Here is a 112,440-nt window from a genome sequence, read left to right on the forward strand (position 1 = left end):
TCCTTCCTGTTTTAGCCTTTCCCAACCACGTTTCGGTCGACTACCAGTGTTTTACAAGGAGCGACTGCTTATCTGACCTCCTCAACCCAGTTACCTGGGCAACACGACACCCCTTTAGTCAGAGTGGTTGTCAGACTTGCTAGCTTTTGACTAACCTGTAACGATTGACAAAGATGCACTAATAACAACCAAGACTCACAATTTAACGTGCCTTCCGAAGCACTGAGGAACTCGTTATGACAGATAGTCACCAATCCTCAGGCCGACTGTATCAAGCGTAGCTTAACGTGTGATCGATCAACTTGTGCAATTTTAGCCACGAGCTAATATGTACAAATATTTAGATATTTTCGTTAATTGATATATTTAGATAAAGCCATTTGTTTTCTTATCAATATAGATTAGAAACTTATTTTTCTAAGTTCGTAATAATTTAATAACCATCTCATGTTTTGCGAATAATAATGTTTATGATAAGACATTTGTATCAACAAATACCTCTAATATGCGTAAATCGTAGTTTCACGAATTTGTTTAAGCAATGTTTTTGTTGCTCTAAATCATAGATAATGATTATTATGACGGTATATTGTTGTAAAGATGACGTTTCGAGGAATGTCTGCGAAAACACGACGCAAATTTTGCTAAAATAAAATATTATTTTTATTTAAATAACAATAAATTGTGAATCATTCATTTTTTTTTTCAAAATTTGAAGTTTTAAAATACTGCCTAACAGTTCTTTAATGGGTTTATCAACCAACTGCAAAAAAGGAGGTTCTCAATTCATCCAACGTTTTTATTCATATTTGTTATCTCAACTGATTTTGTCGTTCCTTTTTTCGTTTTACGTGAAATAGCTGTGACAAATATTTTTATTAAGAAAGTATACATATACTAATGTTACAAATTCTTACAATTAACCGTCAAAACACAGGACCGTAGAAATTGGCACGAGAAAGGGGAGGCCTATGCCCAGCAGTGGGAGGACAAAGGCTGTGGATGATGATGATGATGATGAACCGTTAAAATGGGATCCAACCCAAAAAGAACTTAAGAAGTGACGACAAAATGTAATCTGAATTTTTGTTTTACCTACATTTCTGCCGACACTATTGAAGCAAATAAGTGTAACGATAAATGAAATACTTCAATAATAACATAATCATGTTATTTACTGTATTTAAGTGATCTTTAACTAAAGACCTCTGCATCTGAGGTCGATCGGATGATGAAAGTAAATCCTTTGAACTATTAATATCTGTTCAGTAATTTATAAATATACTAGCTGTTGCCCGCGATTTCATTCGCGTGGTTAAAAGATATTTGTTAAAAGTTTTTGTTGTTTTACACATATTTTCAATTTTCCCTCGGGAACTACTTAAGACATCGGGATAAAAGGTAGCCTATTTTCTTGTCTAGATCGAAGGTTATATACATGCCAAATTTCATCTCAATCCGTTCAGCCGTTTTTACGTGATTGAGTAACAAACATCCACACTTTCACATTTATAATATTAGTCAGGATTAGACTAGCTGTTGCCCACGGATCCCAGGGAACATAAAATCGAGTTAAAAATTCTATGTGTTAATCCTGGTTATAAACTATCTGTTTACCAAGTTTCGTCTAAATCCGTTCAGTGGTTTTTACGTGAAAGAGGAACAATTATCCATACATCCATACTTTTCAACAAATATGCTTAAATCTAGACTAGCTTTCACCCGTGGTATCATTCGTAAGAATGTCGGATTTAGTAAGGTAAAGTACCTAAATAATCTTTTAATCTTTATGTCTTAAAGACAGCTATCTTGATGCCTCAGTTTATCAATATTGATTCAGGCATGACAGTTTATCTATGTTCATCCCTGTGTAGGTAATTTTCGCTGTCTATGAATGCTTCATCTAATGTGTATTTGACTTCTGCGACACAAGGATTAATTAATTGCGGGAGTAGTGTTAATAAAGAAAATAGGTGAAGTATGATCTTGTCCCGATAAAGCAGGTTTCGTCCAAATAGGCTAAAGATTAACAGATTTGTTGGGTGAATAACTGTAGTACCCAAATCTATTTGTTACCCACCAATAAATTTACAACTGTAACAACTGTTGCCTTTTTTTTTGTTTTGGCGGGGTAATCCTTATTGGCATTCGCAACCACGGAGAAGCAACAGAAATATATCAACTGAGAACATTTTAACTGTCTAGCTATCTCGGTTCATGAGATACAGCCTGCTGTCGGACGGTTCACATCTTTCTACCCATCCAAGACCAGCCGCATCGTGCTACGCTTAACCTCTCTTATTAGCTAAACCCTAAATCTTGGCTACAGAAATCCATCATAAATCATCGTCATCATCCTAGCCTTTTCCCAAATATGTTGAGGTCGGCTTTCAGTCTAACCGGATTCAGATAAGTACCAGTGTTTAACAAGGAGCGACTGCCTATCTGACCTCCTCAACCCAGTTACCTGGGCAACACGATACGCCTTGGTTAGACTGGTTGTTGGACTTTCTAGCTTCTGACTACCCGTAACGACTGTCAAAAATGTATGAATAACTCACAATTTAACGTGCCTTCCGAAACACGGAGGAACTCGTTACGACAAAGATAGTCCTTAGATAGATATTCATTATAAAACAATACATAAAATTTCCGCGCAAAAGTACACAGATAATCAAATTAAAATCAATTTTACATGCAAATCCTTTCAGCAAAGATAGCCCCACGCGAAGGTTATGCTGATAAAAAACTAGATTAGACCGTTATCAACAAGATTTATTATATATTAGTCATAGTAGTAGCTATGGCGAGGTTGGAAACCAAATTTTCCTATCACCGGTTCATTTACGAGATGTGAATATTGTTCAGTGTATTATACATTGAGTATCCAAGCGGCTCTGGTTTTAAAAGTGATGTATTTTTGACAGCAATGTATTGCTATTAATACGATATTTTCGAATTGATTTCCATATTTACTGATGAGATAGAGGACAGTCGTTTTTCTCACCTTTTTATACACTCACTTTCTTGTTTGTTTGTCGTTCCGGTTAGATTTTTCTAACTCAATTTTGAGGCACTTACCGATAAGCTAGCAGGCTGATATTTTCAGAGTAGCTTCAAACCCAATGAAAATAAAATTTACAACTATAAGAACTGCTGGACCGATCTTGATAAAATTTGAATGGAGTGACATTTAAAAACGTGGGTATTTTAGGTCCTTTAATCTACTATTTTTTATTTTTTGGGCATAAGAAATTAACTAAACTTTGTCAATTTTAAAAGACTTTACGGATAGCCTAGTGTTTGGAGTCACCACGCCGAACCCACTGAATGCGATGTGCCGCGGTTTCGATCCCGCGTTGGAGAACCGCTTGTGTGATCCACGAATGCTTGTTCTAAGTCTGGAAGTCTTTGTAAATGTGTCTTATATGTTTCTGTTATGTCTGCTACACAAGGACTAAATTCCTTAGAGATTGATGATTAGAGCTACATTTTAGACAGTTGTGTAAAAGAGAGTCTACGCCTTGCAGGGCAAGCTCGCTTCCACAATCACGCCATATATTTGACGACCTCCGTGGTCGACTGGCGTACGCACCGGTTTCAAGGTGTCGATAGCTCCGTCCATCCCCGGTCGGGCCAATGTAAAAATTCACATTTCTACATTGTCTCGGGTCTGGGTGTTTGTGGTACCTTCTTTATCTGAATTCCATAACACAAGTGCTTTAGCAACTTAGGTACTTTGGGTTCAGAACAATGTATGTGATGTTATCTGCATTTATTCATATTCATATTGGATTAGATAATTCTTTTCTTAGCTTTTAAATATTGTTTTACGATCCGTTTCTTTTTGGGTAAATGGGCTTTACAAAATTTTTGTCATAAGTCTGTCATTATGCGTACGAAGCTGCGACCATCTTCCAGTAATTAATAAAGTTTATTTAAGAAGTCATCATTTTGCTTGTATTACCAAGAAACAGTTGCTTTGATTAGGAAGCGTAGAACCAGTCCTAACTGATGTAATAGGCAAACAGGTTAGACCTATCGCAATAGTCATGTCCTTGTTATTTTCTCGTAAACTCAGAAATACATACTTAGATAGATACAATCTTGTTTACTTCGTCTACTACAAGAATTTATAAATAATAAATACGTAATCTACATAAAACCTGACAAATATGAGTCGAGTAAATAGTCTTACAAAGAAGGGACAACAATTTGCTCATCCTTCTTATTTTTGACCGTGTCAACCATGCCTTAACCTCGATGTTTGTAATAGCTTTTTTTCTTATACAGATATCAGGAATACGTTATCTTATGATTAATCACAGCTCTCATTTTACTGTATTAAAAAGTGCTGTCATGTACAGAATAATATAAAAATATGTCTTCATCAATCTGGTTTTAATTCCTCATTGCTAGCATGGCTGCTAGACGCAAATCGTCTAAACTAATAATTGAAAAGCATCCTCTGGAGCGATTAGGATAAAAGATAAATGATTTGGTAATGATAAATAGACTGTGGACCTTTGCATAGGAATATTTTCAGAGATATAGATTTCAACTTCAACATATAAAATAAAAAAGGGGCGCAGAAGATGGTCTTCTAGAAATTATGGACAAAAAAGACTTTCGTCAAACAAAAACTGCATACTTTTTTCGTATGGTCGATATAAAACCTGGTGTCAGAGCTTTAAATTCACTTAGGATCCTGACGTGGCTTCAAACACCTTTAAAGATCTGAAGTGTCCTGGTTTCCTATCGGGACAGCAGGATTGTCTGAAGGATAACACTTGGCCCTGGTACACGAAGATTTTGGACTGCTAAGATTACACAGACTAATAGCAGAAAAATATAAAAATGGAGGAAAACTGGATACCAAATATTGGACACTGAATTTTTATAATAACTACCGTAAGACTGATTCATTATTAAATGATGTAACGATTTACTCACGAGTATTCATCTGGAGTGCCCGACTAGTTTCGGACCCAACCGGAATCCTTAATCATGAGCTGAAGCGGCGGGATCGCGAGTCTCGACCCGTTACATCATTTAATAATTGGACACTGAAATCGCCCGCAGTTCAGCGTGGTGATCAATGCTCAAACCTTCCCTATATGGGTAGAGGCCTGTGCCCAGAAGTGGGACATTTATATTCTGGTATTATATCAACTTTCTTAGATCATACACACATTTCTCCGCCTTATCTTCTGCAAACAAGTCCGTATCAATATATAATTTGTTTATACTGTAATTCTGGGACGATCCAGTTTTACTAGGTCATGTACAAATAAAGCTATCCACTGCTAAGAAGTAGATTTAACTAGAATGTTCAGGCAGTCACGTTCCTTCTCTTATCAATTAAAGAACACATTAGCTTAAGAAGCGTCTATTTAAAACAATACTCTAGAATTTTCTGGAAGCATGGTCAAGTACCTAGGAAACAATTTGCGACACTAAGGTTATTTAAGAGACTTACTCTGACCAAAAAAAAATAGCAAATATAAATGTTTACTTACTAGGTATATGCAATCTGACTAGTTGCTTAAAAACTGTTTTGTTTTACTTAATATAAATACAGGTAAAAAAATTAACTGTCTAGTGTTCGTGGGAGTGTTGGATGAGATAGGTGACGTGAGAAGTTAATGAGATACCTACAGCCTGTTATTATATAACCAAATTCGTAAAAAGGTATATATTTTTTTGTTATGACCCTAGTTTTTCATCTCATTGCTTTCAAGTACAATTTATGTTTAGGTTTAAAACATCCTATTAAAGTCCAGCAAATTAAAAAGTTCCTGAGCGTTCAAGATGCAAAAAACAAGGATCTTCACTATGGGAAAGTTCACATACCAATAGAATAACCAAAAATAAAATACATTTCCAAAAATAAAAATTGGGAACTCGTAAACGAAAGCCTGAACCACCACTTTCGAAATCAAACTCCTTTAAAAGAAAAAAAATTATTTTTCGCACAACTTAACTTGAACTTACGCCATTTTGTGTCCGAGTCAAATCCGCGCGGAAAGTAGTATACCATTTATTTAACCGGAACGACACAATTAAAAAACAAAAACGTCTCATCCTTTCGCTTAAAATGTATTAACTTATTACCTTTTAGATCTAAACGAGAATCTTTTAAAAGTAGTATACTATATTCCGTTTTAAGTATCTAAAATGTCGTAAGTACGCGCAAAATGGCGGGATATGTGACATTTCGGTTTTACAAGATGGCGTCCGAAAAATAATTATTCAAAAGACGTGCGTTCAAAATAGGTGAACAAGTGATTTTGTATGTATACAGAATTGTAATTTCGATTGAAAGTCATTATGTATTGAAGATGTATAGTGAATTAGCATTTATTGTGAATGTTTTATATTGATTATCTATTTAAATTTATTTAAAATGAACACGATGATTAAGTAAATTAATAACATTTCAAATGACTTCAAAATAGTGATTGTAGAAATTGTTGACTACAATATCATAGTTGTCACAGAGTAAAAAATACCTGATAACGACTTAGCTGCTGTCTGAGGTGGAATATTATACGCGGGTTTCGCTAGGCAAGAAACAGCCCTCCCTTGTCGGGGTTCGCGGTAGTTTGCGACAGCCCTCTTGGCCCCTATTAAAGGGAACGGGGAAGCATTCCAGTGGTTTTAGCTGGTAGGAGTCCGGCACACCCCTTCGCCTTCCCCGGGGCGAAGGAAGACCTTGAGGATTTCCACTGGATAAAGAAAAGGTAAAAGACGGCCACCCCTGAGTTAGTTTCGTAATTTCTTTCCAGGGTAGTAATTTCCCGCGTTTTCTGGCCACGTCTTCTCCACATCATCTTGCCACCTTCGCCGCACTGATGTCGGCCACAATATCCTTCTTCTATAGTCCCGAAAGTAATGAACTTTTCCCATCGTTCACGAGACATGACTATCCTACTCCCATTTTCAGTTTCCTGGATTTTCTCGGACAGAAGCGCAGCGAACTAAAACAACGAAATATCATCATCATCATTCAAGCACCCTTATCCCAATTATTATTGGGGGTCGGCGCAACATGTCTTCTTCGTCCATACCTTTCCATCTGACGTCATCTCACAAGAAACACTATTTGCAGCCATATCGTCTTTCACACAATCCATCCATCGTTTCCTTGGTCGTCCTCTTCCCCTATATCCATCCACATCCATAGTCAACACCTTTCTCACCACATGCGTCATAAAACAAAGAAATATATTTTACAGTATTTTAGAATAAATTATCGTTTTGTTAATTAGTTATCCGTAAATTAATATGACATTATTATAACAATCTTAAAATTATTATCAGACAGATAAGACATTGGAAAACTTTTGTGAATCGCAACAACTTTTTAGAATCATTTTATAGGAACGTCCGTTGGGGAAATTCCTATTTAATATAAATCGTGAAATTTTCATGTTTCAAAACTGCGGAGACAATGTCTATTTAATACGTTTTTAATATTAGAAAAGAATTATGAAACGATTTCTTTTAATTATTATTGGACATAATTAATTATAATTATCAATAATTGCGTTGCTTAAGCTTGCTCTTATTTTAAGTATTTTTTGTTATAGCAACAGAAGTATCACCTGGTTTTTTTTTACTGTCTTGCTATCGCGGTTCATGAGATACAATTTGTTTACGGAATGAAGGACAGAAGGACGGACAAACAGCAATGCCCTCAGTTGTTTTTTATCGAGGCCAATGCTGGGCAAAGGCCTTACCCAAACAAGTCCACGATTATCCCTGGTTCACATGGAACCAGCCCACGCGGCAACCGTAGTAGTTATAAAGTTACATTTTCGAAACAGAAATTCAAATTCAACCAAACCCGAAGAAAAATACTTCACGCTGGTAAATAAGTAATTATTTATATAATATTGTATAAGTAATATATTCTGATGTGGAGGTTGTTGCTCTGTTTCTTCTTCACAGCCAGAGCACTTAGGTAGCGGTGAAGGGTCTGGGTTACTGTTGATATCCAAAAAGTGCTAATTTGTACTTACTAAAAGCTAGTTTGTAGTTTCTATTTGTAACTAAAAGTTCTCAAAATCAACATTTGGGTTCGATCCCCGCGTAGGACAAGCATTGCAAGCTGGGTGTCTTTGTGCATGTGAGTTGTGTCATTGTGTGTTTGCGAAACCCCACGTGACACAATGATTAAATTCCTTACTGCGGGAGTCGTTTATTAAAAACAAAATTACTTAAGTCAAATTGAAATCATTTTATATATTTTGAGACAATATCTAATATTACTTTAAGAGGCGACGGCGAATCCCGTTAAATTATTGTAAACATAGTATATTAAATAGGTAATAATAAACAGATCGGATGCATCTCTCGGCATGACAAACAGGGCATCAAACGCCTTGTCGTTCAAAGAAAGATAGAGAGCAGAAAACCGCTTGTTAGGTCCCCCATGCGATTGACAGACCTTAGATAAGAGGAATGAAAAAAACAAAACTTTTATCAATTCACATTCAAGTCAACGATCCATTCGACTTTCGAGAACAATTATCTAGAAAAATACAAAACAATTGGAAATACTGTTTAACAAAATCAGAACATTATCAAGATGGCAATCTAAGATAACTAGATATAAAAATATGTACAGTTAGATCCAAAATTGTCTCTTGAAAGAATGCTTAGTTGCGAAAGTATGTTGTACGTGGCATGGAACGGCATTTCTCTCTCTTACATCATCATCATTCGACTGCCCTTATCCCAATTTTTTATTAAAGTTGGCGCATCATGTCTTCCTCTTCGATACCTTTCTATCTGACGTCGTCTCACAAGAAACACTCTTTACAGCCATATCGTCTTTCACACAATCCATCCATCGTTTCTTGGTCGTCCTCTCCCCCTATATCCATCCACATCCATACTCAACACCTTCCTCACCACTGCTTCGTACCGTATGGTTGATGTACAACCTGGTGTCAGAGTTTAAACCGCCCGTAGACCTCTGACGTGGCTTAAGACACCTTTGAAACATTCTCAGGTGTTTTAGTCTCAAGACGATTCCTTTCATCGTTTCTAGCAAGTGATAATTACTTTACGCACATGAATTCGAAAAGACTTTGGTGCGTTAATTCGAACTTATGACCTTTGGCTTAGAAGTCCAACGGTTATACTGCGTGGCTATCATTACTGAATACCGTGGGTGATAAAATTCACGTTTCTGTTGCAAATCCCAGACGATGATAATATTTAACGGAAATACCTATTAAGTTTATTGTCACTAGTACCTAGATTCTCGATAGGAATAATTTAGTAATTATTTTATTATCAATTTTATACAGATTTGATTTGTATTGCATAAGCCAGATATTATTAAATTTCAATAAAAAATCTTCACTATTATTTTGTAAATTTATTCTGGAATCAAATCTTACAAGTTAAAGACCTAAAACTTTTCTACCTTAAATTAAAAAGAATCAACAAAATAGGTTCACCTAAATAGGTTGAAAATGAAAAAAAAACTCTTCGACACAGTTTTGTTAGTTTATTGTGGACGACTATCCAAGGCTTAAAAATGTAAATATTTTTCGCTGTCGCTCACGTATGCCTGATCAAAAAAATCAGATTTTTATCTGTACTCAATTACGTGACAGGCGGTATGATCAATTGTCTTTGTCACAATCGACGCCATCTTGTTAAAAAAGTATAGATACGGGTATGGTATAACCAAATGTCTAAAATAAAAACTGTCATTTGATGATTTTTTGCTACTAAAAATTGATTTTTGGAGGTTAAATTATGATACAGAGTATATTTTTACTGTATATCTATTTCTAAATAGAAATAATCATATAAAAACTAACGCTATAAATGCGAAAAACTAGATATTTTACGGAGGTATTAGTAGATCTAATTCATAACCACTTAAATTAAAAAAAACATTGAAAAACAATTAATCTTAACAGTATTTATTACTAATCGAAATACATTTAAACATGAAAACTAAATTAAAGCGATAGTTGCTTGCGACAAATTTTAATCTACGAAAGTATCAACATACGCCGGCCCCACAGCGGGCGCCATTTTGCACGTTTATCGCAAAACGTACGTCATCAATCTTTATAAATAACAAACAACAAGTGTTATATTGTTTATCAAAAGTTCCGATAAATCTTGAATAATAACTCCGATTCTAGATGACGTAAAAGGCAAAAATATTGCTGTCACCACGCCAACACTTAAATTGGTGACGCGAAGTGGGCTCGACCTTATTAGTTAAATTTATGTCATGTTGGTACAAATATTTGTCGTAATTGTGTGTGGCAAATGTTTGTACCAATAATGGCGCTAAGTTTGGATATTTTTTGCGGATATTTATATGTTCCTGATGTTGTTTTTAAGAGTGTAAATAATTTAATTCAGGAGAAAAAATCATTTTACAACGAAAAGATTAAAAATAGCAATGATAGTCTAGCAGTTTGACCCCTGCATGCACGAATAGGTTTTCACATTCATGCGTTTTAAATAGTAACTATCACGTCGTTGTGAGGAAACTGGCGTACTTGCGAATTATAAAAAGGTTTTCAGACCAAATTACAGTTTTACATACAAAAACAATATGATATCAACGAAGACGAAAACGGAACGTTACTGCATAAATCTGTTATAAATGTTCACAACATTATTTTCAGAGATTTCAATTATAAATATAATAGTTAAAATTAATATCTTATTGCATAAATTCGACTGGTTATTAGATACGTAACTCGATCAACCATATTTGACTGACACATTTCTTTTAGGGTTTCTTATCTATACTAATTTATAAAGCTGAAGAGTGTGTTTGTTTGTTTTTTTTTTGAACGCTCTGATCTCAGGAACTACTGGTTCAAATTGAAAAAATCTTTGTTTCTTGACCATCGAGAAAGGTTTTAGGCTATATACCATCACGCTGCGACTAATAGGAGCGATGATACAATGATTTTTTTTTATCATTAGTTTCTTTTTCTAGATTATCTTCCTTGATAAATGTTGGTTTCATTTTGCTTGAGATATTATCAAGCACCATTATTATGGGCCATGTAACACATCTATTTCTGCAACCTTATTTATTTATCTATCATCCGAGTGTAAATTTTTTATAATTGCGTAGATAAAAGAAAATTTTGTAATTAGAACTTTGAGATAATTATTTTCTAGATTAAATCGTCTTTATTAAGAGGTATTGTGTTCTGTTGGCCTATTACAAGCTTTAAAACTAAGGAGTATGCGGAAAAAAGCCGCTAGACTACAATCCTTAGTAGACAATAATATTATGCCACAGCTCTCACACAGCGCCATCTAGTCCTGAACTAAAGAAAGCTTATATCGGTTCAGACCAATACATACATGCATTTATAAATTAATTAATCTAGTACTCATTTGTGTATGTAAATAAAAAAAAATGTGCAGTAAAGGGTAGGTGAAAACGACAATATTACTTTAAAATATGCCAAAAGTAATTGCGTTTCACATATTTCCGAACGAAATCACCAAAAACTTCGACACCAAATGTTTGATTGACGTTAAGAAAATGTCAAAACAAGACCGTAAACAGTTAAATTATTTTCTTTATTTTTCTTTTTAATTGTTCATACAGTAAAAACTACCTCGTCTTACATAAGAAAATAACTAAAAAGCAATATTCATAAGTACAACTTAGCTTCTAATTAGTATAAGTAGTGAAATTTAAGTTAAAATAACAAAATGTCGGACGCGGAGGTTGAAGTACCAACGACATTTAAAAAACGCAATATTAAGCTTAAAGGTGGAAGAAAACGGCGTAAAACATCTAGTTCAGAAGGTAATATACACTTTAAAAACATTTTAAAATAGAATCTGATTCTAAATAAGTTTTTAATTGGGTAGAATTTTTCGAGGTTAAGTATGGAAGTCGTAAATACAAACTTTAATCATTGATACATGAGTTTTTAAACATTAAACTTTTATAATGCTACATTTAGCTTCTTAACTAAAAAGCATGCGTCTTAACTACCTCAAAAGTTGTGATAAACACGTAAATATTTACATTGCATTTGTAAAATTTTTAAGAGAATCTGTGTCATTACATTTATCTAGCGTTTGGCAGGACTTTCCCTTAAACCATTAATCCTTATATTATGACACCACAAACTACCTCAACAATAGCACAAGCAATTATTTTATTATTGAAATATTACAACATTATGAATCTTTAATATTGCAATATTGAATCAGCCCTTTTATATTGCACAATAGTTGCCATGGCTATTACTCAATGTTTCTTAGTACTGAAGCATGTAATGGATACAATAACAATATTTTTTCTAGCAATACAGTTAGAAACTAACCTAAAAAGTTTTATTATAGATATAGATACTTGGACACTTCTGAAAATTACCAGTTTGTTTTACTTACAGTTCTATGGCTGAATCCGGTTAGATTATAAGCCGACCCCGTGATGGGCAAAAGGCTAGGATGATGAATTAATAAACTTGTCACACAATAATCTTTATCTTCAATACTTTCAGAGAAAAACAGTTCAGAATCTGATGAGCAGACAGTAGTGCTACCAACGAAGAGACCTCAGAAAGCAAACCCCAATGTACAACGAACAGCTGGCCCCAAAAGTAGCAAAACACAGATTGATGTTAATAGTGATAGCAGTGATGAGGAAAAGGTGCCTTGTGATTTATTTGTAAAGTTTTGTTGCATAGTCAAAAGGGTAAAACCGAAACTCTATTATTAAGGCTTTGCTGTCTACCCATGCATCTGTCTGTGTCAATTTGCCCATTCATCTGCTGTCTACCATGACAATTAGAGAGTTAAAAATATCACTTAATTAAATCGAAACCCAATTATTAAGGCTTTGCCGTCTGCCCATGCATCTGTCTGTGTCTATTCGCCCATCTGTCTGCCTATCCACCATGACTATGACTGATATGTAATTTAATTTCCGCCATATCAAAAATATTAAAAGTCTAAGTTGATGTGAAGCTGTCTTGGTACTATCATAAATTTGATGGATGTCCATAGTTTACTTGCAATTTTGTGTTTCTTTAGTCTTTAATGAATTTAAGTCTACTAGGACCTGACGCTTCTTGCTACCTTCTTCGTTTCCCTGTTTAAAGATAAACTGAAGTAAACCTTGATATCTAAGCAAGATATCATAAAAAAAGGGAATACAAATAAAGAATTAAAAGAGATAAATTACTTAATTTTTTTTTTTTTAATGATCCTGTGGATTGCTAAACTAATACTATCTCACGCTCAAAACCTATATTTACAAAATATAAACCTCTTTTTCACAACCTTTCCAGGACAAACAGCGTACAACTCTATCGGTACAACAGCAGAGAGAGAACGCTACAGCCACTTACGAGATGGACACAGAACACGACAGAGATGCGCAAGCGCTGTTCGAGAAGGCGCAGAAAATTAACGAGGAGTTGGAGGGGCAGGCTGACGATAAGGTAACAATTTATGAATGAAAAAGGGTAATTTTCGGACGACCAGCCAATGCGGTCGTCATAAGCAACATATATTAATGCGGTCTTTAGAACGCATTTAATATTTGTTGCTTCTGAATGTTAAAATCATGGCTAATATTATAAACCATGGTTTGATCCCCGCGTAGGGAAGGCTTTTTGAGTTGTCTAAGAGAGGTCTGTCTCAAAATCAAACGTCATTTAGCCAAATTAGGCTACTAGTAGCTTCAAACCCGACGTCGATGCAATTACAACCAGAAAGGGCTGGACCGATTTTGATAAAAATTTTATGGAGTGACATTTAAAACGTGGGTTGTTAGATTTTTTCAATCGGTTTTTTTTTATTTATAGGCGAATATAGCTTAAATTTCATTAAGATGACTAAAACCAGTCCAGTCACCATAGCCGGTATTTATATATTTATTTTGATGTGTTTTCCCAGTTATATCGTGGTATGAACAACTATGCCCAGTATTACAAGAAGAGGGATACGGCAGCTGGCAACGCCAGTTCGGGTCTGGTCAGAAAGGGTCCTATTAGGGCCCCTGCTAACTTAAGGGCTACCGTCAGGTAAAACATAATTACATTGGTCTTGTTTATCTAGTCATCTCTGTCCTATATTCAAGTAGAATGTTGGTCTAGTGGTTAATGGCCCTGACTGCTATACTAAAGGTCGTGGGTTCGATTCCCAACCAGGAAAATGTTTTTTGTAATCAGCACAATCAATAGTTTTGTTTCTGGGTGTCTTTTTTCTTTAATATGTATGTTAAGAAATGTATAAGTATGTTTGTCAGTTTTTTCTGTACTCATAATACAAGCTTTGTTAAGTTTGAGACTTAGATGGCGCTGTGTGAAAGTTGTGGAACATATTAAATAACTAGCTTTTCGCCCGCGTCGATGTCGGTTATATCGCGTTTCCTACAGAACCCTTTAAAAGTCCGGGATAAAAACTGACCTATGTTCTTTCTCAAGGTTAACTCTATCTCTGTACCAAATTTCATTTAAATTAGTGGTTTAGACGTGAAAGCATAACAGACAGACAGACAGAGTTACTTTCGCATTTATAATACATATAAGTAGGGATATATAATTTTTTATTTATAGATTTATATTTTTTTCTTCGCTCTGTGACCCACCTGCTTTGCTTGTGATTGAGGGTGATCTAAATAAATAAAAAAGCATTATATTTTCAGATGGGACTACCAGCCGGATATCTGTAAAGATTATAAGGAGACTGGATTCTGTGGTTTCGGAGGTGAGATCGCTTATAATTCATTAATTTTTTATTTAGTTTTTACGGTGTGGGCAGTTTTACCGGAGCTGAAAAATTTCATTGTTGAAAAAGATCTAAAACAATCTTTGAAATAACATTCCTATATTGAATATAGAATTTGACTGGCAAACTTGGCCTATAAGTTGTGATTAGTGACGTCGTGGGTTCGAACCCCACGATTTTTTATGTGATGAGCACGATAATTTGTTCTTTATAACAGTTTATTCAAATAAAAATGTTTTGAGCCCCTGAAAATCTGTTTACATTCTTTATCTCGTGTATATGTGTATGATATTCCCCGCAGACTCGTGCAAGTTCCTGCACGACCGCTCGGACTACAAGCACGGCTGGCAGCTGGAGCGGGAGGAGGCCGCGCCCGCCGCCGGGGACTCCGACTACGAGGTCTCCAGCGACGACGAACTGCCCTTCAGGTGCTTCATATGCAGGAGTAGCTTCACTGACCCCGTTGTTACTAAGTGAGTACTATAGTGTCATACGCACCGGTTTCAAGGTATCGCTAGCTCTGAGGTTCCGGGTTCTCGATTCCCGGTCGTGTCAATGTAAAAATTCACATTTCTACATAATCTCGGGTCTGGGTGTATGTGGTACCTTCGTTGTATCTGAATTCCATAACACTAGTGCTTTAGCAACTTACTTTGGGTTCAAAACAATGTATGTGATGATGTCCGCATTTATTTAAAAAAAAAACTAAACACTCTCGTTTCTTAATGTCAAATTTTGACAGTTTTTATAGTTGTAAATTGCATTGTCATCGGGTTTGAAGCTACCCTGAAAATTTGAGCCTGCTAGCTTATCGGGAAGTGCCTCAAAAATGAGTTGCAAAAATCCAATCGGAACGACATATAAACTTAAAGACAAACAAACAAGAAAGTGAGTTTATAAAAAAGTGGGAAAAAACGTGAAAAAAGTGTTGTGTAATATGTTTAATTAATGTTATTCCTATTACAATTTCCAGATGCAAACACTATTTCTGCGAACGCTGTGCGTTGGACAACTATAAGAAGTCGACTCGCTGTTTCATATGTAACGCGCAGACCAGCGGCGTGTTCAACCCTGCCACGCAACTGCAAGGCCGGCTGAAGACACGCCCTGGTGAACACAGCGGTGATGATGATGACGATGATGATGATGATTAATAAATATTGTTATCTGGAAGTGTTGGTTTTATTTGGAGATAACCCGATTCGGAAATGTATATGAATTAAAAGATTTAAAAAATCTAAATAACCACGTCTTTGAAAGTTTTACCTAAATCGGTCCAGGCGTTTTTATAGTTGTAAATTGAATTGTCATCGGGTTTGAAGCTACCCTGAAAATTTCACTACCCTGCTAGCTTATCGGGAAGAGTCACAAAAATCCAACCGGAACGACAAACATCTGAGTGTATAAAAACGTAGGAATAAAAATGAATGTTGGTCAGTGTATAACTCAAGAATGGATAGACCGATTCTGATGGGGTAATTTATTTATTAGTGTGTTTCTTAATGTCAACGGACGGCTTTTGTAATCCTTATCCTTACATATTATAAAACAAAGTCCCCCGCCGCGTCTGTCTGTCTGTCTGTCTGTTCGCGATAAACTAGAAAAGTACTGAACGGATTTTTATGCGGTTTTCGACAATAGATAGAGCAATTCTTGAGGAAGGTTTTAGTGTATAATAAGTTTAGGTTTTGTGTAAACTGACGTTATTACAACGATATTAGTTAAACATGTCGGAAAAAATTAAGCCATTCGAGAGTTTTCATCGAGAACGCTGCCAAAACCTTTTGAGTTACAACAAAACAATGTATGGCGGGTTTGTACCTCTTTAATAGATCTACAAAAAAGTCCGCGGTGGTATATGTCTATCTTCCAAGGATAACCCACAATAACCATTTTTATGTGTTTTCTTAATACAGTAAAATTATGGGTTATTTACGAACCTCTTTTTAACAATACAGTATTAATCCTTATCCAAATAAATAGATAGTTAGATATATTATACATGTAATATAGAACAAAATTGCCTTTTACACTACGCCAAAAAAGTTAATAGGTAATGAGTTATCGTAATATTAAAATCTCCGCGCGAGAAATTAAAAATCGATGAAACGTAGCGAACATATCGTTGGCATCTATATACTAATTGTACTATATATATACTAATTACTATTTATATACTATGTATGTACTATGTATATACTAATTGTTTGTTTGATTGTTTGTTTGTTTGTTTGAGCGCGCTAATCTCAGAAACTACTGGTTCAAATTGAAAAAATATTTTTGTGTTGAATATACCATTAATCGAGGGAGGTTTTAGGCTATATATCATCACGCTGCGACCAATAGGAGCGAAGAAAAAGTCATAACTTATATCGTCTAACCACGCAGACGAAGTCGCGGGCAACAGCTAGTAAAAAATATATATTTTAATTGAAAATACTTGAGGGGATGGGTCAAGGCTTCATTTAACATCCTCTTATATTCTCAAGGAAACGGGAAAAGCTAGTATTTTAATTAAGATTCCAATATATTCTTACACTAGCTGTTGCCCGCGACTTCGTCCCCGTGGTTAGAAGATATAAGTAATGATTTATATCTGCCCTGCTTTTTCCACATTTTCCATTGTATCTTCGCTCCTATTAGTCGCAGCGTGATGGTTTATAGCCTAAAGCCTTCCTCGATGAATGGTCTATTCAACACAAAAATATTTTTTTAATTTGATCCAGTAGTTCCTGAGATTAGCGCGTTCAAACAAACAATTAAATAAACTCTTCAGCTTTATATATTAGCATCTAATAGATAGTTACAAGTAAAGTGTGTTAATACAAGCTTCTACTTCTAAGATACAACTATGTTGATCGATCATAGGTTAAGCGACACTTGACACGGTCGGTACGTGGATGGATGATATAGAATGTACGCTTTACAAAACTGTACCGAAGTCTAAAAGAACTTGTTTGAGTCAAACGAAAACTACTTTTATTAGCTATATTTTTATCTATAATTAGTGTCGCAATGTATTACTACGGTGTAAATAAGATTAATAAAAAGTTATTAGGGTCCCGTTAACAAAGGGTTAAAACGGACACCCCATTACTGATGCAACATCGCTTTGAATGTCCGTCCGTAGTCTGTATTTCATGAACTGTGGTAGCCAGTTGAAAGTTTCATCAATGATGTATTTCAGGAACCCAATTCTGCTATTTACAATGGCCAATGAATGAAAATATGATTAAAATGACACTATTTAAGCATTTATCAAACACAATAATTGAAAATTTAGTATGGGGCGAAACACTCACTTCTCTGTAACGAAAAGTAATGATCGAGGGTAAGCAGCGGTTGTTGTGTGTAAATTAGTTGAGTGACAAATATGACCATACATTACATTATACACCTAACCGATTTATTTTCCCTTAGCCTATTTGTACGGAACCCGAGCCACGATCCGGCTCGCACTTGACTGGTGACCGGATTTACATATTTTCATCTACAAATGAATCATAGTTAAGGATAATTATATTTATAGGCATAACCAATCAAAATGATGTTTAATTATACCCGCCATTGTTAAATGCACGAGTAAAAGATTATGTCTTAAAATATAATTTTATCTAAACTAAAGAGGAAAGATTTGTTTGTTTCACACAAAAAGGCTTCGAAACTAATGGACCGATTTGAAAAAATATTTCACTGTTGAGAAGCTACATTGTCCCAGCTGAACATAGGCTATAATTTATTTAGAAAAATATTAGGGTTCCGTAAAAAAATTGCGATAATGTAACCAAAGGTGTAAAATCGGAAATCTATTTCTGCATACGCTGCTAATACTATTGACAATAGAACAAAATGATGTACTACGGGTTTGCTTACCACGCGTACGAAGTCGCGGGCAACTGCTAGTAATAAATACAAATAAAATTGTAATGTCTGTCGGTAGCACAACAATAATAATAACTTATGGTTGCACATGACTGAGATAATTTGGCCATTTTTACTTTAACTCAACTATTGGACCTACTGCGACCCCCTTTTTAGAGTTATGCAGTTTCTTGCCGGTTCTTAAAGAGTCATTTGCCGGTTCTCCTTACTGTGTTGAGGAGGTCAGATAGGCAGACGCTCCTTGTAAACCACTGGTATTTCGCTGAATCTGGGTAGACTGGAATTCAACCCAACATAGTTGGGAAAGGTCTAGGGTGACGATGTCTTTACTTTCTTTCAGCAAAGACACAGATTTGATCTATAAAAAGCATGAATTGCTAAGTGACGCGGCAAACTTAGAAACGTGACGCCATGTTGCCGAAACGGACTTCCGTTGTATTGACGTCCAGTTATCTCCTAGTAGCTCCTAAAGAAGTTTTACTTCAAAAGTTTATAATCTATACTAATATATAAAGCTGAAGAGTTTGTTTGTTTGTTTGAACGTGCTAATCTCAGGAACTACTGGTTCAAATTGAAAAATTCTTAAAAGACCTAAAACCTTCACTGAGGAAGGTTTTAGGCTATATACTATCACACTGCGACTAATAGAAGCGAAGATACAATCGAAAATGTGGAAAAAACAGGGAAAATTATTCATCTTCGAGGGCTTCCGTTCAAAAATTCCTAATTTATATCTTTTAACCACGCGGACGAAATCGTGGGCAACAGCTAGTAATAAATAAAATAAACGCGGACAATATCTTATATGCAGACTGACAGACTGACAGACAGATAGTCACGCTAGACTATCTTGAGGCTCATCCTAGTTCGCTCTTGACACCTACCTTGAGAGTATACGTCCAACAGGAGTTGATCAGTCAGGAGCCGCGCAGAAAACTCTCGTGGTCTACCTCAATCGTTCTGGTTGATAAAATTGAAGTGGTGATTTGTTTGCGGTGAAACTCCGATATGAACCTAACGCCGTGCCCTCAGCGTGGGTTAAAGGCCGTTTCACCTTGTGAATGATTGTGATGAGTGTGTGATTTTTTGTCAATAATACTTCGATTTGAATATAAAAAAGATGTATTTTTCTCGGGTTTTGAACTTACTACCTTTGAATCGGCAGTCCATAGCCATACCGCTAAGCTATCACTACACCAGGCTATATAGTCGCTAAATATCTTAGTCGCTTATATTAATAATTATATTTTTCCGTCTTTTAAACGACTCCCGCTTTGGAACTTAATCCTTGTATCGAGGGGTTTTTTATAAAAAATTAAGTCACATGCACAAAAACAACCGGGCACACAACAAGCATTCGTGAATCAAATACAACAAATTATTGTCCTACACGGGGATCGAACCCGCGACACGTTACGCATTGTGGGTTTGGCGTTTAAACCTCAACCAATCGGCCATCCGTGCAGTAATTTAAATTAGATATAATTATTAATCTTGTTACCCGATATTATAAATACAAAGGCAAAATAAATAAACACAACCGCGATCAATTTTTCATATTAAAATACTATATACATTTATAATAAAATGGTTAATCAATTCGTTCAGTTATTATAGTTTAATTCAAAGAATTCGTTTTCATATTTCTTAGTCAGTAGAAAGGTCGGGACGAATATGGGTGAGCTCATTATATACAATTTTAAATAATATTTTTGTACAAAATTCTTTGGTACATTAATATAGGTATTTGACAAAAATATCCGTCAAACAGATTTACATAAAATATTGGATACGTATTTTTTATTGAATCTCGTAAATTAAAAATGAAGGGGATACAGTGATTTGAAATCTCGCGTGACGTCACCTACCACGGCCCCGATTCTGCTATTTACAATGGCCGATGAATGAATGAAAATTGGCTTCTAATGACACTTTTCGAATTCTCTTAAGCATTTTTCGTACACAATAATTGGAAATTAAGTACGGGACAGTACACTCAAAGTCAAAACAATTAACTTCCATTTACTGTATTGGCAAAATTCTTAAGAGAATAGGCATAATTTCAGATTTTAATTGCCATTCATTCATCAGCCATTGTAAATAACAGAATTGGGGCCCTGTAAGATTTTTACTAGCAAGTTATGTTTTAGCCCCCACTAACATACTTCAGTGCTGTGATAAAATAAAAAATCGTAATTAATAGCTACATTTTGAAAATCTGTCTGACGGACTAAACATATTTTTATATTACTAGATTTAGGGCCGATTTTTCAATCGACGGATAACTTTTATTCGACGAATATGTTTGACGTCTTGACAGCTTTGGTATAGAAGATATGTCAAACGGCCATATTTATTCCACAGATAAAAGTTATCTGGTGATTGAAAAATCTGCCCTTAGTCAAATACCTACCCTATTATACCTACAGAGCATTTATTTTTGTTTGATATAAATTCGCTATATCAGTGTTATCAGCTTGGAATAACCCACTGCTGGGCATTGGCCTCCCTTTGTTTATTCGATTCTGCTTTGACTCCTGTTTTCCGTTGTGAAACACTAATTACTTCAACCCACGTCGCGTGAGGTTCATATGTCAGACTTCCACCGATTAAAAATTCCCTCTTCTACTACTTAAGCTAGGGGCAAAGAGATCAGTTGTGGAATCTAAAAAAAATCTTGCTATATTTATACCTATCTCATCCCTCGGCCAAGTTGAAAACGTACATACAAATACAATACAATACGACTTTGAACCTAAGTATAATTCTTGTGTCGCTTGGATTTCCTGCATTCGTGGATCACACAAATGCTTGTCATTTACGCGTGAATCAAACCTGCGACAAGTTGCGCACCGAGGGCCTAGCATGGCACTTCAACCTATCCGTGCGAATTAGTTGCTTAAATTCCCTTATTACTCTTAAAGCGAAGGAATTATGAACACCCACCTCCCTTGGTTAGGAAGCAGGTAGTGTCAGACTCTTACTGACTAAACCTGAACCGCCGTGCAACGACTCCCGCGTTTTGTCGGTGTAAGGCAATTCATCACTCGCCGACCGCTGAGCTGGGCTTTGGGAATAGATTTCACCGGCTTCTACAGCCCTAGCCAAGTGTCATTTTAAAACTCGATGGCATGAATAGAATATTGTTTTAACATAAAATATATTCAATCGAATTCAAGTTTAGTTTAATTGAAAAAATCGAATTGTTTCACAGGCACTGTTGAGTTGTTGACAATATTATAAACAATTGTGTGTGATTTATAGTGTGAGTAAGCGTGAAAATGATATAAAACATAACATAATTCATTTGGAACTATAACAAATGTGAAATATTTGATTAAGACGTACACGAGACCAAATAAGTCCACACGTCCAAATGAAAACAAGGAACAGTTAATTATTTCAGTTAAAGCCCAAAAACCTAAAATCGGAATAATACTCTCCTATGTATTAATAAGGTTACAAACTATCTCTATACCAAATTTCGTTCAAATCCGTTCAGTGGTTTTTGCTTCAATCAAGTTTAGTCACGTACACTACGAAACTGCTCAAAGTCTATTCCGAAACTAGTCAAACTTCACAGTGTTTCCTATAATTTAACTAGTCAATTTTCCTCCATAGATTCCCCTCTAATTATTACTGTACTGTAAATAAGTTTAACTAGTCAATTCCTATAATTTAACTAGTCAATTTTCCTCCACAGATTCCCGGCTTATAATTTTATTGCTGTACTGTAAATTAGTTTATAGTAATCCGTGTTTGAAACAACAAGACGTGGCGGAGCGACATGAGACGGATTGCCACAAGTACGTCTATTGTAATAACAGCATACCGACGGTGGGAGAATGTCCTGAGTCACAAGTATTCGATCCAAAATCAAATGTAAGTACTTTAGGAATATATAAGGTATATAGATAGATAGAAATATATATTTTGATAGTAACTATCGTGAGAATGAGTCATTATTAACTGATGTAACGGCATACTCACGCGTATTTATCGGGGTCCCCCGACTAGTTTCGGACCCAACCGGAGTCCTTAATCATGAGATGACGCGGCAGGGTCGTGAGTCGAACTGCTGCGTCTCTGCGAACTCTGCGATTTATAAAGAGAAATATATTCTACCGGTCAAACCCGATTTCAGGATGAACTATGTTTGCCTAGGCTAAACTAGTTCTTCCTACACGTGATAGGATTAACTAGTTTAGCCTAGTACAAACTAATTTGTCCTAAACCCGATAGGATTGACGAGTTTAGGCTAAGCCAAACTAGTTGATCCTGAAATAAGTACACACACTCTAGGATAAACTGGTATGGTCTTATCTAGAAAGTCAAAATAAATAGATAAAGTGGAATAAAAAACTCCGTAGTTGGAAAAATAATCATTTTTATTAAACTACTAGCTGTCCCGATTAACTACGTACCGCCTAACTGTTGATGATCACAGTGGAGACAAAATATTAAGGGTGGACAACCCTTATCACTTAGGGTTATGAAAAATAGATAGTAGCCGATTCTCAGACCAGACAGAAAATTTGGTCAAAATCGATAAAGCCGTTTCGGAGGAGTACGGTAACTAACATCGTGACACGGCAATTTTATATATTAGAAGATATTGATTCGTTGTTAATAAATAAATATCTATTATGTCGACAATTAGTCACGACATTATTGTTAAAAACTCTGTTTTTAGTCATGCTATGAACCGGCCGACGGAAAATGTAAAACGTATCCCGTAGCCTCATTGAAAACCAGGCGTTCAGCAACTTTAATATGCAAAAATGATGACAATTGGCTTCAATCGGATCCTGAAGACTGTGCCGCTTACTACATGTGCGTGCACGGATATCAAATCCGCTCCAGATGTATTTGCGGATTCCACTTCAGCCCACTCGATTCTGTAAGTTGTTTAGTACTCAATGAGTAGGAGAAATTTGAACGAGGGTGTACGTCGAGCTTGCAGTTCCTAGCTGAGTACGAATAAAAGACTGGGATCGCTGACCGCTTGTTCAAATTCCTCCACAACATTTTGTGTTCATTAACTTATACTGGTGATTGTTTTGCAAGTGTCAATCTTAATAACAAATTCTCAAATGTTTTGAATTGATTTTTATTTCGACATCTCTTCTGTCAGTGCAATACAAGAGTTTTTATATGGCGGTCTAAAATAATTTATTTCTTAGTTGTATTTTGTCAATTGTAAATGTTCTTTTTGTCGCTATTCTGAACCCTTAATTAAGTTTCATTCCTTCAAGCGCTAACGCTGATGAAATCTGTTAAATGAATTGAACTGTCAATTCAAGGTCACGTAATTTTGTTGCAAATGTTTATAAGAAAGACGCTTATTCGATGTTGCATTATCTAAGCTCTGATATAAAGATTAAATGCCTTAATGCGGGAGTCGCTAAGAAAAGAAATCGGTTTATTAGAACAACTAAGAGAATATCTTACTTTTCAGAGCTGCATGCCCGCAAATCGTGTAGCATGCCAGATTATCCCTACAGTTACATTTACACCTGAAACTCAGTCTGAAGACTGCAGTCCTCGAGAACACTGGATTAAACCAGACGACGAGGATTGTTCTCAATTCTACGCTTGCGCCTATGGACATGTTTTGCACAAACAATGCCCAGAAGGATTCGAATTCAGTCCTATTGCAAAGGTGAGTCTAAGTGTAAGCTTATATAAGACAACATAGTTATACAAATTTTGATTTCTAGCTAAAAATATCCCACGGGAACATAAAATCGGTATTAAATCTATCCTTAGTGTTAATCTTTTATACACTAACTACGTGACAAGTTTCGTCTAAATCTGTTCAGTGGTTTTTGCGTGAAAGAGGCGCGTTAATAATTTTAGTAGGATGCCATATTTTTTGAGAGTTTCAATCATATCTATACAAAGAATATTATATGTACATTTTTTTACAAGTTCCTTCGGCTTGCATTTTGTTAGACCTTCTTTCAATCCTATTTTAGGCTGGCAGCCTTTTTCCGATGTCTTTGATCCCAGTTTTTGATGGCATCGTGGTGTTCGGAATTCGGTCTTGTAACTTAACATCAAGAATGCTGCATAGCTCTTTGGCAAATTCTAAGACCTTAAGATTCGTTACGCCTCCAAATTTATATCTACTAAACCTTTCCAGATATGTCTGCCTCGGGCCTTAGCTGGTTGTACGACCAAAGCAACTGCACCACCTGTCGTACATGAACCATTACCAAGTTGCAGACGTTACGATGTTTGGATTCGTCCTGATGTTGACAGTTGCAGTTATTTCTATATCTGTACTTATGGTGACATAAATCGGCGACCATGCAATGATGGCTATGAATTTAGTACTACTTTCTTGGTAAGTAACAATTAAACTTACTTGTGCAGTCCTGAAAGAAGTCAAAAAACACACAGACCCGGATCAAGCGATTGTGGGTCACACAAATGCTTGCGGGGATCGAAACGGTGATACGTCGCGGTCAATGGGTTTCATGTTGTCGACCTATACCAATCGGTTGTCCGTGAACTTATGTTAGCATAACCTAACGTACATCTTAACATGCAACAATAAAATCAAAATATAAAAGTATGATTTTATTCACCAAAGAACGAAAAAAAACAGTAATTGACAGTAGTTGAGAATAAAATCAAAATTCATTTCTACATTATTATGTTTCTAATCTGCTTTTTCTATACTCAATACTTGATTGCTTCCATAATGTTAGTTACAGGTAGTAATTTTAGGTACAATGAATAATTATGGGCCCCGTAGTGCACGGCATTATGGTAGGGAAGAGCTCTGTTTTATACTTTATTAATTAATTATTTCGTTTTTGTATACGACACTTTGTATTGTTTAATTTCAAAATTCTACAGGAATGCAAGCCTAAAGAAATAGCTGGTTGCTCTCGACACACAACCTTGTCACCTACAACGCAAACAACAACCATAACAACTCGACTCACAGCAAAACTAGCTGTCTTTACAACCGCTGTTGAACAACCGTACAATAATTGTGGTCCCGAAGACAATTGGATTGGTGCCGACCCCGATGATTGTACGAAGTTCTATGTCTGTTTAAACGGGAAACTAGACTCAGATTTTTGTCCGCCTGGTCAAGAGTTGAGCGTCAGTGATTTGGTAAGCAAAACTTGGTTCTTAAATAATTTAAAACATATGCTTTTAGATTTTTTTTAAAGAAACTCGACCCACTTGGATTGGCATTCTTTCTTGGATATTAGTTTTTTTTAGATTCTAGTCAAGACTTTTCTTTCGATACCCAATTATAGGGTATTGTGCAGTTGGAGAGATTTTCAGAAAATTTAGCTGATTACTCTTCCAACTAATAAAATATTCGATAAAAACGAAGTCATAATCGGTTCATCCGATTTTGAGCTACAATGGCGCCGACACACACTTATGCACGCAAACACACACAAACAGAGATAGTGAAAGTTATTGTTTTTGCGTCGGCTTTGATGAACTGAATGTATTCAAAGAAATTCTTTTATGAGGATATTTTTTTGAAGAGTGTTAAATCAAAGGTGTCAGCTACATTCATACGAAATATTATTGAAATCGGTCCACCCGTTTGGACGTAAACGGGAAGCAAACATTCACCCTAACAAGTATGATGCAACGGTTTATCTATCGGGATTGCCTAGTTTCGGACTTAACCGGAATCCTTAATCACCAATATACAAATACACTCACATTCTTTCTCATTTCCAACATTTATCTTGTAACTAACACTTTTTTGCTTTTTTTCAGACCTGCAAACCGGTTGAGGAAGCCGGTTGTTCTGACAGGGCAGGGTGGGGAAACCCTTGTGGTTTGAACGAACAATGGGTAGGACCCAACAAAAAGGAAGCTTCTAAGTACTTCACGTGTCAATATGGACAATATTATCGAAATTCTTGTCCTCAAGGCTATGAATTTAGTCCAACTGATTTAGTAAGTAGTTTTTTTATTGATTACGTAAGCGTCTGTCTTGATTTGTAAGTAACAGGTGAAGGTTTGATCCCAATGCTGACAAAGACCATTGTCATTAAAAAATACAACTTATTTGTGAGGTATCAAACTTTGAAGATATCATTTTTTGTGATCAGTTAACTCTATAAAAAAACGAATCTAATGAAAATTGAGGTTCAGCAACGATTGGCACCAGGTACAGATGTACCATTTTCTTTTAAACGGAACCTTTTTTTAAATATTTTTTCCTATAGTCTAGGACTCCCTCGTTCGGGAGACTTCCAGATACGAAAATCCATTACCATGTTTTTAATTCCTAATATTTTTCTCTTTGATATTTAGAGATGCGTCCAAATACAACTACCAATGTGTGGGCCTTATGACAACTGGATACGACCCAGCCCAGATGACTGTAGAATGTTCTACACATGTAGAAATGGATATTACATGCTAGACTCCTGTCAAGACTACGGCTTTGAGTTTAGTCCTACTGATTTGGTGAGTATTTGTAATTAACATGACATGTTACTACTAGTTTTGGCAGATATTTTCATAGCCGGCCGACTGACTGATGCCAGTCCTTCTTGGGAATGCTGTTATTGGGGTTTACTCCCACCAGGAGTTTGACCTAAGCTGCAAGATAGTTTTCAGTGGGTCTTGGAATCCCTTAGTCGCCTCTTAAACCCATTGGAGCATATGGGTCGGCCCTATTCGAAACCGGTAACCTCACGGCCCTAATTGAGATAAGGGCAGGAGAATGATGATTATAATTAACATGACACCCCTTTAGTTATGAACTAATCAAATCCGTATAATTAGATAGTTGTTTCATTCCTTCAATAGACTTCGCACAAGCTGACATAAGTCGTGCAACAAATGTAATGGAGGATTTTAAACTATCGGTCAGTGACCTCATAAAAACTTACAACAATTTGCAAAGACGTGCGGTGGCCGTGCCGCTTTGTCCTAATTATGATACATGATAAACTAACAACATTTTTCTCTCGTGATAGATGTGTGAGCCTGCAGAAATAGCCGGTTGTTCTAGAAGACCACCTGTACCACCTGTGCCACCAACACCCAGTCCATATGACCCACTACCAACGTGTGGGCCATATGACAACTGGATACGACCCAGCCCAGATGACTGTAGAATGTTCTACACCTGTAGAAATGGATATTACATGCTAGACTCCTGTCAAGACTATGGCTTTGAGTTTAGTCCTACCGATTTGGTGAGTATTTTTAATTAACATGACACCTCGTTAGTCATCAACTAATCGAACCCGTATAATTAATTGTTCAATAAGACAAGGAAAAAATGTAATGGAATATTTTAAACTAACGTTCAATGACCTTACAAATAGCTTAAACCAATTTGCGAAAGGTTTTTCTTGCTCTTCTAATGGTAGATGATAACTAACATCATTTTTACTTTCGTGATAGATGTGTGAGCCTGCGGTAATAGCCGGCTGTTCTATAAAACCACCAGTACCACCACCAAAACCCAGTCCATATGAGCCACTTCCAGTCTGCGGACCTTATGATAATTGGATAAAACCCAGCCCAGATGACTGTAGAATGTACTACGTCTGTACTTATGGATATACCGAGCTCAATACATGTTCATATGGCTATGAATTTAGTCCTATTGATTTGGTAAGTAATAAACAACGTAATAATACATAAAGCTTGCTGAGACAGCTAGTACAGGTATACTGTTTTGTCACAAATGAGTATTAGGGAATAAAAAAATCTCTATAATGAAACACATGCTGACGTTAAGGAGTACAAATGCAATGGAAGAATTTGAACTATCGGTCATTGCCCTCGGCAGCTTAGTTGCTAAAGTGAGTGGAGGGTTGAGCTAATAGTAGCTGGTTTCTTTTAAATGTAAATGTTATCAGCATCGCATGGTTATCATGTCTCAGTAAGCAACGCCAAACCAAAAACTGGTGATAGGCCAAAACTGATGATTATCAAAAAAATATGAAAAAAAACTATACTCAGCTTATTTAACAGACCAATATTTTCATCTTTATTTGTTTCGATAGACATGCGAGCCCGCGGAAATAGCTGGCTGCACCATAAAAATAACGACGCCAAAAACAAAAACCACCACTTATGAACCATTCCCAATGTGCGGACCTTACGACAACTGGATACGACCCAGCCCAGATGACTGTAGAATGTTCTACACCTGTAGAAATGGATATTACATGCTAGACTCCTGTCAAGACTATGGCTTTGAGTTTAGTCCTACTGATTTGGTAAGAAACAAAATTTTATTTTATTTTAAGACAATTAAAAAAAAACAAAATTACTTCTTACTTATCAATACGATGTACGATTGCTTTAGCAGATGTGTAACACTAACCATCGTAAGATACGCAACACGTTTAATGGAACAATTTGAACGATCGGTCATTGACTTCGTTAGATCGATTAGTAAAGCAATTTGTATAGTGCAGTAGAAATCACAGTTTTTTTTAATGTAGTGTACTTATTATAAATAAATATTTTTAGAATAATAATAGGCCAAAACATTTTCCTTTATTTTGATAGATGTGTGAGCCTGCGGAAATAGCCGGTTGTTCTATAAAGCCAACCGTACCACCAAAACCAAAACCAACGCCTGATGAACCACTTCCCATGTGCGGACAAGGTGACTACTGGATACTTCCCAGCCCTGATGATTGTAAAATGTACTACGTCTGCAAATATGGACATACCAAACTCAATTCATGTCCATATGGCTATGAATTCAGTCCAAGATATTTGGTAAGCATCATATTTTTGTTAGACTTGAGTGAGAGGCGAATACTTTTAATGTCATGTAATGGAAGAATTTGGATCATAGGCCAGTGACCTCGCAGCTCACTTGCCAAAGTGACTGGAATTGTATTGGTTGTTATCAGAAAAAAAAAGTTTTTCAGCATTTACAACAGATTAAAGTATTAATTTGTTTTGACAGATATGTCAACCAGCGGAACAAGCTGGTTGTATAATAAAAAAAACCACAACAAAAATACCAACGACGACATTTAAACCGCTACCAATGTGTGGGCCTTATGATAATTGGATACGACCCAGCCCAGATGACTGTACAATATACTACGTCTGTTCATATGGATACGCCGAGCTCAATTATTGTTCATATGGATATGAATTTAGTCCTATTGATTTGGTGAGTAATGTACATGTTTTATTATACGGTAAAACGGGGTGAATAGAGGAAATTGTAATTAAAATAATCTTTGTAAACTAATCAAAGCGATGTACTTCATTGCAACAATGGTTGAATGAAAAGAATTTAACTACCGATCAGTGACCTCTATAGCTCCAGTAAAGCAATTTATGCAACGCGTAAACCTAAGGAATGACTTTTTCCTTTTTTTATAGAGGTGTGAGCCCGCGGAAATAGCGGGTTGTTCTAAACATCCAGACGGGTTGCGGACACCACCCACAACAATTACACCACCACTGTGTGGGCAAGGTGAATACTTTGTACAACCTTACTCTGGTGACTGCAAGAAGTACTACTTGTGCTTGGATGGGTACACCGAACTGAAGACTTGTTCATATGGCTATGAATTTAGTCCTAATGATATGGTAAGTAAAGTATGTTTTGATTAACTACACGGATAGTCAAGTTGAGGTCACGGCGAAACGCTGTGCGTGACGTGTCGCGGGTTCGATACCCGTGTATGACAAGCGTTTGTATGATTCATGAATGCTTGTTCGTATTTTGGATGTCTTTGTCCATGTGACTTGACTTTTTGTTGAATATTCGTGATACAAGGATTTTTTTTAATATGAAGTTATTTTTAAATCTCTCTGATTTGTATAGAATTCCATTACATATTGCTTATATATTTTGTTCTTTTGTAACTTAAACACAAGATGAACACAATGTTTTAAGTTGATATCTCGTGTAACATTAGTAAATATAACACTTTTTACTGGCATATGTCATTATATGGCATCTTTAACACGTGGCACTATCTGACGCGTTTTAGTTTTTAATCAATTCATTAAACCAATAATACCTAATCAACATGATTTCTGAATGTTCTCAACTTATTAAACTAGTAAATAATAAAAGCTGATTGCAATAGCGGTACATGACGTGAAACAAATGTAATGGAAAAATTTGAACCATCGGTCAGTGACCCTTGTAACTGACTTGGTAAAGTTAATAATGCGCTGAAACAATACTAACATGTCAGTAATTTTTTTCTTCGTCCAATAGACATGTGAACCTGCGGAAGTAGCTGGTTGCACAATAAACCCAACCACGCCTTCAACACCAACCACCCCATATGACCCACTACCAATGTGTGGTCCATATGACAACTGGAAACGACCTAGCCCGGATGACTGTAGAATGTTCTACAGCTGTAGAAATGGAAATTATATGCTAGACTCTTGTCAACAATATGGCTATGAATTTAGTCCTACTGATTTGGTAAGTAATTTACTATGTTTAATTTTACAGGACTTAAAAACTTATTCGAGGTACTTACTTATAACGAAAATACACATTGTAAACTACTCAAGACGATGTAGCTAATTTTGTGTATCACATAAAATTTGTCGAATGGACAAATATGAACTATCGGTCAGTGACCTTGGAAATTAGTCCAGCAATTTGTGTGCCTAAAAAAAGTAAAAAAAAAATCAATTAGAAAAGGATGTTATGGCTGTAATTTTCTTGCTGAACTTGACTGCGAAGCTATTATGCCCACTGTTAAAATTAAACTTAAACTTAAGCAAAACTTTTTCCTTTTGAAACGAAACTTCTTTTACTATTTTATCGCGGTTTAATTTTAGATTTTTTATCCGTAAAATTAGTTTTATTTCAATGTCTAATATTTGCGTAAACCTAAGAAACCGCTTTTCCTTTTTTGTAGAGGTGTGAGCCTGCAGAAATAGCTGGTTGTTCTAAACATCCAGACGGGCTGCGGACACCACCCACAACAATTACACCACCAGTGTGTGGGCAAGGTGAATACTTTGTACAACCTTACCCCACTGACTGCAAGAAGTTCTACTTGTGCCTGGATGGGTACACCGAACTTAAGTCTTGTTCATATGGCTATGAATTTAGTCCTTATGATATGGTGAGTAAAGCATATATGTAAAAACTAATTGAAAAAAATAAAAAAAAGTCGAGTAAAACTGTTAATTTTATTATTTAACAGAAATGTCTCCCCAAAGAAGAGGCTGGCTGTTCACAAACAACAACTACAAAAAAGACCACACCAACAACTACAACTTCCACAACAGAGAAAACAACTCCAACTACTACAACTTCCACAACAACACCAACACCAACAACTACAACTTCCACAACAACACCAACGACTACAACTTCCACAACAACACCAACGACTACAACTTCCACAACAACACTAACGACCACAACTTCCACAACAACACCAACGACAACAACTTCCACAACAACGGAGAAAACAACACCAACGACTACAACTTCCACAACAACACCAACGACCACAACTTCCACAACAACACCAACGACCTCAACTTCCACAACAACACCAACGACAACAACTTCCACAACAACGGAGAAAACAACACCAACCACCACAACTTCAACAACAACGGAGAAAACAACACCAACGACTACAACTTCCACAACAACACCAACGACCACAACTTCCACAACAACACCAACGACTACAACTTCCACAACAACACCAACGACTACAACTTCCACAACAACACCAACGACCACAACTTCCACAACAACACCAACGACCTCAACTTCCACAACAACACCAACGACAACAACTTCCACAACAACGGAGAAAACAACACCAACCACCACAACTTCAACAACAACGGAGAAAACAACACCAACGACTACAACTTCCACAACAACACCAACGACCACAACTTCCACAACAACACCAACGACAACAACTTCCACAACAACGGAGAAAACAACACCATCCCCAACAAGTGATAACACAACACCAACCACCACAACTTCAACAACAACGGAGAAAACAACACCAACGACTACAACTTCCACAACAACACCAACGACCACAACTTCCACAACAACACCAACGACCACAACTTCCACAACAACACCAACGACAACAACTTCCACAACAACGGAGAAAACAACACCAACGACTACAACTTCCACAACAACACCAACGACCACAACTTCCACAACAACGGAGAAAACAACACCAACGACTACAACTTCCACAACAACACCAACGACCACAACTTCCACAACAACACCAACGACAACAACTTCCACAACAACGGAGAAAACAACACCATCCCCAACAAGTGATAACACAACACCAACCACCACAACTTCAACAACAACGGAGAAAACAACACCAACGACTACAACTTCCACAACAACACCAACGACCACAACTTCCACAACAACACCAACGACAACAACTTCAACAAGCTCAGATAAAACAACACCAACCACAACATCAGATAAAACAACACCAACCACAACAACTGATAAAACAACACCAACCAATTCAACTTCCTCAACCACTGATAAAACGACACCAACCAGCACACCATCTACAACATCAGACAAAACAACACCAACCACAACAACAGATAAAACAACACCAACCACAACAACTGATAAAACAACACCAACCAGCACACCATCCACAACAACTGTTAAAACAACACCAACCAATTCAACTTCCACAACAACTGACAAAACAACACCAACCAGCACACCATCCACAACATCAGGGAAAACAACACCAACCACAACATCAGATAAAACAACACCAACCAGCACACCATCCACAATAACTGATAAAACAACACCAACCAATTCAACTTCCACAACAACTGACAAAACAACACCAACCACAACAACTGATAAAACAACACCAACCAGCACACCATCTACAACATCAGACAAAACGACACCCACCAGCACACCAACCACAACAACGGACAAAACAACACCAACCAGCACACCAACCACAACATCAGACAAAACAACACCAACCAGCACACCAACCACAACATCAGACAAAACGACACCAACCAGCACACCAACCACAACAACGGACAAAACAACACCAACCAGCACACCAACCACAACATCAGACAAAACAACACCAACCAGCACACCAACCACAACATCAGACAAAACGACACCAACCAGCACACCAACCACAACAACGGACAAAACGACACCAACCAGCACACCATCTACAACATCAGACAAAACGACACCAACCAGCACACCATCTACAACATCAGGGAAAACAACACCAACCAGCACACCATCCACAACATCAGGGAAAACAACACCAACCACAACATCAGATAAAACAACACCAACCACAACAACTGATAAAACAACACCAACCACAACAACTGATAAAACAACACCAACCAATTCAACTTCCACAACATCAGACAAAACAACACCAACCAGCACACCATCCACAATAACTGATAAAACAACACCAACCAATTCAACTTCCACAACAACTGACAGAACAACACCAACCACAACGACTGATAAAACAACACCAACCAATTCAACTTCCACAACAACTGACAAAACAACACCAACCAGCACACCATCCACAACATCAGGGAAAACAACACCAACCACAACAACTGATAAAACAACACCAACCAGCACACCATCTACAACAACTGATAAAACAACACCAACCACAACATCAGACAAAACAACACCAACCACAACAACTGATAAAACAACACCATCCAGCACACCATCTACAACATCAGACAAAACGACACCAACCAGCACACCATCTACAACATCAGACAAAACAACACCAACCAGCACACCAACCACAACATCAGACAAAACAACACCAACCACAACATCGGACAAAACAACACCAACCACAACAACTGATAAAACGACACCAACCAGCACACCATCTACAACATCAGACAAAACAACATCAACCACAACAACTGATAAAACAACACCATCCAGCACACCATCTACAACATCAGACAAAACGACACCAACCAGCACACCATCTACAACATCAGACAAAACAACACCAACCAGCACACCAACTACAACATCAGACAAAACAACACCAACCACAACAACTGATAAAACAACACCATCCAGCAAACCATCTACAACATCAGACAAAACAACACCAACCAGCACACCAACCACAACATCAGACAAAACGACACCCACCAGCACACCAACCCCAACATCAGACAAAACAACACTAACCAGCACACCAACCACAACAACGGACAAAACAACACCAACCACAACAACTGATAAAACAACACCAACCAGCACACCATCTACAACATCAGACAAAACGACACCCACCAGCACACCAACCACAACACCAACCACAACATCAGACAAAACAACGCCAACCACAACAACTGATAAAACAACACCAACCACAACATCAGACAAAACAACACCATCCAGCACACCATCTACAACATCAGACAAAACAACACCAACCAGCACACCATCTACAACATCAGACAAAACAACACCAACCGCAACATCAGACAAAACAACACCAACCAGCACACCATCTACAACATCAGACAAAACAACACCAACCACAACATCAGACAAAACAACACCAACCAGCACACCATCTACAACATCAGACAAAACAACACCAACCAGCACACCATCTACAACATCAGACAAAACAACACCAACCACAACATCAGACAAAACAACACCAACCAGCACACCATCTACAACATCAGACAAAACTACACCAACCGCAACAACTGATAAAACAACACCAACCACAACATCAGACAAAACAACACCAACCAGCACACCAATTACAACATCAGACAAAACGACACCAACCAGCACACCAACCACAACAACGGACAAAACATCACCATCTACAACATCAGACAAAACTACACCAACCGCAACAACTGATAAAACAACACCAACCACAACATCAGACAAAACAACACCAACCAGCACACCAATTACAACATCAGACAAAACGACACCAACCAGCACACCAACCACAACAACGGACAAAACATCACCAACCACAACATCGGACAAAACAACACCAACCACAACAACTGATAAAACAACACCAACCACAACAACTGATAAAACAACACCAACCAGCACACCATCTACAACATCAGACAAAACAACACCAACCAGCACACCATCTACAACATCAGACAAAACAACGCCAACCACAACAACTGATAAAACAACACCATCTACAACATCAGACAAAACAACACCAACCAGCACACCATCTACAACATCAGACAAAACGACACCCACCAGCACACCAACCACAACACCAACCACAACATCAGACAAAACAACGCCAACCACAACAACTGATAAAACAACACCAACCAGCACACCATCTACAACATCAGACAAAACGACACCCACCAGCACACCAACCACAACACCAACCACAACATCAGACAAAACAACACCAACCAGCACACCAACCACAACATCAGACAAAACAACACCAACCAGCACACCAACTACAACATCAGACAAAACAACACCAACCACAACATCAGACAAAACAACACCAACCAGCACACCATCTACAACATCAGACAAAACGACACCGACCAGCACACCATCTACAACATCAGACAAAACAACACCAACCAGCACACCATCTACAACATCAGACAAAACGACACCAACCAGCACACCAACCACAACAACTGATAAAACAACACCAACCAATTCAACTTCCTCAACCACTGATAAAACGACACCAACCAGCACACCATCTACAACATCAGACAAAACGACATCAACCAGCACACCAACCACAACATCAGACAAAACGACACCAACCAGCACACCAACCACAACATCAGACAAAACAACGCGAACCACAACAACTGATAAAACAACACCAACCAGCACACCATCTACAACATCAGACAAAACGACACCAACCAGCACACCATCTACAACATCAGACAAAACAACACCAACCAGCACACCATCTACAACATCAGACAAAACAACGCCAACCACAACAACTGATAAAACAACACCATCTACAACATCAGACAAAACAACACCAACCAGCACACCATCTACAACATCAGACAAAACGACACCCACCAGCACACCAACCACAACACCAACCACAACATCAGACAAAACAACGCCAACCACAACAACTGATAAAACAACACCAACCAGCACACCATCTACAACATCAGACAAAACGACACCCACCAGCACACCAACCACAACACCAACCACAACATCAGACAAAACAACACCAACCAGCACACCAACCACAACATCAGACAAAACAACACCAACCAGCACACCAACTACAACATCAGACAAAACAACACCAACCACAACATCAGACAAAACAACACCAACCAGCACACCATCTACAACATCAGACAAAACGACACCAACCAGCACACCAACCACAACAACTGATAAAACAACACCAACCAATTCAACTTCCTCAACCACTGATAAAACGACACCAACCAGCACACCATCTACAACATCAGACAAAACGACACCAACCAGCACACCAACCACAACATCCGACAAAACGACACCAACCAGCACACCAACCACAACAACGGACAAAACAACACCAACCACAACATCGGACAAAACAATACCAACCACAACAACTGATAAAACAACACCAACCAGCACACCATCTACAACATCAGACAAAACAACACCAACCAGCACACCATCTACAACATCAGACAAAACGACACCAACCAGCACACCATCTACAACATCAGACAAAACGACACCAACCAGCACACCAACCTCAACATCAGACAAAACAACACCAACCACAACATCAGACAAAACAACACCAACCAGCACACCATCTACAACATCAGACAAAACGACACCAACCAGCACACCATCTACAACATCAGACAAAACAACACCAACCAGCACACCATCTACAACATCAGACAAAACGACACCAACCAGCACACCAACCACAACAACTGATAAAACAACACCAACCAATTCAACTTCCTCAACCAATGATAAAACGACACCAACCAGCACACCATCTACAACATCAGACAAAACAACACCAACCACAACATCAGACAAAACAACACCAACCAGCACACCATCTACAACATCAGACAAAACGACACCAACCAGCACACCAACCACAACAACGGACAAAACAACACCATCCAGCACACCATCTACAACATCATACAAAACAACACCAACCAGCACACCATCTACAACATCAGACAAAACAACACCAACCAGCACACCATCTACAACATCAGACAAAACGACACCAACCAGCACACCAACCACAACAACTGATAAAACAACACCAACCAATTCAACTTCCTCAACCACTGATAAAACGACACCAACCAGCACACCATCTACAACATCAGACAAAACAACACCAACCAGCACACCATCTACAACATCAGACAAAACGACACCAACCAGCACACCAACCACAACATCAGACAAAACGACACCAACCAGCACACCAACCACAACAACGGACAAAACAACACCAACCACAACATCGGACAAAACAACACCAACCACAACAACTGATAAAACAACACCAACCAGCACACCATCTACAACATCAGACAAAACAACACCAACCAGCACACCAACCACAACAACGGACAAAACAACGCCAACCGCAACAACGGACAAAACAACACCATCCAGCACACCATCTACAACAACTGACAGTACACCGTTTACAAAAACTACATCGTCTTTAACAACAGAAAGTTCTCAACCCACAACTAGTTCAACCGAAACAACAACATCGACAACTTTATCTACAACTAGTAGTACGCCACCTTCTACAACTGTTGATCCCGCACCGATTTGCGGTCGATACGATGTTTGGGTAGACGTTGACAAAGCCAATTGCAGTGAATATTATTTATGTATCTACGGCCATCTTGATCATCAGCTTTGTCCAGACAATTTAGCTTACAGCCTTAAACGTCGCGTAAGTACCAAAATCTCACTTTTAGTTCCACGTTCAGTAAAAAACGTTTGACGCAAGTAAGCAGGTTTTGGTTAAGCGAAAGTTGTTTGAGCATTAACGGAATCAGTTGCTAAGGGTTGAATAATCATTCAATTGGAAGCCTGCTAGACTAAATTTTCATTTGACTTTCTTATTTAAGTTTGGTTTTGAAGGCAGGTTCCGAACACTTCCACAGACCTGTGAACTTTCAGACACACGCATTAGACTTGCTTGACGTTTGAATTAATTAAATTAATAACTAAAGATTAAAAGACCCCTTTTCCTTGTTTTCGCGGGGGAATCCACATAGACACCCGCTTTGTCAGCATGTTAAGAGCGTCGGCCTTCTCGCCTTACATTGGGGTGACAACATTCGTGGGTCTGTCAAACGACTGTTCAAAAAACCACAGCTTTTTATTTCAAATTTGATTTTCTTATTTTTCAGCGATGCATGCCTGGAAACCCAACAAATTGTCCAGATTCACCAAATTATGATCCAAACTTACAAAATAGACGAAAATATGCATTAACAAAAAAAGATGCAAAGGAAGAATCGAACATGCAAGAAGATATACCAGAATATTCGGAGACAGATAAAGAATCAATGGATGAGGATCAGACGGAAGAAACACTAGGCAACACCTCAGATAAAAGCAATTACGACTATGGTTATCCTCAAAATCGTCATCGAAATAATCCTGTCAAGGTTCATCAAACTCAATATAATTACCAGAATCCCTCAGATTTGAATAATCAAAAATCAAGTTTGAATGGCTTGTCGGGTAAGAATCTACCAAGATTGGAATTGAAACCACTGCTCCCTAAGATTTTAAAGAAATGTGACAATACGCCTGGTTCGCTACATCTTTTTGAGGACTTGACAGATTGCCGTAAGTTTTATATTTGTGCTTCGGGAGTAGAGACACGTGATACTTGTCCTGATGGCATGTTGTTCAGCCCTGAACATAGTGTAAGTTTTGTTTTTATCTTAAAACTGTATTTTTTTAGGAAATAATTTGTCGAAACAGTCTAATTAATAGCTAATATGGTTTCAACAACAAAAACATACTATCGAGTTCATAAAAAGCTAATGAGTCAGACTATTTCTCGTTCATTCCCAAGTTCTGACGCTAAAAAAAATACAGAGGAATTGAACTGACATTCTTCAATTTTGAAGTCGGTTAAAAAGCAGACGGTTCACAAGATTATGTTTATGATGTTAATTAGGAAGAGCGAGGCCTCCTAGCACAGGTAAACACTTACTTAAAAGGAGGTCTCCTTGTAAGATTTTATGATTATGTTAACTTGTGTCAAATAAACAATTTTTTTTTTTTAACATGAAATTGTTATCAATTTGATTTTTTTTCGGGATGAAACGCTAATGACTTCAAGCATAGCCGAGACCTCGGCCGAATGGGGTATGTCGGACGTTCTTCTATCTAAGACTACTCCGGGCCCCTACAACAGCCTGATCAGAGCCATAGGCCGCAGGCTGCCGTATGAGAGGCCTGAAGCTCGAGCGCCAGAGTAGTACTTTTGTAGTGGCGCGCCACCGTGGGGCAGCTCACAAGCGCGTTGATCTAGTATTAAACCTACTTATATTTTTCAGGTTTGTTTGCCAGCGTCTCAAGTTAAATGCAAGAATATCTGTTCTTCAAATAAATTCGAAATAATTCCTGATGCGTACGATGACACCAAATACTATGTTTGTCAAAATGGGAGAGCAATCCTTAAGCAATGTCCCAGATACTTGAGATTTGACCCCGTGACCGTAAGATGTATTTCTAAATAATTTAGAATAAGTTATTTATTTATGTCGTTGCTCTTGTAATAATAATATATCATAGGTTTCACACAACGCCATCTAGTCTCAAACTTCGGAAAACTTGTGATTTCACCAACATCCAAATCATTAAAAACAGCCAGACTCAGGACAAGCGTTCGTAGACCACAAAAATGCTTGCGGGTTCGATCCCCGCGTAGAACAAGCATTTGTGTGATCCACGAATGCTTGTCCTGAGTCTGAGTGTCTTTGTGTATGTGACTTGAATGTTTGTGAAATCTCTCGCTACACAAGGATTAAATTCCTGAATGCGTCGTTCTTATTAAACAAAAAAAAAATAAAGAGAAATTTTAATATTAAGTACGTTTTATTGTTCAATTTTTTTTTTCAGATTTGTAAGCCACGGGAGCCATTGAAGTAGGAATCAAAAACGAGATATTAATTATTATATTAATCTTGAGTTTTAATATAAATAAGTAAGAAAAAAATTTTTTTTTGAAAAAAACTTTTGTTGGTGCGAATTTCCTTCTGCACATTTCTTTGCAGAGATGTCATCACACTACTTATTGTTCGTTTGTGTACATCCTTATCTACTAAAAACCTTACACCTATTGAATATCTTTCGCTTGGATTATCTTTTGACTAATAAACGATACCGCACCATTTTGTATTTATTTTTCCTCACTAATATTCAATATCAGAAAACTCAAAAAACACAAAATTACACAAATATTATAAAGTCAAGAGTTGTAAGTATGTTTGTTACTCTTTCACTCTAAAAAGGCTGGAATAGTTCAGAAATTTTACTGATCTGATAAATAGACTTATGAGTCGAGTAAAATTAACTTGTCAAGTGCGAGTCGGATTCGCGACACTATGGGTTCCGTATTCATGGGCTATAGAAAACATATCGGTAGGAAGACTAATAAGTTTCCAATGAAATTAATTCACTTAACATTGATACTTATTTGTTGTTATAATGGCAACAGAAATACAAAATCTATGAAAATTCTAACTGTCTATGTATCTCGGTTTAAGAGATACCGCTTTGGCATCAGATTACCTATGCCTTAGTAATAATCATGATCCTAGCCTTTTCCCAACTATGTTGGGGTCGGCTACCAGTCCTACCGGTTTCGGCTAAGTACCAGTTTTTTGAGCGACTGCCTATCTCACCTCCTCAACCCAGTTACCTGGGCAACACGATACCCCTTGCTTAGACTGGTTGTCAGACTTCTCAAGCTTCTGACTACCTGGGACGACTCTTCAAAGATGTAGGAATAACATCCGGGACCCACAGTTGAACGTGCCTTCCGAAACAATGAAAATAGAGTTCCTTTATTATCTTTGGTAACAAAATGGAAAAGAAAATGAAAAAATAGACTACTTTTTTATCTATAAGCCTATGGAATGCCCCATGGTGGGGTGCCATTAACAAAACCTACAGTGCCAAGGCTGTTGATAAAAACAAACTATTACTGTTTACCACAAACCGATACAGTGAACCAGCTATCTTATTCCCTTTTAAAGTCTGCTTTTTTTTTATCTAGCCCACTGTGTCCCACGGCTGGACAAACTTACACGATCTCTATTCTAGGCCGCATGGAACCAGCCTGCGCGGTAAGCGTTAAGGTCGTCTCGTCACCGCTTCCTAGGTTGCCCACGACGACGCCGTCCATAGTGTGGCGACTTTGGCCTAACGATCGCTGTCCATGTGGCTGACGTGACCTGCCCAAGCCTATTTTAGCCTGGCAGATATATTACTAAACCAAAAAAAAATTACCTGCACCTAAGTGCACGTGCGGTAGCCAAAATACCTGCCTACTAGATTCAAAACACATTTTTTCCTCGTTCAATGCGGATGAAATTCTATCAAGAAAAAACAATTAAAAATCTCGTAGATGTCAATCAATTTAATATCTTCATCAAATTAACAAAACAAATATAATAATTGGATTATAAACTGATTTGGATCTAAAGTGCTTTATCAATTAAAAATCAATCGATTTTTTCTTTATTATGATTATAAAGATATCTGTGATCTATCATCTAAGATTGATAAGATTGAATCCGCATTTTTTTTTGTCAAGTCATGAAACTAATTTGTTTGTAACCTTGTGTTTTATTTATAAAAACAACCATTAGCAATTAGCAATTGTGATGATCAATGCTCAATCTCTGTATGAGAGGCCTGCAGTGTGACAGTTACAGGCTGGTGTTATTATCAGCTTCGGTAATGGCGCCCCACCGTGGGGTAGCTCACAAGCGTGGTGATCAATGCTCGTTCTCTGTATGAAAGGCCTGAAGTGGGACAGTTACAGGCTGGTTGTATGCTCTGGTTGCTCATCCCTTCTCTATATGAGAGGACGCCTATACCTAGAAGGCCATTTACAGTGGTTACTTAAAATTAATTCTAAAATGTATATCTATAGCTATAGCTTGAAAATTCAATACAGTACTGAGAAATAGTGGTAGACACTCTGGGCCCCGATTTTGCTATTTTGCAATGGTCAATGAATGAATGAAAATAAGATTAAAGGGACTCTTCGTATTCTGATTAACATTTTTCCAACACAACAATTGGAAAATCCATTTGAAAATTGGAAGATTTCCAATTATTGTGTTGACAAAATGCTTAAGAGTATAGATACTTTCAAATTTCATCCAATTGCCATTAATTTTATTCATCGGCCATTGTAAAATAGCAGAATTCCCCGATCTTCGTATGACATACAAGTCCTACTAAGTAGTTAGAAGATATGAATGTTTATTTCTGCGGTTCGACTGTTTGTTCGCCGTATGTTGAAATTTAAAGAAAGGATGTATTTCTGTTTCTACTATCGAAATAAATACTAAAAATAAAGATCGACGTTCAGCAATGCTTGTTGCGGCCATATATTTGTTGCGTTTACATTTCAGAATACGTAACGAACATAACAAAACATACATATGTCAAAAGAATCAAAAATATATGACCACCTGTTTGGAAACGTTTGAAAAAATTAGATGGAATTTCTTATTTTTATATATAAAAAGAAAAGAATTGCTTTTCGTTAGTCTCGCTAAAACTCGAGGACCGCTGAACCAATTTGGCTTATTTTAGTCTTGAAATATTCGTAGCAGTCCAGGGAAGGTCTAAACGGTGAGACTGCACGGATAGCCGAGTGGTTGAGGTCATCACGCCAAACCCACTGTGCGTGACGTGTCGCGGGTTCGATCCTCGCGTGATCCACGAATGCTTGTTCTGAGTCTGGGTGTCTTTGTACATGTGAATTGTATGTTTGTGAAACCCCCCGCGACACAAGGATTAAATTCCTTAGTGCGGGAGTGGTTTATAAAAAAAAGAAATACTCGGGAATCGCTGAACCAGTTTGGCTAATTTTAGTTTTGAAATATTCAATTTTTTCCGCGTTTTCTTTTACGAAAAATTTCAAGCGGTGAGAAAACATATACAAATTGCGGCAAAGAAATCAAACACTATAAAATAACCACGAGATCGGGTAATGAGCGGGTGAAACCGCAGGAAACAGCTAGTTCAAAATAATTATATAATAGTGGTTAACAGTCATGTTTAGAAAACTGATTATACTAATTGTCACACTAAATGAATTCGTTTTACAATAATTGGATGAACTTTTTAGTGAAGCATATTAAAAATATTACTATTTTAATTATAACCGCGGGTGGTAAACTATGATTGGGAAAACTAAAATCTGTAAGTAAATTGTATATTTAAAGTATTTTTTTTGTTTTGAATGGAATAAAATAGAATATATTCTTTATAGTAGACCATAAAACGACATTAGTGTAATAGTACCTACATGGCAATCATAATATATCGCTAATAGCTATGTCTTTTCAACCTTTGGATGGACAGGAAAGATGTAAGGATAGAAAAATAGAGGTAAGCATAACGGCAAAGGTCCAAATAGATCTAAATCTAAATTGTTTTATACAAAAAACAATAATTAAATCAATGCATCAAACAAATAAAAACGCGCTATTCTCAGGAACTACTCTTTCAAATTGAATTTTTTTAGTTAATAGACCATTCATCGAGAAAGGTTTTAGGCTATAAACCACCATGCTCCAATAGGAGCGAAGATGCAATGGCAAATATGGAAAAAACAGGGCAGATATAAATCATGACTTATATCTTCTAACCACGCGGACGAAGTCGCGGGCAATAGCTAGTATTAGCAAAGATAGATAATTTGTTGAATGTTAAAATTTCTTTGCTCATCAGTTATACTTTTGCTATTGTTTCAGTGACTTTCCTAATGCTCCTTTACGTACCTTCGTCTATACAACAGTTAGTTCACCAAGATGTAGTACAAGTAGCCGCTGATACCTATGAGGTTAGTATAAATTTAATTTTGATGCTTTTGAGAACATATCCATTAAAATAAAAATGGTAAGTTGCGAGTCAGACTGGTGTCATTGAGGACTCCGTACTAGGCTGGGCTAGGGTACCTTGAGATCACGACTCGGCCCCCGGCCGCAGAAAGCGCACCGGGCCGCTATTTATTTTTAATTATTTTCTATCTGTTGTTGCAACAGAAACGATCTAGCCCTCAAAATTCATGAATAACAGTTTGTTGATGGACAGACAGACAGACTGACGTACTTTGGGTACGGAACCCTAATAATTACCTAATGACCTTATAAATAGCGTAGCATTCTATTAGTAAAATATTTTCGTAGACCCTGAGATAAACTGCCCCCCCCCCCCCTTTACAAATCAAGAACCTAATATTGATTCTATTCAATATTCCAATACAGGTCATCCCAAAATACGACGAAATGAAAAATCACGCACCGCCAAAAAATACGATACAAGTTATAGACGTGAAAGATGAAAACGAAACGATTGTAAGTCATGTTCATAACGAGGAGGTATCTCAAGAAGTTAATAAGTTACATAAAGATACAATACTTCATAATACATCTTTGGCTCATGATCATGTAAATGGTACTGAAGAAGTTCCTAAAATTGTTAAAAAGAGTCTGTTTGAAAATAATACTACTAACTTGAAAGATGATGTGACGGTACGTATTCATTTGCATTTTTAGCAAGTTCCCTAAGGATTCTTGTGTCGCGGAAGGTTTCACAAATATTCAAGTCACATGCACAAAGACACCCAGACTCAGGACAAGCGTTCGTGGATCGCACAAACAGAGATCGACCCAGCGACACGTCGCGCTCTGTGGGTTTGTGGTCACCTCAACCACTCAGCAATCCGTTCTCATCTTTCTAGATCCGATCTTTATAAATAGTGTAAGCCTTCTTTAACCATTACTAGTCCTCGTTTTTTAGTTTTGAACCGTATAAGAAACTCTAACTTGACGTAATTTAAAAACAACTCTAGCTGTTGTCTTTGTCAGTCTAATTATTAGTAAGTAGTACATTTCATCATATTAACTTCTATCATTCCTTTTATAGGTATTCAGCCAGAATACCACTCACCAAAACGTAACAAAAACCAAGAAAGATCTTTCAAAATCAGATGTCCTTACTACAACTAACAGTACAAAAAACAATACTTCAAAAGCACTGATCACTCGTCGTATTGGAGATAAATCTGATATACATAACCTAACTTTTATCGACAATATTGCAAAAATCATTAATGGCAGCGAAAACATTAATATAACTGAACCAGATTCAGTCAACACTACAGATATACTAAGAAGATCTAACGTTCCTCCTAAACTTCTACATAAAAGTGATACTAAAAATGGAACTGATGTACATGTAAATGATAAAACTATGCAAGTACACGAAAGTACTGAACACGATACAGCAAAATTATTCGATGATCCGATTGAAGTAGTATCTGTAAATAGTACTGCACAATATTTCGAATTAATCAAAGATAATGCTGAAAACCCGAATGTAACTGCAGAGGACAATGATATCTCGTTTCGATCAGATTTTCTGAAGAAAAAACACAGTGCAGTCAACCTTTTAAATCGAAATCATGATGTCATGAATGATGGTATTTCTACTGAAAATGAAATGCATGTTAAAGAAACAAATGATAATCTAGAGAACGTTTTTCTTATTATGAATACAGGTGAAATTGACGGATTTAAAACCAATATTCCAGACTTAAAATTATTTTTAAATGATCAAAAAGATACTCCAGTATTAAATGAAGCCATAGATACGTCCATAAACAAACTAGCAACAAACATGATAGACCGAAATCTGAAACAAGCAAAATTCAAAAATGTGTTTTTAATTTTGAATACAGGTATCATATCTAATTTTCGTTATAACTCCCTAGATCCAGATGAAATTAATCCAATAAACAAATTTGAAATTCGACGGTTAAATAAAAATGGAAGTGAAGGAAAGTTTTCAATAGATAAAGATAAACGAATTATAGACAGTAAATTCAGAAGAACGGGGAACTTAGATGTAAATAAAACATTTCTTAATGGTGAAGGCAAAGATTATAACAACGGTGAGTTTTTTGAAATAACTACTTTCAGCGAATCAGGTTTGAGAAATGAAGATCAAATCGGTGCAAGAAACAATGTGAATGAAAATGTTCATTTAAGACAAACACTTATAGAAGTAGATCCTGATAATCCAGAATATGGTTTTGCAAATTTCGATGTTCTTAATGGTGCCATAGGAATCTTACACCGTATAAAACGAAGCACCAAGAAACACGAAAGAAAACTTCGTGAAGTTGACAAATCTAAGCACGATGAAGTCTGTCAGCAATGCAAGGATTTGTATAAACATTTAGAAAATGACCTTGAGGATATTCCAGAATTCAGAATGTTGAAACCAGAAAATCTGATCAACATATTAAAATATACGAAGTTCGTTGAGAAAAACGATTGTCCACTTTCAATATTTTTCAAGCTTGCTTTGAAAAAAGTTTATGATAGGTTATCACGCATCGAAAATGTACTTTTAAAATCCCTTTTGCGGTACTTGAATAATTTAATTGAAGGGAAAGTTGAAGTTATAAATTTGGTGACTAAAAAGCTTACCAACATTCCGTTCCCGATGAAACTTAGACTGCAGTTACTACAAGATCCAGCTCAAAGCATCAAAGAAATAATGTCGTACACAACTTCAATTATTTGCCAATAATAAACAACAGGGTATTTTTCAAAAACACTGTTTGGTTCGTGAGACAGATTTCTAAAAAATATTGAATACATATTTTTTCTCTTATCTCGTAAACAAAAAATTAAGGGGAGACAGTGATTTATCGCGAATGATCGCGTGTGACGTCACTTACCAGTACGCTTTTTACTGGTGATGTTTTTAGCACGTTCTACCATATTTAAGTGCCATTGTCGTTTCTTTTTAACGAAATGATAAAATATAAAATATGTATTCAATATTTTTTGAAATCTGTCTGACGGACTAAGCAGATTTATATTATTACCTTTAGTTAGAAACCTTATTAAAACATGCCTATGTGTGCATCTCTATGTGTGTAGCCCCTGTAAATACACAATGACGTTCTGTACTAACACAGCTTGCATTTGTGTGTAACTGTCACACAAATGAAAAGCTACAATATAATACACATACAGCCAAGTGCGCACACATTATTTAAATTGTGTCAGAGTTAACCTTAAGCAAATTCTCTCTAAATGTTGCCTGAATAAGGGTGTTTCAAAATGAAATGTCAAAATTAAAACATGAAACTTTTTATTTACATTCTTTCGCACTTTTTTATATTTTTACTTAATTTTTTATAAATAACATGTATACTATACAAATTTTCATAATTTATCATAAATAATATTTGTGCGACTTTTCAAATTTTTATTACATCGTCATTTCTTTTGAGTAAATAAAATTATTTGAATATATTTTTCTTGTTTGACAATTTTAATTTTAAATTGATTGTTAAATGAACAATCGTCGAGATTTCGAAGGACTTAAGGCCACCTCACGCTGAAATCACTCTTATCTTTAAAAGAATAAAGTTTATAATCCAGTGACATGGACAGCCCTACTAAAAGAAAATAATGCAGCATTTTTTTTAAGATTGATAAGCTCCTTTTTCATTCTTCCTTTAGCAGACTTCTCACTTCTTCTCCACTCAACAATCAACTCTCAAACAACATCATTTATATTTTTTAAATGCAAATCTCAAAGTTTCATTACTAAGGAATAATTATATACAGGGTGTTCGTTAAATAATCTTAAAAATGATTTTTGAAAGTTGGTACTTTTAGTGCCACTCCAAAAAATAATTGCGTTCGGCTCTAAAATGTGTTTTCGATAAGATTATTTATTGAACACCAGCCGATGTCGTTTTGTTCAGTCGTTAAGAAGGTCGGCGCTCAAGTTATTTTTCACTCTGTTTAGCTGTGCAGCCCTTGTCAGATTTCGGAGCGCATGACTGGAAAAAGAAAATAAAGTATTTTTTTAAAAGTGGACCCTATACCTGTAGTACGTACTTTGAAAAAAATCGTAAGATAATCTGGATTCGTAAACTATCTAGTATGGATTGAGGGTATGGTGATTGAAGCTCCACTATTTGACATGGTACCAAGAACATTTTTCTTTCTGCATACTATGTCCCACTGCTGGGCTAAGATATCTCCCAAAGCCATCTACAATTCTCTATCCTGGGCCCATAAAAATCATCCCACCACCGCTTTCGGCCGACCACAGCCTTACCGACACCAGAAGATTTATACAAATCTGTCTTACCCTCGATCCAATGTCAAATTCCATTCCATCTCCACAAGCCATTTTAGTCGCTGATCCAGTAGCACAGAAGTAGTAAGACTCGCAGTCATCTGGATCTGGCACATTGCCGTACAACTCTGGAGGACAAATGTCTTCTGAACTGTGTGGTATCAAATGCTCAAATGCCACATCCATGCCCATTCCATTATTCATACGATCCTCGTTGGTGATCTCTGGATTAGTTTCGTTTAGTACACTGTTGAGTGTGTTGCCGTTTTGTTGTTTGTTGAATGTGCATCCACCCTCGGCGATTGGTACACAACCCTGGAAAATAAGGTTATTTTGTAATTATTTTCTGTGGTACAAAAATTTCGTTTGGATGAATAAAAAGCAACTGCCGCATTATTGAGTTAAATCCTTGTGTAGCGAGGATTTTCATAAAAAATACAATTAGGTTAGAACTTCATAACTGAACCGCTAGATGGCGTTGTAACAATTTTTTGGCATACTTTTCTCAATAAGAAGTATGCTATGTTACTTCTAATACCTCCAAGAATATGTATAAAAAGTTTCATGATGATCGGTTTGTAGTTTTTGCGTGAAAGCGTTAACACACGAACTTCCCTTCACATAGGTATATAAGTAAATAAAGGATTTTTACCCTCTCGTCCTCGCTGTATTCAAAGCCGTTATCGCAGACCATTCTAAAGGATTCCCCAGTTATGATGCATAAGTGGAAAACATCGCAATCGTGCTCATCAGCTATGTATCCAGTCAAACCAGGCGGACATATTGGTTTTGTAGTTGTAGCCTCTGCTTGTAAAGTTGTAGGTGCCTCAGTTGCAGGTGTAGTTTCTGGAGTTGTGACAACTTCAGGAGTTGCGGATGGGACTCCACCTAATGTACAACCACCTTCAGATATTTTGACGCATTCCTGTGGAAAATTAATGTTGAGATGGAAATTTTTATACAGGATAGAAAGAAAGGATATAAACTTTATGATGTTAACTGTTATGACCAAATTGCCTACCCAGATTCCCGTTTAGAATAGAATCGAAGAGAAAAAAAAAAAACATTTATAGCTTGCGCCTACAATAAGCGTTTGAAAAATTTTTATTTTTATCAATAATGTTAAAAAAAATACTTGATGTAAACAACAAATAATTATAAAACGGTTACGAATAATACTGTTATTTCCTTGGTCAATAGTATATCAAAATTTCGGATCTGAAGGATGCGATTAAACGTCAAATGTTACAATTTAATATCATGATCATACTCAATTAGATTATTCCCAAAAATCGTAATGACAATACTTTATCCTAAATAATTATAATAATTATTCACCTGTGTCTTGGGATCAAATTCTTCACCATCCCTACAGTACCATTTTACTGCGGCCCCATCAGTGCATCTATAGTATACAGCACATTCTTCAGGGTCAGCAATGGTTTCCTCGCCATCAGAGCAAGTGACGGTGGTTGTAGTGAGGAGGTCTGCAGTTGTGGGTTTGGCTGTAGTAGTCGAAGTTTGTGGGGATGCTGTTGTGACAGACATAGTGGGGTCTGTATTGGCTGTGGTTTTGATACCACTATGCGTGCAACCGCCTTCAGTTATTTCTACGCAAATCTGTGAAGAGGAATATGATGATTAATTAATACATATTTGATATAATTCCCAATTACTGTGGAAAAATACGAATAGTATCATTTTAGTCCAATCATCAGCCGTTGCAAATTATAGACAGTCGCTCTTGTTTAACACTTGTACTTAACTGCACTCAGTTAGACTGGAGGTCGATGACGACTCTAACACACTCTTAAACCTCTCAAAAAGCAAACCCATTGAACCTTCAACTTACTTTCTTATCCTCATCAAATTCATAACCATCAGCGCAGAACATCTTCGAAGGGAAACCCTCGGAGCAATGATAGTATGCATCACAGCTCTCTGGATCTGCTACATAGCCTATCTCATCGGGAGGGCAAACTGCTGGGATGATATCCCCCTCTTCTGTCGTAGGTCCTACAGGCGCAGGATTATCACCCAGAGTGCACCCACCAGGTGCTATGTCGACACATTCCTGAAAAATGGTGTGAAATTGTTATAAATGTATTAGCATTACGGATGTTGCTGTTAAAGGTAGCTAGCATGGGCGGACAAATCTGAATGCTGTTCTGTCGTTGAATTTCGAATGTGTTACTGTAGTATAGTCTAGTTGTCCATGTGATGAATTTCATACTTTAAATTTATTCTATAGGGTTTTCGACTACTAAAATGAGACAGTTGGTGACATGAAAAGTATTATTTTTTCTCAAGAGATTGAAGACTTTTAGGGTTTGAAAAGGTGACTCCAGCAATAAGAAATTGAATACTTATTGCCGATATCACGATCGAAAAAGTTGAACCCTTTGTATATTTTAAATAATTTAAATCTATCCTTGACTTAATAAAGATGTTACTAGCTAAATAAAGCAAAAAATAAATTGAGAAGAGAAAAATAATCTCACCTTTTCAATCGGATCAAATTCCTCGTTTTCCTTACAGAAGAATTGTAAAGCGAAATCACCGTAACAGTGGTAGTACCCATTACAATGTTCTGGGTCTGGAACTAAACCAGTCTGACCAGGGAGGCAAATAGGTAATGAACCCGGTTTATCCGGATATTCATCACTTTCCGAGTCTTCTATCGAAGATGCCAAAGTTGTTGATTCTGTCGAAAAGCCTTCCGTCGCGTCGTTAGTTGTAGATTCACCTGGTGTTGTTGAAACTGACTCGGTTGCAGAATCGTCTGTTGTGATCACAGATTCATCAGTTGTAGTTGCATCTGTTGCTATTTCAAATGTTGTAGATTCTTCAGTGATTGTTTCATCCGTGGTTGCTGATTCAGATGTTGAAGACTCATCGGTTGTAGAAGCTTCGGTAGCAGTTACATCTGTGGTTGCTGATTCAGATGTTGAAGACTCATCGGTTGTAGAAGCTTCGGTAGCAGTTACATCTGTGGTTGCTGATTCAGATGTTGAAGACTCACCGGTTGTAGAATCTTCGGTAGCAGTTGCATCTGTGGTTGCTGCTTCAGATGTTGAAGACTCATCAGTTGTAGAAGCTTCGGTAGCAATTGCATCTGTGGTTGCTGCTTCAGGTGTTGAAGACTCATCAGTTGTAGAAGCTTCGGTAGCAGTTGCATCTGTAGTTGCTGCTTCAGATGTTGAAGACTCATCAGTTGTAGAAGCTTCGGTAGCAGTTGCATCTGTGGTTGCTGCTTCAGGTGTTGAAGACTCATCAGTTGTAGAAGCTTCGGTAGCAGTTGCATCTGTGGTTGCTGCTTCAGGTGTTGAAGATTCATCGGTTGTTGAAGATTCAGTAGCACTTGCTTCCGTTGTTTCCACTTCAAATGCGTCTGTCGTTGTACTTGATCCGAGCGTGCAACCACCCTCGGCTATTGCGACGCAACCCTTAAATATAAATGCTTTAATTAGTATTTTTATCTGTTTTAATGCAAATATTGAGTTTTATTTAGAAATGAAAATACGCAAGAAGAAGAACTAGAAGTATTCCAAATAACAATTAACTTTAGAGCAGTTGTTCAAGCGTATTTAAGGGCATCGCCTGACTAGTGACTGGCCGGTTTACCTCATGATTAAGGATTCCGCTAGAGATCGAAAGTTGTCAACCGACATCATATTATTCATCACATTATCATTTAAGTATGTAGGAGTCTGACGAAAGTTGCTAAAAAATTAATACTTACACCAGAAGGATGATAATATTCAAACCCAGCGGGGCAAGTCAACGTTTGTTGTACACCCATGGCACACATATAGAACTCATTGCACTTATCCGGGTTTGGGAAAGTGCCAATAGCTCCTGGAGGACAAGCAAATGGTGCTGAAGTTGTTGGTTCGGGTTCGGTTGTGGTTGGTTCAGTTTCTGTTGGTTCCAAAGTTGTTGACGGTTCCAAGGTTGAGGTCGCATCTGTTGTAGCAGGTTCAATTGTTGATGTTTCCGTCGGGGTAGGTTCCAAAGTAGTTGGCGATGGTGTAGTTATTTCTCCTGCATCTTCTGTGGTTGCAGAATAATCTGGTACAGTTGAAATTTCTGGCGACGATTCGGTTGAACCCGAAGTGGTTTGTGAAGATGAATCGGTTGAACTTGAAGTGTCCTCTGAAGAAGAACTTGAAGTCGTACTTTCAGTTGAAGAGGAAGTTGTGTCCGAAGACGTTGAAGTCGATTCTGATGAAGTTGATTCAGAAGTCGTTGGTTCAGAAGATGAAGACTCAGTTGAAACTTCCATTGGTGTTGTAATTATGACTGGTATTCCTGTGGTTGTTGGGTACGTCGGACGCGTGCAACCACCTTCTTCTATTGGTACACAAGCCTGTCGAAGAAATTAAAATTTAAATTAATAAAATCACAAGACTGAAATGCATAGCCAAGAAACGTCAGAACATAAGGGTTCAGTTGTTGCGCATTCAGAATTTGTATATACGAGTATTTTTAGAGTTCGATTTAAGTTAAATAGCCTGCAAAACTCGACGATAGAAAGGATTTTTTTTTATTATTTAATATAGATCAAAAGATAGTTTTTCTTGTTTATCACCTAACAAGTATCAAATTTGGAACAAAGTTGTCTTTTACATCACGCAATTTATTTGGATATCTCATCTGGCAGCAAAAGAATAATATCCACATAAATAAATTCCCAGGAAACAGCTAGAATACTATAAAATGTGTGTACAATTACCAACCTTCACTTCAGGATCAAACTCCAACCCATTTCCACAAGTAAGGAGGAAAGCGTCACCGCCCGCACACATGTAGAACGCGTCGCACCTGTCAGGGTGTGCGACATGTCCGAACTCGTTCGGAGGACAAATTGGTGGCGGTGAGGTGGCATCCTCTGGTTCTAAAGTAGTAGCATCTGATCCGGACCCTTCAGTTGTAGACTCCAATCCGGACCAATCGGTTGTAGACTCTCCTGATCCAGACCCCTCGGTGGTTGATACTAATCCAGACCCTTCAGTAGTAGATTCACCTGATCCGGATCCCTCGGTTGTAGATTCCAATCCAGATCCTTCGGTTGTAGACTCTAATCCGGACCCTTCGGTTGTGGACTCTCCCAATCCAGATCCTTCAGTTGTAGACTCTAATCCAGACCCTTCGGTTGTAGACAATCCCAATCCAGACCCTTCGGTGGTTGATTCTAATCCGGACCCTTCGGTCGTAGACTCTCCCAATCCAGACCCTTCTGTAGTAGACTCTAATCCCGACCCGTCGGTTGTAGACTCTCCCAATCCAGAACCTTCAGTAGTAGACTCTAATCCCGACCCGTCGGTTGTAGACTCTCCTAATCCAGACCCTTCAGTAGTAGACTCCCATCCAGACCCTTCGGTCGTAGACTCTCCTGATCCGGACCCTTCAGTTGTAGATTCTAATCCGGACCCTTCAGTTGTGGATTCATCCAATCCGGACCCTTCGGTGGTTGACTCTACTCCAGACCCTTCGGTTGTAGACTCTCCTAATCCGGACCCTTCGGTTGTAGACTCTAATCCAGACCCTTCGGTTGTAGACTCTCCTGATCCAGACCCTTCGGTTGTAAATTCTCCCAATCCAGACCCTTCAGTTGTAGACTCTAATCCAGACCCCTCGGTTGTAGACAATCCCAATCCAGACCCTTCGGTTGTAAACTCTCCTGATCCGGACCCTTCGGTGGTTGATTCTAATCCGGAACCTTCAGTTGTAGATTCACCTGATCCGGATCCCTCGGTTGTAGATTCCAATCCAGACCCTTCAGTGGTAGACTCCAATCCGAAGCCTTCAGTAGTAGACTCTAATCCCGACCCGTCGGTTGTAGACTCTCCCAATCCAGACCCTTCAGTAGTAGACTCCAATCCGGACCCTTCTGTTGTAGACTCTCCTGATCCGGACCCTTCAGTAGTAGACTCTAATCCCGACCCGTCGGTTGTAGACTCTCCCAATCCAGACCCTTCAGTAGTAGACTCTAATCCCGACCCGTCGGTTGTAGACTCTCCCAATCCAGACCCTTCAGTAGTAGACTCCAACCCGGACCCTTCGGTCGTAGACTCTCCTGATCCGGACCCTTCGGTGGTTGACTCTAATCCAGACCCTTCGGTTGTAGACTCTCCGAATCCAGACCCTTCGGTTGTAAATTCTCCCAATCCAGACCCTTTGGTGGTTGATTCTAATCCGGAACCTTCGGTTGTGGACTCTCCCAATCCAGACCCTTCAGTAGTAGACACTAATCCGGACCCTTCGGTTGTAGACTCTCCCAATCCAGATCCTTCAGTGGTAGATTCCAATCCGGACCCTTCAGTAGTAGATTCTAATCCGGACCCTTCAGTAGTAGATTCTAATCCGGACCCTTCGGTTGTAGACTCTAATCCAGACCCTTCAGTAGTAGATTCTAATCCGGACCCTTCGGTTGTAGACTCTAATCCAGACCCTTCAGTAGTAGATTCTAATCCGGACCCTTCGGTTGTAGACTCTCCCAATCCAGACCCTTCGGTTGTAAATTCTCCCAATCCAGACCCTTCGGTGGTTGAATCTAATCCGGACCCTTCTGTTGTGGACTCTCCCAATCCAGACCCTGCAGTTGTAGATTCAAGTCCAGACCCTTCAGTAGTAGATTCTAATCCGGACCCTTCGGTTGTAGACTCTAATCCAGACCCTTCGGTTGTAGACTCTCCTGATCCGGACCCTTCGGTTGTAAATTCTCCCAATCCAGACCCTTCAGTGGTTGAATCTAATCCAGACCCTTCTGTTGTAGACTCTCCCAATCCAGACCCTTCAGTAGCAGACTCCAATCCGGACCCTTCGGTTGTAGACTCTCCTGATCCGGACCCTTCGGTGGTTGAATCTAATCCGGACCCTTCAGTTGTGGATTCACCCAATCCGGACCCTTCGGTGGTTGACTCTACTCCAGACCCTTCTGTTGTAGACTCTCCTAATCCAGACCCTTCGGTTGTAGACTCTAATCCAGACCAATCGGTTGTAGACTCTCCTGATCCAGACCCTTCGGTTGTAGACTCTCCCAATCCAGATCCTTCAGTAGTAGATTCCAATCCGGACCCTTCGGTGGTTGACTCTACTCCAGACCCTTCGGTTGTAGACTCTAATCCAGACCCTTCAGTTGTAGATTCTAATCCAGACCCTTCGGTTGTTGACTCTCCTAATCCGGACCCTTCGGTTGTAGACTCTCCCAATCCAGATCCTTCAGTAGTAGATTCCAATCCGGACCCTTCAGTTGTAGATTCTAATCCGGACCCTTCAGTAGTAGATTCTAATCCGGACCCTTCGGTTGTAGACTCTAATCCAGACCCTTCAGTAGTAGATTCTAATCCGGACCCTTCGGTTGTAGACTCTAATCCAGACCCTTCAGTAGTAGATTCTAATCCGGACCCTTCGGTTGTAGACTCTCCCAATCCAGACCCTTCGGTTGTAGACTCTCCCAATCCAGACCCTTCGGTTGTAAATTCTCCCAATCCAGACCCTTCGGTGGTTGAATCTAATCCGGACCCTTCTGTTGTAGACTCTCCCAATCCAGACCCTGCAGTTGTAGATTCCAGTGCAGACCCTTCAGTTGTGGATTCACCCAATCCGGACCCTTCGGTTGTAGACTCTCCTAATACGGACCCTTCGGTGGTTGATTCTAATCCGGACCCTTCGGTCGTAGACTCTCCCAATCCAGACCCTGCAGTTGTAGATTCAAGTCCAGACCCTTCAGTTGTGGATTCACCCAATCCGGACCCTTCGGTTGTAGACTCTCCTGATCCGGACCCTTCGGTTGTAGACTCTCCCAATCCAGACCCTTCAGTAGTGGACTCTCCTAATCCAGACCCTTCGGTGGTTGATTCTAATCCAGATTCTTCAGTAGTAGAGTCTATTGAAACTGACTCTTGAGTAGATTCTTCGGTAGCTTGTTCAATTGTTGTTGATTCTTCTGTCGGATAAGATGTTGAATCAGAAGAACTGTCTGTAGAACTTGGGGGCGACTCAGAAGATGACTCGGACGAGGACGTTTCCCATGAGCTTTCAGTTGAACTTGACGTTTCAGATGATGTTTCTGAAGAAGTACTTTCTGATGATTCAGAGGTTAGCTCGGACGAACTCTCTGTTGAAGTCAAGTACTCAGACGATGTTTCAGTAGATACCTCCGTAGTTGGGATGGAGGTAGTTGAAAGTTTATTGTATGTGCATCCACCTTCAGCAATTTCTTCACAACGCTAAAAATAAACGACACAAGTTATAAAATTAGTGTTTTATCTTAAGCTTAACTTCATTTTGCGTTTTTACGATAAATTGGTAGTATACTAAAGCACATTATTGAAGTTTTTATTAAAATCACATTCAAAGTAACAAAAAAGTTTAATGAAAAACTACTTACCTTCGTATTAACGTCAAATTCAAATCCGTCTGGGCATGTCAATGGTAGCGGGCTACCTCCAGCGCATAAGAAGAACTCGTTGCATAACTCTGGGTGAGGGACATGACCAAAGACACCAGGAGGACAAATGGGTGCAGGAGTTGTTGGTACTGTAGTTGCAAATTCGGTTGTAGTCTCAGTTGCAACGGGTCCTAATGTTGTTCCAAGAGTGCATCCACCGACCGCAATTTCAACACAGACCTGAAATTAATTTGTTATTAGTTAAACATTCCTGAGCAGTAAGTTGAATGAATAAACTCTCAAACTAAAAGGCTCCATACTGAATTTCATCGTAATCGTTCCAGCAGTTTGAGCGATAAAAATAACTTATATCAGACACTTATTAGACACACCGAAATGACGACGTTCAGTTCTGATTTTTCCATATCGATGAATTATTCAAAAGAAATGTATTTAATCTATATAGCTAGCTATTATATCTATAGCTGTTTAAAAACTACATCAATATATTATTACTATATCTTTTCTCACAAGGAAGTTTATTTAATATAATAAGGAATCAACTTACGCTGGTCTCTGGATCGAATTCATATCCTTCGCTACAAGTCGCCAGCATTGGACTGCCAGCAGAACAAACGTAGTACGAATCACACTTGCTTGGGTGAGCGACATTTCCAAACACGCCTTCTGGGCACTCAAAGTCATCAACTTCTGTCGAAGATTCAGTTGAACCATTATCTGGTTCAGTTACCGAAGTTGCATCAGTACTTGATGGGATGGTAATTGGTTCTCCTGTTGTGGGTGGTATGTAGTCTTCAACTGGTGGGTCTATGTCTTCCACAGTAGTTGCAGCTGTGGTTGGATTTTGAGTGTACGTGCAACCTCCCTCTGCTATTTCGATACAACGCTGTAAATGATCAAAATCGAATTTACGTGCTGTGTTTTTAAATGTCTTTAGGGTATAAGTTTAATAAGAACATTCAACAAATGAGTTGATAATGTGAAAAACTAGAAAAATAGCGACAAGAAAAAGTTTAACAATGTCCATGTTAGTTACATTTGATTTTAAGCCTTACCTTCGTTTCTGGATCAAATTCGAACCCAGAACTACAAGATAGCAAGTATTCGGTGCCAGCAACGCACAAGTAGAACAAATTGCATTCAGTAGGGTGAGGTATGTTGCCGTATATGTGACTGGGACATATCGGGGCAGGTGTTGTTGGTGTTTCAGTAGTAGTTGTAGAGTAGGTGCAACCTCCTTCAGCAATAAGCACGCAGTCCTACATGAGAAAATGGATTTGTATTCGCTTTCGTGTGACGTGAGTAGGTGAAAGTCATTGTAGAGGTAAGCCGTTGAATTCTCTATTAAGGTTCGAAATGTGTGTATTTAAAGTAAATAAACTTTTGTTAAAAATATCAAACAGAATCTGAGGATTGGTTTGAATTTCATTTATACGTTTTTACCCCGATATTTAGATAAGTATGAAAATTACATAAATTTTTGATTTAACTTTATAATAAATAATTTTGAGCGTTTTGTTTAGCTTAGCGCCGTTAGTACAAATAACACTTCTTTGTTTAGTTATTACAGGAGAAGTCAAATTAAAGTTGTTTCAAATTACCTGCGCTGCGGAATCATATTCAAATCCATGACTACAAGTCAAATGCATTTCATCGTTATTGGTGCAAACGATGAAGGAATTACAAATTTCTGGATGCGGTATAGTTCCAATAAACCCTGGAGGACAGAACTTAGGTTCCTCAGTTGTTGATGGAGTTGATAAAGTTGTGGACGGAGTTGTTTCGTAATCAACTGTTGTTGTGATGTCAGTTGGTGTGTTTGAAGGTGTAGTTGGACCCAGCGTACAACCGCCCTCGACTATTGGTACGCAAGTCTGAAAAGGTGATGGTGTTAGGGGCGAGTGTTTTTAAGTTTAAGTGCTTGTTTTGATACAAAGTTTTACTGTATTTTATTGTTCCTGCCATGAAAGTATTGTATTCAGTATTATATAAATACTTAAAAAAGTTTTCAAAGAAACACAGAATTTAAAGTGTATGTATAAATTATTCACAAACTACGAAGCAGTCAGGGTTAGTATGCAAGTATCATAAAGTTTAATTCACACTATAAAACTTAACTACTAAGTTACAACCTTTTTCAAGAAGTGTCACCGCAATAATAAACTCAAAACCAACCTTCAACTCAGGATCAAATTCAAAGCCGCTGCCGCAGAAAAGTTGTAGAGGCACGCCGTTTATGCAGGTGTAGTATGAGTTGCATATTTCAGGGTGCGGTACGTTGCCAAAGAGACCTACAGGACAAATCAATGATCCATCCGTCGTCGATGTTATTGATTCAGTTGTAGACTCAGTTGTTGCAGCTTCAGTTGTTGTAGTTGTTGGTTGCGTGACAGTTGTATCCGGTGTAGTTACTTCAGGTGTTGTTGTTGTTGCACCGAGTGTACAACCACCTTCAGCTATTTCAACGCACGTCTGAAAGAAAAGGTGATGTAATTACGTGTTTTTACTTGGCACATTATTTTTGCTTTAATATAGTATGACTTTCTTTAAAACCTTAGGAATAAATGGCGGTTTATTAAGAGACATCGTTAGTCGCTGTAAGCTGTATTAAAGAAATGGTTTTATAAAACCCTTCTTCTCCTTTCTTTATGATATATAATAATATATCTTGTATTCTTCGGATTTTATTGTGGATTCTTCGATTCGTCTTTACGAGTAGGTATTATTTTAACTGAAATACTCTTCGTCTTAAACTACTCACATTGGTTTCAGGATCAAACTCCATTTCTTCGCCACAGTATAACAATTGAGCGTTTCCACCCGCACACATGTAGAATGCATTGCACTCAGTCGGGTGAGGTCTTATACCCCAAACGTAAGACGGACAAGGATCAATATCAATCTCTGGGGTTGTAGCAGTGGTTGATATTGTTGTTGCACTCTCCGTAGTCGTCTGCAGATCTGTTGACGATTGGAGATCTTCTTGTGTTGTTGATGTACTACCACCTAATGTGCAACCTCCCTCAGCTATTAGGATGCACTCCTAAAATTAAATAATATTTTAGTATTTACTTCAAAGCAGCAAGGCTTAGTGTGTAAAAGTTGAATGTCGTTGCCTATAAACTTATCAAATTTAAAATTGTACCATTTGACAATTATATTATTCTATGTCCAGCAGTGGGAGGATAAAGGCTGTGGATGATGATGATGAAGGTCTAGTGGTTAATGACCTTGACTGCTATACTGGAGGTTCAATTTCCACCCAGGACAAATGTTTGTGTGATGAGCACAATCATTTGTTCTGTATCTGGGTGTAGTTTATCTATATGATTTATGTAAATAGAAATATATTTATCAGTATTCTAGTATTCATACAAGCTATGCTTAGTTTAAGAGTGAAAGTTGTGGAAAATTAAATATACCCTAGTCTCAGGATCAAACTCGAATCCTTCACTACATTGCAAGGGAAGCGCTTCATCTCCTGCGCACATGTAGAATGAGTTGCAAGAGTTGGGGTCCGGTACGATACCCCACGTCCCCGGGGGACAGATGTCACTGTCTGGGGTCGGTGTGCTCGTGGAGTTGTACGTACAACCACCTTCCGCTATACGAACACAGTCCTGAAAAGATTTGGATGGTTGTAGAAAAGGTTTAATTTTTTTATGGATTGTTTAAGTCAATTAACTGATTAAATAAAAACGACTGATTTTATAACATACGTTATTTTTTAGGAAACTTTATAAAGTTTTTGTCTAGAGGTAAGTTCTACTTTGATTTCTTCTTTAGACTGTTTTATTTTCAAAAACGGTTCTTTTGCTAGTAACAGCTAATATAACCGCGGCATCAATATTTTACATACCTTAACTTCCGGATCGAATTCAAATCCTTCACTACAGAATAGTTGCAACGCATTTCCAGCTGCACACATGTAGAATGAGTTACACAAGGTCGGGTGAGGGATGTTACCCCAAATGCCAACTGGACAGACGTCAGGTAAGGTCACAGGTTCCGTAGTCGATGGTACAGGTTCAAGAGTCACATCTGTGTAATCCTGGGATCCTGTCGTCAATTCAAAAGACTCAGTCGTAGAGCCTGCAACTGTGGTTGTTCCCAACGTACAACCACCCTCAGCAATGACTACGCATCTCTGTAAAAGAAATGTAAGTATAAGATTCCTTAAGTAGGTTGTATTGAGTAATGAATTAGTTTTGTATAAATGCTTGCTAAGTTATTAGTCCTGTTCTGAATCGGAACAGTTTATCACCTGATGTAATGAGACAAAATTGAGTAAATTAAGCAAATAGTAGGAGGAGAAGAAAGAGATAGATATAGTTTTAAAGATAGAAATAAAACTTATACACTAAGTTCTGTAATACGCCTTAAATAGTATTACATGAGAGAAGAAGTGTACTTAATGACTTGAAGTAGAATATGAAAAGAGAAGTAATGTTTCAAAAGAAAACCTGGAAAGACAAACCATTAAAAAACTCACAAATCTTGATATGCAAGTCAAACCCAAGTCAGTACCTGACTCTTTTGACTAAACGGTGACGCAGTATTTTCACCTAAAAGATTGTCAGTTATCCATTAACTCAATCTGGTTTCGACAGAAATAAACCCATGTCAACAATGGGACCGTTTACAAAACTATGGTTTAGTCAAACTCACCGCAACATCGATATCAAATTCGTGTCCCTCTGGGCAGAAAAGTTGCAAAGGTTGACCGTTGAAGCAAGCGTAAAACGAATGGCACAAAGTCGGATGGGGCACGTTACCGACGACTCCCGGCGGACAAGGATCGTACGCTTCTGTTGTTGGTACAATTGTAGTATCAACCTCAGTTGTATCTGCTACAGTGGTATCTTCAGTTGGATAGTCCGTAGTAGATGGTTCTGTAGCAGGTGCGATGGTTGGTGAAAGGGTAGAACTATAATCTCCAGTTGTAAAATCAACGTTTGTCGACCCCGTTTCAGTTGTACTTGGTCCATCTGTTGTTGATCCAGAGGGTGATGTTTCTTCAACAGTTGCAGGTGTGGTAGTAGGAGCTTGAGTACCCGTAGGTTTCTCGGGGATAGGAGGTTGAATAGGTATTGTAGATAAATGAGGTGGTGAAGACGGTTCAGTACTCGTAGTTGTTGTTGTGGTTGGCGATGTCTGAGTAGATGTTGGTGTCGTGAAAAAGTCAGTTGTGGTAGGTCCAAAGGTTGTAGATTGTTCCCCTGCTGTAGTAGTTAAATCCTCTGGAGTTGTCGGAACATCAGTTGTAGATGAATCAGAAGTCACAGTTGTGGAAACTTCTACTGTAGAACCATCATCAGTAACAGTTGTCAAGTCTTCAGGGGATGTGGAAACTCCAGTTGTAGTATCCTCAGCTAATATGGTTGTGAAATCCCCTGGGGTTGTAGGAATACCAGTTGTAGAACCATCAAGTGTTACGGTTGTCTGGTCGGCTGTCGTTGTGAAAACATCAGTTGTTGATCCGTCAGGGGTTACGGTTGTGAGGTCACCTGGGGTTGTGGATACACTAGTTGTAGAATCCTCAGGTAAGAAGGTTGTGAGATCTTCTGGGGTTGTTTGAGCACCCGTTGTAGATCCGTCAGGTGTGACGGTTGTGAGGTCTCCTGGGGTTGTGGGAATACCAGTTGTAGATCCGTCAGGTGTGACGGTTGTGAGATCTCCTGGGGTTGTAGGAATACCAGTTGTAGAACCATCAAGTGTTACGGTTGTCTGGTCCCCTGGGGTTGTGGAAACATCAGTTGTTGATCCGTCAGGGGTTACGGTTGTGAGATCCTCTGGGGTTGTGGGAGCACCAGTTGTGGAACCCTCAGGTGAGCTTGTTGTGACATCATCTGGGGTTGCAGGAACACCAGTTGTAGAATCTTCAGGTAAGAAGGTTGTGAGATCCTCTGGGGTTGTAGGAATACCAGTTGTAGATCCGTCAGGTATTACGGTTGTGAGATCTTCTGGGGTTGTGGATATGACAGTTGTAGAATCCTCAGGTAAGATGGTTGTGAGACCTTCTGGGGTTGTGGGAATATCAGTTGTAGAACCATCAAATGTTACGGTTATGAGATCTCCTGGGGTTGTGGATACACCAGTTGTAGAATCCTCAGGTAAGATGGTTGTGAGATCTTCTGGGGTTGTTTGAGCACCCGTTGTAGATCCATCAGGTGTGACGGTTGTGAGGTCTCCTGGGGTTGTGGGAACACTGGTCGTCGATCCGTCAGGAGTTACAGTTGTGAGATCCTCTGGGGTTGTGGGAAGACCCGTTGTAGATCCGTCAGTTGTAATGGTTGTGAGATCGTCTGGGATCGTAAGAATGTCAGTTGTAGATCCGTCAGGTGTTACGGTTGTGAGATCGCCTGGGGTTGTGGATACACCAGTTGTAGAATCCTCAGGTAGGATGGTTGTGAGATCCTCTGTGGTTGTGGGAGCACCAGTTGTGGAATCTTCAGGTGAGCTGATTGTGACATCATCTGGGGTTGCAGGTACATCAGTTGTAGAATCCTCAGGTAAGCTGGTTGTGAGATCCTCTGGAGTTGTGGGAGTGCCCGTTGTAGATCCATCAGGTGAGACGGTTGTGAGATCTCCTGGGGTTGTAGGAATACCAGTTGTAGATCCGTCAGGTGTTACGGTTGTGAGGTCGGCTGGGGTTGTGGATACACCAGTTGTAGAATCTTCAGGAAAGCTGGTTGTGAGATCTTCTGGGGTTGTGGGAGCACCCGTTGTAGATCCGTCAGATGTGACGGTTGTGAGATCTCCTGGGGTTGTGGAAAAACCAGTTGTAGAATCCTCAGGTAAGTTGGTTGTGAGATCCTCTGGGGTTGTAGGAGCACCCGTTGTAGATCCGTCAGGTGTGACGGTTGTGAGATCTCCTGGGGTTGTGGAAAAACCAGTTGTAGAATCCTCAGGTAAGTTGGTTGTGAGATCCTCTGGGGTTGTAGGAATAACAGTTGTAGATCCGTCAGGTGTTACGGTTGTGAGGTCGCCTGGGGTTGTGGATACACCAGTTGTAGAATCTTCAGGTAAGCTGGTTGTGAGATCCTCTGTGGTTGTGGGAGCACCAGTTGTGGAATCCTCAGGTGAGCTGGTTGTGACATCATCTGGGGTTGCAGGAACACCAGTTGTAGAATCTTCAGGTAAGCTAGTTGTGAGATCTTCTGGGGTTGTGGGAGTACCCGTTGTGGATCCGTCAGGTGTTACGGTTGATTGATCCCCTGGGGTTGTGAATACATCAGTTGTTGATTCATCAGTTGTAATGGTTGTCTGGTCCCCTGGGGTTGTGGGAGCACCCGTTGTAGATCCGTCAGGTGTGACGGTTGTGAGATCTCCTGGGGTTGTGGAAAAAACAGTTGTAGAATCCTCAGGTAAGTTGGTTGTGAGATCCTCTGGGGTTGTGGGAGCACCCGTTGTAGATCCGTCAGGTGTGACGGTTGTGAGATCTCCTGGGGTTGTGGAAAAACCAGTTGTAGAATCTTCAGGTAAGCTGGTTGTGAGATCCTCTGTGGTTGTGGGAGCACCAGTTGTGGAATCCTCAGGTGAGCTGGTTGTGACATCATCTGGGGTTGCAGGAACACCAGTTGTAGAATCGTCAGGTAAGCTGGTTGTGAGATCTTCTGGGGTTGTGGGAGCACCCGTTGTAGATCCGTCAGGTGTTACGGTTGTGAGGTCGTCTGGGGTTGTGGATACACCAGTTGTAGAATCCTCAGGTAAGATGGTTGTGTGATCCTCTGGGGTTGTGGGAGCACCAGTTGTGGAACCCTCAGGTGAGCTTGTTGTGACATCATCTGGGGCTGCAGGAACACCAGTTGTAGAATCCTCAGGTAAGTTGGTTGTGAGATCCTCTGGGGTTGTAGGAACACCAGTTGTAGATCCGTCAGGTGTGACGGTTGTGAGATCTCCTGGGGTTGTGGGAACACTGGTCGTCGATCCGTCAGTTGTAATGGTTGTGAGATCATCTGGGGTTGTAGGAATACCAGTTGTAAAACCATCAAGTGTTACGGTTGTCTGGTCCCCTGGGGTTGTGGAAACATCAGTTGTTGATCCGTCAGGGGTTACGGTTGTGAGGTCGCCTGAGGTTGTGGATACACTAGTTGTAGAATCCTCAGGTAAGATGGTTGTGAGATCCTCTGGGGTTGTGGGAGCACCCGTTGTAGATCCGTCAGGTGTGACGGTTGTGAGATCTCCTGGGGTTGTGGAAAAACCAGTTGTAGAATCCTCAGGTAAGTTGGTTGTGAGATCCTCTGGGGCTGTAGGAATAACAGTTGTAGATCCGTCAGGTGTTACGGTTGTGAGGTCGCCTGGGGTTGTGGATACACCAGTTGTAGAATCCTCAGGTAAGATGGTTGTGAGATCCTCTGGAGTTGTGGGAGCATCAGTTGTGGAACCCTCAGGTGAGCTTGTTGTGACATTATCTGGGGTTGCAGGAACACCAGTTGTAGAATCCTCAGGTAAGTTGGTTGTGAGATCCTCTGGGGTTGTAGGAACACCAGTTGTAGATCCGTCAGGTGTTACGGTTGTGAGGTCGCCTGGGGTTGTGGATACACCAGTTGTAGAATCCTCAGGTAAGTTGGTTGTGAGATCCTCTGGGGTTGTGGGAGCACCATTTGTGGAACCCTCAGGTGAGCTTGTTGTGACATCATCTGGGGTTGCAGGAACACCAGTTGTAGAATCTTGAGGTAAGCTGGTTGGGAGATCCTCTGCGGTTGTGGGAGCACCAGTTGTGGAATCCTCAGGTAAGCTGGTTGTGAGATCCTCTGGGGTTGTGGGAGTACCCGTTGTAGATCCGTCAGGTGTGACGGTTGTGAGATCTCCTGGGGTTGTAGGAATACCAGTTGTAGAACCATCAGGTGTTACGGTTGATTGATCCCCTGGGGTTGTGAATAAATCAGTTGTTGATTCATCAGTTGTATTGGTTGTCTGGTCCCCTGGGGTTGTGGGAGCACCCGTTGTAGATCCGTCAGGTGTGACGGTTGTGAGATCTCCTGGGGTTGTGGATACACCAGTTGTAGAATCTTCAGGTGAGATGGTTGTGAGATCATCAGGGGTTGTGTAAGTCTGAGTTGTAGCCGGCGTTGAGTCGTCTAGGGTAGTGGGTTTGTCTGTAGTTATTGTAGCCCAAGAGGTAGTAGAACTCTCTGGGGTAGTGTAGGCCACTTGTGTAGATGTTGTTACAAATTCAGTGGTTGTAGGCTCATGTGTTGCGTATGTCTCGGTAGTTAGGTCCGTTTGGTCCTCTGGGGTTGTGGGAATGGGCGTTGTTGTAGGTTCCCCGGTTGTTTGGGTTGTGAGATCCTCTGGTATTGTAGGAATTGGCGTTGTTACAGGATCTCCTGTAGATATTGTTGTAAGATCTTCAACGGTTGTTGTAGAAATGTATGTTGTTGAAGTAGCATCGGTGGTCTGTGTTGTGAGATCTTCCAGGGTTGTTGATATCTCAGTTGTGAGTGATGCCTCATCATCAGTTGTTGAAGGCAACTCAGTTGTAGGTGTTGTCCAACCTTCAGTAGTTTTAGGTTCCTGAGTCGTGGACATTATCCAATCTTGAATTGTTGTGGGAACCAAAGTCGTAGGTGTTAAATCCACCGTTGTTGTTGATTGCTCTGTAGTAGTAGTAGTCGGAACTGCAGTAGTTGTAGGTTTCGGAGTAGTTGCTGGAGCCGCAGTCGTTGAAGATGACGTTGGTGTAGGTTTTGTCCAATGTTTAGTACTTGAAGGTGACCATGGTGTAGGCCTTGTCCAATGTTTAGTGGTCGAAGACCATCCTGATGTGGGTTTTGTCCAATTTCCAATTGTTGTTGGTAATTTAGTTGTAGTTGTTGTAGTTGTTATATCCTCTGTAGTTGTCGGTAAGTCCGTTGTTGGCGTTGTAAGGTCTTCAGTGGTAAAAGGTAACTCTGTCGTAGGTGTTTCCCATCCGTCAGTACTTGTTGGCAGCCCTGTCGTGGGCGTCGTCCATTCTCCAGTAGAAGTAGGTAACCCTGACGTTGACGATATTGAATCTTCAATTGTTGTTGGCAATTCTGTTGAGGGTGTTGTCACATCGTCGGTTGTTGAAGGCCACCCCGTTGTAGGTGTTGTCCATTGTCCAGTAGTTGTCGGCACCCCAGTTGTGGGTGTTGTAACATCCTCAGTGGTTGAAGGCAACTCAGTTGTAGGTGTCGTCCATTCTCCAGTGGTTGTTGGCAACTGAGTTGTAGGTGTCGTCCATTCCCCAATGGTCGTCGGCACCCCAGTAGTGGGCGTTGTAACATCGTCAGTGGTTGAAGGCAATTCACTTGTAGGTGTCGTCCAATCCCCAATGGTTGTTGGCAACTCTGCTGAAGGTGTTGTCACATCGTTGGTTGTTGAAGGCAACCCCGTTGTAGGTGTTGTCCATTGTCCAGTCGTTGTCGGCACCCCAGTTGCGGGTGTTGTAACATCATCAGTGGTTGAAGGCAACTCAGTTGTAGGTGTCATCCATTCTTCAGTGGTTGTTGGCAACTGAGTTGTAGGTGTCGTCCATTCCCCAATGGTTGTCGGCACCCCAGTAGTGGGCGTTGTAACATCGTCAGTGGTTGAAGGCAACTCAGTTATAGGTGTCGTCCATTCTCCAATGGTTGTTGGCACCCCAGTTGTGGGTGTTGTCACGTCGTCGGTTGTTGAAGGCAACCCCGTTGTAGGTGTTGTCCATTCTCCAGTTGTTGTCGGCACCGCAGTAGTGGGCGTTGTAACATCGTCGGTGGTTGAAGGCAGTTCACTTGTAGGTGTCGTCCAATCCCCAATGGTTGTTGGCAACTCAGTTGAGGGTGTTGTCACATCGTCAGTGGTTGATGAAAACTCAGTTGTAGGTGTTGTCAGAACTTCACTAGTTGTGGCTTCCTGAGTTGTTGTCCGAGCTGAAGTAGTAGTTGAAGCCTCAGTTGTTGAAGTTGTTGAAGACGTGGGGGTGGGTTTTGTCCAGTGTTTAGTAGTCGAAGACAGCCCTGGTGTAGGCTTTGTCCAATGTTTAGTGGTCGAAGACCAACCTGATGTGGGCTTTGTCCAATGCTTAGTAGTTGAAGACCAACTGGGCGTGGGCTTTGTCCAATTACCAATGGTTGTAGGTAAAGCAGTTGTAGTTGTAGTTGTTGTCACAGCTTCTGTCGTCGAAGGCAATTCAGTGGTGGGCAATGTCACATCGTCAGTGGTTGAAGGAATCGTCCACTCCTCTGTAGTCGTTGGCAACGTGGTTGTGGGCGTTATCCATTCCTCTGTAGTCGTTGGCAACTCGGTTGTCGAGGTCATCCATTCCTCTGTAGTCGTTGGCAACTCGGTTGTGGACGTCATCCATTCCTCTGTTGTTGTTGGCAACTCGGTTGTGGACGTCATCCATTCCTCTGTTGTGGTTGGTAGCCCAGTTGCGGGTGTTGTCCATTCCTCTGTAGTTGTTGGCAAACCGGTTGTGGGCGTTGCCCATTCTTCGGTAGTTGTAGGCATCCCGGTTGTGGGTGTTGTCCATTCCTCAGTAGTTGTAGGTTTCTGAGTAGTTGCTGGAGCCGCAGTCGTTGAAGATGACGTTGGTGTAGGTTTTGTCCAATGTTTAGTAGTTGAAGATAGGCCTGGTGTGGGTTTCGTCCAATGTTTAGTGGTTGACGACAACCCTGGTGTAGGTTTTGTCCAGTGTTTTGTAGTCGACGACCACCCATGTGTGGGTTTTGTCCAATTACCAACAGTTGTAGGTAACGGTGTTGTTGTTGTTGTTGTTGTGGTAGAAGTTGTCGTTGTTAAGTCACATTCTACCATAAATGGCCAATTGCACCCCTGAAAGAACATTTTATTTTAATAATGAAAATCTGCGAGAACAATGCTGGCAGCTTGAATCCGCACGTTTTCCTGAAAAACTGCATTTCAAAGATGGAAAAATATTGCTGTCAAGGACATATTATATCAACTGTCGACGCCAAATATTACTAAGAGAAGACACAGTTTCAGCAGTCAAATTATACTTAGTCATAATACACCTAAAATAAACCTAACCTATCACAACTTTGTCGAATCTTCATATTCTAATTAAACTGTAAAATTGGTAAAAAAACATCGTTAGTATCTGCATAAAAGTTAAGAAAAAGACTTAGATCTGAGACACTTAAAAAAAAATGATCCATAAAAAAATGAACTATTGACATATTGTTGAAGAAACTCGTTCATTTTAACAGTGAAAGCGTCATTTGAAATATGCTCTATACATGGCAAAGTTGAACAATTTTCTCCAAGAAAGTATTTAACTTGTCTATACCGAAGATAGATTGTATTTATTTTGAGAAACTGATTATGTTTTTGCATGTCACGTATATGTTATCATAACTGTATATTTATTAACGGTTTAATCACGCGTATTTATTGAGATAACCCGAATAGGTTTCGTCGTACAAGCGACTTATACCATAATTCGAATCGCTCAGTCGCCTTAAACCGTTGTTAAATTATTGAATAGAATAATTCTTATCGGAGAAAAGACCAGATTTTTTTGTTCGGAGTAGTAACACATTTTAAATACGTCAAGCAATGCTTGATTCACAAAACTTTGAACTGCTGAGCCCGTAGACAAGTAATCTTTCTCATGCTGATCGGAATCGCTGCAAATTCAAATTTACAGAAATAACAATCTCGTATGACTGTTGGACTGCCAAGTAAATTGGTCTTAGGTTTGAATCCCGGCAAAAACCAGTGTTTTCGAATTAATGTGGATGTTATCACAAAGTTATTTTTAATTGCAAGAATGTATTATTTTATAATAACTATCGTGATACTGATTCATTATCAAATGATGTAACGGTTTACTCACGCGTATTTATCGGGGGTGCCCGACAGTTCGACTCGCGATCCCGCCGCGTCAGCTCATGATTAAAGACTCCGGTTGGGTCCGAAACTCGTCGGGCACCCATAAACCGTTACATCATTTAATCAAGAATGTATTAAACCACGTCATAGTCTAAAGAGTGATTTAAAACTCTGTCACAATACGAAAAGAAGAAAGAAATAGAATAACTTGTCATTCAAATGCAGTCGAGGGATTCGTTCAGCGTCAGTACTTGCACAATCACTTGTCTATTCGGGCTGGTACTGAAGTGCCACTTACTTGTAAGTTGTAGTCGAACCAGGTACCAGGTGCACAGTCCCTCTCGACTGGTTCCCCGTTGACACAAGTGTAGTACTTTGCACAATCCGTCTCGTGGGGCAAAAGATGATGCCCACCATCAGCTGGGCAACCATTTGGCAAGGTAACAGGTTCTGAGGAATCTTCTGATGTGGATGTTGCTTCGCTAGTAGTCGGCTCCCCGGATTCTTCGGTAGTAGACGGGTCTTCAGACGAAGTTGATTCTTCGGTTGTGGACGGATCCTCAGTTGAAGATGATTCTTCGGTTGTAGACGGATCCTCAGTTGAAGATGATTCTTGAGTTGTAGATGGTTCTTCAGTTGTTAAAGGTTTCTGTGTTGTTGTGGGTACATAGGTTGTTGTTGGTAACCCTGTTGTAGAAGTTGCTTCAGTTGTAGTTGGTCCCTCTGTGGTAGAGGTTGCTGGTTCCGAGGTTGTTGAAGCATCAGTCGTTATTGGCACAGGAGTTGTAGTTGGTTCTTCAGTTGTTAAGGTTGTCTCAGTTATAGTGCTGGATTCCTGTGTTGTTGCTTCTGTTGTAGATGGCGCTTGAGTTGTAGTGGTTGCTTCAGCTGTTGTTGGTTCTTCGGTTGTAGAGGTTGCTGCGGTTGTGGTCGGTGCTTCAGTGGTTGTGACTGCTTCTGTAGTGATCGGTACCTCTGTTGTAGTGGTTGGGCCATTAAAGCAAGTCACTTGACTAGGCCAACTGCAGCCCTGAATGAAATATAAATTCTTTTTTGAAGGCAATTAACATCATGACACGCTAGGGGTATTTTGGATTCTGCGAAAACACAAAACTACTTATTAGAAATATGTGTTTATTTTTAAGTGTTTGATAATTTAGTTAATAAAAATATGTTTTGGTTGATGTTACGTTGTGCTTGCAATGTGATTTATCGTTAAATTGTTTTTTTTTTCGTAACTATATAAAATGAAGAGAAAAGAAAGGTATTTATAAAATTTATGAAGAACCAACAAAAAAAAATAAGGTTATTTAAAAGTTTACCTGTAAATTAAAGGCGAACAATGTGCCAGGTGCGCAAGACATTTCTATTTTTTGACCATTACTGCAACTGTAGTACCTAGCACAATCAGTTTCGTGTGGCAACAAGTAATGTATAGAGAAGTCTGATGGGCAACCATTTGGTAGAAGATCTATTGGCCTAGTTGTAGTTGTTGTTCTAGTTGTTGTTGGCCTGGTTGTGGTGGTTGTTCGTTGAGTTGAAGTTGGTTGTGTAGTTGTAGGTGCAGGAGTTGTTGTGGTAGACGCACCTTTGAAACAGGTTACTAAGTGTGGCCAGTCGCATTCCTAAAAAGTGTCGTCAATAATTACATGTTTTTTTTACAAACAAAAAGACAATTGAGACCAGACTCAGAACAAGCATTCGTGGACCATACAAAAGCTTGTCCTACGCGGAGATCGAACTCGCGACACGTTGCGCTTAGTAGTATTGCAGTCAGATAAGCGGATCATTTATGAATACATGTATTTTGTTTTTGCTATGATATCTAACATAGTTTTGCATGCAAGCTAAAGCCTCCCATATAGAGAAGGAGGTTTGTGACAATATATCTAATCAACTATAAAGAATAATAATAAACGATGCAGAAAGATAGTGTAATGGGGGCTCTTGGAAAATTAAATTCAAACAATCGCCTTTATACAATTCGCCCATATTATTATTTACTCCCGAATGTTGGACCTGTGTCTCCGAAAAAAGCTTTAGACAAAAACTCATCTCAAAGTGAAGTGAACTGATGAAGTTATTCGTATAATTAAAAGAGATAGAAATAATAGTGTGTTTACCTGTAAATCAAAGTCAAACAACGTGCCACTAGCACAAGACATTTCATATTTCTGTCCATTGCTGCAACTATAAAATTTTGAGCAATCAGTCTCATGTGGTAACAAATAGTAATGTATACTAAAGTCCGTTGGGCAACCATTCGGTAGGAAACTTGTTGGTGGGGTGGTTGTACGTATGGTTGTAGTTGTTGTTGGTCTGGTTGTAGCTGGTTGTGGAGGTGTAGGTGCAGCTGGTGAGGTTGTAGAAACACCTTTGAAGCATGTTACTGAGTGTGGCCAGTTGCAACCCTAAAATTAATTGATGATTGTCATAATTTTTGTAGAACTTTTCATGTTTTGTGATACCTATTTTTTAAATATTAGTAGAATAGTGGAGTTAGAGTTCAGATAAGTAGGTGTATTGGTGCATTAAGTTAAGAAATCAACTTAAGGAAATATATTGTTCAAGATTTTTGAACCGGATATTAATCACTTGAGCGGTGTCAACAAGTTATTCAAAATGCTCTTTAGTTCAATGTATTGGTTAAGCATTTTTTTATATTATCTCCGAACACTTCAACTTAGGGTACTATAAAAAACAATGAATGGTTGTACCTGCTGATCAAAGTCGAACATAGTACCAGGTGCACAAGGCATTTCAATTTTCTGTCCATTGCTGCAACTGTAGTATTTAGCGCAATCAGTCTCATGTGATAACAGGTAATGGACGGAAAAGTCTGCTGGGCAACCGTTCGGTAGGTAGTTGATTTGTGGAACGGTTGTAGGAATGGTTGTTGTTGGAGCAACCGTTGTTGTTGTGGGTGAAGGTTGTGTTGTGGTTGAACATTGCACTGCAAACGGCCAATTGCACACCTGAAAAGAGAATCCATTTTAAATTTCTGGGTTTTTTTAAATTTAATTTCTATTTCCTCCACTCTTGTTTGTTACTGTATTCCAGGCACTTTCAATACGTTACAATGATGGCTCTAGTTGCGCGGTTCCAAAGCGTATTTTTTATAGATAACCGGCAAGAAACCATAAGTTACTCTTTTTAGAAATAAATGTCTATAAAATATACAGTACAATTTATTTAATATTCAACAGCGCATAGTAAAATGAGGCCTACTTGAAATAAAAACTTATGATTTTGCTTTTGCACCAGCCAGAAATAAATGTCTTAGAATAATGACGGCATACCTGTAACTGTGCATCGTACAGGGTGCCCGGCCCACAGCTCATCTCAATTTTGTTTCCATTGCTGCATTGGTAGTACTTCGAGCAGTCGCTCTCGTGTGGCATATACAGTTGTTCTTGGAAATTCGATGGGCAGCCATTGGGCAGGAACTGTGCGGATGACGCGGCTATCAGTGTCGCAAATATGATAGCTTTGTACATATCTGGAAAGAAAAGAAAACCTCTTTTAGTGACTTCCTCATTTATCATCCTAGCCTTCTCCCAAATATGTTGGAGTCGGTTTCCAGTCTAACCGGATGCAGCTAAGTACCAGTGTTTTACAAGGAGCGACTGCCTATCTGACATCCTCAAACCAGTTACTTGGGCAACGCGATACCTCTTTGTTAAATTGCTTCTATATGATCCCCTCACTAAGGAATATCGCTGTGTCGCATAGATTTCATAAACATCCAAGTCATTAGCACAAGACTCCTAGACTTTAAATTGAGTAGAGTAATAACCGAATGGTGACCAAGACTTTTCAGGTGCAATTTCGGTAAGCAGGCGATATAAAAAGATGGCTGGAGTAGGATGGATGTAAAGGGCATAAAACGAGGAAAGAATGGCTTCATGAATTAGAGGCTTATGCCCTGAATTATGACGATTCTTCTAAAGTATTGTCATCATCAGCTCGTTACAGTCCATTCCTAGACATTGGCCTCTCTTATGTCATCCTCCAGATACTAGACTGACTCCTTATGCATCCAGCCTCTGCCAGCCTTAAACTTAATATCGGATGGAGGGGATATGGGGTTACGACGTATCATAATAAAGATCACGTGGGAAACAACTCTGTCTAATGATCAGGGACTTTAGACCGTGTCTTGAATTTGAGTAGTAGAAGAAACGAGAAAGCCTGTTACTTGGTGTTAAGCGGCATCTCCCTTTCACGACCTTAATAATCATGCTATAAGTGAAGGGACTAGGATGAAACTACGAAAAAAGAAAGGCTGAAACGCGATGACATTATAATGTTTCGTTACAAAGTTCTTGACTTTTTCCAGTTTCATCAATAGTACCATATTATTGCATTGTCATCATAGTTCTGAGTAAGCGAAGTTTCATATCTAAAGCCTTAACTTGCAAAATTTTATCGCATACATACAGACAATAAGGCATGCCAAACTAATTGAAATTGGTATAACGTCACTAAGTAGACTATGCATGACCTTTGCACTTTAAAGGTTATGAAAAACCTATGTTTTCCGTTCCCCAATTTTCAAATTTTATTTTCTAAAAAAAATGACTCCCGCATTAAGGTATTCAATCCTTGTGTCGCTGGGGTTTCACAAACATCCAAGTCTCATGCACAAAGACACCCAGACTATGGACAAGCATTCGTGGATCACACAAACGCTTGTCCTACGCGGGGTGCGAAACCGCGCCACGTCACGCTCAGTGGGTTTGGCGTGATGACCTCAACCTCTCGGCTATCCGTGCAGTCGTAAGTATTGTAACTTTTTCTATTCTTTTAATTAAATTACATTAATTATCATTAATACGTACATAATCGTATGATCCCTGCGCAAAAGGATCTTAAAATCACACATTTGTCATATAAAAACGACTTTGAAAATTTTATTTTATTCACAATACCAAACAACAGCGTTCACTAATAACTAATATTTTTTTACAGTTAAAAGATCTAATCAAAATTAATTGAGTATTATTACAAAACCAATTGGTTAATTATTTATATGCTGTGTCGAAATTGTTTTGTGTTAAAGCAATTAGGGACCGTTTAATTTCATAACTGTTTAGACAACTTTTGCAGATAACAAATTTATATAAATTTTCTTTTTGCCAAGACATTACGGAAGGTAAGTCGTTCGAAATAATTAAATGTTTTTAAATGAAACAAGAATTTTTGTGGATGCTTCTGAAATTTATGTGTGTTCAAACTTCATTTCTAAAGTTTTTTGACTAATGCTTCTAAATATGGTGGCTAAGATATAAGTGAATCGATCACAGGTTAAGCTGCGCTTGACGCGGTTGGTCCGTAGACTATCTTTGTCATAACGAGTTCCTCCGTGTTTCGGAAGGCACGTTAAATTGTGGGTCCCGGCTTTTATTCCTACATCTTTGACAGTCGTTACATGTAGTCAGAAGCTCGAAAAGTCTGACAACCAGTCTAACCAAGGGGTATCGTGTTGCCCAGGTAACTGGGTTGAGGAGGTCAGATAGGCAGTCGCTCCTTGTAAAAGGCTGGTACTTAGCTGAAACCGGTTAGACTGGAAGCCGACCCCAACATAGTTGGGAAAAGGCTAGGCCGATGATGATGCTTTTAAATATTAGTTCAATTTGTTGAAAAGATAACTTCACCTTATCTCAGCATTAGCTTAAGTCATATGACAGTTGGGTTGCTAAATCAAAGGTAGTGGGTTAGAATCCCGACACGCGTTAAATCATTTTAAATTCATGTACGTATTGCCGTATTACAAAGCAATTATCACTTGATAAAACGGTGCAAGAAAACATCGCGAGGATAATGGCGGTACTGGGAATGTTTCAAGGGTGCGTTGCGTCACGTCAGAGGTCTCGGGCGGGATACACCCTGACACCAGGTTGTACATCAACCATACGATAAGAAGACTACTACTTAGATAAAGTTATTCATTACTTCAAACTAAAACATTATTTGAAATTTGACCGAGATATATGAGGAAATCCTTTCAAGTGCGAGTCCGACTCGCGACACGTGAGGATTCCTTACAAATAAACAAATTTTAACCAAATCGCGTGAAAAAATGGTCACCCATCCAATTTATGGCCGCACCAATAGTTACTTAACCTGGTTATTTATTTTTATGATTTGTCTTTTAACGGCAACATGTATACATCATCTGTATCAATTTCAACGGTATAGCTATCACGGTTTTTGAGATACAGCCTGGTGACATACGAACACACGGATGGAAGGAATGACAACCGGATAGACGCTAGACAGTAGAGTCTTAGATATAGGGATCCCCTTTGGGTAAAAAAATCAAAAAACTTAGTACATATAATTACAAAAGGATTCAATTTTTTTTTTCGGAAACCTTCACTTATTAATAAATTAATTTAAAAACAAAACAATGATTCAAAGTTACGTATGACGTCACACTTTTTGTCACCAATAAATTATTGCGCAATAATTATAATCTCTTTCGTCATAAAGCTTGAATTTACAAAAGCTAACTGAAACTGGTAAAAGGAAATAACTAAAAATAGTTTTATAATAAAAAGATTTAATTTTTAAAGTTGACATGGCTGCAAAGAGTGTTTCTTGTGAGATGACGTCAGATAGAAAGGTATGGAAGAAGAAGACATGTTGCGCCGACCACAAATATTAATAAAATAATTTGGATAAGGGCAGAGGAATGATGATCAAAAAGATTTAGGGCCTATTTTTCAATCGCCAGATATCTAAATTTTATTCGACGAATATGAATGACGTTTTGACAGTTTTTGTATAGAAAATATGTCAAACGGCCATATTTATTCCTCGGATAAAAGTTATCTGACGATTGAAAAATCGGGCCATATAGAAATTATTTTTTGCTTATAGTACTTAAATAGGAATATAGTTTCAAAGATACACTATCTTTCAAGAACGATCTAGAAAATTGTTAGGTAAGGATTTATAGTTAGGTTAACTCTAGTTTTAGAAACTTAATTTTAGATCTTTCACATAATGACTGATTTGCTATATCTCTAGCGCCTTTTTTAAGTTAGGCAAAACTAAAAAAACATTTTCATTATTACTTTTAGCAAACTTTTTTCATATATTCGTTTCAGTCAATTTCTAAAATTGTTGTATTATAGATTGCACCTCGTTTTTGTAAATCATCCTAAAATTGTTTTAAACATTTAAAACTAATTGATATTTATTGCTCATCCCCCGTTATTAATAGCGTTTAGATAAGTAAATTTTATGTATTCCCGAACTCTTGTTCATATTTTTTAAAAATTTGAAATAAATCCATTCAGTAGTTTTCAAGATCTTAGCGGACAAACAAACAGACAGATTATTTTTTCATTCCGATAAATTACCGATCACAAAGCAACGTTACTTTTGAAAAAAAAACCTTTTATGACTAACATACCTCATTCAGATATGTATATTATAGATTACGAAAAAAGTCTACCTTAAAGAGGTTTTCTTTTAATTAACATACCTCATTCATTAAAATCCGTTATCACAATTATCATCACAAATCTAAGGTCACTTGAAAAAACTTCACGAAAATGTGTCACTAAAAAAATATATGCTGTGTGTATAAATGTGAATACAAATAAAACAATTTGCTAAGTACCGGTGTTATATCGAGTTAGCTACTTGTATTTATCTCGTAATCAAAATCACATCGCAAAAATATCAGCATTATACAGGGTGGTGTTGAAAAGAATTGTAAAAAAAAATAAAAGAATATCTGATTACAAGATTTTAAGCAGTAGAGTGAGTTGAGTATGAATGACGTGTGGGTTCAATACGCGTTCAGGAAAAAAAAAAGTGTTATTTTTTGTGTAGTTTTTGACATGGCGTAAGAGTCACGAAAAATCTAGTTCAGCGGTCTAGATATATGCGCGTGACAATATCGTTTTAGTATATACGGTATATAAGTATGAATTCGCATCACGAAAGTCACTATCATAATAATATATGATACATATTTACAATTTTCTTTTCAGAAATTTCCTTGCACAAACACATTATATTAAACTTTACCAGAATTAACTAAAACACCATCACAAAACAACATCCTGTATAATATTTTACTTAAAATACATTATATTGATTACAAACTGAATTTGAAACACTAGGAAGAGATAGCGATATCTTTTTTCGGAAGGTACTCTGTTTCATCAACAAAGCCATAAACTATTAATACAGATTATCAAAAATTAAACCAATCAATCAAACTATTTTACGTCTTGTCTTGTATTCTAAAATGCTAGAAAGATCTAGATAGCTTCTGGAGTTTCTTGCGCCGTTTTGCGTATTTATCGGGGTAGCCCGACTAGTTTCGGACCCAACCGGAGTCCTTAATCAGCTTCTGCGGGCTAGCGAGTCCTTGTAATAGTGTCTAGTCTGGCAATCCAGGATTTCCTGAATACTCTATCTTGTTAAGCGTCTGTTTATCTGTCTAGCTCAGTGCCGGCGTTAGGGGGGGGGGGGGGCGTGATGGAGCGATGGCCCAGGGTGACAAATTCTGGGGGGCGCCAAGGTCTGAAGTTGGAGTCTCTTGCCTCTCCTGGCGCAAACCCTCAGTGCAACCCGCAAACTGTGCTCTACGCTAGAGGTGAAATACTTTCACCGCCAAACGTAACGCTAAAGGAAAGATGAAATTCTTAATATAATTTTACTTGGGATCAGCAAAAAACTAACACTTGATATTGCTTCCCTCAAGTGGGCGCCACAAAATTTTCGCCCGGGGTGTCAGTGGCCCGTACACCGGCACTGGTCTAGCTCTTTCTTTTAGACAAGAAAAAGTGAAGATTGATTGTGAATAATGACTTTAAGATTATCAAAGATCCACACTGCTCCCTTCTGTCGAAAGGCTTCGACTGAAACATGTTTCTCAGTTAATTATGGCTGCACGGACAGCCGAGTGGTATAGCTCACCACGCCAAATCTATTGTGCGTGACGTGTTGCGGGTTTGATCCCCATTTAGAGGAAGCATTTTCGTGTTCCACGAACGCTTGTTCCGAGTTTAAGGTGTCTTGCCTATTCATGCCTACCCACCCGCCAGACAAGTATTGAATCCCTTAAAGAGTCAATTTCAAAAAAGAAAATACTTTGAAGATCTACGGGAGAAACAGATCTCGTTGAGATTGACCGTAGTCTGAAATTGTAAGACGATTTGAGCGGTGAAGGAAGTGTAAGATCGTTCACGAGAACTTTGCAGTTTGGATAGAAGCAACTTTAAGCCCACAAACGTTCCTAAAAATACCTGCTACATTGTTTTAGGAGTTACAAACGAATTTAAGGTTTTAAAAAACTGAAATAAGTACTTGCCACAATTTTATCAGTCATTTCCATCCTTTATTTTGGTAAAACATTTCGTTTATTTTCACAAAACACATTCAGAGTGGTATACCTATTATAACACTTTAAACTGACTGTTAGTTTGAAAACGTTTTTAGGATACCGCATCTTAAAAAAAGAAAGTCAATGCCACATAGGATTTGTCAACCTAGACTCATATTTTGGAATGCGTAAACTTATGTATTTTGTGGCTCCAAATGCTTTGAAAAATTACTTTATCGAAAGAAATGACAAGTTTTCTTCCCATTCCCTTAACATTCGCAAATATCTATTTTCAAATTGATTTATTTAAAAATTCAACTAAAATACATACGAAAAATTCTCCAGGCTCTATAAGGCAAGAACTCTTAAGTTCTTTATAAAGATAAAGATAAAGATATATTTATTTGTGCAAACATGTGTAACATAACATATAAATGTAATTGTGGATGGAATGAAATAGGAAATAACAAAGATATCCCTTAAGTCCAAACATGTTTTGCCATAAATTAGAATACAAAAAATAACAATATAACTTTCTAGAAAAAAACACTTACAAAGAAAAAAACAATTTCACTCAACTACTTGACATATTTTAGAATATAAATCTATATCTACTTTACTGGTGTATTACATTAAAAAATCTTTAACACTATAATAACATTTTACAATCAGGAACTTTTTAAGTTCCTTTTTAAAAAGCTTGGTTTGTTGGATTTCTTTAATAAATTCTGGAATTTTGTTATATATTGCAGGTGCCATACATATCACACTTTAGAAACGATTTTATGGAATCGAGCATCTAGAGTAAATATTTTAACACTTTACAATTACCTGAAAAAGTCCTACTTGAAATAAAAACTCTTTTTGTAAAAGTGCAGCAATATCTTAAAGGGATAACGATCTTTTTTTGGTATATCTTGCCCTACATATAATTTAGTGAACAATAAATAATGGATACGCATTTTGTATTTTGTACCGCAAATATAATCTGTTCAAATTACAGTAAATGGAACTTACGCCGCTATGCTGATTTTGAAGAACTTTTTGTTTTGTTTTGACAACCCAGATAGAAAGGCATTTAATGTAAATAAGGCTATTTGTTACTGCTTCCTCTCTCCTAAGATTTTGCTGTGCCCGACAGGGTCCATAATGGTTCTGTATTATTAGATTGTAAGACCTTAATGTACATTATGGAACGCAATAAATAATTGAGTATTGAGTACGCGTGGCGTCACGATTGTGTATAAATACGAAATCGTTGCGTCACAAGCCCCTTCCTAAACTTTATAGAATTTTTGCCAACTTTTATTGTAAAAAGTATGGCAAAATACATGTCTAATATTTTAAACTACCTGATGAACTAAAAAGGTGTATTACTTCTTGTACCCAGTCGTCATCCCTATTTGATGCTCCAAAATGAATTTATATAACCTACATCACGAAAACAAAGATTGTACGGAACTCTCGATGTACGATTCGGTCTTGCTCAATTTGAAGTTCATTGCCTATTTGTAACCTCAAAATTGACCTTGCTCATTATTCTTATGAGAGTCGATAATGACCTTAATCTATACTTCTATACTAATATATAAAGCTGAAGAGTTTGTTTGTTTGTTTGTTTGAACGCGCTAATCTCGGGAACCACTGGTTCGATTTGAAAAATTCTTTTTGTGTTGAATAGACCATTTATCGAGGAAGGCTATAGGCTATATAACATCACGCTGCGACTAATAGGAGCGAAGATACAATGGAAAATGGGGAAAATTCTAACCACGTGGACGAAGTCGCGGGCAACAGCTAGTTTCATATATTTGTTTGATAGTCCACGCGAAACTAATTTACATAATAACTAGGCAGCTAATGTATTATTTGTGAAAAAAATCACTAAAGCATGATTGATCTTTTGACGACCTCCGTGGTCGAGTGGCGTACGCACCGGTTTCAAGGTGTCGCTAGCTCTGAGGTCCCGGGTTCGACCCCCGGTCGGGTCAATGTAAAAATTAACATTTCTACATTGTCTCGGGTCTGGGTGTTTGTTGTACCTTCGTTGTATCTGAATTCCATAACACAAGTGCTTTAGCAACTTACTTTGGGTTCAGAACAATGTATGTGCTGTTGTCCGCATTTTATTTATTTATTTATTCATTTATCTTTACTATTATTTCGTGGTTGAGAACGCATGATTCGATCTCTACAAAACCGCTATGCTGATTTTGATGAAGTTTTTATTTTGTTTTGTTTTTACAACCCAGATAGAAAGGCATTTAAGAAGATATGTTGCGACGACCCTTAAAAATGGTATAAGCGCAGAAGAATGTTGATCTGATGATGATTTCAATTCTTGTGTCACGGGGGGGGGAGGGGGGGATCCACAAAACCCACTCACTTTTCTCGTCTGTTTTTTTGTCGCTCCGATTGGATTTTTGTAACCCTAATTTTGAACCGTTCCCGATAAGTTATCAGGCTGAAATTTTCAGGGTAGGTTCAAACCCGACGACAATGCAATTTACAACTATACAAACAGCTGAACCGATTTCGATAAATTTTGAATGGAGTGACATTAAAAAACGTGGGTTCTTAGATTTTTTATATCTATAATTCTTATTTAAAATGTACTTAATGACGTCTATACATACTTTATTTTGCTTCACGCGAAATCCCTTGTGGGATGAGCAGTATTCACGAAGATCTATCAGCTCCCCGTGTGTATTGAGCCTGCCTCCTGAAATTAAAAACAAATACTGATGATAACACGTGTATTACAAATTGTTGGTCTAGTCATCTAGTGGTGAATGACCGTGGTCAGTGGTCGTGGGTACGATTCCCATGTAGGACGAATGTTTGTGAGATGACTACAAACATTTATTATGTCTGAGTGTAATTAATGTATATTCTAATATCTAATTATCAGTTGTCGAGTTGATACAAGCGTCCTCTTAATACGAACTTAGTTAATGACTAGATGGCGCTACCGTTGTGTGGAAGGTTTAAAATTGATATTCAATATGACTGACAATTCCAAAATAGGTAAAAATTAAGATTAATGAAGGATTAAACGAAAAACCATAAAAAATAATGTCAATTTAAAATGTTTTGATAAATTCAAAGTAGACGTATGCCGTCATACGTTAAAAGCAATTCTTAGAATAATTAATAATCTGATAATAATTCACAGTATATAGTCCTTAAGTAATTTTAATGTTTGATAAAATTTGCGATAGCTGTGATTTTTTTAACTAATGATAACAATACCCTTTGCTATTGAACTTGAGTGTTATTGTTCTGAATTCTTTGTGTTTCGGATTAAAAAATTTCCAGTCTATTTCTCCCACTGCTGGGCAACTGGCCTCTTTTCAGATAGATTAAGTTCGGATATTGATCGTCACACTAGAATGGTTGAGGTCACCACGCCAAGCACGTCGTATCACGGGTTCTATCCCAGGATAAGCATTTGTGTGATCGATGGTTAGTGGTCCTGAGTCCTGACTGCTAACGTGGAAGTCGTGAGTTCGACTCCCAACTGAATATTTGTGTGATAAGCATGATCATTTCTATTCTTTCTGGGTGTACTTTATCTATATTATAGATGTATTTAGGCGAACGCCTTCTCAAATTCTTCCACGATTCTCTGTCCTGGGCCTCATGGAACCAGCCCACGTGGTGAGCATTTAGATCGTCTCGCCACCGTTTCCTAAGCCGCCCACGGGGACGCCCCGCGCCGTCCATCCGCTGTCTCCCATAGCGTGGTGACTTTTGCCCAGCGGCCAATGTCCATTGGCTGACGTGACCCGCCCAATCCCATTAAAGCCTGGTAGCCTTTTTTACGACGTCTTTATTCTCAGTTTTTGAGCGCTGGTTATGTTTAAAAAGCACAGCTGATAGACGGACCGACAGACAAACCCTCAGGACTCTACCGTATTAAGCCTTTGGATAAAAAACATGAAAATAAATTCAGTCATTCAAAAGTTATGGTATAACAAAGAAACTCAGATACCTACAAGAACTCTGTTTAAAACATCGTATAAAACTTAGAAATACCCATGATAAGATCTGCATTAATTAATGTTTTAATGTTTCATATCACAGATATATTATTAACTTTTCAATTATAATACCTGCTATTTTAACATGGGAATCTACTTATTTACTTATTATAATATCTACTGTAGGCGTAGCATTTGGCTAAGCTACTAACTGAAACGTTGATCGATCACAGGTGAAGCCAACACTTGATTCGGTCAGTGCGTGGATGGGTGACTTTCCTCCGTGTTTCGGAAGGCACGTTAAATTGTGGCTCCCGGCTGTTGTTGATACATTTTTGACAGTCTTTACGGGTAGTTAGAAGCTAGAATGTCTTACACCCGTAAAGGTAACGTGTTTTAGGAGGCGAAAAAAATTGTATGCACCGATAGCCCTTTGGTTGAGGTCATCACGCCAAACCCACTTTGCGCACGTGTCGCCAGTTCGATTCCAGCGTAGGACAAACATTTATTGTGTGATCCACGAATGTTTGTTCTGAGTGTGGGTGTTTTTGTCCATATGAATTGTATGTTTGTAAAAACCCCCGCGACACAAGGATTGCTCGTTATGTAATACTTTCTGAAAATGTCGTGTATTTCATCATATTCATAATAATTTAGTAGATAACCTGATGAGTCATTATGATAATTAAATGTTGTATCCGTCATGTGGCTCCGTAATATAATGACAATACGATTATTTTTCGAAAGGTAAACGACGACCCCTATAGCAGAACATTTTTAAGGGGTAAGTACCGAAGGGGTGAAAATGAAATCCCATGACTAAGACTCGGTCCGTCAGTCTCTAGGCCGCATCTCTTGAACCGTTTGTTGTGAGAAAGTTGAAATTTTCACGAATTGTGTTGACACGGTCGTTATAAAATCATGATCAGGGTGAAAATTGATAATCTTTAAATCTCATGCTCTCTCTCTCATTTAAAGGCTGAAACTAGAGACAAATATACATTTACTTTGTAATATATTCTGTTAATAATCTCATAATAAGATTCTATGTTTTTAATGTTATTTCTAGAGCGTTAATTATCCAATACAAGCATTTGTTTGATACATAAATGCTTGTTCTAAGTCTGGGTATCTGTATACACGTGACTTAAATGTTTGTGAAACTCCCGCGACACAAGGATTAAATTTTAAACTACGGAAGTCACTTATTAAAAAAACCTTACAATAGAATAGTATTTCCTAGAAAATAGTAATTAATTACAATAATTAACTTCTAATTCTTAGATAAAAACTTTACCTAGGGTGTTACAAACGTCAAGTTTCAATTATAAATTAGTAAAAACATTTCATTTCCTGTCATATCTATTTTGATTAGATTCAATAATTGGAAATTAGAATTAAGTCAACAAATGTTATCTTAGTGAATCACCATCTTTAAATCTATGTGTTCTCTATGTATAGATTTTAAGATGGCAGATAAACGGATAAGAGGTATGTTGGAAAGAAGGCAATTGACCTGAAGTGGGACTTTCAAACAGGCCTAAGGCCTGTTTGAAAGTCCCACTTTGGGCCTATTTGTTAGAGTCTCTTACTGCTAAACGAAAGGTTGTGAATTCGATTGCTCTGGCAAGGACTTAAGCAATTTGAATATCAAAATTTAAGGTAGTAATATTTTACACGTCTCTCGCTTGCAGTGGAGAAATGGAAAACATATTTTTTTTATAATCCTAGGAGGCTTTCAAAATCAAAAGTTTTTATTTTAAGTAGGCCGTTTTCCGGGCACTTTCAAAACGTTACAATGATGACTCTAGTTGCGCGGTTCCGGTTGTCATTCTTATGGAGAAGAACCGGCACGAAACTCCATTGCTACTTCTGATTAATTTCAATGCGGTATCCCAGACACAAAACAGTTAACGGTTTCTCTGGGACACACGTTGGTTATCATTGTTGATCCTGGTTTATAGCATTGGTAATAACATTTCAGTGCAACAATTTAAAGCGTTTTCTGATGTGTTTCTTTGTGAAACAAGTGAATATGAAATTCTTTGGAATATGACCAATAATGTGGTCTTAATCGACTCATTATTAATATACAGATCTATGATAACCGATGACAGACATATAGCTATAATCTGCAAAGGTTGAAACCGGACACAGATATTTTAAGCCATAAGATTTTTCGCCAACAACGGTTGCTGAAAACGGTGAAGGAAGACATTGTGAGGAAAACAGAACATTAAGAAGTGGTGCGCACGTCAGAGGCCTACGGGAGGTTTAAAAACTCTGATACTAGGTTGTACATCAACCACAAGAAAAGAAGAGTCCACAATACGATTTGTGATGCATTATTAAGGTTACAATTTATTGCCAAACAGTCGATGATCACAGTGGAGACAAAATGTTAAGGGTGGACAACCCTTATCACAAGGGTTATGAAAAATAGATAGTGGCCGATTTTCAGACCTACTGAATACGCATATAAAATTTGGTGAAAATCGGTTAAGCCGTTTCGGAGGAGTACGGTAACTAACATCGTGACACGGGAATTTTATATATTAGAAGAAGATAATACCCATGTTGGTAATTATATTTTTACCTGTTTGGGTTAAAACGTTCGGGACATGGGGACTAGGTGCAAGAGTTCTTTATAAAGAAGTCGCAAAGCGTTTGGTCGACTCTACACGTGATCAGAAGGCTGGTCTGTATTTTGCCCAAAGAATTAGCATTGCCATACAACGTGGCAATGCAGCCAGCCTTCTGGGCACGGTTCCCGACTTTGGCAGGGATGAAGATGTCTTTTTTGACGCTTTGTAAATTATGTAATTTTTTTTTTAGTTTGCATCTACTTTTAAAAATGTAAACATTAAGTTTAGGGTGTAAATTAAGTTAAAGATGAAATTATTAAGAATTTAAATAACATTGAATTTAACACTGAATGGTGAACAAGGCTATTATTGAAGGGTAAAAACCGATAAAATCTTTTATAAAGAAAAAATATTTGAATAATTGAAAATAATTGTTAAAAAAACACTTGATTTTGATCATCTAATCCAATTAAATTAAAACATTTGATTGTGAACGATAAAGGAAAATACGAAAATTAATTTGTCACTATCTTTCAATTGATTTTTATCTTTTTATATTGATATTAATTCTGGGAAGAATTTGTTAATCTATGTTTTTTTTTTAAATAGTGATGTCCTGAAGTCTTTGTTTTAGTGATGTCGTTGACTTGTTGAGATTGTAGTGACGTTATTTGATAATTTCTAGACTTGTCTAGACTTGTTATAAGCTGTAATGTTATGTGAAGTTGCGATATTTTTGAATGACCTTCAAAAATATGTTTTTATCTGACTGCAATGATAGCCGAGTGGTTGAGGTCACCGTGCCAAATTTGTAACGTGTCATGGGATCGATCCCCGCGTAGGACAAGCATTTTTGTGATCTACGAACACTTATTCTGAGTCTGGGTGTCTTAGCCTTGCTAGTAACCTCAGTAGCTTAGTTTTTAAAGCGATTGGCACATATAGCTAGAACCGCAGAATCGCAGGTTCAAGTCCTGTCCAAGGACTTTTCACTTTAACTCTTTTTTTTCTTTTCTCACTATGCCAGGCAACTACCACTATATAGGACTGTTAAGCTTTCAAAAATAAAATAAAATTACTTTTAAAGTTGTAAATAAGACCTCCATATAACTTAGACCCAGTAGAATTGGTTGTGGAGGTCAGATAGGCAGTCGCTTTTAAATCCTTATCAAGCTCTTATCATATCACTGGGTGGCCATTTTAATGCAATTTCATAACTTATCAATAAAATGTTGCAATTAATTATTGTCCGTATTTAAGTAAGTTTTCAATTCCTTGGAATATTGACATCGCTTTAAATAATCTTTTAATAAGAATTTCCTGTGTTTTATTGATACTAAGTATTTTACTCATTTTGGAACCAGTGTTTCGGGCGGTAAAAGAAGGATATAGGGACTCAATTTGTTTATAAATATTTTTGATGTATCTCATGACAAACCAGTGTTCTGGTTGGACTTTCATGTTGGACAACTGGCGTGGCTGCCTAAAAACCTGCACGTTTTCGGGACAAAAACAACCTTTTTTATGAATTATGTATTTTTTTTCTTCGAAATTGCGGAAATTTCATATCGACATTTCACATCCAAATGTAAAACTATCGACAAAAACTTTAACTTTTATAACCCAACACTAGTCCAATTTGCACGACACAAAAATCAATTAGAATACATTATTATACAAAAACGATATTAGGCGGCTTTTTTTTCAAATAATTTTACACAAAAACATATCTACATTATCACAATACATTATCGAAGTCATTTTAAAAACATTAATTGTAAATGCGAACATAGGAGCTGATAATATCTCTTATCAAAATTGATTTCTATCACAATTATATAAAAACATTGCAACGAATAATGTCAGTTATTATACTGTCAAATAGCTACGAAATACTATTGTTATAAATTTCGTGAAGCGTATTCATAGCTCGGAGGAGCTCGTGGCTAAGCTATAACTGAATAAGACCGATCACAGGTTAAGCTACGCTTGACGGGGTTAGTCCGTAGATATCTTTGTCATAACAAGTTTCCTTCGTGTTTCGGAAGGCACGTTACATTGTGGGTTCCGGCTGTTATTCATACATCTTTGACAGTCGTTACAGGTAGTCAGAAGCTAGAAAGTCTGGGAACCAGTCTAACTAAGGGACATGGTGTTGCCCAGGTAACTGGGTTGAGGAGGGCAGATAGGCAGTTGCTCCTTGTAAAACACTGGTTCTTAGCTGAATCCGGTTGGACTAGAAACCGACCCCAACATAGTTGGGGAAACGGCTATGACGATGACGATTCGTATTCATAATTATTTATTTAAATGGTTTACTCACGCTTATTTATCGGGATCGCCCGACTAGTTCCGGACCCAACCGAAGTCCTTAATCATGAGCTGATGCGGCAGTTGGCGAGCTATTCGAACTTCAGTCAATCGCGAGTCAGTTGGGTCCAAAACTAGTCGGGCGATCTTGTAAATAAGTCTGAGTAAAACGTTATTCATGTAAAGTATGAATTCGCCCCACGAAAGTAACTAATAAATAACCATAGAGAATTTCTAAAAAAACTAGGCCGTCTTGATTATTTATTATTTAGAAATAAAATATAGCTGAATAATCCCAGATTGACCGTTGACCTAAAAAAGGTAGCTTCTTCGGATTGCTTCTGAAGACGGAAGATCGGCTGTTGTGTCACAACTTCAAGAGGCTAGCGGTGGTAAGATAGGCTGACTTGATTGAAAGAATCCAGTTCCAAAAAGTGGTTAAGTAAAGACATAATATCAGCTTGCAAATTGCACGGATAGCCGAGTAGTTGAGGTCACCACACCAAACCTAATGAACGCGACATGTCGCGGGTTCGATCCCCGCGTAAGGCAAACATTTTTGTAATCCACGAATGCTTATCCTTAGTCTAGGTGTCTTTGGGCCATGGCATGGGACAACAGTTAGTTGTGCAAGCTAGCTCTAATATATAAGGAAAAACCCTTATAATGTGGTTCTGATTGTAATTTGATAAGATACATAATTTATTCATTATTTTTATTCACAGAAATAGCTGTTTTCCTACTGCTTCCCAATCACTTAATTAAGACTAGAGGTGGTTTTGAAGCTATGGCTGTAGTAGGCCTAAGAAAAATTGCCATCCACCAAAGTATAAAACATTAATTAAACTATAGAAATTCACAAGTAAAATTTCTTAGGGTCGTAGTCGCTATGTATGTTTTGCAAGTAGTCGTATTTACAGAAGATTAGACTAAAACTAAAATTAAACCGGTTAAGTGCGAGTAATACTCGTGACACGAAGGGATCCATATAAATAAATCACAAATAAATGCACGACTGCACGGGTAACCGATTGGTTGAGGTCAACACGCCAAGTCCATTAACGCGAGATGTCGCGAATTCGATCCTGTGATTCAACTCTGCGTAGTGCAAGCGTTTCTGTGATCCACGAATGCTTGTCCTGAGTCTGGGATCTGGGTGACATTTTGAATGGCAATATAATTTCATGGGATTAGTAGTAGTAGTTATGGGAAACCCCAGCAAAGCGCACCCCCTGCGAGTGAATTCCTTAACGATGGAACCTTAAAAAAATGGAATTTACCACTAAGCCATCATCAAGTGCTAAAAACGGTGTAGGAAAACATTCAAAAAAGTCCTGTTAACCTACTGTCATCTCTGACAGCCGGCACACTTCCTTTTTCGTTGTAATGATTTCCTGTAAGTATTCTTTGTCATCGCGGCAAGCGTAAATAAATCTGCTTAAATCTCAATCGTACTTTTCATTTTACCACGCAAATTTTCCATCATAACCTAGAATTTATTTTTTACTTTTTGTCCAATTACAAAATCATTTATTTTCCCCAAGGCAGCTGCGCCAACAGCCGAATCACACATCATGATCGCTGATAAACATCTATTGCGTACTACATTTCAAATTGACAATACATAACACCCTGTATACATGAGTCGTCAGTAAGTCTGGCCGTATCACCGCTTACGAAGATATGACTAAATAACACTCGAGTGTTATGCAGTGATTAGCTAAAGAGTACACTCATATACATATACCATTAATTTAAAACTAGCTTTTGCCTGCAGGCCCGACCGCTACGACATGAAATCAGAATGAAAACTACGTGTTAATCCATGAAATCTATGTGTTTAGATTATAGACAATCTGTGTACCAATTTTCGTCGAAATGTGTTCTATGGTTTTTGGGTGTGAGAGTTGCAAACGTCCAGCCATACTTGCAAGCTTTCGCGTTTAATAATATTAGCAAGTACATACACAGTAAAAAATAGAAAACAACAGCATTTACAGATGTCACATTCTGTATATTTAGTAACTTCATCAGGTACCTACACCGCTTCTATAATACTAATTAATAGATCTAAAAAATGTAAATAATCAAGTTTTATAGTTGCACATTGCATTGCCATTGGGTTTGAAGCTACACTGAAAATTTCAGCCGGCTAGCTTATCGGGAAGTGCCTCAAAATTGAGTTGCAAAAATGTAACCGGAACGACAAAGGTACAAATAAGAAAGTGAGTGTTTAAAAGCTTTAGCTTTACAGATGTCAATATCAAATATATCTTGTAATAAAATGAAATGAATTATTCATCTTTAGGGTAGGGGTAGTGTTGTCCAGGTAACTGGGTTGAGAAGGTCAGATAAGCAGTGGCCTTATAAAACACTGATACTTCGCTGCATCCGGTTAGACTGGAAGCACAGTTGTGCACATCAAGAATAGTTGGATTGCACCCTAAACTGACTCGCGTTTTCATCTTTTTTCCACTATATTTATTAAATTTTATTAGTTAGTGTTATATTAATAAATAAATAAATAAATAAATGCGGACAACATCACTTACATTGTTCTGAACCCAAAGTAAGTTGCTAAAGCACTTGTGTTATGGAATTCAGATACAACGAAGGTACCACAAACACCCAGACCCGAGACAATGTAGAAATGTGAATTTTTACATCGACCCGACCGGGGATCGAACCCGGGACCTCAGAGCTAGCGGCACCTTGAAACCGGTGCGTACGCCACTCGACCACGGAGGAGCAGGAGATAGCAGTTTTATTATGACTGGCCACGACTGTATCCAGTAATTAAAATTATTGTTAAAATCAAATACAGTTGCAATCTAATCAGCGATCTATATAAATATAATCTTTTTTTCTTAGAATATTTGAATGGAACTTTTGTTTCAAACGACGCATTATTCAGCGGGTTTTTTCAAATGGATTATATTAGTAATAAATAGGTAATTAAAAGTTTTACATATCCTACTAATTACAAACGCGAAAGTTTGTATGCATGTTTGTTACTCTTTCACATATAAACCACTGAACGGATTTAGACGAAACTTGGTTAATTACAGGGATTAAGACGTAAAATAGTTTTTATCCTGATTTAATGTTCCCGTGGGCTCGTTTTTAATTTGTTGCTAGTCTGCGTATATAACATCACGTTATTAGTTATTTTCTTAAGCAAACAAGACGTTCTTCTTAACCTTGGAAAGGCCTAGGTAATGATGAGGTACAAAGCTTTGAATAAAACTTCTTTTTTATGATTCATAACGTCAGCCTGAGTCAACCTGGTGTCAGTCGAGTTTCAACTGCCAGATTCGGCCTCTTGTCTGATTTGACACACCCTTTTATCAGATAGGCTGGTGTCATACATAGGTTTAGCAAGTGATGTGTACCGCGGCCTACCATCCCAAATGTTGCTCGTTCTGTTTGAATTTCAACCAAATGTTGCCAGTAGAAGATCGCTCTTAGCGGTAAGACCACTCTTTGTGGCATTTTGTAACTGTCTTTCTCTGTCGAATCCTGTAATATGTGCTGCAATAGAGAATTTTCTATTCTGTTATGTTCGTAAGTTTGAAAAAACATTCGAAAATATCGTGAGATAGTCCGCACTCTTGGGCCCCTAAGACCACTTTTTTTTGGTAAGGCGGGGAATCCTCATGGACATTCACTCCCTCGGGGGAGGAAATGAGGAGTGTCAGACTCTTACTGACTAAGCCTGAACCGCCGTGCTACGTCATCCACGTTTTTGTGTCGGTGTATGGCAATGCGTTGCAATCCATCATACACACCCTGAGACCCCTGAGGGCCTAGCCAACAGACCCGTAGCGATCGCAAACGCCAAGAGAAACGTTACTAATTGTATGGAGATGAACGCTAAGTCACGTGGTCAAATCAATAGAATAGAAAAGTCGTAGCCAACAATACTACTTATCAAATCGTTCGAAACGATAGAATAGAAACTTAAGAGTTTGACAGATCCGATCGCTAAATCCCATACAAATTACACAAAACGGTAGCCAACCTGCAATTTGACAAGCGCTTACGAAACGTTAGGAATTGTATGGAGATAACAAAATCCGAACGCTAAGTCACGTGGTTAAATCAAACGAATAGAAAAGTCGTAGCCAAGTATGCTACTTGTCAACGCGTTTTGAACGATAGAATAGAAACTTAAGCGTTTGACAGTTCCGATCGTTACATCCTGTACAAAACGGTAGCCAAATTACAATTTTGACAAGCGTTTACGAAACGGAGTCGTAGCGTTCGATAGAAAACTAAACGATCGCCGAGACCCTAACGTTTACGACAGAAAATGGCGTCATTATACAATCAGCTGTTCGGATGTTTTTTAGTGTCTTGTTTTGTTTTGTAATATTCAGTTTTAATTGAACTATGCATTCATTTTATACATTGTGGGGCGCTCAAAATGAAGAAAGGTGACTTAAGCGGTGGTCAAGAGACCTTAATCGTCAGTGCATGCGAACGATTCAAGATATAGTATGCCAGACTGTATTTGTCAAACATTTTAGATAAAATTATGTTTAAAGAAGACCCTTTGGCTGAACTTTGGATTTAAAACATTACACGATACGTTACGACATTAACTTTGGAGATTCCGGATTTACTAAAAGAGGCGAGGTGTCTTTGTAGGTGTTGTGCTCTTAGCTACAGGATTCAAACATTATACTAGGTTTAATTAAACTTAATTAAATATAAGCATAATGTGTGTGATTATAGGTTTTATAATATCAATAAACTATGGCTGGGTGCCATAGTTTATTTGATGATTTTTTTTTTTTTAATGTTGAAGAACATCATATAATAGGAAAGGATATCAATAATAAAATATTCTAATGGCAGATGCAACTAATCTTTATTTAAACTGAATACATTAAATTTTAATTATTCATAGTAATTAGTTCTTATTCATAATTTTCAGATTTGTGATAGTAACCATACAATAATCAATATAAATGAGAGGTTTGGTGAACCCATGCAGAACTCACATACGGTCATTTAGTAAAGTTGGGCCGTACTCATATGATGATATACTCATAACCACATCATTCTTTCATTATTATCTCTAATCACTTCTACCAATAAACAAGTGTGGTTATTAGGCATGTTTTACAATAGGAAACAAAAAGATCACCACTATAAATATGCATAAAATATATTGTTTCTTTTTAGTAAACACAATTTACTTCTTTTGATTCTGGCTGTCCGCTACGTCCCTGGCTTATGCCCTGTATCCTCGTGCCCATGCTGGGCAAGGTTTAAGGGAAGAAAATTATACCCAAAGGCATGTGCAAGCCAGGAACTGTATTTAGTGTACCCACATGTAACAAGTAACACAACCAAGGCTTGTTGTGTGGTACACAATGTAGCACTGAAAGCTGGACTAGCTATAGTAGCTATCCACTTACCACTAGACCTTGCAGTGCATGATGATGACAATAACACTTTTCCATCAGACCCTGCATCTACTTCTACTGTTGGCAACCAAACTGAATTACTGCAAGGCGGGGAGTCATGCTCAAATGATTGTTAAAAAGTATAAAGGACTTCTTCAAGTGTACATTTGTATTTATGAAATATTTATTTTAAATTTTGGACATTAAAAAAAACGTGTTACCTAATCTAATTAAATAATTAAAATAATCTAAATAACAAAAACTGTATTTTATTGGTGTTACCTTTCTTTATCTTTTTAACAACTCATAACTTATATTTTCGACAAGTCTTATTGGGTAGCGATCTGGTAAACAAAAAAGATTTTTGTAATACAAGTAATGTATTATTTAAACAATAAAAAAGCATTGCTTAATGATAACACTCATATAAAGATACATCTTTATTTGTAAGATATGCTGATCTTCCTTTACTGGTGAATAAATATATGAGGCTATATCTAAAATCTAAAAACTATAACAAAATAACAACAACAAATGAAAGTAAACATAAGAGACACACTAATAGATTTCCCATTCCAAAAATCAGTCATTGACTATAAAGAACTGAAATTGTTTAATTTAAAGAAAGTAATTAAAAAAATACTTTATATCAATGAAAGATATTAATTAAATTTTTGAAAATACAATAATGAAATCTTTTTTTTTTTTTTTTTTTTTTTGTTTTATGGCAATCTGCTGTTCTTTACAACAATTTCTGCCAGCGTCGTGTAGTGATTGCACATGGGTATCTAAAAGGCATTAACTAAAACCGTTTCCTTCAATATTTTGTTGGCTACCTGGAACAACACAAATATAGGTGTTAGTGAATAATAATACTTATTATATAGATTATGTACACACATATACACTACATATAACATACTTACAACCTTATTTTGTTAATTATTATAAATTTAATAAATGCACATATAATTTGGGGATTAGGAAAAAAGGAAAGGAGATGACGGACATTAACTGGGTGCTGAATTTGTAAATTACTTATGACTTGATCCATATTAAAGCCGTTGTTACGGGGGCAGTTGAGGAAAATGTGATCTAGGGAGCCCTCCTCTAGACCACACTCGCAAAGGGGGTTGTCACGGACTCGAATTTTGTGAAGGAAGATTGGAGTACAGCAATGACCAATGCGGATACGGCATATTACTGACGTAACCCACTTTGGGACCTTTTTGAATTTATAGAACCAAGGTTTGGAGGGGATAGAGGGTTGTATTGCTGCGAAAGCTCCACCCTTGGTCTTACTGGACTCGGCCCAGTAAGACTGCCAGGTTTTGAAGAGGTCTACTTTGGCCTTATGGATCAAGTCATAGGTTTCGACTCGATAATGCGACTTGTCGGCTAAGCTGCTGGAGACAGCTGCTTTAGCAGCTGTATCCGCACACTCATTTCCTGCGATGCCCATGTGGCCTGGTATCCATACAAGTATCACCTCTATATCCTTACTGGAGAGAAGATGCAAAATAATTTTAATTTGAATGATGACTGGACTACGAAGTTTATCCTTTAAAGAATTTTTGGTAATAGCTTCCAGGGCACTTCTGGAGTCAGAGAAAATAACTGCCTTTGTGATATTACTGTGGGAAGAGATATATGAGCATGCCTCTAGGATGCCAATACACTCTCCAGTGAACACAGACGTCTCTGGAGGGCATTGGAATTGGAGAAATGTTTGATACTTTGAAATATAGACGGCAACACCGGTTTTGCCATCTGGGCTAAATTTTGCAGCGTCTGTAAAGAACCAAAAATGTTCCGGCCACTTATTATTAGCGAACTGGGAGAAGCAAACGTTCGCTTGGATGGTTTCTTTACTGAGACCAATGTAGGGGATGAAATTCGGGACAAAATGTATGACGTTGTATGGGGAGGCAAAAACAGGTAATTTACTACACTGGCGAATTGGGGCACACTCTCCAACCATACGAATTTTCCGAAAGGAGTTTAAGACTAATGGGGGGACTTTATGCCTCCAATATGGGCACTGTCTAAACAAATTATCCAAAATGGACAGTCGCGGCAATATCTTGTGGTTGGAATTAAAGAATATCTTGTAAACAAATTTGTCAGCAAGGTATTGCCTGCGTAGGAGAAGAGGAGGGTCGCCACTCTCAACCTGCAACGCGTTAATCGGTGTAGACCTCATACAACCCAATACAATGCGGAGGGCCCTGGACTGGACGATGTCTAGCTTGGCCAGTGCAACTTTGCTGCACGGTTCCAGCCAAAAACTAGCATAGTCCAACAGGCTCCTTATTGTGGCATTGTAAATGAGTTTTAATGTGAACGGATGAGCGCCCCACCAAACGCCTGCAAGAGCACGCAACAAATTAAGCTTCTTCTCACATTTGTTAACGACATAGCCAACATGGGAGGCACCAGATAATTTAGAATCCAGGATGACACCCAGGAATTTCACGCGATCCTCTAAGTTAATAGGGGAGCCTTCAATTTCAAGGTGAACATCCGGGATAACTCTTTTCCGAGTAAAGATAACCACTGAGCTTTTAGAGGCAGACAAAGTGAGACCGTGAGAAATAAGCCAGTGGTTTAAGGAGTCGAGAGATACCTGCATGGACACCGAAGCCTGTTCTATCGACGCTTTCGGTAGATAAAGACAAAGGTCGTCCGCATACTGCAGGATTCGGCAGTCACTATTGAGGGATCTATGGAGGTCAGAAGTATAAATATTGTATAGAAGAGGACTAAGGACCGAACCTTGAGGGAGACCTCTCCAAAGGGTTCTAGATTCTGAATCTACACCGGGAATGTGGAGCTTGACATAACGTTCCAAGAACAAGTTACAAATGCATTGTCGCATCTTAGCCGGGATACTCAGCTGTCGTAATTTACTACAGAGCACGGAAAGAAGAACATTGTCATATGCAGCTGAAATGTCAAGGAAGACCGCCAAAACGGACTCGTTTTTGGAAAATGCGATCCGCGTATCCGTGACAAGAACGCCAATGTTATCCATGGTGCTGACTGCCTTTCGGAATCCAAATTGAGACTCGGCTAGAAGATTGCGGCTCTCCACAAACCACTCTAGCCGATTTTTGATGAGGTGCTCCAAGATTTTGCCAATGACGGGTGAGAGAGCAATCGGACGGTAATGACTAACGCTGTCGGGAGTTTTTCCTGGCTTCAGGATCGGGATGATAAGCTGGGTTTTCCAGCTTTCTGGGATATGGGACAGAGTGAAGCAGGAGTTTATTAGGGATAGGAGGTACTGGCGACAACGATCTCCAGACCTCTTGTAAAAGGAATAGGGGAAGCCATCAATCCCAGGGGCCGAGTCATGGACGTGGTTGAGCACTGACTCCAACTCACGTAGAGAAAATGGCAGGTCCAAGGGGTCGTTGGAGGAGGGGGATGAAACAAGGGGAGAAGGACATTCCTCATTAAGAGGAACATAAGGAGGGGCTAGTTTACAGAGGAAGGAGTTCGCAAGGTCAAGTGGAATTGAAGAAGGACTTTGGGATGAACAGCCTCGGCTGTATCCCTTAAACTTTTTCCAAATGACTGAGGCTGGGGATGAAGGAGACAAGGAAGCACAGAAATTTTTCCAACCCTCATATTTCTTCCTTTTGAAGAGACGCCTGGATCTAGCAAGGATCCGATTATACTCCATCAGGTTGGTCACTGACATAGACCCGACGTATCTGGACTCGGCTTCCCTCCGGGCTTTGACCATGGCAGAACACTCGCGGTCCCACCAAGGCGGGGATGAAAGCTTCCCGGAAGCCGAGTTCTTAAGCGGGATACTATGTTCAGCGGCCAACGAGACAGCACCAGAAAATCGCTCTATGCAGGTATCGAGATTGTCTGGAGAAACTTCCGGCATAGAGAGGACTAGGGAATCAAGGTATTGGGAATACAAGTCCCAGTTGGCGCCCGGAAGCTTGTATTTTAGGAGGGGAGGATTGTCTCTACTGGGTAGTGATCTATTAATAAGGGTGGTGCGGATGGGATAGTGATCACTACCATGGGTGTGGTTAAGGCGTTGCCAATCCAATTGGCCCGTCAGACTGGTCGAGCAGACAGTGAGGTCCACACAACTTCTACTTTGGCCGGGTCTGGGGAGACGGGTTTCCAAACCGCCGTTGACGACACAGAGCCCGACCTCGTCGATTAAATCAACAAGGTCCAACCCCGGGCCATCACAGTAGTCGGATCCCCATAGGAGGTGGTGACAGTTAAAATCACCCAGAATTATGGTTGGGGTTTGGACAGCACAGATATTTTTTATATATTGGAAGCATACGGGATTTGGGGAGGGGATATATATAGAAATAAAATTAATGCCGAGTAGGTTTACACCTACAACACTAACTTCATCGCCATGGGGGGGAAGTGGAAGAGGGGAGAAGGAGAGGGAATTATTAACAAGTATAGCGGCTCCGCCATAACCGTCAGGACGGTCATCCCGGAGCACGCTATACCTGGGGATATTAAAATGGAGGCGTGGGGTTAGCCACGTCTCTGCAATTGCAAAGATTGCTGGTTGGTGCAAGTTGATTAGGTGAGTGACCTCATGTTTTTTCGGGAGGACACTCCTGGCGTTCCACTGGAGGAGATGGAATGTGACGGGGGGATAGTAGGTTAACAATGTTTTTGGCAACGTGGTCTGGTAAGGGATAGGAAGAAAGAATAGTTGTGAGCAACATCACTATCTGCTCAATAGCCGAAACATTTTCGGTAGATGTAGGGTTGGTAGGGAGCCCACATCCGTTCGCGGGTTGGGGAATGGTAAAACTGTTCAGGATGTTTTGATGAGCCTGTCGATCGTAACCTGGGGAAAGAGGGGCATGGGATTTTGGCGGAAGGAATACAGTCTTCCTGTATGATGTGGAGGTAGGTTGGCGAGAGTGGGAAGGACGAGCTACTTGGGATGGGATGAGGGTGTGTGGAGCAGAGGGCGCTGATGCCACAACATCAGCAAAGGACTTACGGACTGGGGGGAATAACTTTGCTGCCTCAGAGTAGGACAGATTCTTTTCAGACATGCAGGTTTTAATGTTCCTCTGCCTATGGTACTCTGGACACTGCCGGCTGGTGGCCAGATGGGGCCCTTCGCAAAATAAGCAAATTGGCTCCTCTGACGTACACCCCTCCCCAAAGTGATCTCCACCACAGCGGAAGCACCGTGGCTTAGACCTACATTGGGTCTTGGTGTGCCCAAACCTACAACATCCAAAGCATTGAATGGTGGGATAATTGTATAGCTCTACCAGAAGGGAGTTATGACAGCAAAAAACACGTTCAGGAAGAACCCTACCGTCAAACGTTAAGACCACTGAAGAAGTGGGCAGCCATTCCGATTTACCATCATTTGTAACTTTTCTATTCAATCGCCTAATTTTTAAAATCTGACCACAGCCTGAAGGGGATCTTAAATTATCGGAGCATTCCAAGTCAGACCAGTCTGCTGGGACACCCTTTACAACACCCATACGCGTGATATTAAAGGTAGGGATTAATGTTGAGTAGCCTTTTTCTTTTAAGAAAGAGCTTTCCATGAAAACATTGGCGTCCCTGGGGGCTTTAAACTCTACCGAGATACGGTTTCTACCAATCTTTTTAATTCCATCCTCTGTGATGTTTTTGACCTTATTCCTCAACAGTAACTGACCAAATCTCACTGGATGCATGGTCGAACCCGCCTTAGGGTCCACGTCTGCGTACGAAACAAATACAATAAACGGGGCAACGTCAGTGTCAGTGTATTTGGACCTAGCTATTAAGGACGGAGCGGAAATTCTGTCTCGTTTTGATGAAGGTGTTATTGTGTCATCGTTACACACGTCCTTTTCCTTGTCCTCAATTGGTCGTTTGCGCTTCGGTAGGGAAGTTTGAGTCTCCATAGCTTCGAAAGACGCCAAAGGAGCTGTTACCACCGGAGTGTATTCAAATAAATCTTTTGATTGCGGATTGGGGTCGGTTTGGGGGTTGGATCCATGCACTGGGGGATCATTGGGGTCTGGCGGACGGCCCGGAGGCCGGTCGTCAGCGTCCATGATCGCGCGGCGGCTGCCGCATAAAACAAGGTAGCACTGTGTACTTACCGGAAAATTTGACGCTCACAAACACAAAACACAAAGGACACACACAGATAAATAAAATGCAACCAAAAAACAATCGGAAAAACGAACTTCTACTGCCCAAAAGCTTATGAGAAGAAACTCCACATGTGTTAATCAACAAACACAAACCGGAAGTCATAATGAAATCTTATTCAAATACGAATCTGTCAATCTGACGTTCTTTTGACGTTCTTGAGAACGCTCACCATAGACAAAAGCGTATGTTTTTTCTACAGTTACTATAGAATAAGCGATTCTCTTCGTCGTGTTAAGATGGCTAGCTACTTATTCTATTCTACAGTTTCAAACGCTGAGGCGTAAACTTTTGTAGAAAGAAACTATACGAAACGTTTGTACTTTGTACTTAGCTAGTGTTAACAAAAGAAAATGGCGTCATTCTTCAATCAGCTGTGAGGATTCTGTTACCTGTTTTGCTTTATTTTGTATCATTTTTTATTATTCAGTTTCATTTGAATAATGCATTCTCTCAATATGTTGTGGTGCGCTCAAAACGAAGAAAGATGGCTTAAAAAGCAGGAAAGAGACTTTAATCATCAGTGCGTCGGCACGATCGAAGTTATACCGGATAGTATATTTGTGCAACACTTCAGATTAAATAAATCTACGTTTCGGTCTCTTTGTCAAGAACTACGAGTAAAAACTTCCTTGAGGGGTTCTCAGGAAATTTCTCTAACAGTTAAGGTAATTCATAAAGAAATTTTGCAATGAATAGACTTACAAACTTAGCCGGTATGAACCTAATTTATTCAAATATAACGGTTGTGTCTTTGTAGGTGTTGTGCGCTCTTACCTTTTTGGCGACAGGCTCCTATCAAAGGACTTTTGGTGTTACCCAGCATGTTGCCCAACGAACAGCTAGCCGATGCATCAGACAAGTCGTTGATGCGTTAAACCACCCTGCTATCATGGCGAGATGGATAGTATTTCCGAGAACTCAGCAAGAAAGAGGTTTAATTAAACAAGAGAAAGTATGGAACAAAATGTTTTCACTCATTTAAGTGTTCCTATTCTTATGATAAGAAAATATTTTTGTTCTTTCAGGTTTCAAAGAAGGTTTGGCTTGCCTGGAGTAATTGGGTGCATAGATTGCACTCATATTGCTATAGTAAAACCTAATCAGGAAGAACATCTTTTTTATAATAGGAAGGGACATCATTCCTTAAATGTTCAAATGTTCGAATGCCATTCAACGTGGCAATGCTGCCAGCCTTTTGGGCACACTCCCAGCCGGCAGCGATGCCGATGAATTTTTTGATGCTTTGATTTAATAAATTTAATTATTTTTTTATTTTTTGTTTTTTAACTTGTAAATATTTTACTCTGTAAAATTGTAAATATTATGAATAAACTAATATAACAGCTTGTTAAACAATAATAAACAAGAAAAAAAAAATGGTAGAATATATAAACTTTTCTTAAACTGTATTGAATTGTAATAATTGAGTATTTGAATCTTTTTTTCTCTTTGAAAATTGGAACAATCATGTAGGTAGGTATAAGTTTTATGGAAAAACATTTTTTTTCGCAATATTTGAAAAGTTGTATCAAAATGAAAAAAATAACTTTTATCCACTACCAAAGACGCGCTGACAACTCCCGAACAAATCCGAGCGAGTGTGACCGGTGACGTCACACTTATTATCAAGCTACATCTAATTACTATAATATATCTCTATGTTACTATAGCATAATATATTGTATCATGTATAATTTTATAAATTTTTAATCGCTCAAATTCAGAAAAAAAACATTCTTTACGTTTTTTCACTTTAAACAATTATTAATAAAATTAATTCAGTTTAAAAATGTATTTTTTTTTTCCACAACTCCAATTATAGCATATTTTTCGTAAACATATTCTTCACTTTCACATTATAATAGTAAAATGAACTTGTAGCATACTTTTTTACTCCGTACAAAACTCAAACTGCAATATTCTTATACATTCAAATAAGTTTCACCCGCTTACTAACAATTTTATTACGAACTAACGTCACGAACCTGCCTGACGTTCATTTGACGTTTTTGAAAACGCTGACCATAGACAAAAAATTAAGTTTTTTCTACATTGATTATAGAATAAGCGATCGTCTTCGCCAATGTAATTTGGCTAGCTACTTATTCTATTCTATCGTTTCAAACGCCGTGGCGTTAACGTTTGTAGAAATCTATTCTATACGAAAGGCATGCATGTTGGCTAGGCCCTCTGGTGTAAATCAAATCAAACCAAAATCAGAAGTCATTTATTCATATTAGGCTAAGTAGCACTTTTTGAAGTTCAGATTACATTAAAATTAAAAATTAAAAGAACCAAAGAGGAGAAAGCTGCATCCAAATCGATTCAACCGTTTCAGTGCGGCGCGCGGCGGTGCCACAGACGTATATGGTGCCACAGATATATACGAAGACACAAGAAAAAAGATGCGAAAATAATAGCACTCTGTATAAAAATAATCTAGATTTTAAACAGAGATATCTCGATTAACCTATAATTTTGATTACAATCGATTTTATTGTGAACCTTATCAATATATTATGCGTAACAATATTATCATCGCTTGTCATCAGGATTTCAAAGGTTGTCATATTGATCGAAATCTAGCCTTTTTCATTTCATGGCCAGTTTTAGAAGAAATAGGTCTAAATAGGTAATATGGTATTTTCTTTGATATTCAATGGTCGGTATTAGAAATGTGATAAATTCAATGTTAACAAAGTATAATCTATCTATACTAATATATAAAGCTGAAGAGTTTGTTTGTTTGAACGCGCTAATCTCAGGAACTACTAGTCCAAATTGAAAAATTATTTCGTGTTGAATAGACCATTCATCGAGGAAGGCTTTAGGTTATAAACCATCACGCTGCGACCAATAGGAGCGAAGATAAAATGGAAAAAGTTAAAAAAAAACAGGGCAGGTGTAAATCATAACTTATATCTTCTAACCAAGCGGACGAAGTCGCGGGCAACAGCTAGTATGTAATAATACCAGCCTTTATACATCCCACTGCTGCCTAGCAACACGGAAAAGCATTGATTACCACGCAACCTCACAGCGGGTCGATTTCGGATAACAATATTTATAATGAAGGTTTCCTCACCGTTTGTCAGTGGTGTGATGGGGTTGTACAACGATATCGTAAAATTTATACCTTATTGTGACGTCGCTCGTAATATTTATTCACCATCAATTTATGTTTGATGGCCAAAAGAAAAAATACGTGTCCATAATTATGAACGAAAATAGAAGAGGGACACTGAAAAAAAAATGTTCATCTCTATTGTCAAGAAAGTACCTACCTAGTAAATTCATATTGGTGGGTAGGTACTTTGCCTACGTTAGGGTCGAACTTGCTCTTTATGCATAGAAATCCATGCAACTATTCTCCGGGTTATCCAGATAAATACGCGTGAGCAAACCTTCGTAGCTTTTCAGCTAGTATCTAAATGTAAATATACCCTTTTTGTTTGGAAAGGCGGCGGAATCCTCGTGCGGAGACCTCCCTCGGGGGAGAGAACGGGATTTGTCAGGCTCTTACTGACTAAACCTGAACCGCCGTGCTACGTCATCCGCGTTTTTGTGTCGATGTATGGCAATGCGTTGCAATCCTTCATACACCGACACCTAATACACTTCTATTAATAAAATAGCCACACAGCCCGCTTTCAGACTGTGTAATTGTCTTTTCAGTCTGTCCAGCTGTCACGAGCCAGAGAGAGGGTTTTCTTCATGATCACATTTTACAGATAATATACCTAATGATAGACACTCCCTCTCTGTATATTTAGTAACTTCATCAGGTACCTACACCACTTCTATAATAATAATTCATAGATCTAAAAAATGTAAAAAATGTAACCGGGACGACAAAGATACAAATAAGAAAAGTGAGTGTTAAAAAACTTGGCAAAAATTTGGATTTACGTTGTACTTTTCCCAATATAGGCCCATTTCATAGCTGCCGCTAGGTACCATTTTTCAGCAAAAACTATTAAATGACATGTTGTATACAAAATATTCCCAGAAAACACATAAGTTTTGATAATAAATCATCTATTTGGCAGTGATAAGCATTGATAATTACCTTATTTACATGATAAGTAGATAAATTAATTGTATAGTCACATAGACCGGTATGTAATTAATAAAGATCGCATTTTTTACAAAAATTATAACTGCTGATTTGATCTGCACGGATAGCCGAGTGGTTGAGGTCACCACGCAGAACTCACTCTGCACGACATGTCGCGAGTTCGATCCACGTGTAGGAGAGGCGTTTGTCTGATCCACGAATGCTTATCCTGAGTCTGGATATCTTTGTGCATGTGACTTGAATTTTTGTGAATGTATCTGTGTCATCATCATCATCCTAGCCTTTTCCCAACTATGTTGGGGTCGGCTTCCAGTCTAACCGGATTCAACTAACTTTGTTTTGCAAGGAGCGACTGCCTATCCGATCTCCTTAACCCTAATTGGTCAACACGGTACCCCTTAGTTAGACTGGTTGTCAGACTTTCTAGTTTCTGACTAACTTTAACGTGCCTTTAAACACAGAGGAACTCGTTATGATAAAGATGGCCACCCATCTACGGACCGACCGCATCAAGCGTAGTTTAACTTGTGATCGATCAACTTATGCAGTTATAGCTTAGCCACGCGCTCCTCAAATATATCTGCGTCATAAGGATTAAAATACGAGTGCCAGTCGTTTTGAAAACAAGATGTTAATTCTCTACTACTGGATATACATTGTCCTCAGCTGTTATAATGTAATTAACAAACCTTTGTTGCAATCTCAGTTGTGCTGGTTTCCTTCACCGTTACCAAGTGATAATTATTTTTTACAAAGATAAAGATATATTTATTTGTATAAACATGTGTAACATAACATAGAAATGTAAATGTGGATGGAAAAAAATTGGGAATGACAACATAACCCTTAAGTCCAGACATGTTTTGCCACAGTTTAGCATACAAAAATTTAACAAACATAACTTTTTTTTAAATAAAATAACAAATTAGAACGGTATTAATTGAACGTACATATTTTAAAAATATTATTCTATAACTACTTACTATACTTATGTACTACATTAAAAAAATCTCTAACACTATAAAAACATTTATCGATCAGGAACTTTTTAAGTTCCTTTTTAAACAGCTTAGTTTTGATAGATTTCTTTAATATATTCTGGAATTTTATTATATATTGCGGGTGCCATACATATCACACTTTTATGTAGTAGTGCAGTTTTTGCTGGGTGCACATAAATAAGAAAAGACAGTAGTACTTGGATCGTGGAAGCTATCATTATTTAAACATTGTTAGAACTAAATAGGAATGTGTGTAATTGGGACTTAACTTTCGATTAACCAACCCATACCTACCAAAGATTATCAGATTTGATTAAATTAATTTATCAGCCATTCAAAATACCAAGGTTTAGTCACGTGAATAATCAAAATATCTATACTTCTATACTAATATATAAAACTGAAGAGTTTGTTTGAACGCGCTAATGTCAAGAACTACGGGTTGAATTTGAAAAAATCTTTTTGTGTTGAATAGGTCATTCATCGAGGAAGGTTTTAGGCTATAAACCATCACGCTGTGACTCATAGGAGCGAAGATACAATGGAAAATGTGGAAAAAACAGGGCAGGTATAAATCATAACATAACTAACCACGAACGAAGTCGCGGGTAACAGCTAGTAAGTAATATCGCTGAAAAGTAATTTATATTATATGTGCTTTGTACATCGACCCTATATTACTTTTAAGCTCTCAAATGACATGAATTCAAAGTTTCATAACGATCTGTTTAGTATTATTCTAGTCAAAGCGTAACACACAAACTTAGTTGGGATGGGACCACTAAAGAAGTATTCTGTTTTAATGTTTAGATAAGGAAAGAACTGCCTTTATTAGAATTTGTAAAAGCAAAGATTAATATTGTTAAGATGCCGCACCAAAAGGTTAGAAACGGAACCATATTATTGAGGTACCGCTGTCTTACCATCTGCCACTAGGCTGTGTCTCAAGAAACGTGAAAGCTAGACATTTAAACTGTTCACAGATAGTGTATTACAAAAATAAAGATAGAGGTGCGATTGGGGAGGCCTATGCCCAGCAGTGGACGAATATGGGCTGATGATGGTGAAAGATAGAGGTTGTGCCAACGGTCATTTTGACCAATAAATTTATTGATACCAGTCCTATTAATCCTGCATCATATCCATGGAGTTTCTTGCTCGTTTTTCTCCATGAGAATCTATCTTCCGAACGACCGGTAGCTTCAATAAGAAACTGACCGACAGAATGACACTAGATTTTAAGTTGTTCATATATAAAATGTTTTGACGTTCAAAAGTGCCATATACTGGTCTTATTGAAATAAAGAATTTGACTTTGACTTTTTTGCTTAGCCTCGATGATCATCTTCTACTTTCATTATTTTCTGTTAAGTGGCAACAGAAACACATTATATCTTAAAATGTCCACTGTCTAGATACAGCAGTTAAAAACAGCCTAGTGAAGTAACAGATGGACTTACAGCGGTATTTCAGAAGTGGGTGTTCGTTCTTACCCTATAGATGCTTTAAATATATACTATCTTAGCAATAGATGAGTATGTCTATCTCTGTCTGGCACATGTAGTATATAAGTAGTGCGAAGACGACAGAATTTTTTCGATAAACCTGTTCAAATTGACGTTCAACAAGTATTTAGTTTGCTATCACATCGACATATTTAACGTATTTTCAATGTTTTAAGAATATTCTGCATGATCGCTTGCTTTTTATCAATCAAAAGCATTTTTTTTGGGCTGAAAACGTGATTAAGAACATTGACCAATCGCAAACGTGACCGCGATACGCACGGCTTGACCTTGAAGAAAGGCGCCATTTAATCAGTGCCCTCTTCATAATACTCATTAATTTAAGGGTCAATGCTATTAAGCTTTAACACATTTTTTGCAAAGTGGTGATTAATTCTTATTTTTTAATCACCGGTATTCAAATTGCAGTGGGTGGTGATTACTAAAGAAGTATAAGAAATTTTCTATGTGATTTTAAATGAAGGATGATTAGATGAAGGTATTTTTTATGCGCAATAAAAATATAAGTATGAACTAATATTATCGCCGTACAAAAAAATCTTTGCCACTTAATACGATTTTGTTCAAATCTTTGCTTAAGATAAGTTTTAATAAATAATGTTAATATGCAATTTAATATGATGGATCGTTGTTATCATAATTAGGCGTAAATATTATTTTGCATTACCAAAATCTTTCCGTATTTGATGTACCTATACTACTTATTTACCAGTTCCCAGGTTGTTGAGTGGTATTTTCCGGTTAATATTTAGACTAATTTACTCACAAATATCGTAGTTTTCTATCGGTGAACCTGAAATTGCGCCTTAGCCATGTCACAAACTTTGCCTATTAACCTCTTTAGAAAATTATTGAATTGTAAAAAGTCCTTTTAAAATACCAAAATTATGGTATTTGTGTATCAACTATACATAAAAAACACTCAAAATTGACATAAACAGCTTCATTATTACATCATATAATCCCACTATTGGCCATAAATATGCAAAAAAAAAACCACGCCATCTTGAATTTATACGTCAAATTGAAAAAAAAAGCACTCACCGTTTTCTAAACTAAAAATCACTGCACAACACTATGTTAGCGTTTTTAACGAGTTATTATTTTATAATAAACATTATTTAATTAATAATTATTGATTAGCACGTTTGCAGAGACTAATCAGTCGAATCTGATAGTGACTGATACATGTGTTATAAGTTAATCGGTAATCTACATTTCAATGATAACTGTTGTTTTATTTATCGCTTACAGTAGGATGTTTTTCTCGGAATTTAATTTTGCAAATATATTGGCAATTTTACTCGACGAAATAAGAAATTGCGGGTTAAGCATCATCGTCCTGACGGGCCTGTTGGTCTCGTGGTTACTGACCCTGACTGCTATACCGGAGGTCGTGGGTTCGATTCCCGCCCAGGACAAATGTTGTGTGATGAGCATGATCATTTGTGATGTCTGGGTGTAATTAATTTATCTATAACATGTATGTATTTAGAAATATATAAGTAAGTTTATCAGTTATCTGGTAACCATAACACAAGCTTTGCTTAGCTTGGGTTAAGATAACCGTGTGTGAGTTTTAGCTAACCGTGTCTAGCTTTTATCAACTATATTGGGGACGGCTTCCAGTCTAACCGAATGCAGCTAAGTACCAGTGATTTACAAGGAGCGACTGCCTATCTGACCTCCTCAACCCAGTTACCTGGGCAACACGATACCCCTTAGTAAGACTGGTTGTTGGCTTCGGAAAGTTGGAGTTGATGGGGTTAATTTACGCGAGGATGAGCAGAGGATATAAAAGTCGGTGAAATACGAGTTTGAGTCGCGACTCTGAGGGTTCTGTACAAACAGGCTTTGGAAAAGCTATTAGGTTAAGACCGTAACAACAGTTGCTGATCCTTGTTCATTATTTTAGTATTTGTAGTCTCGGCAACAGAAATATATCCTTTATAAAAACATCCTGTAAGTTATCACGAGCCAACACAGCGAATTGGTTTCCGCTGGATATTAAATTGATTAATGCAAATAATTCTGATTAACACCTCAAAATTTGCTCTGCTTTCTTAGTCCTATTTGAGCCTTTAGCTAGACTGGTTGGGAGACTTTTTAGCTTCTGACAATCTATAATGACTGTCAAAGATGTGTGAATAACAGCCGGAACCAAAAATTTTACATGCCTTCTGAAACACGGAGGAACGCGTTATATTATGACGTACATATTCACCCCATCCAAAAACCGATCGTATCAAAAGTGGCTTATCTTATGATCGATCAACTTGTGCAGTTTACCCACGAGGTTCCCAACAAATACGCCAAAGATAGACAAAGATAAAAAATCATTGGTTACCTATCAAATTTATAACCGTGCCAATAATTTCTCAGCCTCGTTAATTTTTATTTAGCGTCAATAGAAACACACCATCTGTAAAAATTGCAACTGGCTAGCTATCACGGATCATGAAATATGTACAGTCTGATGTCTTAATTTCGAAAAAAATATAAAATTGAAAACGCAAACAGCCTATGGATAAATAAAATAATAGATTACTGTTTATCCAGGTGTTAATATTCGTCACAAATGGATAACAAAGGAATTAACGTAAATAGCAAAAAAATAACATTTCTTGTGAACTATAAATATGTAATTGTATGGCATACTTAACTCGCTGTGGGGCGAATGACCTGAATCAAAATGTTTTTAGTTCCCGTATGTTTCAAACCTGCGCTCGAGAAACGCTAAAATTGCAGATCTAGTGACTCTAGGTTCACGGTTCCAATATGTTATTCCCATGGAGATATCCGGCAAGAAACTAAGTTAGATCTTATTGAATCCCGACGCAAATAGAGGGATATTAAGTTTGACGTGTGTGTCCGTAGCATCATAGCTCCCGAAAGCATGGAGCTATTTGAATTGAGTATGTGTTTTAACTAAAGATGAATTATGTGCCAGTGTTCTTAGGCATGTTTGATAAAAATCGTAAGAGCTTTTCAAAAGTTGTTGGTGGGGGTGAAAGTGGGGAGGAATAACCGAATGTCTGCAAATGTACTTAAATGAAAGCGCACCAAAATATAATATTCCTTCTTTGCTATTCCGCTAAAGATGAGCTCACCAGTGGGTTATTATTATTATTTTCTGATCAGATATTAAGAATTGTAATATTCTATGATCAGGCAAACCTTCATTGCCAAACTGATTTTAGAATTTAAGTAAACTATCCAGTGAGCCACCCAAAGCCAAACCTTGAATAAAATAAATCCAACTGTTTAGGAGTTCTATGACAAACACACGACCGGTGTATTTATGTATATAATTATTTACAATACATATACTTTTAAACTAACATATTGCATGTTTATATTAAATTACCAAAACGGGAAATTAACGGCCTGTACTACCTGGTCGAATCGTCCAGCTATAAAGAATTTCCTTTTTCGTAACCAAGTTTCTTATTTCGAAAATGTTTAATGAACATTTTATTGTTAACTAGCTGTTGCCCGCGACTTCGTCCCCGTGGGTAGAAGATATAAGTTATGATTTATACCTGCCCTATTTTTTTCACATTTTCCATTGTATCTTCGCTCCTATTAGTCGCAGCGTGATGGTTTATAGCCTAAAGCCTTCCTCGATGAACGGTCTATTGAACACAAAAATATTTTTTCAACTTGAACCAGTAGTTCCTGAGATTAGCGCCTTCAAACAAACAAACAAACAAACTCTTCAGTTTATATATTAGTATAGAGTATAGATATAGATATTTGGTGCCTAAAAACCTAGGAATGGATGCTGCTTTTTCCTTTTATCGTAGTATCTTTGGTCCCGTAAGCATCAAATTTGGCTAAGTGGTTTTTATTAGGAGTCCGTTATGTTTTTGTTGTTGAAAAAATAGTTCAGACAACATCAATACTGGAAAACCAATAATGTTATTAGCAAACCTAAGGATCAACCCTTCTTAAAGTAATAAAAATGTTTGTGGAAGAGTGAAGGCTTAAAAAAACGGCGTAGAGTGGCATCTCTTTGCCCCCTGCAATAATAATATTGTGATATTACCTACTTTGAAACGTGGTGGTTACCCTCAAAGACTTAGGCTTACGTCGTAATGGAATGGAAAATATCAGTCCTCTTCTTAGACTTTAACTTGTCAGGTCAAATAATTAGATTTGTCAGCCGAGGAAATGTTACTTGCTTATAAGTCTAGACCTATATAACGATACTAGCTGTTGCTCGGTTTCGTCCCCGTCGTTCATCGCCCGGTCGTTGGGTATAGCTGCTAAACTATTACCCTACTGTAACGCAGTCGGATCAAGACGTATGTGATAACCCAAGGTATCAGCTACCTCTATACCAAATTTCATCGATATTGGTCCACCCGTTTGGACGTAAAGCAGTTACAAACATACACACACATACTATATTTATTTTACGAAAGTTTAGAACACTCTTCTACTCATCTCATTTAAGAAATACCTCTATGATAATACAGTTATCTACCTAAATTCATGAACTTGATAAAAATAGTAAAAATCGTATTTATTATTCCGCTAAAGATAATCCATAAATCCTTTGATTGATTTTTGTCTCTTCCTAATTACTAGTGTTAAACAGAGATGCATGATATAGCGCCGAAAGTTTACACAAAAGTGATAGGATTATACACGAATCAATATTAATGTTATAAAGATAAAGTTTTTTCTTGTTTTGAATGCGCTAATCTCGGGAACTACTGGTACGATTTGTAAGATATTTTTGTGCTAGATAGCCCATTTAATGAGGACAATTATGGGGTGACGCCACGTACCATATGACTAGAAGAAGAATCTAAGAGCACCAAAGAAATTTGTTACAAAAACGATAAAATTTTGGAAGCTTATTTTTTTAAACTAAATTATTAATCTGATTGTAGACATTCCTTCATTCTATCACCATAACCTAAACCACCATAACAGCTAGTCAGATATAACCGTGTTCATAAATGTCACTTACTTTTCCAAGCTCTATTTGAATATACCATAATACTAATGAATCATTAAAAATCAACGAAGACCTACCTTTCTACTGCATGCGCGTAAAATCCCCAATAGTTGCAGTCACTTGTTATCATAAATTATCACTAAAATATTACAGTAAAATCCAATAAAAATAAATGCTAAAACAATTCACAATGACAAAATATATTTCACAATATCCTATTTTTCTTTCATGTTTTTTAACAGATAATCCCCGTTATTGTATGAGGATAATCACCATTTCACTAATCACCACAGTCTGCAATCATTTTTATTTCTTCATTTCTACGAAACGTCTGTCTTTAAGCGACTTTTGTTTATGAAATAAAACAGAATTGATTATTATTAATCCTTTTATTACAGTATTAAATTACTGATAATTTATTTTTAATGTAAGTCACGCCATTTTTTTGAATGGCACTTTTCAATCGGATGTGAAATCATACATTTTATTGCTATTAATAATCAAACGAATTATCGAACTTGATTTTTTACCGCTTAAATATTTCAGCCTTAGGTACGCTTATCAATAGGAAGATACAAATAAATAGTGTCTACCTGTGATGTCACTACAGATAGTTACAGATAACTGTAATTATCGGGGGTGCCCGGCTAGTTCGACTCGTGACACCGTCACGTCAGCTCATGGTTAAGGACACAG

The 112,440-nt window shown here is 38.1% G+C and overlaps 4 protein-coding genes across 17 annotated transcripts; 3 read left to right on the top strand and 1 right to left on the bottom strand.

Annotated features, from left to right (window-relative positions):
• The first annotated feature begins 11,553 nt into the window (after nucleotides 1-11,553).
• Nucleotides 11,554-15,933, top strand: LOC113500157 (E3 ubiquitin-protein ligase RNF113A). Its single transcript, XM_026880855.1, has 7 exons — nucleotides 11,554-11,821; nucleotides 12,528-12,676; nucleotides 13,317-13,469; nucleotides 13,927-14,054; nucleotides 14,678-14,739; nucleotides 15,062-15,233; nucleotides 15,734-15,933. The coding sequence occupies exons 1-7, from the start codon at nucleotides 11,725-11,727 to the stop codon at nucleotides 15,912-15,914; spliced, it is 942 nt and encodes a 313-aa protein (XP_026736656.1). The 5' UTR covers nucleotides 11,554-11,724; the 3' UTR covers nucleotides 15,915-15,933.
• Nucleotides 15,934-45,908: 29,975 nt separating this feature from the next.
• On the top strand, nucleotides 45,909-47,563 carry LOC113500243. Its single transcript, XM_026880949.1, has 2 exons — nucleotides 45,909-46,526; nucleotides 46,740-47,563. Exons 1-2 carry the CDS (start codon nucleotides 46,220-46,222, stop codon nucleotides 47,561-47,563), a joined length of 1,131 nt encoding a protein of 376 aa, XP_026736750.1. The 5' UTR covers nucleotides 45,909-46,219.
• Nucleotides 47,564-48,488: 925 nt separating this feature from the next.
• On the bottom strand, nucleotides 48,489-111,871 carry LOC113499964 (mucin-17-like). Of its 14 annotated transcripts, none has more exons than XM_026880587.1 (28): nucleotides 107,820-107,908; nucleotides 82,338-82,423; nucleotides 73,652-73,851; nucleotides 73,070-73,327; nucleotides 72,476-72,763; nucleotides 71,675-71,977; nucleotides 70,651-71,382; nucleotides 66,269-69,332; nucleotides 62,220-62,872; nucleotides 61,411-61,698; nucleotides 60,974-61,171; nucleotides 60,313-60,594; nucleotides 59,727-60,023; nucleotides 59,153-59,425; nucleotides 58,607-58,810; nucleotides 58,099-58,437; nucleotides 57,531-57,770; nucleotides 56,606-57,369; nucleotides 55,760-55,987; nucleotides 54,800-55,369; nucleotides 53,875-54,340; nucleotides 52,878-53,504; nucleotides 51,637-52,581; nucleotides 50,988-51,209; nucleotides 50,474-50,755; nucleotides 49,788-50,060; nucleotides 49,148-49,450; nucleotides 48,489-48,833 (listed from the first exon to the last, which is right to left on the bottom strand). In XM_026880587.1, exons 3-28 carry the CDS (start codon nucleotides 73,847-73,849, stop codon nucleotides 48,780-48,782), a joined length of 12,351 nt encoding a protein of 4,116 aa, XP_026736388.1. In that variant the 5' UTR covers nucleotides 73,850-73,851; nucleotides 82,338-82,423; nucleotides 107,820-107,908; the 3' UTR covers nucleotides 48,489-48,779. The 14 variants fall into 14 exon arrangements, with proteins under 14 accessions (XP_026736388.1, XP_026736383.1, XP_026736390.1 ...); XM_026880582.1 differs by having other exon boundaries at nucleotides 54,800-55,645; XM_026880589.1 differs by lacking the exon at nucleotides 55,760-55,987 and adding an exon at nucleotides 56,015-56,242 and having other exon boundaries at nucleotides 54,800-55,054; nucleotides 56,894-57,369; nucleotides 107,820-107,907.
• LOC113499967 lies at nucleotides 100,456-101,409 on the top strand. The gene is made up of 3 exons (XM_026880593.1): nucleotides 100,456-100,835; nucleotides 100,928-101,122; nucleotides 101,196-101,409. Exons 1-3 carry the CDS (start codon nucleotides 100,611-100,613, stop codon nucleotides 101,268-101,270), a joined length of 495 nt encoding a protein of 164 aa, XP_026736394.1. The 5' UTR covers nucleotides 100,456-100,610; the 3' UTR covers nucleotides 101,271-101,409.
• Nucleotides 111,872-112,440: the final 569 nt, after the last annotated feature.

This window comes from Trichoplusia ni, chromosome 13 (assembly GCF_003590095.1).
Source record: "Trichoplusia ni isolate ovarian cell line Hi5 chromosome 13, tn1, whole genome shotgun sequence".
In the NCBI taxonomy this organism is placed as follows: domain Eukaryota; kingdom Metazoa; phylum Arthropoda; class Insecta; order Lepidoptera; family Noctuidae; genus Trichoplusia; species Trichoplusia ni.

Excerpts from the sequence above, each read along its gene's own strand:
- LOC113500243 (XM_026880949.1), top strand. The coding sequence starts at position 46,220 with ATGCAAGTACACGAAAGTACTGAACACGATACAGCAAAATTATTCGAT. Across the intron at positions 46,527-46,739 it reads TTTTCTTATTATGAATACAG|ATCCAGATGAAATTAATCCA; the intron begins GTGAAATTGACG and ends ATAACTCCCTAG.
- LOC113499964 (XM_026880579.1), bottom strand. The coding sequence starts at position 73,849 with ATGTACAAAGCTATCATATTTGCGACACTGATAGCCGCGTCATCCGCA. Across the intron at positions 61,699-62,219 it reads AATTTGATATCGATGTTGCG|AGATGCGTAGTCATTGCTGA; the intron begins GTGAGTTTGACT and ends TTTCTTTTACAG. Across the intron at positions 60,595-60,973 it reads AGTTTGATCCTGAGACTAGG|GAGTGCATCCTAATAGCTGA; the intron begins GTATATTTAATT and ends ATTTAATTTTAG.
- LOC113499967 (XM_026880593.1), top strand. The coding sequence starts at position 100,611 with ATGCATTCTCTCAATATGTTGTGGTGCGCTCAAAACGAAGAAAGATGG. Across the intron at positions 100,836-100,927 it reads AAATTTCTCTAACAGTTAAG|GTGTTGTGCGCTCTTACCTT; the intron begins GTAATTCATAAA and ends GTGTCTTTGTAG. Across the intron at positions 101,123-101,195 it reads GTTTAATTAAACAAGAGAAA|GTTTCAAAGAAGGTTTGGCT; the intron begins GTATGGAACAAA and ends TTGTTCTTTCAG.
- LOC113500157 (XM_026880855.1), top strand. The coding sequence starts at position 11,725 with ATGTCGGACGCGGAGGTTGAAGTACCAACGACATTTAAAAAACGCAAT. Across the intron at positions 11,822-12,527 it reads TAAAACATCTAGTTCAGAAG|AGAAAAACAGTTCAGAATCT; the intron begins GTAATATACACT and ends CAATACTTTCAG. Across the intron at positions 15,234-15,733 it reads ACTGACCCCGTTGTTACTAA|ATGCAAACACTATTTCTGCG; the intron begins GTGAGTACTATA and ends TACAATTTCCAG.